This window comes from Ornithodoros turicata, chromosome 2, assembly GCF_037126465.1.
Source record: "Ornithodoros turicata isolate Travis chromosome 2, ASM3712646v1, whole genome shotgun sequence".
NCBI lineage: Eukaryota > Metazoa > Arthropoda > Arachnida > Ixodida > Argasidae > Ornithodoros > Ornithodoros turicata.
In genome coordinates this window covers 127,717,520-127,861,698 of record NC_088202.1, presented here as the reverse complement: position 1 = coordinate 127,861,698, position 144,179 = coordinate 127,717,520, and the positions used below count along the sequence as shown (strand labels likewise).

General features: G+C 46.3%; 1 long non-coding RNA gene across 1 annotated transcript; it reads right to left on the bottom strand.

Moving 5' to 3' along the window:
• Positions 1-27,931: 27,931 nt before the first annotated feature.
• On the bottom strand, positions 27,932-135,318 carry LOC135386088 (uncharacterized). Its single transcript, XR_010420593.1, has 3 exons — positions 134,971-135,318; positions 79,600-79,644; positions 27,932-27,975 (listed from the first exon to the last, which is right to left on the bottom strand). It is a non-coding gene; the product is annotated as an uncharacterized LOC135386088 (long non-coding RNA).
• Between the last annotated feature and the right edge of the window lie 8,861 nt (positions 135,319-144,179).

The following is a 144,179-nucleotide window of genomic DNA, read 5'->3' as shown; positions in this document are numbered from 1 at the left end:
GAGCCGCGAAGAAACTGTGGCTATGAGCGGCGTACAGATGTGAACAGATGGAGGGAGGACAGCAGGACGGAGTGGGGGCAGGGGGGAGGGGTTAGTATGCGTCCTGGGCCGACTTTAGGGGGAACTGTGCCGACATTCGTCTGGAAAGTATTCGGAAAACCCAGGGAAAACCTCAGACAGCACAGCTGGTGATAGGGTTCGAACCCACCACCTCTCAGTCGTCAGCCCGACCTTAGCTAACACCAAGACACCAACACCAGGGGCGCCTTACCCCACTCGGCCATGCCGCTGGTGGTGCAGATATGATTCCTGCAAGTTTGTGTCTTACGTGGCAATACAAATGTCTAGTGTACAAGGCACACAAACAAAACTAACCTGCGGACATGCCAACACTTTTATCCATGAGGGAAGTTATGGGCAGACCACTTACTTGCACTTAACATTGCGGATAGCATGAGCGGAAAACGTGCTGAGCGTTCTCAGGACAAGTAATTAAAAAGATTCATTATTGTAATGGAAACATTTAATAACTAGGTCAGCGTAAATATATTTTGCTTCTTAAAGACACTGTAAAAGTGAGAAAAAAAAAACGAGAACAGAACGATTATCTCTCTGGGGAAGAGAGATGTCAACTTTTTTTTACGAGAACAGAGTAGTGCAAGTTCTTTTTCTCCAGTCTTATCCGAATGCCTGCGGCATCATGTGATACACGACAATGAAAGGCGTTTCAACTACCAGAGTTACGCGGGTAACAAAGGCAGATTCTGTCTCCGGGTTCCGTGCGTATTTATTAACGTCAACGCGCCTGTAGTTTCTTTCGAGAGTGCACCGCAGTGCTTCGAAAGCCATGAAGGCTATGCTTGCCGGTAATCGACGGTAATTGCCTTCGATTAATGGACAGATAAATGACATAGAACGTTGGACGTCGGAAAAGATTAATCTATAGCATATTTCTCGCTAAATGTCCGCTCTGCAGATGACGTGCATTGAGCTAACTCAGGACAAGCATGTATTTCTTTTATGTTTTTGATACTGTAAAGAGATTTTATCCTTATAGTTGCATGTTATAATTTTGTATGTGCCACAAAACGAAGAAACACTTTTTCGCGGCCAAGGTTTACAGTAAAAACATCCGTAATATGTCGCATCGTACCTCCCATAAACGTTCCCACAAGAAATAGGACATATTGTGAGAAAACAGGTACAGGTAGCTAGTGCGCGCGCTAGAAGCTATCTCGTATATGTAGAGAAAGTTGCCATTTCGCTTTTTTTGATCAGTTTAAACCATCTTACCAGTAATTTACGAAATTAGGTAAAGACGTTGTGTAGCGTCATTTGTAACGTGATCGTGTTAGCTTCAAGTCCGTGCAGATATGTCTTAGTTTTGACAGGTACTCAAACTAGTTTGGCGGGGATAAGTACCCTTGTTGTTTCTTCTTTATCTACGTCATGACACTCCCTATTCAGTTCGAAAAGCAGAACAAAGGAAGAATTGCATATGTGTGCGGTAGAATAAAATAATACGTAGGCGCTTTAAAGGGAAGAAGGGCGGAAGGGCAAGGTAGCGAGGTGGCCTGCAGAAAAAAGGAGGAAGACTCATGTATCAGAGATTTATACTGTGAAAGAACACAGCCAGAGCAGGAGAAAGAGAGAAAATACATTCCGAGATTTCTTTCTTTTTTTCTGGCGATAAACTTCGAAAAGAGCTGCGCGGTCCGCAATTGTGAAGTTGTTTCCCCCGCCATAAGACACTGTATGTGGTAAAGCACGCTTTACAGGAGCATCTTCCGCGCTTTACAGGAGCACCTTGTGACCCCGAGCAACATGCCGCCAATCTAGGCAGGCAGATCGCTCGAATCCCCAAGTCACCCCCCTCACCCCCCCCCCCTTCGTGATCGTTTCTGTGGCGTTTTCGGTGAGCTACTAGGAAGGTCATGCGCGTGTGATCCAGCATAATCATCTAGTAACCCATCTCTGATGAACACGAGAAAATCGAGGAGAAGATCTTCTTCAGAGTTTTCCTCTGCATCTTGACACGCTGAAAAGTATTTGTTTCTCTTTCTATTTTATATTTATTATATATATTATATAATATATTATATTTTTATTATAGTTTTTTTTCTTCTTTTAACACAACTCCCTTCTTTCACGTCTGCCTCATCGGCAGACATGGTGTACCAGAATAATGGAAACAAAAGTAAGTTATGAGTTCAGACTGAAGAAAAACGCAGCTATAATAAAAACACAGCTTTTTGGAACATGTTATCTCCATGCTTTCTTTTGTGTGTATAATTTAATATTTAGTTAACGGAAGAGAAAGTTACGTCAGATGTGTTCCACTTTACTTTTTGTTTAATTCCAATTTAATAGGAATTTGACACATCAGCGACAGCAGGAAATGAGCTCCACCCCCCATTTCATGATAAACTCTGTGCGGTTCTTTTCCCTTATAATTTTGCTTCTACATTCAGTCCTCCTTTCTTCGGTACTGGTAGTCGGGTCCTGACGAAAAATGCAACGCAGCGCGTACCGTTTCCACATACAGGGTGTCCCAGAAAACGTGTCATTGAATTATAATAAAAAAACTACGCCACCTAGAATCATGCGGTCAACAGCATTTGTTCTTATTAGGTTTTTGCCACCTCCTAATGTGAATGTCATGTACTCCAAGTTTAATTATGTAAACATTTGCGAACTGAACTCGGAAATTTGCGAAGTAAATATCACTTTTTTAGCCCACCAATGTGAAGAGCGTGTCTAATTTAGTGAAATTCATGATAATTCACAGTGATATTCACGAGCTATCCCATCGAAAAAAATAGCCGAATATCATGCTTTTCGGGGCACCGGACCATAGCGCGCGATGACTTTTTGAGCGCAATCGCTCTCAGTGCGACGAAAGGAGGTTCCGAAGCCAGCCCACAGAGTGATAGTAGAAAAAGTAAGTTCCTAAAATTGAGAGAGGGAAAGCATTATCCCAGCGAAAGTCGTACGTGATAAGCCGTGCCTGTTTTATCTCTTTCTGCAATGTCGGGGAGGGCTGGGTTTCCAACCTCCTTTCGTCGGACTGACAAAGATTGCGCTGCAAAATTCATCGTGCGCTATTCTGTGCGACCTCCGTAGAGCATGATGTTCGGCTATTTTTTCCAAAGGGATAGCTCCTGAATACCCCTGTCAATTATCATTAAATTGACTAACTTAGACACGCTCTTCACATTGGTGGGGTAAAAAAGTGACCATTACTAGGCAAATTTCCGACTTAAGCTCGCAAAAATTTACATAGTTAAACTTACGGTACACAACATTCACATGAGGAGGTAGCAAAAACCCAGTAAGAACAAACGCCATTGACCGCAGGACTCTAGGTGGTGTAGTTTTTTTATTATAATTCAATGACACGTTTTCTGGGACACCCTGTATAAATAGGATACGCAATGAATGTTGCATACCGCCATCACAACTGCCACCTAAGTGTTACACTGGCCATCGTTGGCTTTAGCCGAAAATAGGAGGAAATCAAGGCGCAGCTATTTTTGTAATACATATCGCATAAACCGAAGCATCGCTGACGGAATAGAAAGCCTGGCCGCAGAAAATTACTTTGTCATCACCTGCAGCAGTAGAAATAGCCAGGCGGTACTCCAGGTTATACATTGGAGAAGGCGAGGCAATATTTTGTCGCTGTTCCTGACAGAAATCCCCTCGAAAAGCTGTTCGTTCGCGAAAAGCAGAAAAAAACGGGCACTTCGGTTGTTGGCATTGCGCCTGCTGGGGCCAGCTAACCCAACCTTCTTTGTCTTTGAAATTAACGAAACGTGTGTTATTGTACGACGCGCATTTATAGGCAGGCCCTAGAGAGTTAGACCTAGCTACATGACACGCTGTTCTAAAACGCTTGCTTGGAATTAAACGACTTTTTAAAAACCTCATTGAGGAATTAGACAGACATTGTTAGAACGCACTTTGCAGTTAATCTAGCGTGGCTGTACTGAAATAATGTTGTAGGTCGTTTTCTCTAGAGATCCACTATGCTCTGTTTTATCTCAGCTGCGTAACGCTATTTGCGAACATTATGAGTTATCTCAACACTGATGTCCCGCCGGAAGCAGAGTACCTACCTGCACATTTACAAACGTTTAATTGAATATTTAATTTAATTTAATTTAACTTCACGTTTATTTTTTTTTATTTCCGTGTTAGCGCCGCGAAGCAACTGTGGCTACGAGTAGCGTAGAGACATGGACAGATGGAGAGACGACAGCAGGAAGGAGTATGGGGGATACGGGGGGTTAGTGAATGAATCCATGACTGTGTACGCAATGCCGTCCTGGAAATATCACATCGGAGCAGTAACAGAGAAAGTAACCTATTGCGAGGACGCGCGCCACGTATACCACCGTTCGTATTAACACGGCATTTGTCAAAGAGAAACGTGTACTGCCTCCCAAATTCCATGATGTATTGCTGTATACGAAGACCGCTTCGTGTGCATTAAATTGAGCGGAAATCTCGATTCAAAGGCGTTGTACCCCGTTCCACCTACACTCTTCTTCGACTGAGCGAGAGGAAAAGACTGAAAAGAAGGTCTGAAAACAGGACGGTGACCATTCCTACAATAATTAAGTGACGACCAAATTTGTTGGAAGTGCTCACTCGACCAATTATTTGACAGAAAAACCCCTTAGCATTGACAGGCGCTACATCCGGTTGTATGTATGCAGATGGGATTGAACTGATGAGCTCGACCGACGCTAAAGAGAAAAGTGCGACTTCAGTGTTGCTAATGAAATTTCAAACTGCACACGTTCCGAGCCTCTCGTTGGGCAACGAATGTCAAATTTCTCGTGGTATCCCGTCTTATTGTTCAAAGAACAAACAGCCGTACTTTGGGAAAGTGAGATTGATTTGTACTGTAGTCGTGTAACAAAACAATACACATCGATAGACATATTTCTTGTTGAACTCCATTATATGACATTAAATATAGCGCACACGTTAGCACTGATAACAAGCTGGAATCCTGTGTCAGGAAGGCGTTGTTTTGACTTCCAGCGATCAGGAAGGAAAGCCGTATAGGGAGAATTTGAAATTGAGGCACCGTTGCACCGAGCACTGGAACACACGAAGGGAAACAAATAGGGCCCTGCTCTGCGGATGTGATCGAAAAACTGGGCACGTAACACGGTAGCAAAATTAAAGTACAGTGGGTACCGATGTTGACAGATGATGTTCATGAAAGGACTCGCTATCGAACAAATATATTTTCCAGTTCTCCACGGCTGCACACGAAACGTAAAGAATCATTACAACAACAACAACAGCTTTATTGTCGACCATGGAGAGTGGGGAATTTCATCGCCACAGGCGAAGAATCATTACGGTGGTAACGTGCTCATACAAATCACCGTTATCTTGCACTTCCATCTCGTTTTTTTTTTGTTGTTGTTGTTGTTTAATATATTCTGTCCACCTTGTAAATCCCGCTATACAGTCATCCGAACCGAGACACGTTCTTCTAGCTGTACGAAAAAAAAAATTAAAAAATCGCTAGATACTCTGCCTTAATGCCTGATATCAGTAGCCGTCTTTTTGCCCCCCGCCATTTACTTCATATTTGATAGCTCGCAGCGGCTATACAGACTGCCGAAAGAACGCCAACAAAGGTATGACTCGATGGAAATTGCAGCGCCCACGCAACGTGACGCTTCAAATATATTCTGTCCCAACCTACCGCATATATAACCTCACTTATATGCTCGGATGTTCAGGTGAGGATGCCGCCCTAACTTAAACTTTGTCGCAACAATTTATAAACTCCCGCATAAACGCAGACGGTGACAATTTCAGGGGCTCAGACCCTTCCAAAAATGGACGGCCGGTAAAGCTCGTCTAAGCCAGCTCATACATCCTGCTAGTGGAAGTGAGTAAGCGGGCGCCCGCGCGATACACATCTATATTGTGCTTTTATCGTAAAAAAAAAAGGGGGGGGGGGCTTTGTGTGCGCATACATTTCCCGGTTCACGTCACGGAGGACCCGATATTGGCTTCCGGCCAAAAAGCCCGAGTGGGCCGAATCCCTCGGAATGCATCAGGAAGACCCGCCCCGCCGCAGCCAGATTCTAGATGCATCCATCAAGGACAGTCGTGGCCAAAAAATCGCGCACAGGACAATCCTCCTTTCCTCATTCTTTTTTTTTTTTTTTTGCTCTCCTAAATATTTCCAGCGCCTTTGTGTTTATGGCATACCCTTACGTGGACCGATACACGTATATGTATATAACTATATCCATCGCGACATCGAAATATCGCAGGGTGGTACATGTACACAAACAGACTCTATCAGCGAGCAAAAGGGGTTAAGCGACAAAACAATGACAGTACGGGAAAATAAAGGGATAAAGGAGCGTAAGTGAAAAAAAAAAGGAAGAAAGGGGAGAAGTGGAGAAATTCTTTCTCGAGGGCAAGGGGTGTGCGTGGTGTTAGAGTCGCAAGAAAAAGAGGAAGAAGTCAGGATAACGGGAGAAAGTGTCCCCTTTCATCTTTTTTTTTCTCTCCGTCGTGGGGCCCAAAGGGCTTTAAAGGATGAAACAGCGATCCGAGACTGGAGGACCAAAATGAATCCCCGCTCGCGGAAGGTGCGACTCAGGAAACGGAGATTAAGGGGACAAAAGGAAGACGAACCTGTTTTCTATGCATGGGGACTATCGACATTGGGCTGCAAACTAATAAATCAACTCGCCTTAACCGACTAACGCTCTCTACAAGACAATTATAGTAACGGATGGCGGCGACAGTATATCTGGGAATGCAATGTGAAGGCAAATGAAGGGAACTGATCCGTCTTTTTCTTTAGGTGAGGGAGGCACCATTCTTACACGACGGCAAACGAAAGTTCAGTTCGTCTCGTGGTAGTTCGTCGCACAGCGTTTTTTTTTCTTCTTCTTCTTCTTTTTGCAAAGCAATAGCGGACGGCATCGTTGCCAGCGCTCTCAAGATAGCAACGTGAATATTCAGGGCGTATCGATCCTTTATTCTTGCTTGTTACGAGGTTCGTCATCATCACAACAGGTGATGGTTCGGAATAAGAACCAAAAATGCCTACTGGTTGAGTGAGATAGATAAGATAGTAACTATGACGTCATTTCTAAGTGAGGCCAAATTACAAGCACGAAAATGGGGGAAGGGGACAGGACAGTGATACAACTGCATCCTTTGAACGCAGATGAAGAAGGGAACCTCGACGGCACCTAGGGAACGACGACACCTAGAAAAAGGAAGCCTCCTCAATGCCTCCTCAATGCCTCGTGGGCATATAGTGTTGGTGGCGGTGTTGTTGCCGGACTCTTAGTGACTACGTCAGGTCTTTTGAGCGATCAAGCTTTCTACATCTAGATGGCGTTGCTCAAACACTCGATTCAATAATATTTCATACTCTTGTGGCGATATGTTACTTCTGAGGGGTGGAGAGGGGGGCGACGAGAGGTGCGGAGTCGAATCCCGCCACTGGAACTCGCCGACTTTTGATCAACTAACGTATTTTAGATCATTGCTTGGGCGTTCGTGGCGCTTAAATGTTGTGGTGATGACATTCCTTGAGATTGAGGGAAGTCAACGACGAACAAGAAGCAACAGGACAAGTCTCACGTCTTGTCGTGTCTTGTCCAGGACAGTCTTGTGCTATTGCTTCTTGTTCGTCGTTGTCTTCCCTCAATCTCAAGGAATGTCATCTGCAGAATATCACCACCTCGCTTGCATTACTCTTATGTATTTAATCTTGCGTTAGCCTTAATTATTCCCCCAGCTTCTGCAATTGATGTGGCACAAATTATGTGTCACAACTTATGTGTCACAAATACACGGAAGCTTCATACATGTCAGTGTGCGACATTACTTCGAGCACCTTCGATCTCACCGGTCTAATGTTATCACTCGGGTTCACCTTTCCGCTCGAGCAATTATTCGCAGAAAAAGAAGAATAAGAAGAAGAAAAAAAAAATACATACGAGAGTCCATCCGTCTTGCCCAGCAGCATGACAAGACTGACAGGCTTTTCTCCCGAGATCACGACAGCAGTAAGAAAGACGGAGGCACACAAGAAAGGGGACAGGCTAAAACCTTGAGACTCCCGAAAATCCAGGAGCAATATGCAGCGAAGAATTTCCTTCATTATTCCTCCATCAACCGCTCACTGGTATTATGGACGACGATCACTTCGAACGCGCAAAATGAGCATGTGAAGGAATAAAGCCCCAACAGATCGTCTTGTTTTTGTTTTCCGTTCGCAGCTGCGCTCCGCGAACTATGCACAAAGGGAGCTTCTAAGCCTCATCTGCGTGTTAAGCCTGTACGTCGCTTATGACGCTGCTATCTTTGGGCACGTTCTGTCAGCTTCTTTTTAGAGGCCTCTCCTCTACCTCAGCTCCTTTCTTTCTCAGAGGGTGCGCTGTAAAAATGTAAGGAGGCAAAGAGAAATATAATGAGGGTGCTTGAAGGGGGATTGCGTCAGTTTGTAAAATTAATATCGGCGTGTTAAAACAGTGAGCGGCGAACAACCGCTGCAAAGCTGCTCTTTTATTTAAAGGAGTCGTTTTTTCGAAAAGAGCCATAGCCAGGATGATGATGACGACGGTAAGGCTAAGTGGACACTCTGAGAACACAACACAAGCAGCATGGTACAAGCGCGCGTTTAGTAGTAAACATCTGCATAAAACCGGATTACATTCCCTGTTTTGCTTCTTGTATGCCCTAGCTAGATCGCTCTGTGGCAGTGGGCGCTACAGACCGAAGAACACGTAGCACAGAGTAGTTACGAGACAGTTGACTGTCGAGGTTCTGGGGACGCCTTCAAAGGTAATGTCGGTGCTCACTGTAACGTGAGACTGTGCCACTGTACTAGTACATTTACTACGCTACAAATCGTAACTGCTAGGCTACAAAAATAGGTAAATATAATTTGGATCCGACTTTTTTGGGTTAAATGTCTTTCCTCGATTCGGGGAGGGGGGATTGGGTGTTATCGTTTTACTTTTTCCTTTCTGTCCAACAAGCCTCTCCCATAGTTTGAGGTCCACATATTCGTCAAACATGCATTCCTCGCGATTTATAGTCACAAACAGCACATTATATAACAGTAAATGTGCTTCGCATAGTTTATCGCTGCACTCAGATAATATTTTCATCAGATGTGTGCACAGATTGCTACTAAATCGTGCACGCGATACGCGATACAACGCTATACGCGACTAGGATTCCGGGAGAAATCGGGTTTAATCCGAATTGGTCCGAAACTGATTCGGGAGGGAACAATCGGGAGGAATCGGGTTTAACCCGAAAAAGTCAGACCCTAAATGCAATGCACCCGAACCGACAAGGTAGTAAAACACATATCGCTTTCACCGAAACCGTCGCGAGACCAATGTCGATGCGGCTTCCATTATTTCTGAGAAGGGTTAAAAAGACAACACGCCGTGTGGGGAAGGAAGAGAAGGAAAGAGGGAGGGAGACGAGTTGACTGGAGAATGGCGGTCTTGAATACTGACGTGATCCCCAGAGAATGGCCGCATTGTTGGGGGTGATTAATTGTCCTGCGGAGACGGTTTTTATGCTTTGGACGACACGGCCTATAAATCATATTGAACGCGATGAAAACCGGAATAGAGACATCTCCCCTTGATGACCCCAGAAAGGCTGTACCAAACGAGGATTTTACAGCGGCTTGATTTCTGTTCCCACGGCACGGCGAGAGGTATGTGCCGAATATACGGGTTCATTTACCTGGAGTTTATTTGAATAGGAATATAGTGTAAATGTGAAATACACTCTTAGGTTTGGAAAAGTGCTGAACGTATTTGGCGTACGATCCTTCCAACATTTCTTGTTTAGATTTCTCGTTTTCTTACGTTCCTCGCAGCTGACTATAACATACTGATTAGGCATATTTCAATCGCAAATTAGCAAATATAACTTCCCTAGTCGCTGCGAGTTTCCAGCATCAAATTTGTATCTTATATGAATCAATCCATCATCCTTGGGCTGGAGATATTTCGCGCACAAACCGTGGAGACTCGCTCGAATAGGAAATTGAGAAACGATTCAGTAGTAAGTTCAAGACGATTGAGTTACAGTATGGGAACTTCAGATGAGTTAACGCAGTGCAGACCAGAAACACTGGATACCTGCTTCTGAGCTGCTTGCTTACGCCTCATTGCGCTCAAACTACGAGCCGTCAAAAAATAGGCGGAGCCAAGGCCTTCTTTCCACGGATTTTCGGCGAATTTATTTCGGCAATTACCATTGCATTACGAGTTGGATTATGTGCTATACTGAGTAAAATGACCACGGGGAACCCATTTCCGCAAAGAAAACGTTAGGTTGCCTTGGGAGATTTCGGAGTCGAATTCAAGAAATTAACTTTCCACCAATTGAAATGAAATAAAAATTTCACTAATATGTGGCAAAATTTATTGGCAGAAAAAAATCCCTTGACCGCATGTCTTTCTGGGGCCTACGTTTTTTACTATGAATTTCTATCATGGTTGGTGGACCACACTGTATACTCCTGTTGCTCGCCATCATAGTAGGGGCACACCAGGGAGTAATATGAGAGTTAGGGCTCATAACATTTCTTTTCTTTTTTTAGTTCGAAGCATTACAATAAGTGCACTACTCACTGAGAGTCGCGGTGAACGAGACGTCACCGATACTGAATCCAAGCTGTCTCGGCGTGATGTCAACCCGTGAGATTACTCGTCATACATTGCTTTCATAGGATCGTACTAGCATCGTTCCGTTGAGACAACCTCCCCTCATAACAATGTGGACGTGTTTTTGCCATATTTCCATGTCACTGCCTCACCGAGAGACAATCAGCAAAACAATCTGATACTGACAAAGAGGGCACACGAAGTACTGGACAGTTCCATCTCGTATAACCTCCATACTTCACACCGTTGTCACTCGACGCTTCCATCGCTGCCCGAACCCCCTGGTGCACGCTTGAACACAGCGCGCACGTCGCCTGGGTATATACCACCCATGCGGCCCCATTTAATAAGGCCGGTTAATCAAGCGTGCTTAGTCGGCGACCGTGCACCCATTACAGGAATGTCCGGACGCCCACCTCTAGGGTCTGCCCACTTGGTCTATATTGCCGAAATTGGAGGTATTCCTCCTTCTCCCCCCCCCCCCCCTCCCTTACCAGTGCATCTCGCTGTCGCAGTTTCACCCCGAATGGATCAATATCGTGTCTATATTGCAGATAAACGTACTTCCGGGAGCGTTGGGAATCGCTCGGGAAACGGAGCGTACTCAGCCCAGTTGGGGACGCAGGGAAGGGGGGGGGGGAGGGGAGCAGACCGTGTCCGACAAGACGCGCGACGTGTATGTTGCGATCGGTGGAAAGTGAAAGGGGTTGCTCTTTTTTTATACTTGCGTCGAAGGCTAAGTGCGTGTAGGTACAGAATGTGACCAGGTAACCTGTGTCGCCGGGGCTGAACCGTTGAAGTGTTTCGTTATCGGAATGCTGCTGTGTTTGCCGTTGTAAGGAGCTGGGGTGTTGGTATTACGGTTGGTATATGGTTCAATGGCTCTCGGTATATGGTGTCTTCGTTCTGCGGTGGACATTGGAGTTTTTGAAGGAATAGAACGATTATGTAGTGCTAATACGTGGAGGTGAGTGCGGGTAAGCAAACTTGGACCCGCACCCACAGTGCTGTCTGTATACCCGCATAGGGACCCGCAGGGGGAAGTGAGCGGTATACACGCATTCGGCCACCAGCTCGAACCCCCGTTTTCTTGTTCACCCTCTGGGTGATGAAGATGACGATGCTGGCACGATACACCAGCCTTACCCCAAATCAATGGATGCGTTCCTTCTGTTCGTCATTGAACGTCCCCTGGTCCCCTCGTCCACCTTACCGCTGTTTCTATTTTAAAACAATAGAAATTCTGAGTGTTGGCTACGTGTCTCGTCGTGTCTTCAATCGTATGCCAATAAAACTGCAATTCAACAGAGGGCCATATATGTCTGCATTAATAATCGAACTCGCGCGCCAGCACTTGCCTGCTGCAGTCTGTCACATGGATTTATACGGCCAACGACATAGGGCACTGCTGAGCTCGCGTGTGACAGAGGGTTGACAGAGGGTGACACTTAGTTGGCCATGGAGTGCGGGTAATGCGGGTATACCTGCATTACCCGCGGTCGCATTGCGGGTACACCCGCAATTCGTGACGGTGTGCGGGTAACTGAGGGCACCCGCAGGTATACCCGCACCTGCGCTCAGCTCTACTAATACGAAAAGGAATGGAAAGGTGCGAGACACTAAAACCGGCAAAGAAAAGGAAGGCCAGGGTGATAAAACGCGCGAGCACAGAAACAATTTGAACTTTTTTAGACAGTCACGGCTTCACCAGGAATCACCATAAAAGAATAACTACAGGCACGTGTTGCTGCGGAATTTTTCTTATCAGAATATTTTCTTAACCTCAGTATGCTTCGTGTTAGTTATTGCGCAACAGCAAGAAACAGACGGTCATATTGTTATGTAGAATCTACTACGGCTTAACGCGCATGCTAGTAAAACGTACGTAGAAGCCGATTGTGTGTACGCGCGTGAGACAACGTTAACATGTGGTTTTCGCATTGTGACAAGAGGATTTCTTCTTGAAGAGTTTAAATACGCGTGGGAAAACTTCCACTCGTCTGGTTCGAAACGAGACAACCGACGAGTATTAGATGAAGACGAGATTGTTTTCTTTTACCATTCAATCGATCACGAGAAAACGAACAAGGGCAGCAAGAAGAACACGAGAACAAGCGGCATCAATAAAATGTGTAATTTGTCCAATGGAATATGGGTGCTAACGCTCTCCAGGCACCAACGGTACACTTTGCCAAGTTCACTGTTAACGGCAGAATCTGTTTCCGAGGTTAATTGAAAGAATGCAACGCTACTCATTCTTGTTAATCCATAAGGCGCCGCCGTCTTGTTAATACAACGTGTGCATATTCCTTTTTCTTCGCTTTCATCCTCTGTTTCGCGTAATTGCAACGCAGTTATCCAGAAACATCATCGTCGATGCCGAAAACAGGGCGTTAACGACCATTGATGCTAACTACTTCAAACGTAAACACAAAGAAGACTTTGAAACGGCCTGAATGAAGATGCTGTATGACAGGCAGAAGGACAAGTACGATTTAGCATGTTTCCGCAATTATAACTACAAAATCACCTCGTGTTTCGGATTAGTTAAGATACCGAGCCGAAACTCAGAGGCTACACTCTTAGAAATGAGGGGGGGGGGGGGGTGTCGAGGTAGCTTGCCGTTGTCGGCCGCACTCAAGTGGGCATCGTCACGACTATAGCCAAAAAAAAGGAAAAGAAGGTGGGAGAAAGGTGAGTTGAGGACTTCAAAGTGATGTAGAAGCAGGATGACCGGTACTGATGGGACGGAAGCACACTGTAGGTGAGAGGTGCACTAGAGTGGTCTCTCCGCTAGGCCCGTTGCTTGAAGAAAGCGCACGAGGCCGCGAGTTTTTGAAAGTCGTTCCGCACAAGAAATGAACTTCACCACATAGCACGCTCCTAGCCAACCATCATCCCGAATGACAACGTTCTCGCCCCTGATTTGCTGAAAACGGGAGGAGGAGCCTATTTTGTGCCATTATGCACGGCACAAAATAGGCTCCTCCTCCCGTTTTCAACAAATCTAAGGCGAGAACGTTGTCATTCGGGGTGATGGTTGGCTAGGAGCGTGCTATGTGGTGAAGTTCATTTTTAAGAGTGTACTTGTGGTCTTTACATTTGTTTGGTACCCGCCACCGACTTTTCTGTCTGGGCGTTTTCCTTGTGTGTTCCCTAGAGGTTCCGTAGGCATAGTCATCTTCGAAGCCGGCCCAGGACGCAGGGCCCCCCATGAGTCTGCATGTCGGCGTGTAGACCGCTAGGTAGCCAGTGAAACGACACATCCAATCACGCAAGCGTTTCTGCTTAGCTTTCAAGCATACCTCACGTTACGGACGTAACATACGCATGACATTTTCGCGACTACTACGTATAAGAATGTTATACGATACCACCTGCGACCCAGATCGCAAAGGCACTCCCGCGAGTAAACGCCACGCGTTTACTTCGCTATGATTACTTAACACTGGATCGCCTAACTGCTACACACCCGAAGAAATAAGTTACGAACCGTGCAATAACAAACGCTTGAGCACACCACATCCGTGCTCAGTGCTTGACAAAAACTGCACCGCATGCAGAACACTGTTCATCGTTGCAAACTGAACGTATGCAATATATGGTTATACCAGTCACGTCAACCCAATAGAAGAACTGCTCTGCCCTGTTCGCTTTAATCGCTAATGCAAACTGCAATCAGTACCGTTGCACGTGGAATACATGCGCGGGCTAATGATGTACCAGTGGCGCAATCTTAGGTTTCTTTATTCTTGTCATGTAGCTAAGGAGGCAAAAAGAATCCTTTGAGCACCCAGTCAGGCATTTCCTCTTCTTTGCTCTTTGTTGTTCTGCGTTTTATTTATTTTTTATTCTACCACCGGAGGTCATTAGGCAGATCATACAAAGCGCGAGGTGGTTTTTCTTCTAACCCCTTTTTTTTGTTTCATTATCACCTTAACAACTTCGGTACAGAGGGGAGAAAACAAGAACATTGGACATTCTACTTGCCCTATGCCCTCGCCGCGAGCGAATGTAGAAAACTTCTTCGGTAAACGTACCTAATGAACTTTGAACCTGCACCCCCACCGGTCGATACGACTAAGGAACGATAATAGTCACCCCTCCTTACTTCAGTGCGGGGAAATTGTAGGTGGCCACACAGTATTCGGTAATGAAAAAAACAAAAAGTGAGATAGAATAGAATACGTTGGTACTGGAGAATATGTTGCCCTGAAACATTATTTGTTCTGAGATAAGGAACACTAGAGTATAGATAGGTATACTTATTTATATTTATTTATTTATGTACATACACATTTTTTTAAAAGAAAAGCTCTGAGAGCAGCACTGATGCCATTTTTTCTGGTTGTTTATGGGGTCAGGAGCACATCCTGTGGGAAAGCGCATGTAACAACACTCGAAGAATTATTATATAAAATTCATGAATTAACTTTTTTTTTATTTAATGTTTTCGGGAAAATGCGAGACAGCCCAATATGCTACACTGTTGAAACTGATAGGTAATAGCCTAATAGGTAATCGGAGTAGATTTACACGTATTCTTCACTGAACTGATTTTGGGGGTGGTGGTGGTGATAGGGCTCGCCGTAAACTTTACCGCATAGCACGCACTCAACCAACCGCCACCCCGAATGACATCGTTCTGCTGCCTGATTGGTTAAAAACGGGAGGTGTACGCCATTTTTTGGCATTTATGCAGTTATCTTAATTGTCACAAAGGGCGTAGTCCTCGCGCTTTCTACAAATCAGGAGTGATAAAGGCATCATTATGTGCAACGACTGGCCTTCACCGTGCTATGTGGTGAAGTTCCGTCTTATAGGAGTGTAAAACTTAGATACCTATATTGCATTTGTTTAAGAAGTAATATTTAGCAATGAATTCCAAAAGCAAGTCATTGCAAGGGTGGTAGCTGTGCCGGAACCTCCAAAGAGTCGCGCGCTACACGAAGCACCCCGTGCAGGCGCATGCAGATACCTAAAGCATCAGTCACTAATCAGTGAGGAGCTTGGATTAAATACCCCGCTATTTGAGATTGCAACGTTTCGCTCATACAATTGCACATTATCCGGGAGGGCCCGAAGTAAGATTGTCCTCAGACAAAGGCAGTCACACAAAGCCGACAACTCCCACACCAGAAACGTGGATCTCATGCAGGCCCACAGTAACAAGGAGAGCCCAAACGGAAATAACGTTAGAAGCGCGGTGAAAGCAAGTGCACGGGGAAGCACTGCTCTCATCGACTGCTTCATGTGGCGAACCTTGCCTGCTTGCTCGTATTAATCATACCGCTTCCAAACGCAAACAGCTCAGAGAACAAAATGCTCTCATGCAAAAGGGAAAAAGCCTTGGCCCGTTACAGTCCACAATATAACACCGTCGGTGTTTGAATCCTTGTCACCGCATGTTCCATTGAGGCTGATGAGATGGAAAAACATTTATCCCCACAAAATACGACAGGGACTATTCAATCACGAGTAGACGCGTCATTATATTACACTATTTAAGAAGTAGAATTCTACAAGCAGTTCACTCTCGGGTCAGCGTAGGACGCAGTACTGGAATGAGAGAAAGGCAAGCAACAATATGATCAAAGTCAAATTGACCCGGGATTTACTGGGTACAGAATTGCGAGCGGAGCCTGCATTTCATCGGGTACGGTATGAAAACAAAGAAAAATACATTCATCAATGTGTCTCCTAGGCAACAAACACGAATGATGTAAGAACAAACGAAAAAAATAGGAGCAACAAAGAAATGTAACACTAGGTTTGTTTAATATCGCGATGCTCAGCATTTGGCAAATGTTCCAACGGTAGAAGCTTGTACGTAAAGCTGGCGCCGCGAGGCTATATATTGCTCCCTGTGTACGTCAACCCATGTACATCTATTTATAGATGGCGTTACTGTTCTTTCTTTTTTTTTTTTTTTGGAGAACGGCCGGCGAGAGAGACAGAGCTGTCACCACGACGATAGTAAACCGACGATCTCTTTCGATAACAGCAAAAGTAAACAATACAGCGAATCTATTCAAGGAAGCATCGTCTCTGTTTGTTGTTCCTTGTACACGTACAAACGGGCCTCAAAAAAAAAAAAGAAAAAAGGAGGGGGGGGGGAGAAGTGTGCGATCGGCGGAGGAAAGCGAAAACTGCTACCAAAACTCTGAAAGATACGTATCCCGAGTGCGCGCTTGGGTCGTTTACGAAAGGAACAAAGAGCTGAATAGAGAGGAATCATCACGCAAAAAGAGCTATGGTAAAATTGACAGGGTGGAATATTCGCGCAGTGAAAGGTTGATTAGGCGGCTGTCAGTTGGAGGCGGCCAGCGAGACTGCATCGGGCTTTCTGGAGAAGGCAGGCCAATGACTGAATGATCTGTAATCGATTATGGTGCTATTAGCATAGAGCGCGTCTCGAACTGTTTTGAATGGCACAGAGGGCGTAAGAAAACTTCCGAATGCTTACACGGGGAAGCGCTCAAAGAATTATATTCAAAGGGATGTCTTGTCTTTTGAATTTTGTATGCAGGTTATGTGCGCTGTGTGTCCGGGCATCAAACGAACGACCCTCGTATGGTGTGTCGTAATAGGCAGCTCGTTTCTTCTGATACAAAAAGACTGCACCAGAATCACGCGTTCTATGCCGGTTACACATAAGTGAATTTTATTACCCAACTTTACAAAGCTTTCATTTCTGAGTTTTATACAGATCTGGTGCACTGTTGCGATGTTACTGTCCTAATTATGACTTCCTTCTTTTATCAATAGCTACAAATTATTGGTTACATCACGAACCATTGTTATTATTATTCTTAGGATACTGAACCACACAAACACAAGAACGTATTTTGAAGCAGAGACCAATGGTAATGTCTAATGCATCGGCTATACTAACTTGCTTACTGTAGTAGGGTTGCCCAATTTGTCGTCGTTTTGAGCCGACGAAGAGGGTTCAATGTCTTCGAGAATGTGAGGAACACGGTAACTGGGACACCACTTTGTCGTCCGATTCCGATTATATTTCCTGGCCAGAACTGTTTTCGTAATCCTATAATGAGGAAGAAGGTACCCCGTCACCATCATAGCCCAGCCAGCCATTTTCACCACGAACGTCAACGGCAGAGCTTGCGCCACCTAACTTGGAATCACTCGATTAAATTGCTTTCCGCACTCCCAACCTGATTCGCATTTTCTTCCTCATGCCATTTGCATGCAGCTCCGACGAGCGAAAGCTGCTGCAAAGAAATTGTACATCATTTCCGCTCACGCGTACTAACATAGACCTGCAATGTTGCTGACGATACCTATTTAATGATCCTGACGCCTGACCCCACTTGAACTAAATCCTTGTTTTCGGCACCCAAAGGGCCACCCTTTATTCGTTGGCGGCTGCGAACATTTACGTGAATTCGCGTGCACACGCAGGGGTGCTTATGAAAACGCGAATTGCTGTAGTAATTAAATGGGGGACCCAAAGCATCTCTTTATTAGCGCACTCCTTTGTGCACCGGCCACACGCAATTTTCGTCCGTGGCCGCCGAGATCCTCCTGCAGCTGGCAGTTGAGCGGCGCGTCGTCCTGATTGATAGTCGTCGCTGAAATCAGTGTAAAAAGACGCCACAGGGATAATAACTGGGCAAATCTTGTCGGCAGAAAGCCGACCAGTTTGATGGAGATGTCGTACATGACGGCGTTTGGATGATTTCTGTATTTTGTCTCTTTATTTATGTAGACTAACGTATTTATTACTTGTTCACGCATGGTATATTTTCCCTGGGTTTTCAGTTATTTGTCACCCGGTTCAATTATAACCCAAGGAAATCGCCTAAGGGTCTGACAGCAGAACAGAACATGTGGCATCTCTGGACAGTAGCAGAATGTGTAATGACAACGTGAGAAGATGTTGCACAAAGAGATGACCCACTGCGCTAACAGCTTATTATCAACGGCACTCCACTCCACACTCTAAGAAAACAGGGTGTGAAAAGGTGGTAACTATGGTAACTTCTATAGTTACCACCTAGATCAACATAGCTTCTGATAAAGGGCGTAAAGGGGTGGTAAAAACAATTATCATATATCCAAATTGCTACGAAAAGGCGTACGCCCCCCTAGCTCACCGAATCAGCAGCGGTAACCCAATCATTCGTGGCAGAGAGTGAAGTAGCAGGTAGAACTTCGCAACCGTTTAGGCCCAGCATATGCGACAACTATTACCCCCTAAAACGTGTACCTACTCCACCCTTTTTTCTAAGAGTGGACCCCACCATTCCACTGCGCAAAGTTGCACACGAAACCGCTACGCTTTCGGGTAAAACGTTGAAACGCACCTTACCAATGCAAGCAAAGCTTTATTCCATTCAATATTGATAATAGGGTGAGTACTGGATCCTCAACACGTGAAAACAGGCTCCCCTTGCTTTCGGAGCGCACGTATGAACGGTAGGGCCTACTTTACAAGTGCAGGGTACGACGAAATGCAGCGGTACGACCGTTTCTACTGTGTGCGTCTAAGATCGGAGTGGCAACAGTGCTAAGCCGACTGGAGGAACCTCAAAATGCGAGTAACTGCTTTTTTTCAACTAAAGTACGTCATTTAGAACGATGTTTCAGAGCATTCAAAGTGCTTCGAAGAGGGGGGGGGGGGATATAATTTTGTTAGCGCAACACACACGAATCTGTCTCGAGCCATGGCGCCAGTTCCGAGAATAAAGCGAAAAATACTTTGCACAGGCCCTGCTTGTGATAGAACGGCAATTCCATCAGATGCGTCGGACAGAGAATGCCCGTTACCATGGAAACGCCCAGGTTCGCTCCAGCGTGGGCTGTATGCTGCAGTGCTCTTGTGTTTTAGCCTTGAATTTTACGCCTTGCAGCCCGCAAGAACTCTGTTTCCACTTTCTGCAATTGCCTTTTGTCTTGTTGTACTTTTATGACGTGTTCGACTTAGCGAGGTTGCTGTGGGTGCAGCGGCCAAGACGAAGCGAGACAAATAAAAGTCACGAAGAAGCGCGAAGGAGCACTTTGCGTGAAGTGGCCTAAGAAATGCGTACGCTTAGCGCCTTAGCGAAGCCTTTTCATTGGCTCGGTATAGCGGCGGTAATGGGGAAAGACAAAGGAGAAAGCAGAAAGAAAAGAAAATGAGAAGCAATTTTATGCTTCCAAATGTACGCTGCTCCGTAGAAACTTTGAAACGTAGAATACTGAACGACGCACCGATACCACGGGCGTACAGCATACTGGCACAGTGGATGTCAATCAATGGGCCCTGCTTGTGAATGATACCCATGGCATCTTTGCACATCCGAGACTTACAATTAATACTTTCAACTTTACAATATTCGTGTAGAGAAATGGATAGGTAAAAAGAGCACTGAGGTGAACCCCAATTTTCTATTAATCCTCTTACCAATATTAATTAATCTTCTAAGAAATAAAACGAGCTCCTGGGAAAGAACGACGAGTGCAGGTGACGTACAAAGCGCGCGCGAGACCTCTGTTCCGCACACATTTAAAAGAAAACTCCACTCGTGAGAAGGGGAGCATAGGAGAACGAGGAAACGTCGTGACGTAACGTGGTTCCAGAACACGTGACTCGTGACGTAGATCGGCACAGCTCAAAACAGGTATAAGCGGCGCGTGAGCTGAGAAGAAAGAAAAAAAAAGGGAAAAAGGCGCGGGGACTTAACTACGTCACGTGAGCATCGTGTCGGCGGTCCGCGACTGCTTTCTCCGACAGTTTTTATAAATTTGACTGCGCAGTGACAATGCACCGCAGAGCGATAACATTTTGCACGGCGACTCCTGATGGACAGCTTGGCAAACGAGACAAGGTTTAGAGCCATTTTAAATGTCGTCTCATTGCTCCTTTAAACTTAGTTCAGGTATAATAAGCAAGCGATGTTACGCAAACTCTCTTGGTTGAGGCTCCGCAAACATTGCTTGATTTCCCATGTAACTCCCGTGTGGGACATCAAGCATGCCCGTGATACTAGCACCCGCACAATTAAGGTAGCTAGAGCAAGCATTGTTTCCTGTCGCACTCACAACTCGGGTACTCGTAAATGCATACCTTCGCCGCCAGAATGGGATGGGGAGGTGAGACGTTCATGAACGGCGAACGTGCGAAACTGTGGTCGCATCAGCGCGCAAGTTTCATAACGTATTCCCTCGTACAGGCATTATGCCAGCGCACGGCGGCGCCAACCGCAGCATTCGCTAATTAATACAGCAAGACCAATTAATATCCACTCTCTTCGGGAAGGACTGGCTTGCATTAGCATTACAAATTGGACGCAGTGAATCTGACACGGCCAGACAGGTACCTAACACGTGCGGGGCATCGGGAAAGGAAACGCTATCGCTGAACGCGAGACGGAATTGAGGAGTCACGTTGCACGCACCAAGTGATGTGAGTTTGTGTTTGTGTGTACCTCCACATTTTAAAAACAGACAGAATCGGTTCACCGTTGTTGGTCACACAGAAGTGGGCATCGTCACGACTACACTCTTAAAAAAAAGGGTGTACTTTAACTCCTTTCCTTGCCACATATATAACACCCTTTTGGAGAGTACAATTACGCTCAAAAGAGTGTCTGATCACTCCCTCAAGGGAATAGCATAACACCTTCTCCCTGCCGGGGAGTAATATTACTCTCCAGTAGGGACAAAGGTGTTATGCTACTCCCTTGAGGGAGTGAGGTACACCCTGAAGTACACCTTTTTTTTAAGAGTGTATAGCAAAAAAAAAAAAAAAAGATACGGATGGAGGATGAAGGGTGGAGATGTGTAGAGGGTGCGTGAGTCCGTCAGGGAATGCAAAGGGCTAAGGGGCTGTAAAAACAGAACTTCACCACATAGCACAGGCTCTTAGCCTATCACCATCCCGAATGACATCGTCCTGCTCCCTGATTGGTTAAAAACGGGAGCCGTAGGCCTTTTTTGGAACGCTTATGCAGTTCCAAGAAAGGCGTACGCCCCGCGCTTTCCACAAATCGGGAGTGATAAAGGTATCATTCCGTGCAATGATTGGCCTTCACCGTGCTATGTGGTGAATTTCTGTTTTCAGAGTGTATAGGGAAGATAGCCACGTGGTGGTCCCAAGCTTGATGCTTCAAAAGCAAGCGCGCTGTAAGTTGGTTGTACGAATGCACGTCGTTCTTTACGTGTCATTCAACCGATGTAAGGACCACGATGGTTAGGTTCCTATGTATTCTTTTAAATTCGGAAAATGCTTTCTGAAGTTACGGAGGTCGAAAACCATAAAGTATTACAGTAGTCATTAAGCGCATCGTTTATTATTTTTCAAACGTGAACCGACCTCCGGGTTCTCACAACAATAGTGTCGACGTCACTGTCATGTCTCACCTGTGGGCCACCAGTTACACTGCTGCGTTTTTCATGAACAGTGTTTTTAGAGCCACTATAGAATCCATTCATGAGGAATGTCCTGCCTCAACATATTATTTGTGCTAGGGATGGAGACGGGCCAGGTCAGACGGGGGCCTGCGGGCCGGGTTCGGGCGACCCACATCTGTTCGGCTCCGGGCCTGGGGCGGGGCGGGCTGGGCCCGGATTGTTCTATGCATTGTGAATATGCTCTATTACGAAAACAAGATGCACACCGGCAGCACAACAAATAAAACAGTTTACAAACAGTTAAAAGATGCATGACGTTTCGGGACCCATTAAAGAGAAGGGCGTAGCAGTACGGAGCGTAACAATGTTTTTACTGTTTTAAACTGTTTCTATTTGCGTTGATCTCAAGGATGCGGGTCCGATCCCGGCCCAGGACGTCAGCAACTTGGCAGCGGCTTGGTGGCTTGGTATGTGGGGTGCCGTGTGCTGAGCTTTTAGCGCGCGCTAAGGAACCCTCAGGCGGGAAAAATTAATCCACAGACCAAGCACTCTAGCGTCGCTCATGATAATAGTTGTCTCGCGACGTGAAGCCACGACGTATAATAATAATGTCTCTATTAGTTGTGGTGCCGGTCTACCTCTTGTTTTCGGAATGCCTTGTTTCGGCAGCGGTTGGACCATTTTCAGCACTGTGAATATTGAAAAGCGTGGAAGACGTACGTCATTTCTTGCGCAATAATTCTTAAACAGCCAATAAAGGTCGTTCTGTTTTGGTCTCTGTGTGCTTGGACGGTGTCCCGGGATATTCCAGAGTGATTTTAGACGCTTTCACACATATGTCGGCACAGTTTCCTTAGAAGTCGGCCCAGGGCGTCAGTCGTGACGTTGCCCACCTATGTGAGGCCGACAACGGCGTGCCCTTTCACCACCACCACCACCATCATTTTTTCGCCAGCCCCTAGCGAAAAAAATACAAAGCGTACAGGATTAGCCGGCCGCGCGTGTGCCAGCGGACATTTGATCCTATTTATTTCCTCTCATTCTTTCTAAGTCGCAATCCCGAACCAGGCGCAAAACATCTTTGCGTAAAAATGTGTTCAGCCACGAGTCATCGCCCCAAGCATAGGAACGCTATATTGGACTAATGATGCTGGGAAGCACAGCGAAAAGAGACGCAACGTGATCAACTTGCTAGTTTCCGAGCTGGCATCCGTAACCACATAGCGCGTGCGAAGAAAAGCGCACCGCATGTCGCGGTAAAAAGTAGAAATTCCCCCTCAAAGCAAACCAGTATCGGCACAAGGTGGCGGCACTCTGTTGAAAGCAACGCTATCGTTTCGTCTTTCAAACAGGGCAAACAGGGACTAAACGAGGGCAGGTGTCCTTCGATGTTGTAAGGAGGCTATAAAAAGTTAGTATCGACCGCATACGGGACAGCACTGTTGCTATACCCGCTGATGTACTAAAAAGAAACAACATGATACAAGTGAAAAAAGACAAAGAAGGGACGCAACAGATGTATGCGATATGACACTCACTATCTCATTTCTGACAGTAGAGAATCCATCTGGTACACACGTCATTTGGAGTAAGACGACGTAGTCATTGTTCGCTCACGAATAGCGCGCATTTTTCGAAGTGAGACAAAACAAACGAATGCCGCTATGAGAGCTGCCGTTGAAGAATTAACTTGGCAACGCGTTCCCCTGAACTCAATCAGCAGATGCAACCGACCGCTTGTCTCCCTGTGCAGCTTCCGTAGCAGACGACAGAATTACCGTTTATTACGTCCGCTGTCGTCTGCAAGAAGAAAGACCTTGCGCCCCAAAATGCACAGCAACAACAACTTTATTTTGTGAATATGATTGGATAGTTTCATCGAGAGATTTAAAGGCTATCCGCTCCGTGTCAACACAATGTGAAACACGGTCAACAACATGATGGGAAGCTGTTCACAGTGCCCTAGGCAAACTTTGTGAAGCCTACAAAACGTTGTCTAATTATAGAACCAAAGGAGATTTCATGTGCTCTACACTGAAAGGCTAAGCGCGCTAACGGTATCCATTCACGAGTCTCGAAACGGTAACACAGTGTCTCACTTCCTGAAACGAACACGTTTCGACGCATGCAAAGGATTTAATCAACTGCTTAATGTGGACAATTTCGTTCATTCGTGAAAGCTTGTTAAGAGTCGAGGTCACTGTGCCTCACAATACCATCGCATACGAAATGTACTCGCACTGAAAATGTTCCCTTCTTTTCCCGTTTGCTGGATTCTAATTACGCTCATTCTTCTTGGGTTTCGCAGGCAGTGTTTTTTTTCTTCATCAGTGGATCGCCGGGCGCTATTATTTTTAACCTGATCCACCGTTACTGGCTAATTGGAACATTTATTCAATCCCATCGACTGGGTCAACCTTATGTGCAGTTTATTCGTAGTTCCATTTCGTTTTTCGTTTTTCTTTTTACTGCGTCGGCGTAAGGAGAAAAGGGCAAAGTTTTTGCCTCCATCAACATGAAAGAAGAATCAGTGCGTGGGCGGAATATGTCATCAGTACACGCACTAAGAGGTTGAGTGGTTCATGGGAAAATGGAATAAATCATGTTCCAAGCCGCATGCATGTAAGCTGTGAGTTATAAATGAGACTTGGACGCGAGTACTGCAGAGATAACGTATCGACGCAGGAGTCACGCACATGTCAGGGTGGAGCCGTGCTGGCTTGGCATGATTGGCCAGTCAGTGAGCCAATGGTGTGCGAGAATATGACTCAGAGTTTCTTCGCTCACGGGGCTTCTCACAAATCCTACACTCTTATAAAGTGAGTTTCACCACTTAGCACGACCCAGTACGTGCATAATGTACAAAATAGGCTCCGCCTCCCGTTTTCAACCAACCGTGTCCGTTCAGAACGTTGTCATTCGGGATGATGGTTGGCTAGGAGCGGGCTATGAAAGCGGGAAAACTCATTTTTAAGAGTGTAGCAGCGACCGGTCTATAACTTATCCCTGAACCATCATAATTTCAACATCTCATATCATATCAGCTCATCTCATCCTGGCTACAGCCGTGACGACGCCCATACATGACCGAGGCCAAGAATGGCAAGCCGGTCTCGCAACCACCGAGTAATATGCAACATGTTCAACGGTCAGATATACACAAACTTTAAAGTATGTGCCATAGGGCAGATACGATTTTCCCCAGAATAATATTTTTCCTTATCTTTATAGAATTAGGGATAAGCAGTGTTTTTCCCAATTTTAGATTATGTGGGTAGGAACGTTCCAGGATCTCTTTTCACAGCACCGTTCCACAGCGTGATCACAACAGAAACATTGCGAGACTGGTATGTTCTAGTTTTGCATAATGGTTTCACGGTGTTTCCGCCATCACCTAAAGTCTGTCTCCAGTAACACGTTAGTGCATCAGAACGAGGCTTGCTGTTCCCATATCATAAGTGGCGTAACCAAAGGGGGGTTTCTGGGGTTTAGACACCCCCCCAATCCGTATCTTTGGTAGTGAATCAGGGAAAGGGGAGAAGGGGATACATTTCATTCTCGCCACGTAAAGTTCCCATAGAACCCATCTCAAACCATTTTGTGGTTACGCTACTGCATATCATGATAGCGGGAACCGCAAGTAAGATATCGGAACAAGACGCAAGGTACCGCGGACCACCATTTCTATCGACCTCGGCGTGGAAGACACTCTAAGTGTATATAGCTTTCGGTTAAGCTTTACAACGGACGAAATAAGAACGTAAAACAACTGCTTCAAACAATTATTGCAGGGCTGAGAAATATCTCGCACTTTTACGAAACAAAAACCGACACGACTTTCGCCCTACTTTGGAAACTATAGCTTTAAGTGGGAGCAAGCATCGAAATAATTCATCACTCACAACTAAGGGAACCGCTATACTTCCGCCACAAAAGCAACGCCATGCCGCTAAAAGTTGCCCCATACATCACCAGCCTGCATGGATACCGTGTTCCCGAAGCTGCGCAAGTGCAAGAATGTTGGTGAGGCCAAAGCGTTTTTCGGGTCTCACGTCCGCTCCTCATTTCCTTCCGTGTTTTCTATCTTTCCAGCTCGCAGTAATTCCTTCGCCGTTGTTTACTGTGGCCGCCAACCAAGCTGGAAACAGAGGACGGCGCCAAAAAGGGCTCCCGCTAAGGGATATGGCTGCTGCTCGGACAGACGGCAAGAGCCCCATTAAAATACTACATTCGCAGTTTCTTTTATTTCGTCCTTCAAAGCTATCTAAATGAGCGCAATTCTTCATACTGTTCCTGCATTTGTGTCGCAATTAGAACGTGAAAATTGTCATGCGTGTGCAGTTCTCTCTTTCCGGTTGTAGTGGCGGACGGTAATAAGAAAGTGTGAGAAATGTCTTGCTGGACTGATAAGAGTGTTGTCAAGGCGGCAGATGTAGAAGCACTTAGCGCGGTGATAAGTAGGGCTATGAATCCTTTGCATGTTTTTTTGCAGTGACAGCACATGCATGGAGACCTACTTTGATTACAAAACACATGCACAGCAAGCTAAAAGGACGTGCGAATAGCAAGAGAATAATTTTAGCGTTTTCCTTAATGTGTGAGATTTCATCCCGTAAGAGCACACTGGCATAAACAACAACAAGTACACGGATGATCATGAATGGGGAAGTTCGCCACCTGGGCCGACGGGACAGCATGAGATGTGAAATAACAATGAGGGGACGAGGGGAGAGAGACTGGAACAACGTTCTAGGGGAAGGTCACAAACTTAGGCGTTTCAATGCCATTTCTGCGCATGAACGTCGAATGAAAAGAGAAAAAAAAAGAGATTCGAAAGGCAAAAGGGGGAAGGACGGTGCAGTCTCCATCCGTCATTGATGCATGCAAACGTAAGGCCCACGTGACCACAATCAATCTGCAACAAAATGATGTTACCAAGTGCCTATGGTGGCAATGCAGGTGGAGCCCTGACGCATATTTATCACCGCTCTCTATAGATAACATGTTAACAAAGCATTAGAACGCAAGCAAGCTGATGTAACGGTATTGATGCTATAATTTCCTTGAGCTTGAGGAGGTGGTATTAGCTCCGAGATCGGACGGTGTCGGCGCGGTGCGGAGAACGGAGAACTACCGCAGTGTGGACGCGTCGTCTGCTTTTACACGCTTAATCCACGTTCAGTGCAGCAGGTGGAGCATTGGGGAACCGAACAGTATCGTACCATCGCGGCGCATGTGATCTTCCGGCGAATATACGCAAGAATTACGGAAAAGAACCATCAACTCCGAACATCGGCCCACGTGTTATCCACACAAGAATGGTGACAGTGTCGCCCCCTATAGGTCGATCTCGCAGCGAAATGGGGGCAGGAACACAAAACACAAGTAGACAGGACTAGACTCAAGAGTGTAGTCCTGTTTGCTTGTGTTCCGTGTTCCTGTCCCCACCTGAAGCTCATGGCAATGATACCATCAGACATCATGTGCTTGACAGATGCTTTTTTGAGCACTGCGACATGGATCGCCAGGCAGGGTGTTAGCATGTTCCACACCCAGTACGTCTCCAGTACGCATTATTATGGTGGCCTATAGTTCTGTGAGCAAATACAAAGTGTAAGAGCAAACCTACGCGGAGCACTCGTAAAACGCTAACGGACACTGTCACGACAACCGTAAAAAGCAATGCATTAAACAATCGAATCGTATCTAGCGTCGGCGGGACAGGAGGAGTTATAGCGTAGTAAGGTTTCAGAACAGATAAAACGTCTCGTAATGCATCTTTGCTTTGTAAAGCCATTCAGTGACTGAACGTCTACCGCTTCGAGTGTATTGTCAGACAGAGAAAGAACCTAAAATAATGCAACTTACTTTGTATTTTGCACGATTTCTCCCGCTTCCCCTGTCGTCTTCAACTCTGTAAGAGAGACATTTGAGTGAGTAGAGGATCGCTAAAAGCGGATTACGTTCTTAGCGAAAGCATCCTAAAAAATACGTTTCACTGTGTTTGCTCAGCTGTGCTCTACGAAGCAAACGTTTCACTAATTCACCTTTGCAGCGACGTTTAGAGACTTGCGCTCTCAATGATTCAATGGTGAAATAAAATAATAAAATAAGGTAAAATCTTAGGATCCGAGAAAACCTCTCCTCTGCTTTTTAGGTCGCTCGCCCGAGGTACTCGCATCACGGCATGTATCATAAAACCAGGGTTGGTTACCAGGGATCAGTAACCAGGGTTACCAGTGGATTGCAGGGTTGCCCAAGCAGCACAATGTACTGAAAGTCGAGTGCAATAGGGGTGGACGGGTAGGTGGAAGGCCTTGAACAGGCTCCTGCAACTAAAGAACATTGATAAGACACATACCGTCCACCCCTATTGCACTCGACTTTCAGTACATTGTGCTGCTTGGGTGGTTACCAAAAATAATAATAGCGAGTGTTAGTAGGCCGCTGATAATGTCGCTTACCGTGCCTACCAGAACCAATGGCAGAGAACGTGACTCAGAATTTATCTGTTGACAGGGCGCCGTAGCCTACCGGGCTACCGGTAGCGGCCCAGGCAGCACAATGTACTGAAAGTCGAGTGCAATGGGGGTGGACGGGTAGGTAGAAGGCCTTGAACAGATCCGTGAAACTAAAGAACATTGATAAGACACATACCGTCCATGCCCATTGCACTCGACTTTCAGTACATTGTGCTGCCTGGGGGTATACTGACGCGGCCCACATCGGCATATTATAGTGCACTGCACGAAAACGACCAACGGAATACACCATTAGTCGCAGATGAAGACGAAGTCAAGAGGTGGCCAACTAATGTTTTAGAGTTTTAGAGAATTTTTTAGAGTGTTTATAGATTTTCCTGTAATACAAGACGTGTCGGTGTGCCCGTGCCTGTATGTGCATATGGGACTGGGGGGGTATCGTTATCGAAAGAAAGAAAAAAAAAATATATATATATATAAGAAAGGGAGGGCGGTCTGCCTGCCGAGACGGGCGGCAAGTTGCCGCAGAGAGCTAGAGAAAAAGACAAGAAAGAAAGGGAAACACGAAAAAAAAAAAGAAACAGGACACATCAACTAGACACACGACACATAGCGATGATACGTTCAGTGCAAAGTTCGGTGGCTGTGCCATCTGGTGGTCACCTTCGGTCACACCATACAGTTCACCATAATAGCTTTCAGTTTTCAGTTTCAGCTTTCAGTTTGTCACATTTGTTACAGCAGGTCACATATTTGTTGGTCACATTAGTTGGTCACAGGTTCGTTGTTCACAGTTGCCACAGGTTGTTGGTAACTCAGTTCACAGCGTTGTCTATTTCTTGTTTACTGTACCATAAATGCGAGAGCACAGAAGCGGGAAAATGCACGTTTCTAGCAGACTGCATGAAGTTCTAGAACGCATTCAACCTGGCTGCAATTCTTGGCCCATGTCAGAGTCACGTGCAACACCGTCGAGGTCTTCTGATGTTCTTGGAGTTTCTCTTGTCTACCGGTTTGATGCAGACGCTGTAGAGTCATACTCTGTATCTCAATGACCATTGGGGCTTCTTTCATGTGTGTTTTTTTTCCTCTTCATCTTCCTTTTTGCGGCGTAGCGCAGCCAGTTGAGGACAGCTCAATTGTTGTGCTTGTACATTACTTTAACTTCATTCTCATATCTCACATCTAATGTTTCGCATATAACGGGGCGCTCTCCAGCGGTGAATCGCCCCATGTCATCATAGTCATGATTTATTTGTTGTCTTTGTAATTGAAACGCATTGTCGTATAACAGACAGTTGTCGCCTGGTTCCCTGTAGTACATCTGGTTAAGAAACAATACTATCCGATGACCTATTTTCTTTCCAGCCAAATTTGAGTTTTCGTATGGAACCGAAGTTATGCGAACCGAATAAATTCGAGATTTAGTTGCAATTCACTCTGCCGCAAGGAATACGGTACAGACGGGTTTCACACCAAAAATTAACGACGGGGTGTGCATATATCTCGCTCGTGTCGTGAGGGCTACGCGGCGGACACAACAAATAAAAGGCAACGCGCCACATCTTTCGCGAGATTTCGAGGAATGCGGCACATGATGCGGGACAAGCTCTGACACGTAATCTGTCAAAAAGCAAGGGAGTGGCCATCACATACGAGAGTGAGTAAGGTTGCTACAGCAACTTGTCCCATCTTCTACGACGAAGCTCTCTATATGGAAACGAGATTTCTGCCTGGTGGCCACATTCCAAGGAAGACACCACAATTCGATGATTGGGCTGAAGGAACTAAAAGGAAGGAAGGAAGGAAAGGAAAAGTGATAGGAACAGTGGTCCTCCTATCTCCGATCCCATAACTTGTATCCCGGAGGCCTCACGTTAAGAGTTGTTGCGTCCTAGGCGCCACGAGATTCCGCGTCCAGGTTCCGCTTCGCGTCTTTATTACGCACTTAGGACCCGTAATAGACCCACATAATGCTGGCCTCCTTTCCAAATCCAGGTGCGGCGAATAGCGTCTCCACTTGGCAACTGCAAATCATGAGGTAACTGTGTTCCTCATCTGCTCTAAAAGTAGAACTTCACCGCATGACACGCTGCTTGCCATGCAACATTACACCGTTTTCTGGCCTGATTTTTTGTAAATCAGGCGTACGTCCGTATTGATTTTTAGTTGCCTCGCTGTTGAGTCTTCTTTTTAGTTGATTCCATGTTATTGAGTCGTATTGTTCTTTGTTTCTCATGCTGTTGCACGTGAAATTGAAATTTGAAATTTGAAAATGAAATTGAAATTTCCCATACTCCTGACCCCTCCCCCCCTTCCGCGAAACTGGGTTGGCGAGCCTTTTTGTTCACAATAACACCTTTTACTGTTCTTAAACGGTTAGAGGTCACTTATCCGTCTGCCCAGCTATTCATTGTACACAGACATGTGGCACCATATCTCCTTCCCCTTCCCTTTCTTTGTACAGCAGTATGTTTAGTCGTGTATATGTCTATACTATATATACTTATGTGTCTCACCACTTCACTTTGTACCTGAGGAAGCGTGGACCTCCACGCGAAAGCTTCTACAAATTAAACTTAAACAAAAATCATCAGTGTCGGTTTCTGTATTTTGTTTATGTGAAATTGTTTGTGTAAATTATAGTAGCAGACCCACTACTAGCAGACTGCTATGGGTCTGCGCGTGTTCGGTATTTATACCATTGTTCGCTATCGAAATAAACAGCCAATTCAATTCAATTCAATTCAAAGGTTGGCAGTAAATAAAATGGAAAGAAAAATACATGCGTCTGGGACAGACCAATATGCACCTAGACAGTAACGTCTGACGCTCCGGACGTGCACCGCAATTTCTTTATGAAACGAAGAGGAGCATTCAGAAAACATTTCCTCTATACACCAGGCAAATGCAGTTTTCTGTCGCGAACCCGCATGAGCTATTTTGTTGACAAAGCATCTAAGAAGAGATGGAAAGCAGACAGACGATCGGAATGAGTTTGCCAACCGTTCCTTCTGGTCCTCGTGTTTCGTCACTGAAATTTCCCAACGGCACTTTTTCTCAGGCCGTCGATTTACTTTGTCTATCCCGAAATAACAGGAAGGAAAACGGGTAGACATTTTTTTTTTCCCGCCAGCAACATTATTTTGCCGAGGAGGGTATTATTTCCGGAACAGAAGTACTCCGATGGGCATGAAAGCAAAGAGAGGAACTAGAGAGGGCCGAATCAAATGACGCGTGTTTATCTGCATTTCTATTGACGCTTCCTCGTTGTTGTTGTTTTTTTATTTTTGTACTTGGCATTAACGAACATTTTTGCTTTCTGCCGGTGGCAATCCATGTATTGGCAAATGCACATTGTGTGCCTAGACGGCGCCGCACAGCGATTCAGCATACATATCGAGATTATAGGCGTTGAGTCGATTCAGTATGTGCTTACTATATTGGCATGACGAAATAAATATTTGCATAAATGCAACAGATGGTGCTGCGTCGGAGCCCACATGTGCCGAACGGAATGCAGGAGGCTTCGAAATCCATCACTGCGCGCATCAATACACATTATTGTCGCTAAATAAACATAGCACGATGGCTGCTGCTACGTATTACAATTCGCGTGACAACGTGTCGAGGCTATGATGAATAAAAGCCTCTATTTGTGTTTGACAGAAGTGCGCGATATCGAGTTGTAGCGAAGTTTTACTGATCCAATCGAATCAAAACATACAATACGTACATGACAGTATGCTGTCTGCTCCATAACCATCACCATCAGTACTACGCACAGTGTTCTCAATCACCATCACTATCAGTACGCACTGTGTGCCATATATATTCACAGCCAAATAGATAAACAATCTTCGTCATCCATGCGTGTAAAATGCGACTAGCACGAGAAAATCGGGCAGATGGCCGAGACATCAAAACACATAAGGGTGCCCAGTCTAGAAGATCAATCCAGCAGTAACATCGACACTTTGTTTTGATGATGATGATGATGATGACGACGACTGGGTTGTTCCATCGCTACTGATCGCGATAATTTAGTGAAAAGATAATAATGAGCCTCACATCTGCATATTTTCTTTATTTTTCAATCAATCAATCAATCAATTAATCAATCAATCAATCCGCCTCACAGTAAGGAAAGAAGTCCAACATTATCCAGAAAGCCCTACATTGTCCGAGCAGTGCTTTTAAGGCAGAGTGTTGGTGAGCTGCACTGTAAAAACAGGGGAGGGGGGGAGGTTCGTCATAGTGAAGGGGATAGTCTAGGCGATTTAGGGACTCTCTAAGTGTGGTCCTGAAAGACTGGCAGTGTGGTACTATACAACATGACTGATGACTGTATACGTATACTGATATATGACTGATATGACAGAAGTCAAACTCATTCCTTTATCCCTTCTTATCAAATCCGCTTTCAACTCCAGTCATCACACATCATCGGGACAACCCTAACGACACAAAACCGTTAAGGTTAGGATCCGATAGAAATTGATGTTCTGAGGCTGGAACACAGAAGAAAGGACAACACAACGCACAAGCCTTAACTGCCTAAGAACAATGAAAGAAGGAAGTCGCTGAAAAGGTTCGCCAGCTGTAAGACGTGGGTTCGACTCCTAATGCTGGCTAACCTTTTCAGCGATTTCCTTCTTTCGATGTTAGAATCGTCTGATCTGAATATAGGTATTGTAAACCAGATCTGATTAGCCAATGCGTATGCTTTTTTAATAGCTTATAAGGTCTTAGCTGCAGCGAGAGTAGTCGTGCATTTTTCACAGACGATTATGGGGTTATCACCAAAGTAGCAGCAATCCCTGTTTCTGCTCAGAGCAGTGAGGATAAATAAGAAAGAGCTCGCTGTAGCTATAGGGCGCGAGGACGTTGTGAAGGAATCGACATTATCCCAAGAGAATACAACGCGACGATGACAGCAGGGCGTTCGAAATATAAGTGAAAGCATAACAACAAACGAATTCTACTCTAGCTGCATACGACGAACATACTGGGAGGGTAAACACGACTTTATTGTCGATGTAATCGACTTGAGCGGAAAATTTGAATTGCAAAATGCGAAGCTAGTGTAGTGCGACATTGCCGACCGAACGCGTTGCCGCCTTTTTGAGATTGAAGTAAGTGATCAGCATCGTGTGTCTCCAGGTTGTGAATCGAGAAAATAATTTGCAGAAAAGAACAGAGTTCGATTTGATGCATAATGTATGGCCTCATAGACATGCTGCGTAAGGGCATGGTTCGCCAGCACGGCACGTAAGTAATGTCATTACGACATTACTAAAAGATCATTACGATTGATTTTCCAGATAATTAGGTACAGAAGATGAACACTGTAACTGTAAAACTGGAATAAAAATAATTACGAGAACGTTACGAGGACGAGAACGTTAAAATTTTGCGAGACTGCCATCTTTTCAATAATGATGCTGATGTTGACAAAAAAAAATCAATCAATAATATCTGGTAGGCGTGTTCGCGACTTTCTGGGGCGTCTCTATCTCCAATCACACAGTGATGTCTCATCAAATATGTGAAGGTAGCCCAGTCGTGTCTGAGTCAATTATTCTTTACCATTCAACATCAAACCTACTTTTGCAAAAGATAAACGTACCCTCAGGACGTGAGGATAATTCTTACTCGAGCGTAATTTCAGTTAGGAAAATATAGTTCACCAATAAAGATATTTTTAATTAGTCAATTCTAAGTGTTCACTAACAAAGTTTCAAATAGAGAACGTTCATGAAAGACACTTGTGTAATCAAGACAGGGCAATACCGCGCATTTCGCACTGCGAAAAAAGGATAACAGAAAAAGTGCACGCACGATAGATACGATATAAGTATAAACGGATAATAGCCTTTGTAACACATATTTTATAGCCTGCATATGGGTAGTAAATTGTTAGAGACGGCAGCATGTGAAAACCATTTTCTAATCCTATTATGTTGTCTGCTTTCGACATACCGCTGCAAATTCGATATTCCCGTATTGAGTCACTTAGAGAAAGGGATATACAGACACAACTCGATATGGAAATTCAAGCGGACAGCTCCATCGTGCCCCCAAAACTTCGTCCCTGTGCTGCTTAGATCTGAAAGCGCGATCAGCATAATGCCCAACAAGATATGCGGATTGTTGCATCATATAGCGTTTGCATGTGCAGACCTATCGCTATCGGGATCTGTGTCGGAATCGTGTTATTTGCGCGATGGCGGCCTGCGATGTCATTTCGTTAAAGGTCTGCACAAGCCAATTGCATGATACATGAAACAAACAAACAAATGAAACAATACAAAAACATGAACCTCTATTGTTTTCGGTCAGCAGCACGTGTGGGAGGTCACATTGCAATTTTACTTTCCATAATCTTTCCTTCCAACTTCTTAATTTTGCTTTCCATAATCTTTCATTTAAACTTCTTAATTTTGCTTTCCATAATCTTTCCTTCGAACTTCTTAATACGTCACCATCACTTTTCTATCATTCAATGTCGTTGTTGTTCTTAATACGCACAGACAGCACGATTTGAAGGACATAACGTTTTCAGACTCCTTTCCTATTCCTTTCCGATATTCAGTACATATTATTGTAATTGTTACGAGCCATATAATTAATAGTTAAACTGACACAAGGGGGCAACTACTCATTTTCACTCTTCGTTCTCTTAGGAGTGTTTTTTTTTTTCTGTTGCAATTTTGGAGAACTGGTTTAATTTTAGATGGAATGTTCGACAGTAGCGCATTCCTGTAGGGAGGGATATGTTTAATAGAATGAAAAGAAAGAAAAATGCAAATGTCAGCCAGGCTAATGCCGGTTTGCTATTCCAAAAATAAAGAAACTCAAAATAAACAAAAAACAGAAAGAAAACGAAAGAAAGACAAAGGAAAAGAAAGGAAACGGTTAGTGCAGCACAAACACGACACGGCACAAGAAAGCCCAGTCAGAGGGCAGACGCAAGGCCCGAGTCTTTCAGGAAGCGGAGCAGGCCTGTGACGACGGCCCAATGGGTAGACCGACGGACGGTACCAAGGAAGGTGGCCATGGACATTGTGTTGCACCCAAGCTGCATTAGACGGCGACGGAGGGCTTGCCAGATGGGTTCATTATGTTGATGTAGGAAAAACGAGTTTCTTTATGTTCTTTTTTTCATGAGGACTTTCTAAGTCAACCAGGAATCCTCAACAACACATACAAAAATAATGACACTTCACCAAATAACCAGCCAACGAACCTTTAATAAATGCATTGTTGCACCTCGTGAACGATGGCGAGGACCAACCATGCCGCAGAGCTACGCGTAAGCTTCACCAGGTGTCAGGGTCTGTGGTCAGGGGTTGATAAGCTCTCCAGGACACCCGACCCTCCTGGGCGACCGCCGAGGAAGACTCAAGTTGGGAGACACCGACTGCTCTATGTCTGACGGTCCTGAACAACGAGCACCTTAGTGTGGTCGACAACTCACTACCTTACTACCGCTATTAAAGTATTGGAAACAGCTTCTCTGAACACCAGCATACGCTTCGGGAAGCCTACCACTGATGGTATACCGTGTTCCGTACCGCCAATGACCTGCTAGGCGGTGGCTCTCCATGTCATCCTGTAGGGGAACACAAGTCTGCGCACTAAAGTACACGCGGTGTACTATTCCCTGAAGTTGCTTTGGTCACTGCTGGTGGAACCCTTTTTCAAGCGATATTTCCTAACTAGGACGAGCATAACAAACCGTACGGATGTGTGGGAGGGGGGTCACATAAAAGCCTCCAGGAACCGGGTTCTTTGGCAAAACAAGAAGGCACTGGAGCACACTCAATTATGCGGCACTTTGACGTCCGGACGATGGGCCGTCCGCTGCATACTGCTTTGATATGGGGGAAATTAATAATTCCGTCGACGGGAAGCTTGGATGGGAACCATTCACGAGAAAGGGGTCGCCACGTGAGGGAATAAGACACGGCTAACTAATCCAATTTGCCGCACGTGTTTAGTCGCTGTCAATGTCTACGAGCCATGTTGGGATCCCCAACTGTTCACGTAGAACCCTCCTTTGGCCGTGATGTGGAGCTCCGCAGTTATTGCACATCAGGTCAAGTTTCGATATGGCATCGAAATTAAATTTTATGGCCTTAAAAATGGGAATTTTTGTTTACTTATATTCGAAGTGGCGTCTCAATCAGAACTCCTGTCAGCAATTTGCTTGCCCTCAGGGGACTAAAAAGGTCTTCAAGAGTCGTAACAGAACAAAACATGAGCAAAAAATGACGCTGCGATAAACACAAACAGATAGTGCGCTAGGAAGAAAATACAGTGCTTCGTCGACATTAGCGGGGAATAAGACGAATGCAAAAACATTGCTTTGTTACGCAAGCCCTGGCGGTAGTCAGGTACCTTGTGTACAAAACGAATAACGGATGGAAGCATACCTGAGGAAGAAAAGACCAAACGTCCAGGAGCGCATAAGACTTATCAAATAATGTAGAAATCCCGCCTGTCAGATCATTTGGCGAGTACTTTTAGAACAGTACCCTGAAATCACTGTGACAGTACAAAACAAACATAAGGGAGGTCCGTTATAGGAACCTTTCGAAAGCCCCCAGGGGGCTTAATCGCTTCATCGTCGTTACGGTCGTTACAAGCTAACGAATGGCGGGAAATTCAAAAGGGTGGGCACGTGACACATTGCGCGTGACGTGTACCACGGCCTTCACGTATCGCGCGAAGAGCGGCGTGCACGTGTTTTATCACGTGCCCACCTTTTTAAACTTCCCGCAAGCCTTTTTGAATTTCCCGCCACTCGTTAGCCTGTAACGACCGTAACGACGATGAAGGGATTAAGCCCCCTGGTTTGCTGTTCGTGTAAGGAGCGCACGCTGTTCCGCGTAAAGCTGTTTGATCGTTCCTTCCTCAAAACTTGCTAATAAATGTAATATAGCTAATACTGCGTTGCAACATTCAACTATGTCATTCGGTACATCACAATGCGATATCCAGAGCACTTTTTGTTTCGCCCCCTGCTTACACTTTATGTTTTGGCATTGCTTACACTTTGATTTAAAGCGCGCCGCAGTTTCTCCTAATATTGCCGCTCGTAACATCAAGCGAAACCAAATACCGCGGCTCCATTCGGTGGAATAAGCCGAACCGAGCAGATACACCTGCGGGGCTATTTATTTCAGAAATGTCTTTATAAATATGCGAGAACGTTACACGATTATAACCCACATGCGCCAGAACACTTTTGGACACGAAAAATAATTACCGTCCCATCCTGGATTAAAAGACGAATTTCATAATGAAAACACACGTACAGGAAGTGCTACTTGCGAGTTCTAGCAATACAGGGGGGGGGGGGGGTGAAATAGGTGCCTCGCCGACGTCGTAAAATATTCAGCGTTATACGGCTATTAGAAGCACGTGACACTAAGTTCCTCAGAGCTCTCATTATAATTCATTTGGAATGTGGTGTCGTCAAGCAATCCAGGCTTTCTGTTCACACAGAAAGCTGTTAGGAAAAGCTCTGCGTGCCACATTATTTATTAAAGCGATAGTAGGCATCGTTATAACGCACATTTGGAAGCAGGTAATGTCTGCATTTTTTTTTTTTTTTTTTTCTGAGTCGCTCCACGTGATCTTCAGGAATTAGATGAGTATTAACTCAAAGTTGCGCGCATGAATTTCTCCGATGCACGTATCCTATATTTCGCTATTCATCGTGGCAAATGTTTCTCGACAAGTATTTCAAAAATAATAATGAAAGCTTGCGTAAGCGTATTTGAATATTATTTGAACATAGAAATAGGTTCATTCGTGAAGACACATGTGATTCGGATATCATTATTATTCTTCCTATTTCAGCGTCACTGAGTCTGTTGAACGGGCTCATACATAAACTGTCTGACTCCTCGAAGAGCTCTAAACAGAACTCCGACCTGTCGTCACTTCGCGTTCATCATAATTCAGCCTCTCATATTAACCGCTGTGAAGTGGGGTGCCTCCGACGGGGAAACATCCCATGTCATCATCACTTCTCCTTCATTTATTGTTGTTGTTGTTGTCTGATTAGATAGAACACACGTGGACATACACAACATCTAAATACGCACGACACACATGTATGAGGTACAGAAGAGAGAGACCGAGCCATGTTTCTCGGTCACCACAGCGACGTGCACACATGGAGCAACGCTCTAGTTTGCCAGGCTTGATCTTCTATTGACGCAAACGGCGCGATTACCAACCTTCTAAATTATTCTCATGGCGCGCCGCTTCTTGTATCGGTTCTCGGTACGCGTCCACTAAGCCGTCGCCAGACAGTGTTTGATCGACTTTATCTATGTGGTATGACATCTTTCTAGACGTGTGTATAAAAAAAAATTGTTTCGAGCTGATGTGTTCAGAATGATTGGATTATCATCGTTGCATCACCGGAGGAAGATGTGCTCCATAATGTAAAACTCTGTGTGCCCAGACTCAGGCTTTTACATTATGGAGTTCATCCACCAGCAGGCCTGGATCTACAGCATTTTGTGAGAGGTAGATGTGTTCGTGCTGGACTTTATTGTGCGGAAATGCGCCGCATTTTATTGGTTCCTTTTGCCCGTTTCTATAGGCACAATATGAAGGAACAGCAAAACAATGAAAGAAAAAACAACTTTAGTTTGCGTGTGCACGCAAACCACCTCAGACAATATGCAAGGGAAGTGTTCATTCTAGTGGCATAAGAACGGTTTTCAGGTGAGTTTTTTTTTTTTTTTTTTTAGGACAATAACTGTCGATAGTTCGGTGGATCGCCAGCTCATGTGGCACAGTACTTAGTATGATCACTTTCCACACCGATACTGGGAGGCGAAGCGGGCTCGAATCCCCATACCGGCTGTGTTGTCTAAGGTTTTCCCTGGGTTTTCCTGCACACATCCCCCTGAAGCTGGCCCGGGATGCACACTAACCCCCCCCCCCCGTGTCCCGCACTCCTTCCTGCTGTCCTCCCTGCATCTGCCCATGCCTGTACGCCGCTGATAGTCACAGTTGCTTCGCGGTGCTAACGCGGAATTAAAAAGAAAAAAAGTTCAGTGGATCGTCGTAGTGGATGAGGTGCCTTTTTTTCAACTGCCATCATTCAACTGGAGTTCAGTGGATTTATTTTATATCTATATTTGTACCTCTGGCATAGCAGAGAGGATAAAAGTCTCCACTCGTTGGTGGTTACTCCAAAGTCGTGCTGAAGGCTGGGAGATGGTGGGTTCGAATCCCCCCCCCCCCCGGCTGTGCTGTCAGAGGCTTTCCCTGGGCTTTCCGACGGACTTCCCAGACGGATGTCGGCACAGTTCCCCCTGAAGTCGGTCCAAGACGCACACTAACCACCCGGTCCCGCACTCCGTTCTGCTGTCGGCTGAGGACTGTACGGTGCTCATAGTCACTGTTGCTTCGCGGCGCCAACACGAAATATAACAAAATACATTTGCTAAAGGGGGGATCTGCATGAGGTGAACGACAACGGCAGCGTAGAACCTAGTTGGACGATGCAATGTCGTCACGAAGATGACAAGAAATGTAACGGCTGAAATCATCTCTTGTTATCTCCTGAAATTTCGGTTGGGCTTCCCCCGTGTTATATTTGTCTTATGCGATTCTCATTTGCAGCAATTAAAACCCCATCGCAACCACGTACAACTTTTTTTTTTTTATCTTTCTAATTGCAGCGTCTTCTCCATCACGAAAAACGCGCCACCGCGTGGTTTCGGAATGGAAGAAGAAGAAATAGGGATGATTGATTGATTGATTATTTAAAAGAAAACCAGGGAGAAATTGAACTTGTCTCCTGACTAGTTCTGCTACTCCCAAAACAAAACAACAAACAAACAAACCCAGGGAACTTTCGAGTGGCATTATAACACAGGTTATCGGGGACAGAGTCACTAAATAAGCTAGGCTTATTTAGCGTATAAGCGTAGCTTATTTAGTGACTCTAATCGGGGACATTCACGATAGAAACTTTCAGAAACGGAAGAAGAACACGAGGAAACCAAACCTGCTAAGGTTTCATGCTGTACGCGCGAGTAATACCCGTTACACACCGGCTAGCTAGAACTTCTTTGCTGTGGGAGTCCTTTACTGCTTTCTCGCTTTCGCTCAGTGGCGAGATCTGAAATGTGGTTCGAGAGCACCGTGCTCGCGAACCTTCGTGAGGTCTTCATAAACTGCAATTACTAAATTAACTGGAACTTTCTAATTTCATCCGTTACATATTAGAAACTGCAAGTCGCGCATTCTTATTTTAGGCTGCTGTGTTCTAATAATCGTCAGCTGGTTCTGTGTTCGAGGCTACGCCTTTTCGCCCGTAAAGGAGATAAGCAATCTCCTCTTCCGCAAAGGCCCGCTTGCGAAAGGGAGTATCTCCTTTATCGTGTGTCATAGGACGCAAACGCCGTTTGGAAGGATGTCCTTCTCTGGAAAGGCATTTAGGCTGCCCGCGCGTTAGGGGTATAAGACTGTTGTACAAGACTGGCAACCACAAACGCTCGAATTTCGACAGGATCGATCATCGCCACACTGTGCGTATGATTCCAGTCTCATTGTTGCCTGCATTTCCAACGATCAGCGTCTCACATGCATCTCCATCAAAGATAACATAACCACGGGTCCAGCAAATACAATTTGGAGGAAAGCAAAAAAAGGCGCAAGCAAGCACAAGCGATACGAGCAACCCGTATGAACGACAGCGTTATGTATTTACGGCACCCATACGGGAGTCACATATCACCGCTTCTGGGAACGCCGACGGATATAAATCCTTCTCGCAAAATGAGATATAAAGTGAGTGCCTATCAATATAAAGCGAACGTATGAAGTGCCGTCTAGGTTCGAAAATGGCTCTAAGGCTCCTCAAGAGACACTGGGGATCGGGGAAGGTTTTGCGAAGTACAGCTGATAATTAGATATCAAGTGAGCGCGCAGAGCTATATATGCAGGATTGATTATCTACGTGGATAAACGAAACACTGGCACGTTGATAAGACAGGAGCTGATTTCAATGTAGAGAGCGTTCAACAGTGTTCAGGAAACGTGCACGGCCGTATGGTGGCCAGCTCTCTTTTAATGATAATTGGGAGTAGGTCGACCTGTAAGGTGAGCCCGCGCCCACATTTGTGTGGCTACATTGATTGATTGATTGATTGATTATGTGTTTAATGGCACAAAGGCAACAAGGCCATAGAGCGCCAAAACTATGGTGAGTATGTCGGAGATGGTTATGGGATGATGATGATGTGATGCTGCACGTGCCACAGGGTAGGACTGTGGATAATTTCGACCACCTGTGGTTTTTCATTTCTTTTTTTTTTTTTTTTTTTGACGTGCGTCGGAAATTTCCGACACACGCTGCTGGAAGCAATGTTTACTTCCCTCATACGTCCTCAGCCGGGATTGAACCAGCGATCTTGAGCTAAGCAAGCCAACACGTTGCCGACAGAGCTACCGAGGAGGGTTTTTAGTGATTCGTAGTAATTCGCCCTATTGTCATCATCCTTTCTGCAGTGCTCTACGCAACATAAAGATGCCATTTTGTAACGGCTTTCCCGAAAAGATACCCTTTGTCGACCGGAAGACGGAAACTTTTCGGAAATAGCGACAGCAAACCGAAGCCGACGGCGAAAACATCCACGAGCTCCACAGCAGCTATCGCGCAAAGAGCCCGGGTTACAATGGAGAAACGGGTTAAATAAGCCAGGGCAAGAGAATGACAGGTCACGGCAGCTGCCGGTAGCTGTAACGTCTTCGTCAATTACCTAAGTGCACCCGTGGTCCCATCGTGACAAGGAAATTACCATAGGGGAGCACGCAGGGTCTTCCCTTCGTCACTGCTCTCCTTGACGTGTCGAAATAACCGTCACGCAGATATGCCGCTCCCAACATAATGGAAATGTATATATGGAACTTGGGTGTGCGTCAATAGATGTTTGTGAAGAAACACTGCCCTGGGAACCCGAGTATGCACTGAGGAGTGGTGAAGGGCGTCTGCGTGGATCAGTGTTGCTTTCAGGAAAGTATGTATATTGTGGGTGACACTGACGTTGTCTATATACGGAAATAGCTGAAAAAAAAGTGAAACCTGAGTTTTAGTGTTGTCTCTTGGATTGGATTGTAAATGAAAGAAAATATGAAGAAATATGTTGTCTCTCGTTCAGCTGTATACTCTGTTGTTCAGTAGAATGGCAAAAAGTGGGTGCAGCATGTCGAGGATGCCACGGTCAGTTGCCGGTGGCAACAAATTAAACAAACAAACAAAAATTTTGAAATATCTACCGTTCGATGTTGTTGCACTTACACAATGATTTTGTTGCCTTTGTGCCATTAAAACCATAATATCTCTCTCTTTCACTTACACAATGGCTTACCAAGTTAGCACTGTTGTTGTTGCTTACACATAGATCTACGTTTCCTTTGGAAGTGGAATTTACGTCCTTCCGACCATTTATTTGGGACGGCACTCAAGAACAACAACAACAACTTTATTTTGAGATGACGAATGCGGCAATTTCATGTTTGGTGTAGGCTTAAATGAAATAACTTAATGAAACTACTTCAGTTTTCGCACATTACAGAGAATTATCGATGAGCTAGCTTATGTATAAAATGAAATTGATTCATTAAATTCCATTAAAAGTCGACAAAGTGAATTCTACGCCCACTCTCGACCGAGGACGGTAGCAATGTGGGTGAGGTAAACATTGCTTCCAGCACCGTGCGTCGGAGACTTCCGCGCGCACGTTGAAAGAACCCCAGGTGGTCGAAATTATCCGCAGTCTTACCCTGCGGCACCTGCAGCATGCAGGCACACCCCCAACTGTGTGCCAGACTCATCTTACGTATCTTACGTAAATCTATTCCCAATTATTCTTATTATTGAATTCTACGCCCCAAAACATCACGGACCTCGTCAGCAGAGATAGGTTACATCGCTTCATTTACAAGCTTTACTCATCAAGCTTCTCCTCTTCATTGCTCTACTACAGGGTGTTCAAGCTGACGTGCACCGGGGTCTAAAAAAAACACGGTGCGTCATAAGCGAATGAAAACTGCAGAATATTGTTAGGAGTCGCGTGTTCTAATCGCCTATGTTTTTTTTTTATGGCGGCTCATGAATTAATTAGGCGCAATTAATTACCTATATCTTTAATTATTCGTCTTAGGGCCGAGATATGAATTGGAAGCGTGTCGGGAAACACCCATCGCAATTGTTTCCTACAGCGTAAGCCTTGCGTGGAGGTTTTATCTTATCTTTTTTTTTGTAAAAAAAAATCGCGCGGGAAATCTGAAAGTGGAGCACGTGACACGAGGCGCGCGCACCTGCACGCACCTTTCGATTTCGGAGCGCTCAAGCGTACAGAAGAGCGGAATATTCCTAGACCAGAGTGGATGAGGAAGACAATTTTTTTTTTTTAGGTATATCGTCTTTTTGTCTGGCTGTAGATCTAATAGGAAAACCTCCAGAGATGTCAGCTAGTGCTGTAACATGTCCAGCCATTGCACGCACAAATAAAAAAAATAACCATGTAATATCCTCTGGTGTTCCTGGTACACCTACAGAAAATCGGTGCAGACAAGACCAATACAGCTGAAGTAGAAGCAAGCCTAACATTATGATGGTTCCTCGTTGACAGTGTGAGGATGCAGATCAGAGGGAGCAACTGTTCTTTCTGATTTTGTTTGCTTGTTTGAAGATTCGTCCCGTCCGACAACACAGACACACACAAATAAAAGCTAGTTCCGTCGCAACCGTCGACAACCATAAAACACCAGCAGAACGATCTTCACCTTATAATAAACGAGTAAAACCAAAGAAAAAAAAAAGAAAGAAACAAAACCCGAATAATAAGTGAACAATGTGGATCCCGTTAACACAAAGTACACCGTGCCATGCATGCGTGACTCGTGTGGAAGACGCTGACCGCGCATAACCGCGACCCAATATGACATCTTTTTTCTGATAGCTACAGAAGACGACGCGGGGAAGGACTGATTCAACGCGTCCGCGATCGGTCCTCAGCGTGTGCTATATAACAGTCGATTCCGATAGGCGACAGACGAGCGTGATTCGAAGCCCCTGCTTGACCGAGCTCTGTTGTATTACATTGAAGGCACCTTCTTAGCGCCCCGGACTCCCCAAGAGCGTGTCGTGAAGGAACGGAATACAAAGGAAGGAGAAGGAAGAGAAAATAGAGACGCGCGGAAGTGTGAAAGGGGCGAAGAAAGTGACAGAGGGAACACGGGCAAAAAACATGCGGCAAGCCAAGGTAGCAGCACATAGAGAGACTATAGTAGCACGTAGCGGCACCGCAAGCATTATTAAGTATTAAGAGACAGCGTGCTACGTATGTTGCTGGTGGTCGACTACGAAGTTTATGAGGTTGCGACATGCCGAATAGTAGTAAAGCCGGAAAAAAGTATTAAGTGATCGGAACGTTGCTGTACTTGCCTGCTATGTAGCGTCCCAGTTTGCACTTATTACTAGCGTACTTAATGGTTTAGTTGCAGCAAGCTCGTATTTGAACTGAGACGTAGGACATGAACTCAAAAAGAACGAAATCGCGCGCCATCGGAGGAAAGTGTCACCTACATAATTTGTTTTTCCTCTATATGAATTGCAAATAGATTAAAACACCATTTCCGTTCATTACCAATTCACGTGCAGCTGAAGCTTCAAGGGTAGATTCACAATGTAACTTCTCTGTGGATCATTTCTATTGCGCGGGAAAGCTGACTTGTGGGAGCATTGAACTATTTGCGTCGGCTAGCTGTCTTACCTGTTTAATATGCTCGCTCGCGACAAATGTTAGAAGCGGAACACGAAACAGGAATAGTCCGACTTGATTTGTATAGAATATTGCCGAATAAATTTATATAACATGCAAAAAATTTGCAACTGCATGCCATTGTGATTGGTCGGTCTCCCTCTTGCCATTGACATCCCCCACCAATGTGAGGTCAGCTACTGCAAGAGACAACACTGCCACCAGCCTTCTGTCGTTGGACATCATCCGTGTGAAGACAACAAAACTCACGGGAGCTCCAACCGGCCAAATAAATAATACTGGTTACATTATTCTCGAATCACATCAGTCCCTACGTAATATTTTCCTATGACGTTTCATATTTCGCATACCAATTTTGATGTCAGTTTGGATTCTGTTGAGATCAATAAATAAAATCTAAATAACATCAAAACATATTGAAATCTAGTGCGAAGTGGAGAAAGAGAGAGAGAGAGAGAGAAACAAAAATCCACCAACAAAAAATGGGGCTTCCAAGTTCTATGCATGCAGCAATTATAGAGAGTGCATATATTTCGAAAAGAATCTGCAGCGTGTTGCAAAGAAACGGCAATGAGGGACAGTTAGCAAGAAACAGCCTTAGTACACGCCTTCTTGTCGGACAAGAATTGATCACGGTTGCACACGATCACAAAGGGTATTTTGGTGGAGGAGCTAAAGATGTCGGACAGAGGGAAGGATTATAGCGAGGAAGCAGCTACGGAAACATTCAAAGCGGCCCGTTCGCAAATAAATGAAATGAACACTTTAGCTCGAGTGAAAAGGGGGGGGGTATATTTATTAGAACGAAGGCAAAAAAAGGGGGAAAGGGCCGTGCTTTAGTTTTTTTTTTTTAATTCCGTGTTAGCGCCGCAAAGCAACTGTGGCTATGAGCGGCCATGATAGATGGAGAGAGGACAGGAGGAAGGAGTGGGGGACAGGGGGGTTAGTATGCGTCCTGGGCCGACTTCAGGGGGAACTGTGCCGACATTCGTCTGGAAAGTCTTCGGAAAACCCAGGGAAAACCTCAGACAGTACAGCCGGTGACAGGATTCGAACCCGTGTCACCTCCCAGTCTCGGCGTGGAAAGCGATCATCCTAACCACTATGCCACGGGAGCTGGTCCGTGCTTTAGTGCTTCATCTGTGCCTCGAGCGCATCATATGCACATCACGCTTTATTAATTCAATTGCAATGTGTTCCCTAAAGTAAATAATAAAAAAATTATTAATTAGACCCCTAGACTGTTGATTAGACCCCCAATTGAGAAAAAAATACGGGTTTTTAGTGACAGCCCCGCCGAGTAATCCAATGACAAAACTAAAAGCGTCCTAAGGCAACTCCCCTTTTTATGAAAATCTGTTGCGGATGAGAAGAAGCACCCTGTGTATCTCGTTGTTCTGCAAATTACCTCAGCAAATTATTCTGCACATGTCACTCGGTTCAGTAACCCCATCACAAAATCCGTGAACAGTACACAATTACGAGTAGCTAAGCTCACTTTTAGGTAAGAGCCACTATATAGAGCCATCTAAGGAAACCCCGAACTGATTCTCGAAGATCACTCAGGGCAGAGCGGTTTGCATGCTCTGAGCCTAATTACGCCAGTGTGCAATAGCTGTAAGGCCAGCTCGACGGACTCCTTTCGCCTGAGGAAGGTCCTGCGATAAATTATTCATCGTTCCGAGGACCAGGACCATCGCGCGGAGAGCAGAGCTGTGCACACGTGTGAGAACATTCCTCCGTGTGCCATTAGCTGTCCAAGACTTTTTTTCTTGTTTTTCGTTATCACAGACAACAAAACGCCTAGTCGATAAACACGTCGTGAGAAGAGGTTTTGCTTTTTCGGCAGCCATTTTTGAGCGCACAGTTCGTCACGCCCATCACTAGAGAAAGGTCGCCACGAGGACAGTGTTCGTAATGATTGCGCCTGTGCATCGGTATTGCAGCACTGTTGTCGTTAGTATGTTTACTGTTCGCACTGCGATTGTTGATACTTTGCACGAAATCTTTCGAGTCGTTTATTTTAAAATTGACTGGATGTAAGACGTCTGATAACAACTATGAACTGGTTTTCAGCTTGCAGAAGGACAGCGACACCGTGGAACCGCGTTGTAGACGTGGGTACTTGGGAAAAGCGGCTCACGAGGAATTAATAAGGTTTAGTAGTACCATTCGGACATTGCTATAGTGAAGAAAGCAGCACGTTTCATTACAAGCAATTCGTTTTTGTTTGTGTTTTCTTATTGATCCCATGTGAGCGCCGCGAAGCAACTGTGGCTTTGAGCGGCGTACAGATGTCGACAGATGGAGGGAGGACAGCAGAAAGGAGTGGGAGACGGCGGGACAAGCAATTTGTAGCTCAACAGCCGAATATACTACAACGAGACAGAACTGAAATCTTTCGAACAAGAATAATGCAACGCTCAAAAAATGACACTGATGCACAAATATAGGATATGTAAATCTCTAAAGCTCAGTATCGGGATCAATAAGCTGTCTCCTCACCATAGGCCACTCCTGTAGGCACATGCACGCACACAGACACACACACAAAAAAAAAACGAAGAAAAACGCAAGAAGTCAAAACACAGATAGGGAGAAGCAAAGCGTTAGTCATACATGTACCTGCGTTTTCCGGGGAGGTGCTGCGCTGCACTTTTACGCACTTGCATGGTTACTATGCATATGCTTGGCGTGTGTTGAGTACAGCTTGTGTATTACGTTCGTAATAAATTTTTCCTTAAGAACAGCTATGTATATAGTAATATTGCTGGGTTATTTTCATAACATTTAGCTAGGTACTGACGCGTTTTGTTACGTTTCGTTGTTTACTTTTTGTCACCCAATCGCACTCGGTTGTTTTAGTACACACGCACACACACACGCACAGAAAAAAAAAAAAAAAAGACATGGCTGCTGCGCAACCCGAATAGCCGTCCGCGCATCGCTGCTCACACGTACCTGATCACACGACCATAACCTGACACTAGATACCTTGATACAAGAACACATAATATTCATTCCTGATCTTCACGGAGATCTTCACTTCTAGTTGGCAACAAAATCACTGGGAATGCAAGCATGTTGACTTTCAATGAGTGATGTCGCTTTTTAGCAACAAAATTATATTCCAGCACCAACAACAGCGCGAATAAAGCGAAACAGAAAGCATGGAGGAAAAAGACCTTGAAACGCGGGAAACTGGAGCAGCTACATCGTAGTATTCATGGGTCCGATCTTTTCTGCATGCAAATGGTTGCGACCCCTTCACGTAGCTCTCTTCTTCAGTCGCATACAAATCGTCTCTTCACATATGCGTTGGGAAACGTGGGAGTGCGACACGTACAAGAGTGGTAGCAAAGTCACCACGACACTCGCGTTCTCACACGTCTTACATGATTGCGTTCTGTCGCAGTTCCCTTTCGAGCAATATATATATATATATATTCCTGTGTGTTCCCTTCGAGGACGTTTCAGAAATTGTTCAGCTTTCACATAAGTATCGTTGAGAAGCTGGAAACGTGCAGGTATAGTAGTCAAATGTAGCAGCGCAGTGTATACTTAGGTAGTGCTGTTTTCATGATCGTTATTGTGATTATTATTACGATGTTTTTTTTATACATGCGCTTAAATGTTACGTACTTTTAACGGTCAGACATTCGGTGGAAGCGCGACACATTTTGCTCGAACGTACGTCTCCTATACGAGATTAGGATAATCTTATGCACATATTTATTTTCCTCCAAACGGTTAAGAAAAGCGATGTTGTACACGAACTTGTCGCAGAAACGAACCGTTTCAACACCGTCTTTCTTGATTCTTAGCAATGATCTAATTTCGCTTAGCAGCCCTCGAGTTACCGACCGCTTACCGTTTTTAACAACTTTACAAGTGATAGATAGATCTTTGTGTACTCACAAGACATTTAGTTCAATCGATATTTTACGAAGAAAGATCTTCTATATAGTACTGGAATTCAAACAGTAGCGGGGATAAAAATGTGTGCCCTATGCGCAGTCCTCGTGCACATCGTCATCGACATCAACTGTTTGTTGTTGTTTTTCCTCTGTATCCTCCTGTTGCTGCAGAAGGGGTTGTCATAACGTAAGAGTAACCTTTCTCGAGAACTTCACCGCGCCAACAAAGACCTTCAACTTGTATGGCTAGAAGATTCGTCGAGACGGCGCCATAACAAAAAGTAAAAAAAAAAAAAAAGAAAAGAAAGAAAAAGAACGCCATCTCTCTATACCTTCATGCAATAGAGAGCCGTACCGAGTACACATGAACCTGGAAGCCATTTCGCGGCAAAAAAAGTACTCGCTTTCGTACAGCCTCGTGAACAGAAAAGGCCGGTAGAGGACTTATTACCCGGCCAAGTGTCAGTCAGAGAGCCCCAGCGACAGAATCACACAACCGGAAATAAAGGGGACCCAGGGTTGAGAATTGTTTCAATCTCCCGGAACAGAAACGGGTAGAGCCAACCTTATCTCGGCACATCAGACGCCAATCAAACGCGAGTTCTGCCTCGGTTTTATTGCCACTTCCGAAGAGAAAGCCTGAGAGAGAGCAAAAAAAAAAAAAATAAAAAAAATAAAACGGGGACAGACGAGGAACAATGTGTGTATCTGAACATACCAAACGGCGGTGTAAAAGCTGTACAAGCGTAACAAGCCAGCTGAGATGAGGGGGAGTTCCAAATTGGCGGGAACGCGAGCCTGATTATTATTCGGGCTGAGTTCCCGTTTACGGGAAAGAAACGCTGAAGTAGCGACTTCTTTAGGTTGGCGCGTCACTATTTCTTTTCTTCTTTTTCTTCGTGGAGGGCAAATAGCAGCGTTGTGTATCTGATGATGAGGAAAAATGCAGATGCGCGATTTTAGCTCGTACGAGAAGAGGGCGAGCAACGAGATGTAAATAGGGCGTGTGAAGATGGGTCGTTGCGCTGCAGGTTTGTTGTAGTGAATAGAAAGGTTTCGTGTTGGTTTTATGGAACGCAGCTTTTAGGTCAGTAAATTGAAGCCGTTACGTTTTTCAGCTTGCTGTGTCCGCGGTTACTGATCGATAGATCGACCGGTAAATGGAAACGAATATATGTGTTTCTAATACAATGAATGATGTCATCATTACGAACACATGCAAATATGCAGTTTTTTTTTAAATCCTTTACAGATTATTTATAAAGGAGGCTAAGGAAGCAGCATAGATATCGTCTTTGTCGAAGAGCCAGTTTCCGCTGCGTGCCTTTGTCTCGTTCCTGTGTGAAATTGGAGTTGACGATAAGTTTTGTACCTCGGTTTCCGTTGGTTCTCTCTGTCTCTCTTTTTTGACTGTGACTCTGAGCTGAGTGTTTGCACTCCAAGTGCTCTGTACGTTCATGTCCTCAGAGTTCTTCATGTGGCATGGAGTAGACAGCGTGCACGTTGGTGATGCCAATTTCTCCATGTTCTTTTTTTACTTACTCACTCGCTCACTCACTCACTCGTTTTTGTATAGTTGAGTAATGCGGGTTGAGTTGAGTAATCTTCTCTTAGGGTATTTCGGCCGAAAGCAGAAGCAGAATGGGAGAATATCCTCGTTAAAAGCCATTTCATTTTTTTAAAAAAATCCTGGAGAGCACAGGAATAGTGCATAGCCCAAATTTGATTTGCAAATGAGTCGAAGCTGAATCCCCGGCGACCAGGAGCTCAGGGAGCAGAGAGCTCATTCCACGCCACAGGGCCACCATGCTTTCGGACCGATAGAGAGTTCAGAGTTAGTTACATTCAGAGTTAGCGCCGCGAAGCAATTGTGGCCATGAACGGCGTACAGATGGAGGAGGACAGCAAGAAGGAGTGGGGGACAGGAAGGGGGTTAGTATGCGTCCTGGGCCGACTTCAGGAGAAACTGTGCCGTCATTCGTCTGGAAAGTCTTCGAAAAACCCAAGAAAAACCTCAGACAGCACAGCCTTTGGTAGGATTCGAAGCCACCGCCTCCCAGTCTTCAGCACGACCTTGGCTACCGCCAACGAGCGTGACGCCTTAACCCGCTTCCCGCTTAAATTTTCCCTGGGTTTTCTGAAGACTTTTTAGACGAATGTCGGCACAGTTCCCCCTGAAGTCGGCCCAGTCAACAACAAAAAAATTCCTTCGCACGAAAGAAAGAACGAATCGAATCGGCACGATCCCTGCATTCTACAGGATAGATGCGTAGTAACTCGGTTTTATAAGAATATGAAACTGACAGCGAGGGTGTAAAACAAAGACAACACATAGGAAAGGAGAGTTGCGTGACAGTACGCGACATCGGAAAGCCCGTTACAAGAGCCAATGGCACGTTACAGATTAGATGGCGTTATGACACTACGTGACGCCTTTGTTTTTGTGTGTATGTGTGTGTGTCTGTGCGCATTGAGATTTTCCCACGTGAACTCTCCTACACTATGAAAGATGCAAGTCACTGAAAAGGTTAGCCAGCTGTAGGACTCGAACCCACATCTTCTGGATTACCGGTCAAGGTCATCTTTCATCGTTAATTTCTTCGGCAACTTGAGGCCTTGTATGTGATTGCCCCTTCTATGTTGTTCCAGCCTCAGAACACCAGTTATTTCATCTCCTACACTGTTTCCTTTGGTGCCAAGTTTTGTGGTGATATTTTCACCTATTCCATTTCAAAGTGTATAGATTTGTTTAGTTTCCCGTTCTTCTTTTCTGAATAACGCGTTCCGGAGTAGCCAGTCCCGTCGAACATATGCTTTTTTTTTTGACAAATCAAATCAAATCATGACGTTATCAAATCTCGCCAGTATGGAAGAATTTCTCTGGAAGTAGATTAAGCACGGCCACACAGCGCCCTCTGCCTCCTCTACGGACCCTAATGCAGTTCCGTTCCCAGCCACCCCACGTGCATAATTTAAGGAACCAGATGCCATCCTTCCTGTCATCTTTCGTGTGCCCCGTAAACCAAAAGTCACGTTGGAATATGGATGTCTGCTGGGACATGATATATACGACTAAAACGGCGAAGCAAGCTCGGGGTGGGACTTTTAACGGATAAAGAATCAGCGTCACTGATCCGCTCGCTCGAGCCGCGGAGATTAAATAGCATGGTGCTTCGATTCTCCACATTCCTTCGACATCGACTTTTTGTTGCATTAGCTATCATTTATATTTTCTCGCTTTGTCGACACAACGTTTCTCCCCTATACTTCTGGCGGACGCTTTTGTTCTGCTTCGTCCCGCTGCACTCTTCACGTATCCCTCTCTGTTACCATCAAGATGAAAGCGGATCGATGTTTTCACTTGTGCATTTGTAACACAAGGAAGGGGCAAAAGTTATGTCTGATATGGAAGGCCGCGGTATAGGCCTTCGTGTGCAGTATAGGCGTGCCGCGGCTATACAGCATATTTCGGTATTTGCACATGCATGAGGCCTGGCTGGAGCTGCACGTTATGCAGCTGCACGGGCTTCCTGACGTTGGAAAGTTGAGAAACCCAACGTAGAGTGCAGATGTGTAAACATCGTGGGTTAAAGTGTGGTTTAGATATGAGCTGAGGGAGCCACAGATTTTTCGCATCAAGCAGAGTACACAATGAGGGCACCCTATAGTAACAGCACGTAAGACAAAATAATGTACCGGACCGTATGCATCTACAGTCTCCCAGATGGCGGAAGGATGTTTTCATGCGCTTTATTCGCATTGTGTGCGTTAATATATATTGCGAATAATCGTGAATTTATCAGGGACAAGTTCTCCACAGCCGTATATTCCGATGGCATTCCATAATGTGGATGCACACTGACAGCGTAAGGGAGCCTGGACTATTTTCTCCAGACTCGACGCAGAATGCAGAGTGGCACATCGTACGATGGAAAACCCTCGAACTGAAGAAAGCAAAATCAATGATTGCCACGGCGGGGTAAACATTTTGCGCTCCATTAAAAGGCGAAGATAATGGATGTTCTGTGTTGGGGTTATTAGAAAGAGCACAAGCATGCCTCGAATGAAGAGCGTTGTTTATACGTGGTAGGTTTCTACGTGAACTATGGAAGCGGTCCCCATTGCGAAAAACGATCGATACATCGGGTGCGAAAGGAAAACAATCAGACAAAGTGAAACAGGTGCTCTTTTCTTTTCTATGGAAAACCAGGCAATAAACTGCAGTTTAAAGTGTTTTGTAGCGAAACTTGAAAAGAAATAGAGCGGTAATTAAAGTGGTAATTAGCCATGATGGATACGTTTGGTGCTTTATGGTGAGCAGTACGCGAGCCTACATCCGTGTGTGTGGAAAGAAGGGGGCACGAAAGATTTATTCCTTCCTCGTAAAATATGTTGCTTATCGTCCAACGGCGTCAACGAACAGCGAGCGATGTAGGGCTGGACGAGCAACGCCACTTTCTAAGAGAAGGAGAAGGGGAAATTCTCCCTTTTTTCCGGATGACCGTTCACATGGCATTTGGCTATGCTAACTTCATAGCACCTATACTTTATCCGCTACATTTACATTGCCGTGAGACGGATTAGCGCACGAAATGCGGTGTCGTGGAACGAACACAAAATAAGTTGGCTGAGCAGTAGAGAGTGGAGTTTATATCCAATCAAGGCCATCATCATCTCTGTTCTTCTCTGGCCATCATCTCTTTGTTTTCTCATCATCTCATCATCTGTTTGTACTTTCTGTGTGTAAGCGTACTGGGGTAGCCACTTAGACTTAGACTTAAACTTACATCCCCATTTTTTTCTTTATCACATCATCATCACCATCCAGCCAAGGCATGAAATATTTAGCGGAGGCATAATCACCTGCTAGAAAAGGCAGTTGACCAAGAAGACGACGTACCTTAAAGCGCCACTAGAGACTTTAAAAAAAACTTATTTTGTTTCACAATACTTATCAACCCCGCTCAAGGGCTCAGTACGAAAAATACAAATGCCGTACGGGAAAACCATACGCTTCCACGAATTTTCCAAAGAATCCGCAGAACATCGTAGTTTCGGATTCTCCAAGGCTATAGGTGACATCTTCGGGAGCTCTGACGTCTATCTCCTAACAGCCTTGCGCATCTTTCGGGAATCCTCTTTCCGCCGCACACTGGAAGACTGCCAGCAGCTGTGGGGAGGAGACAGAATCGACTTGCTTGAAAGCACATGTTGCCTGCCGCTCCGAGCTTGTGCACCTCATGACGTCATACCTCTGAAAACTAGAAATCACGTCTACGACACTTCCGCGTCATATAGAGAAACAATATTCTGGGAGAATACAGTGTCCGTGTATTCACACGAGCGTCATTCCGTAGAATACTCCAGTGGAAGATGGGAAAAACATCGTAGCTTTCTGCTGTGACGTGAGTGCGAGCGCTCAACGTCTTGTCTTGTCTTGACGTACACCGCTACACAGTCACAGGATATTCGTAGCAGACGACAGAAAAAGACGCTGACGGTGTCGACCGCTAAGTGTCGTCTGCTAAGTGAGTAGTACGCCAGTCCCGATATTCAGGCACCGTGTGATTGCTCAACATACCACTGGACAGAACTTCTGCTCCGTGAACAATGTTTCCGCTTTTTCTTCCAATAGAATCTTCAGTGAGGATGTCGTGTGTGCACACGTGTGAACGCACGGCGTGAGACACGTGGATTGCGACGGGTTCACGAGATTTCGTTTGTAGTGGCACTTTGTTCGTGGTCTAACTGCCGCTGTGAGACTTAAACGTTACCAAAGCACGTAGTCACAAATGGAAGAGTGAGAGCAGAGAAGAGAGGTGCGGTGAGCTCGTGTCGATGCCGTAGTCCAAAGACACCACCAACGAAAACATCTTCAATGAAACGGGCCTACCGCACCTAGAAATCGTTTATTTATTGTATATACAGTGCAGTGTTTGTTTCTTCTTTCTATTTGTGCGGTTGGTCTAGGAGGCTAGGTAAAGGAAGAAATGGAGATGTTCCGGACCATCCTTCAGAACCGCGAGTCAGAACAGGACGCCACACAAGGGTGCGTCCTTATTCCGCGATTTTGACAGCCCTCTGAGCCTACATCACATCTGCCCACAATTATCCGATTTACCGACGAGGCTCCAAAGGCAATTCTTACAGCTGCAAGTTTATCGTATTTGTCCAATTGGATCCGTTGACTTGCGAATAAGGGCCGATATCCAATAGCATTGGTACACGTCCGAGAAACCCCTAACGTCTTTGTATCAGCCAGGGCCAGGCGGCGCTGCCATCGGAAACCATTTTTCAAAGTAGCATGTGCAACGCTGGCGAACTTGCGTTACCACACAAACATACTCGCAGATCGAACACATCGAAACGAAAACCCGAGTGAGAAAGAAATAAGGGACACGATTAATATTAGGGCAGCCCTAAAAAGACACAAACCAGCTCCAAGGGTAATGGTGTGAGCAACCATACGAGGAATCTTATATAGGGAAGGAACAAAAAAGCCTCCAATAGGGGAGAGGAAGTTCTTGTTCCGTTGCAGTTTCAATTACGTCCTTCAGGTATCGGCGCTTGTTTCTGGCACCGTGATTAACGAGGTTCGGTCCGATTGGACGGAGATCTAGGGAATGCTGCGATTCTCTACTTTTTTTCTTCTTTTTCTTTCTTTCCTTTCGTTGCTCTCCCGTTGGTTTGGAAAAATAAAGAGAGGGAACCCGAGACGACGAGAAATGTTTCACTTCTAGGGTATTTGCTTGCCTTAATCATATTTGCCGCCCTTGAAAGCGGAGACTAAATTTGCAGACGTATAAGGTTATCGATTGGTGCCGAGGGCTTAGTACCCATTCGATAATAAGGGAAAGAAGAGACTCAGGCGCAGGGGGACTGTATCTACGCATTTACAAGTAGAGAACGTTCTATGTACTAGAGCGATTTCGAGATTATGATCGCATTAATCTGGTGCGGAAAAACGGGTGCTACGTATCACTTTCGTGAGTATGTCTATTTAAAGCGAGAGGCCACCAACGCCCATGTAAGTCCGTCCGTGTAAGTTGTGGAGAGAGAAGAGGAGAAGAAAGAAGATAAGGACAAGAGAAGACGATGTTAGAACGACACCGAAACGAGTGTGGGCTGCCGAAGATCAGGGTTGGAAGATGGCCCTATAAAGCTACCGCCCTTGAGCGTATTAAGCAGAATGAATAAAGATGGAGGCTTTTTTTTTTCACAAGTAGTCATACGCGGTACAGCAGTAGTAGTCGCAGTGTAGTAGTCACCAAAAGTAGTAGTAGAGACGTACAGAACAATGGACGGTTGAAGACGACTGCTAGGTTCTGAGAAGTAGCGCGATGACACCTGGATGACGACGTTGCAGGACAGGGGGAGAGGAGACTAAGCGCCGTACCGCGAACTGTCCGTAAAAACAAAAAAATGCAGCAGAAGTGCAGAAACAAGGCGAAAGGCGAAAACAATAAAAGCATCAGAAGTTCCTAGAAGTGAAGCGAAACCAAAACACAATATACACACCGTCCTCTCCTTTCTTTACCCCCAAGAAAGTTAGTTGATATCGTCAGAAGACGCATACTTAACGATGTACACGTGACACGCCGTGACAGGCCAATAACTGCGCGACATCTTGCTCCTAATTGCAGCTTGCTTAAATATGTTCCCATCACAGAAGACAGTCCTTCGCTGGACAGCATTCGGACGGCGTCGCCCCGAGGTGCAAATGAAGAGGAATCTTCTTCACCAGGCAAGTCATGTCACCCCGTCGTGCTTCTTTTGCCTGTCGTTCTGTTCCTTTGTTAGCTCGCGGTTCTGAAGTACTTCCATTCTAATCACGGGTCATCCAGTCTTGCCCTCGAGGGGATCCGGTTCCAGCGCTGCTGTCTCGACGTCTTGCTTCAATTAGAGTGCCCTGGGCCATTAAAAAGAAAACTCTGCGTCCACAGAACATGAATAAATGAGCGCAATTATTTCGTTTGCCATTTGAGCACCCTCTTTTCTTTGCGGCGCACCGGCCGGCTTATGTGCAAGGAAAATGTCTGTAACGTGCGGGGCCTTCGGGTGCTAGTTTGGAGACGCAGACGTCGAGAAGTAAAGGGCCACGCTGTTATGTAGTTTCGTTGCTTCTGACGTGTTCTGTTTGGGTTGTCCGTGCTCTTCTCGTATGTTGCCTCTCTCTGCGCAATCGACGCTGACTGTCCAAGAGGTAGCAGTTCGTGACAGCGATAAGGGATTTGTACTGGTGCAGCTTTCAGTGTCCAAGAATCAAGAGGTCCAACAGCTTTACTTTAGCACGTCGTGAGGAATGATAATGCAGATAACGATCTTAACGGGAGATTGTTTCATAACTGACTTAGTGGTTAGTCACAGATTGAGAACTCACTGAGCTCGTTTTGGAAGCTTAATTAGCTGAGTAGTGAGACTGGATACGAACAGCGGGCGACTTTGAAATTGGCTTTATAATCGGGGTACTTCAACATTTCATTCATCATCTTAAAATAAAGTTGTTGTTGTTGTTGTTCATTCATGTGGTTAGAAGTAACACGGAAAAATACGAGTGTCCTCTAACAATCGAATTTAGATGACTTCGGAAGAGAACCTCAATAATTTGATTTGCTGACGAATAGCCTGTGGTGGGCAATGACCATATGCGCGATCTGAATGCAGTTTTCAGAGGTGCGCTTTTTGGTCTGAGGTTTATTGAAGTTTCCTTTGTTGGCCTTACGCAGACTGAGGAATACGTATGTCCAGTTTTTGGAACTCAATGTAAGTGGTGCAAAGAAAAGCCCTGCAGAAGTAGACGGAACAGGTCGAGGCATTTGCCACCCCTTATGACAACGCTCAGTCGAGTCTTGATAAGAGGGGCGTGAGTGGCCGTATAATTTTGTATCCCACAGTGACTCAGTGGTGTCACTATCAGATTCACACGCACACGCGCGCACACACACAGACAGACAGAGAGAGAGAGCTGTGATGCCATCAGATAGCACGTAGAATAAAAGGTGCAGGTCCTGTTTTCCTGCATGAATACGCTGGATAGCCGACCACCAATTTCAAAGGTTGGAAGAGAGATGCGTGAAGCAACAGGCGCTGACGTGAAGATTCACAGACTGCTATAGTCGAGTGTTATATAAGACATTTGCATAGTTCAGGTAGGCTTCAATTACACTCTAATCTACGCACAGACATGCAATTCAGTTTTCAATTATAACACGCGCCTTTTAGAGCACGTGTTGAAGCACTTGTGAAGCAGTTCCAGTCTCCAGTCGACATGCGTTGTTAAGAAGCACTTCGACAAGACGAGAAAAGGAAGTTCTTCAGATTCCTCCTGTCTTTTGTTTAGATCACGACGTTACAAAAGTTACAACGCTAGGAGGAGGAGGAGGAGGAGGTATTTTTTAAGGAGTAGTGAGGAGTAGTTTCTTTTTACAATAAAATCAGCTGCTATGTGTAGCCTGCCTTTCACTCCAGAGGCGGAGAGTTTTCAATTTCCCGGGGGGGGGGGGATATGTTTACTATTAAGAAAAAAAGAAAGGAAAGGTAAGCCAGATGGATGTCGGCTTGTTACTCCAAAAAAAGTGAAAGGGGAAGAAAAGAAAAGGCAAAGAAAGGAGGAAAGGAAAAGAAAACGAAAGGAAGGAAAGAAAAGGAAAAGAAAAATGAAGAACACAAAAACGCTGAAGAACCACACACTCTGGCGAGATCCTACGATGTATGCAGAACTGGTATAGAAATAACAGGAAGGAAGAACAGAAAACACAAAAAAAGAAAAACAGAGAGAACATAAACAGTGAACATGTGCACAACTGAAGGCATTACGCCTTTGAAAACCGAGTGCAAAAGGAACAAAATGCAGTGAATCCTCGGTGTTTAACCCGAAATGCGCGCAATGTAATGAATATGGTCAATGAAATGCAGCAGCCGAAGTTGAACCCGCATCCAACGTATATGCGTTCCGAAGATCCTACCGTTACACCACACGGGCAACTGCTGGTACCTTTTCGACTGCTGCGTTTCATTGATCTGATTGCTTTGGGCGAAATTCAGGCTATGTGTTGTGTCATCCCCTCTGTGTTTCTTCTTTCTTCGCCTCACCTTCTACTGTGATAATGAGTATGGTGGGCGGATACATATTTTACAAATTGCAAGATGCATTTTTGTTGTTGGTGCCGCTTTGCTCTTTTGAACCGGGCGTGCCGAGCCCCAAAAGTTGGTGTCAGTTGTCAGTCTCTTAGCGGGACTTCCCGGGGGAGGCGGCGCCCCCCCCCCCCCCCCGCAGTCAGCGCCTATGTTTCCCCCCTTCGAGTAAACCGGTCCCAGTTTTTTACTCTTGCCTTTTTCTGTTGTCCAGCTTGGAATCTTGCCTCGTACACTTCGTTCACGAACCTCCTTCTCCAGCATTTAGTCTTCGTAGGAATTGGAGATTTTACTATTCTAGATTAAAGACCATCATTTTCGTCCTCACAACTGCAGGTGATAGTTCAGATAGTTCCAGTATTTCCAGTGTGAACAAGAATGCTCTTCGTTTTTAAGGAGAGGGCAGTACTACTTTTGAAGCGTGAAGAGGGCAAGCATTGCGCTTGTCCCATCCTACAGTTTGCACTACAAACAAGAATGTGCCAATGCGATATTCAACTGCCAGCCGTCGCATGGGTACAGAAACTGCCATCTGTCTTTTTCACCAATGTAAACAGTGTCTCAATCATCATAATTAGACATGATAGGGCCGCGGTATCCATGAGAATCGGGTGAGCCCATCATGGAGCGGGTTTTCCGTCTTCTGAGGCAACATATCCAGCGGCGCCCGAAACTTGCTGGCAAAGCGGACGTGCCACTTAATTACATTTTCGACGCCGTGCGGTCACATGATTCAGATGGACAGCTACAACAAGCGCAGCAAATCGAAGAGGTGGGATATATGATGCAGGTGAATAGGCGGCGAATATTAGTGACACGTGATATGGTAATCTTATTATTTTTGTAATGTCAAATGTAAATGTAAATGTAATGTAATGTCAATGTAAATGTAATGTAATGTCAATGTAAATGTAATGTAAATGTAATGTCAAAACCGCGTCAAATGATGACAATAAAGATGTGCCATAATAACATACGAGTCACATAGCAAAAAGCAATTCAAATAAATTAACATTCCCATACACCCGTAAATCCGCACTCCCGAAAATATACTTTATTAATTATTAATTCAAACGAGTTCGAGCAGTTGTTCATGCACCAAGAATAACTGTGGCTTTGTGTCAGTGAATTCTTTTTTCTGCTTTTTTACAGCATTCCCGACGCGGTGAATTCCTACCAAAGTGTCACACGCTGACGTCATTTTCAAGAAGTAGTATTCTGAAGTATTCTGAAGCATTCTGAAGTTGTCGACTAGAAGTAGTTTTATGAAGAAAACCGCCTACAACATACATACAATAAGACTAAAGACAGGCACGGAGCCACTTTACTTCCAACACAGGGCAATGGGGAAGGGCCGTTGTATAGCCAGCTTAGGATGGGACCAGAGTTGTACGTAACTCGTTACAAGTAACTCGTTACCCAGTAACCAGTTACTTTTTTCGGTAACGAAGTAACGATTAGTTACTCTTCTAAAAGTTGTAACTAATAACGTATTCAGTTACAAAAATCGGTAACTCGTTACTCACGTTACTCGTTCCTTTCCTTCGTTTACGCTCGGCTTCAACGTGGACGACATGGTCAGTTAGTATGTGGAAATTCCCGAAATCTCGTACGCTTCTAACACGAGGTGACCTGACCTTGATGTTCAGCTCTTGGGAGCCTCTGGTCGACAGTCACTCTTTTGTTGAGTCCTAAGGTGACCCACATGACGAATGCATCAACACTTCCCGGTCGTGTCATTGACCATGAAAGCATTCTTGGAAAAATACCCTGGATTTGTTTGTGGGTGTAGGTGTTATCTCCCAGCAGCTGCCAATGGATATACTAGAGTAACTAAGCTCGCCGAAACTCGGATCCTGAGATGGCACTGTCAATCTCTGCTGATTCGCCGTGTTGTTGTAAACTGGGTCCACCCGACGTGGACCACGAAATCCCGGGTTTATTACATGCAGCTCGCGCGTGTCATTGGCCTACCAGCGTATCCCGGGAAGAAACCTTAGTCCCCGTATTTTCGCTCCCGCCTCCACACTTGTGAGCTCCAGTGAGGATCACTCGTTGGATTATAAGATGGCACAGATGATAATCACGTGAGTGTGGCCTGGGTTGGACGAGACGTTCAGGCTGAATGCGGCAAAAGGCGATGGGAATGTAGCATTTTAGTGTCTTCTTTGCTTTCCCAAACTAAAATGACAGAGTGCATCCCACTCGTCGCATTCGAATTTGGAGAAGCGTGCCCAGGTCAGCGTCTTCAATATTTTAGTTAGCTGTAGCAGTTACCGTATCGAGGATTACACGTTAAAGGCACTGCTTTCCACGAATCCATCGAATACCTCGTGGAGCCAATGCCGTGTTGTGAGGCCCGAGAACCTTTGTTGATTTGATGGCTTACAACGGGGGAGGGGGGTATGTTTACTGAAAGGAATGAAAGGTTAGCTATGCAAAGAGCCAGCTTATACAACGGCTTGTAGATGTTGGTGTAGCATTTATCAGAACATATCAGATATATCACATATTTATCAGAACATAAACGCACAATATCGCGCTGACGTGTAGCCTCCTAACTGTGGTGCCAAAATAAGGGAATAAAAGCAGCTGTTGACCTTGAATTCACAGAACAAAAAAAGAAGCAAAGTCAGCCTCGCTACTAATCAGGCGCATCCAACTCATGCATCAAACAAAGGTGGTTGTATTTGATGCAACCATGTCTTTCCACAGCAATTTTTCAGTCTTGCCACAGAGGCTCTCTCGAGCAAACGCACCAAAATAACCGATGCCCATTTCGAGCGCCAACTATTCTTCAAAGCAAATTCCATGGAAATTGTCGGACCAAATGAAGCACGTGTCAATTTTGATATGGTTGTGGCTCTGTAATAGCATGGTAACGTAAAAGTAACTCGTTACTATCGAGTAACGGGAACGCGTTCCTTTTGTTACTTTGGTAACGGGTAACGTATTTAGTTCCTTTTTTTCGTGGTAACGAGTAACGGTATTTAGTTCCTTTTTTTCGGTAACGTGTACAAGTCTGGATGGGACAAGTGTAATGCTTGCCCGCATCACGCTTCAAAAGTAGTACTGCCCTCACCCTAGAAACGAAGAGCACGCATGCCGTACTTTGTCTCCCTCCCCGGGAAGAGCCAGTCTGCAACGGCTACCTGGAGGATGCGACAAGTCGCAGTGCTAGACTACTTCACTCCTATTTTTTATTTTCGGATATTGCATCCATCACGTGCGAGCGTAAGTCCGCGCAAACAAATAATATACGCGGTATATTATTGAACCATACAATTACGTCCCAATGTAGCGACAAATACACCGCATCGTGAACGCCTCATGAAACAGTTGACGAGCAGAAACGACGGTGTCGCTAAGAGAAGAAGACAACACGATATTGCATTGAAGAGGAGCAGTTGCTCACCGACGGCCTTTTTACAACAAAGGCCCCGAACCACCACGGCCGAATCAGTCACATGCAGGCCCTGCGGCACAGGCGAACCGGCTGATGCCCAGTACCACATCCAATGGGGATCCGAGTCTCCCACCGTCGACGAACTGCCAGCTACCCGTCAATCACCCAATCTGCAAGATTGAATCTACACCAGGGCCAAGTGAAGCATTGGGAAGCCATCTTGGACTGTGTATGGGCATAGATCAAATACCGGCGGCACAGCCGAGTAGATAAAACTTTCCTTGGTGGTTACCCCTTGGTGGTTACTCCACTCAGAGGTCGTGCTGTAGACAGGAAGGTGGTGAGTCCGAAGCCTATCACCGGCTGTGCTGTCTGAAGTTTTCCCTTGGTTTTTCTGGAAACTTTCCTGGCGGATGTAGGCATCGTTCTCCCTGAAGTCGGCCCAGGACGCACACTAATCCCCCAGTCTCCCTCTGCCGTCCTCTCTCCATCTGTCCACGTCTGTATGCCGCTCTTAGCCACCCTGCTTCGCGGCGCTGTTACTGAATTTAACACGCACACACACACACAAGAAAAAGCGTTAAGGAGTCCACATATCAATTTGCACAATTTATACGTTTAATCGGATAAATCGGAATCGCGTTTATTCTTCCACGAATAAGTATGTACAATAGCAAGAAAGCCTAGACGTAGCATATATTGATAACTTAAAGTCGCACAGAAGTCATTTTTAACACCCAGTTTTCTTCCTATAAAACTGTTAAGTAGGCCAGTAAGATGCACCATGCGAAGTAATTTACACCACAGAGTCATAATTATCGCAGAAATTGAATTTAAAATACGCCGCAAAAAGCGACCGTGCGCAACGGTGGTGAAGAGCAGTACCAGCCTGTGATCTGCCTGGAACCTCGCGCTGACGCTATAAGGAGAACGCTCGCTGATATGCCTAGAGAAATGTTGTCTGCTACTCCGCTGTCGTCTCAGCTGTTCGGGGTTCTGATACAGCCTTTCTCTTTGCTCGGTAATGCTTCGGCCGCTCCTTCTATCCCCAATTCTCCGGGAGAACTGGCAAAACAGGTTTACGGCGGCAAAGGGACAAGACGCTGACCCCCACTGACCGGCGAACCAGAACGAGTCTCCTTATACCGTCATCGGTGACATGGCATCATTCCTCCTCATCCTCGTTATAGCTGGAGTGGCGAGTTAAGGGTGAACGCGCGGAGCTATGTTTATGTGAGTTTTTTTTCTGGGAAAAAAATTGCACACATCAAAACCTTTCGTGCTATTCGGTATAATGACACACACACTTTCATCAGATGTCTTAATCTGAAATTTTTTTGGATGGCCCTCTGTACTCCTTTAAAGGGAGACTTCGCAAGGATTCGAAAAAAATTAGGTGAACATCATACCGAACACGAACCACCCCCTAGATACCGAATACAGCATTCGCATTCATTTTGCGCGAGTAATGAATTGGTAAATCATGACAATTGCAAACCGAAACCGAAATGCGAAGAGCAGAAAACAGAGCTCCATACTACGGCGGTGAGTCTGGATGAGGACTCCGTGACGTCACCCAGCATTGTCGTCTGCTTCCAAGCCTACATTTTTCTCTCCCTTGCCGGATGCCCGATGACGTCAGCAATGTATTGCTTTCAGCGCCGTCTCGCTTCACAGAGGCAAAGCACTCGCTTCGTAATAATTCGTTCGAGTAAGATCTGCACAGTCTTGGACCGAGATATTCCAACCTTTGTGGGGATGTTGTTGTGAAGTCCCACTTTAACCAATTTCACTTTTTCGCAAGAATCGCTATTATCCACCTTTTTACTGAATTTATAAAATTACTGTTACACTTGAAGCAGAATGACTGTAAACGTAAACTTGAAGTGTACTAACGGCTACATTATTCAAGGTGATTCCCAGAACAAAACGGCGTTAGCGGAGCGGAGCAGTTGCGCATACACTAGAGCGCTTTACCGCACCTTACAACACGTTACCTTTCGCTACGCATCTGTTCGCGCTGAAACGATTCCTAAAATGCGTCGGCTCATCGCAGTTTCGCAACACGGTACTATTCTGACAACACATGTCACTCGTCGAGCTCGTGTCTTCCACCGCAGCAATTATAACCCGATATCACGGCACAGCCACCGAGAAAAAAAAACTGTCCTTCGTGACCTTCTGGATCTCTAAAAGCTGTACTTGGAAGCGTCATCCTAATAGGAAGACGTGCGTGCCGAACAGACGAATCCTCGTGAGATCGCCGTTTTTATTCCTTGCCTCTGCATCATTATTTTTTATGTTTAATTTGGAGCACTTCCGACGCAAATCGAGCACTGAATGTCCCAAGGAGTACTTTTACGAGATGTCGGCATGAATATTTCAAGGAGATCCGGAAGTGCCGTGCTACCAAAAGAAAATGGAAGGAAAGAATTTCCAAAGGACTCAAGAAGTAAAAAGATCGAGGGGAGAATAACGTGCGTAAAGGGATACGCCCCCCAAAAACGTTGCCGCTTGTTAAATGTAACCTCCTATTCAATTCTGCAAGTTGATCCTCTCAGAGCAGAAAAGGACCCAGCTACATCGTTTTCAGCTCCATTCTAGAATAACCTTTGCTTCCAAAGGGGCTGTTCACCCATTAAATCACCCCGATTTCCGAGTCTACCGCGGGGAAAAGCAAAATACATAGTAGAGCGGTGGGAGTAGCTGCCGCGGTGGCTGAACTTCCTCGCTGACCGCTGTTGCTACTGGAGTGCACGGGCCCATCGACTCATTATTGGGAAATGTCCCATGTCAACGAGGTTTCAAAAAAGGACGACTCAGTTCCTGGCTAGTACGTGCGGAAAATTGAAGGAAAAGAGAGGAACTACAGTGTTCTGTTCCACAGAAGACGACGACGACGACGATCGGTGTTAGCTTTCGCGTTATTCGTTCCGACGGGGGCTTCTGAAACAGGAAGGTGACCGGGGTCAGTGGCGAATCCAAGGGGGGGCGATCGCCCCCCCCCAAACGTCAGTTTATACATTGGATTTCCCTCTCCACCTGCCCCACTACGCGTTCCTTACAAAGAAACCGCCGCCCCTAATCAGAGGGTCTGGATTCACCCCTTTCCCGGGGTTCGAATCCCTGCGCCCACTGTGCTGTCTGGGTGTTTTTCCTCGTTTTTCCTAAGACGCTTTAAGACAAATGTCGGCACAGTTCCCTGTGAAGTTGGCCCAGGACACACGATCCCCCCTGCGATAGTCGCAATGTTGCCCGCGACTCAACGTGGCCGACTACGCCAAGCAGTTCGATCCCCACCACGCCTACCTTTTGTAGTCAGAAAAACGCATACATACACGAGTTACGAGTACATACGTTTTGTCACACTTTGTGCCATGGCTTAAAATGTCTCGCCAGAAGGCTTCCAAGATTATGCGTTCCAACAACCGTCTACACGGGAAGAAAGTAGAGTCACTAAATCAGCTTCGCTTCAGAGTATCGACACTGAGTTCGAAGAGCGAGCATGCGCCATATTGTTTCCGCGCCAATGTAGCCACCCGCACTTGCCAGTGCGCGATGCCATCTATGGTGCGCGAGTAAAATGTTCCTTTCTCTTGCAAGCAGGTCATCAAGGTTGACAGCTGTGCTCACCTTGACATCCTCGGGAGACTCTGGTGGACAATACATGGACTATGGCACAACAATCACACACGCTTCCCTATCCCACAGCGAGCATTTTGCTAGCCGCCTTTGATCTTCAACTGGGGATGGTACCTGTGTCGTGCGGAAACAAGATGGCGCTCCTACTCTCCCTTGGACCTCAGTGTCGCTATTCTGAAGCGAAGCTTATTTAGTGACTCTAGAAGAAAGCATGAACACAAGGCATAATAGAGTGCCAATGCAAAATTGTCCTTACAGGCTTTATTCGCGTGACGTCATGTGCAAGGGGAGCACTTGAGTAAGCAGTGGATTTGCTGCCATTATATAGATCCTGACCGTTCCGATGCTCACTTTCATCGCATTCACCATTCATTTGGTGTTTCTGGATTATTGTGCTGTATGAATGTTATATCTACAGTAACGCTAGAATTTTCATATTTTCCACGTTAACAATCTTCTAAGTAGCATACGGCGGCGAACGGAAACCGAAACCAGACATGGCGACTGTCTCGTCTTTTCGAAGGTAGTGCCCTCTACAGAGTAACAGTAAACTCCCTTTTATTTACTACTCCTGCTTACATAACAATATAAAATAAAGTAAATAACAATAATAATAAATAAATAAAGTACATTACATTATGTCTTCATCTCCCGGCTTTTGGAGTATATTTTCATTCTTTTATTGAATTCGTCCTCCAGCGGGGCGCTTCTTCGTAATCATGGAGAAAGTATGTACACGTTTGCCGGAGAAAGTAAGAGAAGAACACCTCTTCTACGCATTCTGAGGGTATCCCGGTAATGTAGGCATTCGGTAAATCACTGTGAGGTGTCACAAAGTCAGTGAATGAATAGGCTACTAACCCTACATTTGACTATCTTGCTGCAGGCAAGTAAAGACAAACGTCCTCCTGCGCGTGTCTTGAGAACGCGAGACAGTTCGCGGGTCGATCCCGGCCGAGGGCGGTAGCATTGTGGGGGAGGCAAATATTGTTTCCAGCACCGTGTGTCGAAGCGCACGTCAAAAGAACCCCAAGTGGTCCAAGTTATCCGCAATCCTACCCTGCTGCACGTGCAAAATGTCGCCACACTGCGCAGACTCACCTTACGTGTAATGTCACAGTACCATTATTATTAGTAAACGTGGCCGTAAATGCTGCATGACCCTGGTGGGAAGGAAGGCTTCGAGAGTGCCAACGCCAAGAGACAGGGTACTCAGGCGAAAGTGCCACTGCGAGACGGAGTGCACACCCAACTTTCCCTGTATTAACGCGACAGCATTTGTGGGCTCAATCCTCAGAAATTCTTGTATCTCTGCGCCGAAATCTCAGCTCGGACGATAGATGGCGCCACGGAAAGCGTGGGCCCGGACAAGTTTATGACTTCTCCGTTTACCGTGTACAGCTCGCTGGCAGCTAGGAGTGCGTAGTAAAGCATAGCACCGGGCGTGTCTGCTAGGTGAGGTTATCACGAGGCAGCTACGGGCTTCGAATGCTACGCTACATATTACATCTTGCAAGCGAGACTGCAAAGGCGGGAGAGCCGACGTCATGCTTCGTCGTGGCGCCTGTACCGACATGAACAAACGGTCATTCTCGGACTTCTCCAGGGCCGGTCCTAGGGGTGCGCGGGCCCTGAGGCAAAGGCACATCGCGGGGCCTGTTTCACACGATTAAGTGCCTACTTGATAATAAAAAAAAAGTAATCCCTGGTTGAGGGCGTCGTCCGCGGATCCTATGCAAGCGCGGGGCCTAAGGCCTTGGCACTTCCCATGTTGGTGGCCTTGTCTATACGCATTGTATAAATTTGGGATGGGCCAACTGAGTCCGCGAATCCCCGAATTCTAGGCTGGGATTCGAGATTCGGGAATCCAAATCCCAATGCCCAAAACGACAAATCGAATCTTTCGAATCCACCAACCACGTTTATTTTATTTTTTATTTTTTAAAGAAAATTAGGGCCTCCGGAGTCCGCCGAAAGCCTGATTGGCCGGCGGATCCTTGGCGCGCCAAAATCACAGCATAAAGCTCCGGCATTACAAATTTATAAGTAACATGGTTTTGCTTTTGATTGTTTCATAGTAATTCAGGGTCGAGCGTTTATATATCTCCTGTAGCCGATTAACAACATGTTAAATAAATTACATTTAAGAAGAAGTATATTGGTATGTTTTCTCCTGAAAGTGAACTACAACTTGTTCGTTAAACAAAGATATAAAATTCTGCTTCAAAACAGTAGAAGTGTTTTTTTTTTGTTTTTTTCTGGCTTTCTAATTCTTTTTTAAGACAGGATTCGAAAGATTGGAGATGCGTAAGATTCGTGGATTCGCAGAACCTTCCTTGGATTCGGATTTGGATTCGGATTTGGATTCGGAAAATTCTGGATTCGTCGCATCTCTAGTATAAATCCATTTAGTGTAGCAGTAAATGTAGCAGTCTAGCAGTAATCCATTGTTGTCGTCCCCACAGGTTTCGTATGAGTGCTTCAGATAATTAAAATCAATGGCTCTTAAAATACACGGCAATATCTTTTTAGTGTGCAACATCCACTCGAGGTGTTTGCCACCGGCAACGGTTTTGAGGTTGATGTTATTTCAGCATTGTCTTAGAAGTTCAACGATTGCTATCACATTATTCCTCGTTGCATCAGAAGGGAGTCTGCTATTTTTTTTTTCCTCAACTTCTCTCGTGCTCACGGTGCAGCTCCAGCAGTACGACTGCTAATACGTTTATATATACCGAGTGTTTCCTTTTATCTGCAAAAAATTTTCATAAAAAGGGGAGTTGCCTTAGGGCGGTTTTACTTTTGTCATTTGATTACTCAGCGGGGCTGCTACCAGGAAACCAATTTTTTGCTCATTTAGGGGACTAATTAACAGAGATATTTTGATCAACTTTTTAATTATTCACTTTAGGGAGCACATTGCAAATGCAATATTAAAGCCTGTTCACCACATGATCCGCTCGAACCACTGATGACGCACTAAAGTAATCTCAGCGCGTGCTATAGACAAAAGTGTTTCACCACCGCTGGAAGCAGAAAGTGATCGCCAAAAAGAGCGACGGTGACGTCGGTATCTCCGCCCACACTTAACTTCACAGAGAAACGTCATACGCGATGTTGTCATACCCTTATCGCGGTAAGTTTGGCGATCTTTGTTTTGTTTTTCTTTTTCCTTCCTTTCGTTCCTTCATGTGCTCGCAGCCGCTTGTCGTATCAGTCATTTCATCCTGCCGGACATAGCTCTTGCTCTTCCCCGTTACAATAAGCGCTGATATGTAGTGGTGATGGGCAAAGCTCTTTGCGAGCAAAAAATAAAAACAACAAAGATCGTGAAACATTACGTTTTTCTGTGACGCCAAGTGAGGGCGGACATATCGACGTCACCGTCGCTCTTTTGCCGACCACTTGAGGTGCGCAACAGACGGCAGAGAAATGATTAGGTGAAATAATTAGGTCTGTGGCGCGCGCTGCGATTACTTCCGGCGCTTCGTCAGTGGTTCGAGCGCATCATGTGAAGATCAGGCTTTAATACTGCAATTGCGATGTGCTCCCTAAAGTCAATAATTAAAAAGTTCATTAAAATATATCTGTTAATGAGTTCCCTAATTGAGAATAAATACGGCTTCCTAGTAGCAACCCCGTCGAGTAATCCAATGGCGAAAGTAAAAGCGTCCTAATGCAACTCCCCTTTTTATGAAAATTTCTTGCAGCTAAAAAGAAACACCATGTATATTTTTGTGGTGCGTCAACATTTCTGCGGCTTTTTCCGTATTGTATGGACAAAATTTGCGATTACAGCGACCGTACAAAAGATCTCATCAATCATCAAACATACAAAGTGTCACATACAGGATGCTTGCGCACCTCGGCAAAGGCGGATGTTTTGAAAGAGACAGAGCACACAGCGATTATGTAGCAAATAGTGGTCCTCTTGATAGGATTCGAGGAAAAAGCATTAGGCCTGTACTGAGGCGCGTGGATAGGAGTCTTATTACACATAGAGGGAACAGTAGTTCGCGCTCGTCAAAAGAAAAACAAATATTACTTCGGGATCCTAACATCCATGAAACATGGAAAGGTATACTTCTTGGCCTATTTTGGATATGGCAAAAACTACCACGTCATACGCAGCAATAGCTCTAAACGTTATCTTTGGGCATATTTATTATACATGCATCGGACACTCATACGCTATAAAACGGAAAGGTCGACATAACAAGAATGACGCCGTTGAAAGAACACGGACTCAGTACACGTTTGGCTACTTCAGATCGTGGGGCTATGTTGCTCTTGATTCTATTGGGCTATTGTTGAAAACCCTTCGTTTTTCTGGAATTTTAAACCAAAATAAAAAGGCTTATGAGCGAGGCAAGGCTAACGGCAGATAGTTGGAGGTTCGAAAAACGAGACTCCGGCTGGAGAACTAGCTTAACAGCCGGTCTGAACGATTGGGTCGTCTGTGTAGTTTTTGTGGAACGCCCGTAGGTACGATTTTTGTTTTCCGAGAGTCCGCGACGGACGTGCACGCCTGTCACAGCAGCAGGAGGAGGACCTGCGCTTTTAATCCCAAACTAATGATCCTTCCTCGAGGATAATCTGTTGGTACCATGTTGGATTGCGTGACAGATTGGCACGCGAGGGCACGAACAAGGACCCCAATTGGGACTAAGAATTCCGCGGGAGGCGGTCGCTACGGCTCGGCGTCCAGGCTCTGCCACTTTATTTTTCTTCCGCTAAAGCTTTGTTATGCTACGAACAGCTGTTAGCGCAGCTCCCCGTCTTCCCACAGACTAAAAGCAACAACGAGCTAATAACTTGTTGTTAGTGTTGCGTAGCTGATACAGTGTTTTTGTGAGAAGCATAATGTCAGCTTATTTGTGTAATAACGGAGCTGTATGGGATTTGCTAAGCAGACAATTGTGTCCCGCGTAGTTGCAGCCCGTTGTAAATAATCAAAATGTCAATGTGGGCAAAAAATACTCGACTTGTGCCTTGACGCGGGGCTTAAAGGAGCTGCGACACATTTATATTCGTTGGTCGTTACGTTGCGCGCGCGTTCTGCAGCACAGCAGAGTACTGAGGATAAAAAAGGATGAAGAAAAAGAAGAAGAGGAAAAAAACTATTTTTCTTCGTGTCGTACATGGCCAGACTTGAGCCCACGTACTATCACGCTCTGACGTCAGAAAAGCGAAGGCTGCAGCCATTACCATTTTGAGTCGTAAGCAGGTGACCTCCGTGGCCTTGCCTCACTGGCGGAGGCGATTGCAGTGACCATAGCCCGGCATTCCGGGCCTTGAAACTCACGGTCACAATCTTCTGATAAGGCGTGAGTTCAGCCGCGACTACGAATTCACATGGAGGTCGACATGACGTATCGGTGAGCTCGATCATGCCGCATATTATAGCGCACTCACCAGATAACATCACACCTGCTCTGTTTACAAGCGTGATGTTATCCGGTGAGTGCACTAATATGCGGCATGATCGAGCACACCGATACGTCATGTCGACCTTCGCGTGAGTTCGTAGCAGGGCCGGAGCTAACCTTATCAGATGATTGTGATCGTGAGTTTCGAGGCCCGACATGCCGAGCTATGGCAGTGACGTCAGAACAGGATCGAGTTTCGCTATTCGCGGTGCCCATTTTCTATGCCTCTATTACACTCTTTGCTGCAAAACATGGAATGCAGTTTCATATATCGATGCAAGTAATTGTCTTCCACGCTTATTGGGCATAGCTTCAGACGAGGTGCCGCAAGCCCTATAAATACAAGAAGTGTCCTGATATGCGCAATCATGCGCAGTTAGTGCCTGACAGTTCAGTGCCTTACTCGGCGTAGAACACGTCAAAACTATATAGTCAATAACAAAACAAAAAACAAAACAAGAAAATATGGAGGAGGGCTCCACATTTGCTCGTTAGACATTGTTTTTTTTTCCTTTTTTTTTTCTGTCACATTCATAGCGCCAATTCGTGTGGCGTACACTTTTCTGCGATGGATGTAACACGTATTTGTACGCTGGGAAAGCGGCACTTATTTGCATTTGTCTCTGAGAGAAACCTTTCACACTAATACAAGTACACAGGATAGTTGCACGCCAAGCTCCTTTACTTGTACAGGGGTAAAGTGAGAGAGCGTAAGCCCTCCTCGAATGAACGGCGTCTACTGTGCCATTGAAGCGCACACCTTAAGCCATCCCATAGGCGCCTCGAAAGCCAAGCAAACGGAAAATGACTTCCCAGGAATCCTTTTTCTCACAGGGCACCTCAGCGGCGAAAAAACGTTAAGGCAGTTTAGTTCCGCGGACAAAGCCCGCGAAATACAAATTACAGTGATCGTATCACCCGAGTCTGTTCTGTACGCTTGCCTTTGACAGTCCCCTAACAATGACAGTTTTTCTTGCGTAGAGCAGAGAGAATAAGACGAACGAGACAGTCTTAAAATGGAAATCCCCCTTAATCTTGTTGTTCATTTCGTTTCGAGGATTTTATCTGCGTGATGCTGGCAATAAAACGATCCGCATAAGCGCCACTTCGTTGTACATACGGACATGATTTTCGTGTCCTGCAGCACAGTTAACCGTGGGGTGGTTTGAAGCGGAAATGGCGTTCACTCACGCTTGTCTTCGGATATAATGATGAAAACAGAACTTTTCTGGCGAAACACTTCTGAAGGGAAAAGCTCGTTGTGACAAGATAGGGAATCATTTCGTGACAATTGACTATTTGATTGCTTGGAAAGTTCATGCTAGCAAAGCACTGAAACAGCTGGGGCACGGAGGAATAAGCACACACAATATAAGCCTTGCATACCGTTGTGTGTATGTACGTAAAAGATTATTCTCGTGAAAGCTTTTTAATGAGTCCAACGTGCATTCGAGGTTTTTGCGTCCTTCTGAGGTTGTTTCGAGATTTTCCGAGGTTATAAAAACTACCCGAAATTTGTACATTAGTCATCAATGTGATCACCGTTTGAATGCTACCAACGCCATGTTAATAATGTTCTAACGGCGCACTGCAGTTGTGCGAAATTGAGCGCCATATTCCGTCTCACGAGATGGGTTCTATTGTGAATGAAAAGAGCCCTCAATATTAAAACTGGAGAACACAATTCAGGAAACTCATCGACGAAGCTCATCCTCAGGAAGTCCGAAATTAAGCGAACGGCATACACAAAGTAGCATGGAATCTATGGAATGCATTGCCTTAGGGGCGTGCGAATAGTCATTTCAAAACCGAAGCAAATACGAAGCGAATAATTACACAGTGGGAGCGAATACGAAGCGAATAGTTACGCAATCGAACTGAATACATGCACAGTGGCAGCGAAAGCGAACCGACAAAGAATATCCTTCGGAAGCCGCTTCAGGTGGTTCACAAGCTGTGGCATTCGACAGCGCCTTAAGAACATTACAGCATTCAGCACACTTCGAAGCATCGCTTGTCGAAACATCATCCCGGACCGCGCTAGCGTTCTGCAAACCGTATCAAACACAAACGGCAGGGGACGCTTTCAGCACAGCTCCGCAGGGGACGTTCACAATACATTGACGACTGAGAAACATCAAGCCAAATACCAGCAATCGAAACAACCGCACAACGCGTGAGACGCGGAGTGACCTCTCGGCCAAGCAACCATGAAAATTTTACGGATATCCAGCGGACGTCCACGAAAGAATATTAGGACATCCTCAGGGTATCCTGTATACGCCCAAAGACGTCCAGGGGACATTATTAAAGCACGTATCGCGGGAAATCTTTCGAGTCCTCAGGACGTCTGACACGACAAAACTGGGACTTTCTGTGTCCCCTCTTCGCAAATGTAGCCCCACTACATCCTCTTTCTCTCCAGAGGACATCCTATTATACAGGCTATCTTCTTCCCCTTTACTGCATATTTAACTGCATATTTTACTGTGCTTTCGTTGTTTCCTTTCTGTCACTTTTTTTTTCTACTTCGGGCACAACACATTTCATTGTCTGCTTCTCCTCTTTGTTTGTCGTTTGTATATACCATAACCGAGCATGTGCTCGGAATTTAAAAAAATAAAAAAGAGAAATACACAAGATTGCAGGACCACTAAGTCCAAAAAGCTCACCTAGACAGCGGCATTTCCTAAGAGAAAACATATGTTATGTAAAAGAAACGTATAGTGTGACCCCAACCTGATTGCAGTTTCACTGTGCTAAGACGACTGCAAAGCGTCGTGGATGGATGCAGGATATGTGCATGATATACACGTAGGAAGGAACCCACACTTTGTTGTGCGCCATTTGTTCGTTTGTTCATATTCGGAACTATTCCAACATATTTGGTTTCAAAGGCACATTCAATTCGATTCGTAATTCGAATATGGAACTTCATATCCGAACAGGAATTTGAATCGAACACACGATTATTCGTTTCGGTATTCGGAAAATTCGAATATTCGCGCAGCCCTACGTTGCCTGTTCAAAGCATTCTTTCAACTGTGTAACATGGATCTGATTCCGCTTATTTGACCGCTCCCAACTTTTGCTGCGTACTTCAATTCGTTCACGCGTCGTCCAAAACAAAATCACCCGAGGCAGCGCTGAACCCGTAATTTGTGACAGTTCTTTCGGTTCCTCTAATAATTACGGCTCCAAGCGACAACGCTATTGTATGCAGACACGGTAGAACGTAGTTCATCAGGAATTCCCAGAAGGGGTCGTATTCGGTCTGAAAAGCTTAATGCGTACTTTACCGTATCATTTGCTCGAGGGATCCCGAGACAGACATCGATTCTAACAAAGCGGGTAAGGAAATATCTACAAATCGATTTCTTCATTGGGGATAAGCGTTTGGGAAGAAACTAAAACAGTTCAACCCGAGTGAACAATTCCGCGCGGTTCAGCGGCTTTTGCATACATGATGCTTGATGGCCCCTTAATGGGCGGGACACGTGTATTCTGCGTATTCGTCACATGACCTCTTTTTGGACTTCATGACTGGTTTTGTAAGTAACAAACATCCGCGTTTCATCGCCAGGGGGATATTTTGTGACAAAAATATGACTTTAACAGAAAACGTCATTATGGACTCACGGCAGCGCTTTGACCGATATCGAGCTTCAATGTTGCATTAGTGTTCCATTTTTTTTTTATCTATACAGATAAGGCGTCCTGGATATCTTTCTCGTTTGCTCAGCAGCTCTTCACGCTCTTCATCGTCTGTTTGTGAATAAGCTATTCCGGTAGTCTTTGTTCTCTTTCGACAGAAATAGTGGGTCCCTCCCTCCCTCCCTTCCTATTGTTACGCTAATTACGGCCTCTCAACTCTGCACCCAAAACACACGCGATCTAGCTTCTGGGCAAAAAAACAGCTGAGCGTTAAAGTTGCACAGCCATCCTTGTATGAAAACTCTTCCGCTTGGCCAACAGCCCGCGGTTGTATCGCGCGCCGCGATCAATATGCCAACGAATGGCAGCGACTCTGCAGCTTTGGATCAGAGTGAATCTAGGAAAGCTTCGTATACCAACCAACCATCCAACCCTCTGTGTGTTTGTGTATACAAGAGCTAGCTCTCACACACAAGAGCACAGCAGCTCCCTCTTGCGTCGATTTACATACATACAAATTTATAGTGCCGCCCTCCTTTTGTGGTTTGGTATTAGGGAAGCACGAAAAGGAATAAAAATAGAGAGAAACGTTCTGAAGTAACTTCGGGGGTCATGCTGTGTGTGTCGGGATCAATATGTGCAGGAAGGTTCTTCAAAGCGGCGTCTGCATAACCGCGGCAGGTACAGAGAGTGACGAGTGTTCCGATTTCTGAGCCGTGCGTGTAAGCAATGTGTTATAAATAGGAAGCATGGGAGGGGAGGTAAACAACACGGGCTCAGTGTTGGTGCACGGTTTACGAATGCAGGATGCATTGAGCGTGTATTTTTAGACCCTGCTTTGTTGAATCGAATAAATCTGCAACAGGATTGCAGCTGCTTATTTATTGCTGTTATTGCAACGTAACCCAGTAATATGTTGAGCATCCGCACTTTCTTTCTCCATTTTCATTTTTTTTTAAGTTTATTTTCTTCCACGCAAGCACAGACGGGTACATATCTGACCGCACTATTACCACGCAAGTAGAGAGAGAGAGAGAGAGTGATCTTCGCATGTGTGAAGTTTCCCATTTATTACTCATCAGCATATCCATATCTCCGTTACCGGTAATTATTGCGAACCCTCTTGAAAATGCAAACTACTGATGGCACGTAATATCAAGCTTGGAAGACTTCCTAGTTCGTACATCGCATCTTTAACGAAAGAAACATGCACCAGCCAACGGACTGACGTGATATGAACCCCAAAGCGCACATATCGTAGCCTTCTACACCAGTACGCGGTGGTGGACAACGATCGCGATATCTAACCTGTGTGTGCGTAATGTTTCCACAGAACACTCGCACAAACGTTCGTCATTGCTCCCCTGGAACCCATGACACCTTCTTGCGTCAATTTGAGGTCGACCACCTGGATCTTCTCCCCGTTCCCGATAACCGTCGTAGCTCGGCAAGTGCGAACAATGGCGTCAAGAACGACTCTTCCCCAGAGAGGAATAAACTTTCCGGCTGTGCGACTCGCGGCGGAAGCAGCAGATGCACAGAGATCACATTCCACGTGTTGTTCGCTCGGAAGGCCACTCTTGGCGAAAAGAATGCCGACGATAGTGGCACAAAATACTTGGTCACTGGTACCACTTTTAATTAACTTGGCCTTCTCCGATACTGCAAACGAGACAGGAGGCACCACGATCGCGAAAATGGCGCCGCCAACTCTTATCTGCTGGGGAACACGCGGCTTTTAGGTGGCGCCAGCAACGCCAGGCTTAATCTGCGCATTATGCCGGCCTCCTGTCTAATGAAGGCATCCAGGTCTCCCACAGCGCAGAAGCACACGCTATATATACTTGGCGAGATGGTCGCTCTGATTAGGCATGAGTTATACGGCCTAGTTAGGTGTGTGCAATTTTTTTTTTAACGGCTGGCTGGCTGGCTGGTGGATATCACAATGTGGCAAGATAGTGAATGGGACGTAACTCACCTTCTGATACCGAAACACATAACACTGTTATCTTCGGACAGAGGACTTTCGTGCTGGCGCCAACAAGGACCGATCCTCCTTAGAGTGTTATTGCCGAAACCGCACACATATTTCACGTAACCTTGCGCAAGAGCAACTTGTCCTGCGCGTTAAGAGTCCTAAACTCTACCATGTAGATGGACGTCACCCCACGACCGGTTACCGGAGAGGAAGGGGGCGGGGGGGGGGTTGATTCGCCAGCTGCAATCCTCTGATCACTGCACGGATGTTGGTGAGGCTTAACAGCTGTATTTCCCCCTAAATATTGCTCAGCCCCTGCAATATACGTTACTTCCTTTCATAGTCGTTAAGAAACCGCTTTGCGAGAACGTTACTGCATTGGTAGATGGAAAGATAAAAAGGCGTACGGACGGTGAGCATGGAAAAGCTTCCAATCCAAAGGGATTGTGCCATTCCTAGAAAAATGGCCACAAAATCCCCGGATTGCGAGAATGCCACTGAATTTCCAACTAAAGTTCGGAGAGGATGAACAGGAAATACAAGTAACAGCGGAAGATTATTCTTGGAAAGGAGAATCTTCTTGGGTTTTGTTTCGAAAACCAGACGCGCCTGTAAAGGGTACTTCACCCCAACTGTTATCTTCAAGAGGGGAAGCCGAACGTACGCTCTGCTTCGCTCTGGCCGGGACGACGAAACGTTTTAATCCGAAAGCATACGTGTGCGATAGAAGTCGTTTCATCGTACGTATTAATTATTCTATGCGGTATAACAAGACCACTTAATGCTTCGTCGAAGTAAGCTACGAACAATAAATTATTTGTCGCATACTTTCAAATACGTCCCCACGGGACCATCCACCTTCGATCTTCCTCAATCACTCACTCTATTCCCAAGTGTCCGTTTTAAATTCGTTCCGCAACCTCTGTGAAGAAGTCGTCGTTGGAAATGTATGATTGTCTTGGAGGCCTACGTCGACGTTGTTTTTGCGAGCACACGTTTTGTAGGCGCATTTAACGAAGCAAAGTTAGGTAGCGCAAATACGATTTTGTACTAAACGTACCGTTGATGTACGGTTGTATTCTCGAGAGAATCATGCACAGTGCAACCGTGACTAAATAATACCGGTCGTTAACATTTGCTTTGAGGCTGTTTTGCCTTTCAGGTGTCATACTTCTTGTGTTAGTGAATAAAATCACTCGGGGTCGCCTTCTAATCTCACTCGTACATTTTAACGTAGATTCACCTCCTTGTTTGTTGTTGAGCAAAGCAAAATAAGGCATACAACCGTGCAAGTATTTGCTTACGACAATACGTACAACAAGAATGAGAATAGATGAAGGATTACGTCGTACAATTCTCAATAGATCCACTACAAATATTACCCGGAAGTTGTCGGGAATCTATGACTTCATCGTTTATCGCAATCAATACCCAGTCCGCTCCACATCCTCTGCCTAAAGCAGCCTAGCCATGCATGACACGCCCTGGGTTTATTAATTAATAGGCCTTGTGGGGATCACCTTAAATAAAGATGTAAAGGGGAAGACAAGTCATGCATTAAAAAGACGCCCGCCTGTCGCACAGGAACAGATAGAGATCCCCGATAGCCTCCAGAGTACCGTTGATGTTACACAAAGGGAGTGGGCTGGAAAGCTGCTCCGGAAGCTGCTTATCGGCTCAACTTGGTCGCGCGTGGGGGTTCCAATATATTAAGAAAACGATTATACTGAAGGAATACCTCACGGGACCTCAGAAAACGTAGGCCGCGATCGGAAGTGATGACAGAAAGCAGAACAAATAGGCGTGCGGCATGAAATATTGATAAAATGGAAGAGAGTGAACACAATTTATCACCCTCTTATCTGACGGTTAAGTTAATTAGTAATGTCTAGTGAATTTAACGATGGCAAATCGCGCGCACTGGGCGTGACGGATAATCACGCGAAGTAAATATAAAGTAAATATATCGTTCGTGCTCGAACGAATATGCGGTAGGTGTTTCGCGTTTTACTTTGGTGGCGTTCCTAGAGAGATGCGAAGGGAAGTGGGAATGCAGAGTGCATGACTTACCGCTTGCTCGACGTTGACTTGGTGGCTGGTTGTGGGGGTGTCGATCTGCAACAAAAGAAAATATTACGTGAGACATACTCCTTGAGTTGCCGTTTTCTGTGTTATGAACATGGTACTAGAGGGACTAGTGGTAAGCATCTTTTAATGCAATACGAAACTCTCCCGGCAGCTAAGGTTTCTCGTAAAAGAAACTAAAATCTATCTTTCAAGTCGGTATTGACACCATCGAAGAGCGAGGATATGTGAAAGGCAGATGCACACAGACATAAAGCACACCCTTTATGATTGACTTTGTCCATCGCCACATCGAAAGCATACTGATTCGCTTTATCGTTTTCACATAAAGAGGCTGACCAAACAAACAGATATGTTGACTGACGTCAATATTTCATGGTATTTGGATACCACTTAGTACTTACTATAATGTGAGGATGATGTTGGTTTATTTTTAAAATGTTAGCGCGTTTGCATCTAAGGTCATAATCAAATTCGACACATATCCTCCAAGTCATTAGCGGTGACATTTCTCTGACAAGGAAACTTCTGTGGAAGGAAATGTCTGCGACAAGGAAATGTCACGTTTATTCTGTTACACCTGCGGACTTGCTTTTTACAGCTTTATTCAATTCCAAGTCACATACATTGCATACACAATTAAGCACTGAGATCCAGAAGTAATCCAGGTATCTTAAGGAAGCGATGCATATCGATGGTTACTGCTTGCCGTGCACGGTGAAATGATGGGAGACACTATCTCAGTTGTTATTCAAGTTCTGAGACAGCCTTAACGCCTGGCAGGTAGCTATGTTTCTGTTTCTATTGGTACTATAACAGCAACCATAGCGATGGCCTGGACGTCTTTATCACCACAGCCGTTCGTTAGAATGAGATAATTGGAAATTCGGCTGCTATTATCTTAGAGGGCGGAGGACAATGGCTAACACCTTATCATGAGCAAAGACGCTACTGTGAGCATGCGAAGGCTATTAAAAGGCAGCACGTAATTGTAGCTTAACAAGGATGTTCACTGGTGATCTGATAGTTGTCCATTTGAAATACGTACAAAACTGTTGTGTTAATCTTATGAACATCCTATTTCAAGCGCCATCATTTTAAACTCCTTTGAACCTGCAACGTTGTAAAGAAATATTGCAAATTTATGTAGGGTGTCATAGAAGTGGTAGAGAGCAGAAGCGTTAAGGTATCGCCCAGATTGCAATTCTAGGGGTAGCACTTGTATGTCGGACTCAGCTAGTCCTTGGGAACGGGTTTTCCCCTGCAAGAATTTGGGTACGTGCTTTCTAGACTGAAACTGGACTGAAACTAAAATAGTTCCTGTTTAATAAAAGCTATTGCTGTCATAGAAAGGAGGAATTCACCGATAACGTGGCTAATAAGACGAGCTAAAACGAAGCCCCTAAACTGGTGTCGAAGACAAACGCGCTGCAATAAGGAAACTATATGTAAAACGAACAAAAATCCACTCAACACACGAGCACCTTCTTTCGTTCAAGAAACGCACCGTGTCGAAACTAAGCAGACGAGCAATGTGATGAACGCTGTTGCTTCTTTGAGTTTTTTCATTTTTTTTTCATAATCTGCCTTTACTTCTTTTTATTTTACCACTTAACGACCCTCCTCCCTCACCCCGCTACATATGCCCTCTCCCCTCAGCTTTCCTCCTGCTTGGCTTAATTTCTCATCGCTGTTGTCGGTTTTACTTGTTGGGTGGTTCCTTTTGTTTTTTGCTCCGAACTGTAAGTTCGCTGGTGCGAGACTTTCATACCGAGCGCAAGCACGCGGAAGGAATATTTTGAGAAAATTTGATTGGGTTATCTTTCTTTTGTATGGGTAGGTCATCAGCTGGGTAATTGCCGCAATTACATCTGCATATCAAATACGCCGGATGAAAATGAGCAACGTTGGGGGACCAGTACATTAATTGTCATTACTTGGGTGCTCCATTGTCTCGTACGAGCGTGAGTAGAGTTTAAACCGCGTGCGCTTCGTTTGAAGCGGTAAAAATTGCAGGAGTGGTGAGGAATAATTGAATGAGTTCGAGATGACCGCTGACTCGCCCTTTTGGTATGAGGCCTGTTATTTGAAACCGACGTTACTTGAGCACTTACCACGTAGAGCGTAAGGTCGATAACAAACTGCAACACTGTTGATGTTGATGTTGTCGAAAAAAACAATAAAAGGGAGAGACCACATTTATCATACAACGAGTTCGGCTAATCCCCAAACCTCCCCCCCCCCTCCAAAAAAAAAGAGAAAAGAAAGAAAGGAACGAACAAAAAGAAAACAGAAGAAAGAAACAAAACCTCACTTTCGCCCGCTCTATGTGCATGCGGTAAAACATCCACAGACACAATCAGTGGTTAGCGCAGTGCACAATGCGGCACACGGTTCTAGAGTACTGTCTCCAGTACACTACTCCGGATAAGAGTGATAAGTCAGATAAGTAAGAGATAAGTCACAACATCGTGTTAGTTTCTTACGCTCTATATTCTGCAATGGAGCACTGCAAAGTATGCGACCAGTTACCGAACGAATAATGAGAAAAGAAAAAAAAAAAAGATGCCGCTTATCACTGGCGGTGTCACTGAGTGATCGAGTTTGCAGCGCTGGTGCATGCTTAACAAACAACAGTTAAAAAATCACTAATTTCAAGTCCACCTCAACTTCTCAAGGCGTTGCTCGTGCCCTGCACACCTTTAGCGTGAGCGCAATAGTAGGTAAATAGATAGATCTAGAAGAAAAACATGAAAGTGCGCAATAATTTTCAAGTATGGAGGGACGCTCGCAGACTACTGCATGATAGAAAAGGGAGCGTGACAGACAAAAAAACAAACAAAAAAACATCGCAGTAAAGAAAAAAGAAATACTCGGTGCGGCCATAGCCCTGCTTCTTGTGGCCAGGTGGCGCGAGTCAGCAGCAACGTCAGCGCCCCAAAATATGCAACGCGCGGTAGTTTAGCAGACGACGCGGCATTTTCAAATACATGGTCTCGAGTTGTTCGCACTTGGCAAGATGCACGGCTTTTTCTGTAGGTTTCCTGTACAGGTTTTGTAGCTTTCCTTGGCGCCATACCACTTGAAACACCATGCAGAATCCGCTGATGAAACTACCTACTGTTGGATCCGTGGCCGCTTGGGCCCGAAATGGCGCTGTGCAAACTTCGCTGCAACAGCCCTATATCCTAACGCCCAGAAGAATAAAAAAAAACCTGCATCAGCCACCCATATTCTATCACTTCCTCCCCTCGCCCCTTCCGACGCTGCGCACTGTATACACGAAATACTTTAATATTGTACACATATTATCCCTCATCGTTTCTGGACGTCCAGTGCCCACTCGGACCCGTATTTCTACGCAGGGCTGTTTCGAGCTGGACGTCCAGAGCCGTGTTTGTGTAATCCGGGCACGGCCAGGAAGTAAGGGCACGATTCTTCCTCTCCCCTCCCATGTGTTGTCTCAAGCTGGCTTCTCCCTAGTGGCATCATCCCCCGCCGTGCACTCCCCCTCCCTCCTGCCATCTATCGTAACGCACCGGCTGCCATTAGCCAAACAATGATTCATTCCCTTATATTTCTGCGTTATGAGCCTCTGAGGACTGCGCTCGTGGGTGCACAACGTTCATGAGCCCTCCCTCATCTTTTGCTTGGCCCGATCGTGATATTACAGTTATACCCATTTGCCGTACTCTTTTGTCATTTTATCGCGCTGCCGTTTTTGAGTTTAGTTTTCTATAGAGACGGGTCATTTGTGAGATATTATGTGCGCACGCCTAGCTTTGTGTTTGTTTGTTAATATTTTTACGCGCAGATCAGTGATTCGTCAACGCGGGGTCGCTCAGAGCCGTATCAGCCGTTGCGCCACAGCATGTCTCGAATGGTATACGTACACGGTAAAAAAGGGAAAGGAAATGATGCTCAAACGATGGAGGTACTGAAGGGACGTGCTGAAACCTACCGATAAGTTCGATGTTTGTACTGACCGGATAGGCACTCATTGTGGATGTTTCATCTGCCGTGAGCAAGACTACTTCAGAGTTAGATGAGAAAAATTGTTTTTCACATCGAGCACAATAACATTTTTATTTGCGATCAGGGATCTCATGTTACGTGTAGTTGCATATCCTCGGAAGACTCTGCTTTAATTGTCATAAGCCGTGTCTACGGGTACGTATGACGGATTGTTGTTGTATGTCGCGAGCGGATTATCAGTGAAATGTACATAAACAACAATATCACCGTAAAATTCGAGTTCAGTTTGAATGTAAAAAAGGGAAGAAATTTAATCCTCGAATTGAATTGAATTGAAGAATACTCCCATAATGAACCCCTAATTGGATGAACCTCACAGAAAGGAAAAAGAAAAACCGTAAAATTCGCTCGCATTTTATGCGAAACGAAGAGTCCAGAGTCCGGAGTATAGTTGTTACTTCATACATTGCACACGTTCACCATTGTAACTGGTCAAAGTCATGTGGAGTTGCTGGCGTCGCGCTAGTGAAACCGAAATCGTCATTTTATTTTTCTTTTAAATTCAATTGAATTCAATTCATATTGCACACGGCTGTACCGACATCGCGAACTCCATTGAGATGCCGCGCTGACACAAGAACACTGATCACAATTTTATGAATGTCGGGATCGCTTTGTGTTTCGACTGAAGGGACGAATGATCAGAGGCAGCCTTCAAGAACGACAATGCGCAAATGATAATACATTATAACGAAACTCACTCGCACAGAATATTCGCATTTCCTTACCAACCATTATGAAATATATAAACGTCCGGTCTGTACAGTAGGCAGATATGTCATCATTCGCCACGCTCATACAGCGGCACATAACCATTCGGGTTAGCTCTGGAATGAGGAAATAATGATGCAGCCGCGAAACTACTGCTATTACAGTGTCCAAACAAATGATAACAGGTACAAACCGACAAAACAACGGAAGTTGTACGAATGACGTACGGTCGCAATTACCCAACAAGCGCTGCGCTTGCTTAATGGTTCTAATGACTTGTAAATACACATCGCTATAACGGTCGCAAACAGGATAATAACCGCACAGCCAAGCGGCAGCCGGTATTTCGTCGCATGACTCTTAACTTTCAGAACAAGACACCGCAAAGACATGGTGCGCGAATCGAGCTAACAAAAAGAGAAAGAGGACAGTTAAATAAGGTTAAGATGTGGGCTGGTTGGTAAGACATTCTTCCTAAAACCATTAACCCCCCCCCCCCCCCGTGCAGGGGAACACATAAAAAGGACAGCCCAACTAGTGCATGGTGTCCTTTTTATGTGTTCCCCTGCACTGAAGGGTTTTAATGGTTTATAGGAAGAAAGGGGACAGGAATGGCCTAACTGATATATGTGATCCACATTTCACATATCAGGTCCTTCGTCTTTCCACACGGACATGCCCGCGTTTCGTACAGACTGTGGTCTAAGGCACACTCGGTATTCCTCGTTGTAGAATTTGAAATCACAGTGTTCTGTAATGCACAATACCAATATCATTTGCGAAGGTTTTGCTCCGCTCCATACCATAGTGAGAGGTGTCAGGGTCTCCACATCTTGTGCACATGTGTTACGCATCGAAATTGGTTCGCACAAAATCACCACGTACAAACTCGCAGCCATTAAAGGCATACTTAGGCCTAGCTGCATTGACTGCTCCTTAACAGATACCCCACGACGTCCGCCCTCCGTCGCACGTACCATTTCCCTTTAATAACCCAAACCTAGTTCCGGAGGAGGCTATACGACGCGTTTTATAGATCGCGGTAATGTAGTCCTAGCACACTACCTAACGGCCGAGCAAGCCATCTAAGCTTCTTCAGTTCCGTATAGCTCGTTCAGAACCTGCGTCGTAAACTGTCAGTGATGAAATCGCAGCGCACCCTACCAAGATGCCTAACAGAAGCAAGAAGGGCTGGACGAGAAATCATCACCACTTTGCTGCAGACAGCGCACGTATACTGCACAGAAGGAACGGCTTTGGAAAAACGGAAAAGCCAGAATTCTGATGCGCTTTCTAGAGGTAAGAATTGTAGCCCTTATACACTGTGTGCTGTGAATGCATATAGACACAGGGAGGGTATACGGCTGAAAAAGGAGCAAACCGAATGCGGAATAGCGTTCAGCTTGAAGTGCTCTCCCGAGGAAAATGGGAGCAGAAAAATCGACTTAAAACTGGGGCCAGAAAGGAATCTTCTGTTTCCCGTTCGTTTCCTGATCCCTTCGAGCCTTCACTTGACGTGCAAGGAAAGAAGAAGGGCGAAAACTATTCAAGAAATAACTATAAAGCAAATACAATTTTCCGTCTGCAGCGAAGATGCGCTTGGGTTTCCGCTCCTTAAGATGGAGAGAATTTCATTTGCTGCGTTAATTACTAGCGCAAGACAACAGAAGGCAGCTACTCTATAGTTCTGTAACTACTCTACATGTTGGCAGTTGGATGAATTACCATATAGCAGGTAAGACCTGTTGGGACAGTGCTACGTACGCTATCAGATGCAGATTCGGAACATTTCCACTGTATACGGGCAAAGGAACAAATGTTGTCAACGGCCGGAAAGGTAAGGAACTATACTAACTTCATACCACAACAACTCTTCCGAAACTTCTATCATCCAAAACACGGGCGATCTTTTAATACCCATAATACTTGGTCATTGAGTAACAGAGGTATAGCTACGTCTAGCATTTCCCCAGCTTCTCTTTTTAAATGAATCGACAAAGATGAACTCTCCATTGAAATAACATCACTCGAGTCGCCGCCCAATATCAACGGAACCCCAAAAGAAAACAAAAGCGGGAACAAATTCTTCCTGTACTTGGACAACTTCTCGACTTCCTCCATGGCCGAATCAGGAGAAACACTTTCAGCGTCAGCTGTTACACATAAGAGACAGAGTGACGCTCAGATACATTACGAGCTCATACTAGATTGGTCGAGTAACACGAAGGGAGACTGATATATTGCTCATGTTACTGCGCGAGAAAAAGAAGGGCAGGCGAGAGGGCCACCTGGCGCATATCTGCCCCAACAGTCACAGCTTGACCCATCCAGAGATCGCCCCCGACATAAGTATACACCATGGTGCCGTGATAAAGGGCAAAGCGAATGCCATCTCTAGGGTAAACTGAGTCAGCGTTAGGTCGGATTTATGGGGATGTTACCGTCTGCAAAAGCGGGGGTGCACGAAGAGTTCCCGGCGTTGGAGAGGACGCATATATTTGGTATGTGTTTTGGGTGTCGATAACATAAGTAGGTGGTAAACAATGAAGCGAGAAATGAGAGGCCCTCGGCACGGCCTGTTTCTGACACGCTGCTCCAGTCACATCGTCGTGCGAGTAACAATATAATAGCTGATTTCCCTATTACCGTTCCCTCCTATAATAAACATACCCCCACGATTACCGGTTCTATTTCGTCTTTTTTCTTTCTTTCTTTTTTCATTTCTTTTCTTTTTTCTGCAAACTGCATAACGAACTGGTGTTTTGACTTCCACACGGTCTGCTGCTAGTATTAACATGTTGGCGACCTATTCAGGAAGAGGGGGAGGGGGGGGTAATCTATTTCTTTTGGCAGGAAAAGTCTGCCAGAAAGGGCGGCTAGCTATTCTTTGGTAAACAATTCCTTAGTAGGTAGTTCCCGGGGTAGTCAGAGTCAGGCGATGTGGGTTCAGAGGTCAGAGGTCTTCCGCTGCCTCCCTCCTCCCCCACGATATCACAGGCTAGTGAGCGGACCGGTATCCCGCAGGTAGTTGAGAAACGCTGCGGTTATACCACCGCTGCGTGTGCCAACTGCCAAGTATAATACTGCAAGATAGAGATGTTGGAGCATACGAGGCTGGCCGGGGGAGACTTGAGCGTGTCGCGGAAGGCCCTGAAACGGCAACAGTATGAAGAAACTCCCAAAATGAGGAGTGGCACGAGCGAAGCCATTAAAATATATATTTGTTGTACAGTTGCGAGCTATCGCGCTCATCCATTTTATTTTCTCCCTCAGGAAGTAGAGGTAAATATTTTTATTCCTGGAAAAAAAGGGAAAAGGCCTGTTAGACGCCATTTCGACTTGGTATTCCATTCGAAAAGAAAAGGAAGAAGAACGAGAAAAAAGGAGGAAGAAAAGAACTCGCTGGCGGTTTGTCACTGGTTCACACTAATTCGTCACTCGGGTGGCTGTCTTCATTCAGAGGCTGTTCATAAGTGAACTGGAACTCGGACTCAGGAACTCAGGTACTGGGGTCCTGTTTTTGCCGCACTCTGCAATGGGGTGTGCCGTGTAGGGCGGAGAACTGTCGCTGAACAAAAAACACTTTTCATTCCAGATCGCACAGGCGCCGTCTGAGAGTGTCACGAGGAGCGATGTACCGCGACGCAAAATATGCCTCTTCAATGTTTCTTTATGAGCGACGTGAGGAAACAGTGTGACTCGAGCTAGAAATACGTCGTATCACTAACGTACGACCAATTAAGCATCTTTAAGCTGCCATCTGCAGACGTGCTTAGGTGTCATCGCTGAGTTGATAATGAAGGCGAGCAGCTGAATCGAGGAGCACGTCGGCTCTTCCAGGTTATGGATTATGTGTCTGACAATATTTCGCTCGGGTGCAGATATTTGCGTCTAAAATGACCGTCACACAATACGGACAACTATCGTAAAAAAATAAACGGCGCGTTAATTTGTGAGGATGCCCGAATTTGTCGGGAATAAAGATTTCACCAGGCTATTAAATGTCCGAAGCGAATAAAAATTCATGGTCGGCTACGGTGGCAACGGTATATTATAGAACATTCAGCTGAGACGGTGATATTCGGCTAGTCCATATTTGATATCGGGAAATATAGTCGGGTTACTATCCCATAAAGCTCCCCGGTGACCGTTACAACGTTTATTGACGACATAGGACGTCTTTATTTCGACGGCGACCACCTTTGATCATAGGAGCGTGCTTTGTTTCATCTATCAATGGCGCACGCGGAGCGTAAACTGCTTGCATCACTCGTGCGATTCAGATTTGTACCTACCTCTTCGAAGAGCAGTGGCGAAGATATGTGGTAATGGCGTTGACTATGTGAAGGAGCAATGTGTGTGAGTTAGAACTTGCGAAATGTATGTTCTTCAGTTGTGCCCTCGAGACTTTTTGACGCAGACAATGTTATGCTCAAAATTAGCTTCAGAAATCACTCAGTTAACTCGGATGCGCGTGAGCAGCTGCAAATTCGGAAGGTTGTCATTTCGTGTACAGCGGACGTCAGAGTTAACCAGACCAAGCGACCGCGTGGTTCGTACGGGCACTAGCGCCGCGTAGTGTTGTCAGACAGTGGCTGAACAGCACATGTGTTTCAATTTGCTTATATTGAAAAAACACATATAAGCACTGTAGTAACTGCAAAGCTACTAGAACAAGAATTAGGCCGGGTTCACTTTGGCAGAGCGCGTTCACTTTGGCAGACCAGCCCTCCGGGAACAGGTTCACAGCTTTAGGATTGAGGAATGATGTAGACGACGACGACCGAGCTATGACGGAGCGAGGCTCGTGACCTGCTGTTTCATTCGTCAGCTGGCCCAGAGCTGATCAGCAGCTGTTCTTCAGCTGTTCCCGGAGAGCTGGTCATTAAACGCTCTGCCAACGTGAACCCGGCCAAATTCTTGTTCTGGTAGCTTTGCAGTTACTACAGGCACGACTCATCGTTCAAACTCCAGGTAATTGAACTAGTCTGTTCATGTAAAACGAGGTGGATATATTACTCCAGTTGGTGTCTCAGTTGGAATATGCGGTGGCGGTGCCCCTTCTGTAATTAGGTAGTCTCTCACACGGTAAGACATCCGTATAACTCTTAGAGACATCCGGGGGATTTGTGCATTCGTTAAGCTAGGCTGACGTTGAGAAATTAATCCTTAATCAATTCCGTAATGTATATCATTGGCACGTGCAGGGAGTCGATATCTGGATTGCTACTTGGAAGAGGGAAGATAGGTATTCCATTCGCTAGAGACCGGCCACCAAACATGCGCACGGTATTGATAAGGAGTGTGCGGGTGATCTGCATTCGGCTACGCGCCGCTCACGCCTTCCATGTGCCGCGACCAGAGAGTTAACTTCAGAGAGACAGAGAGAGGTACACTCTTAGAAACGAACTTCACCGCATAGCACGCTCCTAGCCAACCCTCATCTCGAATGATATCGTTATCTGCCTTGATTTCTTGAACACGGGAGGCGTACGCCTTTCTTGTGACAATTATGAACAGCATAAGTGTCACAAAAAAGGCGGACGTCTCCCGCTTTCAACAAATCATGGCAGATGACGATATCATTCGAGATTATGGTTGGCTAAGAGCGTGCGATGCGGTGAAGTGAGCCGATCCTGCCATTACCCCCCCCCCCCCTTTCCTGATTTTTAAGAGTGTAATGGACGATCCTCTGTTTACGAACATGTGACGTCACGAGAAGACTGGGTCGAGATTATATTTTGCAGCGGTGGGCAAGAATCGGGAAAAACGCGTCCGCTGATAGGCTGTTAAAGCTGACTGTACCCACCAGCATGCTTTGCGCAGGGGCGTTACGTAATCAATGACGTAGGGGCGCAGGTCGCCCATTGAGGCAGAGAATAGGATAAAGAGAGAGAGAGAAAAAAGGGACTTTAGCGTCTCTGAGCGCAGCATGTATTCATAGAAAGCCCAAGTTATAACATCGTACTAGTTTCTTTGTTGTTAATGTTGCTGAAAGCAATAATGTTGTATACTGCGAGGGAACCTTTCGTTCACTTCTCGTGAAGGACTGTGGTACGACTAGTTGAAAACCTCGCTACGTGCGTGAGTGTGTTGGATATGGGGCGTTTAGAAAGAGTGTAGAATGGGGTTTTTCTTTAAACATATCGCTTCTCTTGTTTGACGTACAAGTTACGCTCCAGATCCCGTGGCATAGTGGTTAGGGTGGCCGCTTTACACGCCGAGACTGGGAGGTGACGCGTGTTCGAATCCCCTGTACTGTCTGGGGTTTTCCCTGGGTTTTCCGGCAGACTTTCCAGACGAATGTCGGCACAGTTCCCCCTGAAGTCGGTCCTCTCTCCATCTGTCCAAGTCTGTACGCCGCACATAGCAACAGTTGCTTCGCGGCGCTACGTCTTTCCGATCGCTCATGCGGTAATCACCAAATTTCATGTAGCGCTTTTGCGTGACGGACTGGTGTAGCGCTCAATTAATTTAATTCATTTATTTATAGCTATTATATTGTTTAATTATTAAAATGCAAGTAGAAGACACCGAAGTAACTTCTGCGCCTGAAAGCATCGCGCACCTCTCCGACGGCGAGATCTTCCTCTATTCTATTATTGTCTCCCGACAAAATTTTCTAACGGAAAGCTAAAATGTGCCTGAGACGGTACAGGCACACACACACCGCCTTTAAACTTATCCAACCGATCTAGTTATCTTACAAAATTTTACAGAGAACTAGAACACGCACAACTCTAAAACGCTCGCCTGAGGACAATGTTAAAACAAAAACAAAATGCAAAGTTGGCTGTGCTGCAATAAGGAGGCCACCCCATACGATACTGTTATCGAGTTACATTTTCTAAATATATGGCCGGAATATGACTTCACGCTTGCGGTTTTCCCGAGCCATCGTAAAACTATCAACGCTCCTAAACATGTACGACAAAACGATCGCTGCAAGGGTGCATTCGCAAAAACCTGCGTGCATCATCAGGCTCACAAGCAAAGGACTATATACAATAGCAGATTTTGCTTGCAACAGTTCGAGTGGGAAATGAACAAGACACATAAAAGGGAGCATCAAACGAGCGACAAGCTAGACAAGAATGTTTGTTATCGCTTCTGGGTCTTGACGTTGAGGGATATAGCAGCTGTGCCTTCCACCCACAAAGACAAACATGATCCCAGGGTGGCCGAACGCAGCCTCTTTGCGTAAATATCGGCAAACAAACGAACGTCGGACGTGGGATAAAATTAGGAAAGGAGGGAGGGTTGCTTCCAGCGGTAACCAGCAGCAGCCGGGAGAGCATGTTATGGCCTGTGTGTGCAGGATTAGTCAATTAACCGAGCGAGGACGTGCTCAAACAGAGTGTTTGAGCACAGTGTCCGAAAGCACGCCCTCGGGCAACGCGAGGCCAAATTGGAGGTGTTCGCTGATTAAGCGTCGGCTGGCTCCTAAGTGAAAGTGTTTAAAAGTGTTTGCATGGCGGTTAAATGGCGTCTCAGGTGGAGTGTAAGGTTGTGGCGGAGGGCGCAGCTCCTCTGAGAATACTTATTAATGGGGTCTGGAAGGTTAAGGAACGCTTCATTATGTAGCCTTGAGTGTTGCGTGTTCTATACATTTCCGATACATGAAATTTTCAGAAGAAATTCGTGTTCCATGTCTAATATTCATCCTTCGATGGCAAATTCGGATCGCGAAACGTGTGGCCGCTTTTTGCCCGGAAGCTGCGCTATCAACGTCTAGTATTGATGTCGTTTATTTTTATTCCGCGTTAGCGCCGCACAGATGTCGAGAGATGGAGAGAGGACAGCAGGAAGGAGTGGGGGGACAGGGAAGTTAGTATGCGTCCTGGGCCGACTTCGGGGGGAACTGTGCCGACATTCGTCTGGAAAGTCTTGGGAAAACCCAGGGAAAACCTCAGACAGCATAGCCGGCGGTAGGATTCGAACCCGCCACCTCCCAGTCATCAGCACGACCCTGGCTACTACCAACCAGTGGGACGCCTTAAGCCGCTCGGTCATTGATATCGTTTAGCCCTGGAAAATGGGAAATGGCAGCGCAAGCTGTTAGTTGAACGCAGTTACAATATAACGGTTGTGGAACGAAGAATACGAACGCTGTTAAAACTAGCGACTGCCGCCTGAGCGGAAGAGAACGCGCGAAAGCATGATGTGGAACGTCTCACGTGTTGGAGTTGCGTAGGGAGGATAATCCTAATGAAATATCAAAAACCGCTTGCTTTATTTTTTTCTCCCTGTTTGTTTCACGTTCCATTGTAATTCACGATTCAATGAACCCACCACGTATCCGTAGCCTTAAACGAGATCTTCAATCTGTGGCGGGGAGACAAAAGAACCGATATTCCTCCTTACACACGACCGACTCGAAGCCGTCCCAAAAGAAACTCTTGGAAAGGCAATCGTAAGCCCTAACGACTACCATCCATCGCTTCCTCGCAAATCCTGCGGTCTACCTGCTGACATCACCAGTCACTTAGACGAGGCCAGGAAAAGCTTTCACAAAAAGCAAGAAGCCTTTCACGAAGCAATTCGGCGGCGTATGCGGAAAGAGTGTGGAATCTCATTCGGGCATTTTCCAGTTCCTAATCCCCTTATCGAATATTAAAACGAAATCGTAAGACGGTTAATTTCAGACCACTGTCCCCTTCTCAGAATAAGCCGATTACTACGACTCACACGAAAAGCTCTAGGGTTCTGATTTTCTGTTCTTCCGTCGCTGCGTGCAAGAAGAATTGTAGGGTGCGTTTCATTTGCGTTTAGCGATTAGTTCAACCTCCAAGAGCGCATGCGTAAAGAATTCCTGCAGAGCTTGCTTCAGCACGGCACTGCAGTCGGCTATTTCGCCCGTGTAAAGCACACCGCATCAGTTTCAAATGTTCATTAAACTTTGAAAAGTATTGACTGAGAAAAAACGAGAGATCTTCCCCAGAATTCGGAATAGTGGATTGCTAGGAGCCTGGGAAGTTCTGTTATAACACTGAGCTTGCCTGCATAGCGTTGTTTCGGAATTCCTGGATACGTGTGATTGCAACGTATTACCACGGTCCCTTGATAGCTTGAAGCTATCAAGGGACCGTGGTATTACAATGACCCAGAAAGGGACGTGTGCAAATCCCCCCCCCCCCTTGGCTTTCCCAAGTAAAGTGACCTTTACAGGGTTCCGAGGAGCTTCTCATATTCACACGTCACTTACACCTCACTTTTCTCTTCGCTCGAATACCCCTTCGGGTGCCTCCTCTTTTTCCTTCCTCCATACCCTCAAGACCAATGCCACCTAGATTCCTCCTAGTCCGCCAGTTGTAGCAGACGATTTTGAAACACAGGCGTTCTGCAGCTACCAGTGGCTGATGGGGACTCGTCTCCATAGCGACGGCCGCTGAAAGCATATGTCGTGATTGGCGGACTTTTAATTGGTACGTCACGTCGCTCAAGCGATTAGGCTTTTTCTCTATGTGGTGTTCGCAAGACGCGGCTGACCATCTGGGAGTCCGTGATTGACTGGCGACGTGAAACGTCATTCGGTGTCAAGTCGGAAAATACAGGGTTCTGATACGTCGGCTCCTTGTGACGTAACTCAGCGACGTTTTCGGACGCATTCGAGGAGGGAGAGAGGATCGGTTATTTTATTCCTAGATCTGCTTTGTAAATAACGAAAGCGCTTGGGGAACATAGTCTTTCAGATATCAGGTACAATAGGAACTCGTACTGTCACTAGGTGCGTTTCTTTTTAATTACCCTCTTAACTCTTCTAATATGGAGTTCTAAGCATTTTGAAGGAGTTTGCGCTTAGTGCGATGCCGGCAACTCGCGGCATCGCAGGACATCGCATGTATTCAGGATCCAAAGCCAGGAGAGTGAACATTGCAAAAGTTTTCTTCTTATTTTTTAACGTAGTACATTTTTTCTTATTCCTCTTGTTGAAGACCTTTTCTCCAGCGACAAAGCAACCACTGATACCATGAGACAATTGATGTTCTGAGGCTGGAACACACATAGAAGGGACAAATACATACAAAGCCTCAAATGCCTAAGAAATTAATGAAGTCACTGATACCATGTTGCACGAATCAACGACGCGTTTCGAACACGTACCTTCCAACTTTCAACTTTCAACTCGGCAACCCTAGAAAGAAGCAAAACAGACCTATTTTTCGCTCGAGTTATCTTGATTGACAATGAGAACCCGGAAATGGCACTTCTTTCGTGCTCCTTCAGTAATCTCAAACAGCTTCACATGCAATTGTTTACGCACGATAAGCGAATTTGGATCACACTAAATGCTTGAATGAGAATGATTAGCCTAAAAGCAGACGCTGGTGGACCATCAACATTTGCTGCATCCTGAGTTCGCTGGATCACTTGCTTGGGTTCTCTATCGAATCTTGTGGACCAGGAATACCTGCAAAGCTGCAATTCGGAGCGACAACGGTCAACTTAGTTCGATGATGGAAAGTATTACTTAAGTGCCAGGCACTGTGCCAAATGCTCCCGCGCCCAGACACAATTATTGATTGCATACTCAGTAGTGCACACGCGGGATGGGCCCAGCATCCGTTTTTGTGTCTTATCCATCTATCATTAGCGCTGGCAGGCTCTTGGCGATGATTTCTTGCCCGTCCGTCCCCTTCCATATCGGGTCGGCCTAAGTGAGATCTATAGAGGTATAGACAACGTGCTGGAAGAGGCCATTGATTGCAACCTCAGAGAGAGCTAGGCCACGAACGACAGAGCCCAACGACTCCTGGCACACTAACAAGACCGGACACGTTAATAATGGCCGGGACCTTCGTCCGCGTGAAGATGACAAAAGAGCGAAAGGGGTTGGACAGCGGAATGTGACGGAAGATCTCCGAGAATCCAACGTCGGAACAGATGGGCCAGGGTCACGGACGGAACCCCGGGATTGACCCGAGAAGGACAAAAGAAATTCTTTCTTGACTGGCTGCGTGCGCAACGTGTCGCCCGAAGACGGTCTCTGTCGTGTTCCTCCTCTGAACAACACGACGGACCCATGGAAATGATGCCATCTCTTCTGCTGAAATCCTCTTTCCAGAAGTGACAGGTCGCGATGAGCGCACGCTCCGCCGACCGCTCTTTTTTTGGTTTTGGCCTCGCGAGTGTCACTCGAACGGAAATGTTGACACTTGGGTGCTGGGCCGCATATGCGCCTCTTTTCTTCGGCTGTTCAAGAAGCAAGGGCAATTGGTAAGACGGTGGACGACACTATCGCTTCATTGCTTCTTTTCTATGACGCTGCATAGAACAATCAATCTGCTGTGTCCGTCGTGTTATGGGCATGAATACGTAACATCTTGCTCTGCAAGCCAGCTCGGAAGAGCGGAAGTGACGGCTGCTGCGAAAGTGTCTTCAATAAATGAATAGATAGAAAATATCAACGTGTTGGCGTGACCCCGTCAAGAACATATTAGATGGTCGGATATATAAGCCAGTTTTAGTGAGATGTTGTTGATTTTTTAGGTTGTTTGCTCTAGCGTAGGAAACATGAATGTGATATGTTCAAGGTCCAACGCGAATATGTGCGTCTCGCTAAAGCGCAAAGAACTTCAGGCTAGTAGCGCTGGGACAAGCTGTACTGGAACACCAGCACAAGGTGCGTCACTTGCAAAGTATGCAGCTGCAATTATAGCGGGATGATATTTGGAATATTCATGAATTATTCTTTCTTTTTCCTTTCGTGATTGATTGATTGGTAAAAGAAAAAAAAGGAGATGTTAGTCCCAAACTACTCGGGACTGGCTACTCCAGGACGCGTTATTCAGGTCTCGTTATATGTAAGACAACGTTTTCGTTTTGTGGTTCGGAGATGAAGTAACTATAAAACGTAAAAATTCGGTTTGTTCACCCTTGGGTTCCTATACAACCGAACGCAAGGGTCCACAGTCATCTCCGGTCATGCGTTTCGGTCCTCATGCTGCAAGGATTCCAGGACCCCCAGGATACTCGTTAATGTATGTGCACGAGACGTAAATAACAACAGGGCATTCATTTCGTCCCATGGCTGCAACTGAGAATGGGTCGTGAAATAGAAAGCACGGATTCTGGAAAGCGGGAAACATTGCACGCCTGTATCAAGAATAGTGCAGCTTTTTGTCACCCATTCGTCAGTCACATTATCTGCGGTCACATGAAAACGACAGATAAGAGCCTACTGCATCCACTTACCGCACCTCCTGGCATCAATCCTCTCCAGCGTATTGATTGACGTGGCATGGATGTGAAAGGGTTCACAGTGATAAATGGACACGACGCGCTTCTGTCGTATTCATGTAGCCGCGGCTATAAAATTTTCCTTTAACAACCCAGTGGACGACAGGTGTGTTTTCAGACGGTGTTTTCATCCTTCCTTCATCCTCTTCACATAATGTTCCCTTGCAATGGGGTAGGGTACCGTACCACCGCGGTGAAACACCCCATCTCATCGTCATCATTTATTGTTGTTGTTGTCCTTTAACAATAATAACCGGGAATGCGATTTTGCCGAAAGATTTGTGCAGAATTTACCGGTTAGGAGATAAGTGTGCATCGCCGCTATTTTGTGCTATGCGGAATAAACTGTAGCTGTTAGAAGGCGCTTGTCTTTTGTATACTGTAAGCTACCTGAACCGCAGCTCCCTCCACAGAGGGATTTAGTATTCAGGCACCCTATAGTACACAATTTTCATCCCTTGTACGCCGTGCTCCACCTGACGTCTGGCACCATAATCCTAATTTGAGTACCCTCCCTCAGTCATGATAACACAGATAATTTCGAGAGGCAACATGTAACCGCACATTGTTTTGCAACCAAACAAGGGCGAAATATGACGTGGACAGCATATCCCGGGATTTAGGCAGTGTCCAGGACACAGAATGAAGAACTTCTTCTCCGTTCCTAAAATAACCTCGTTTCCCCGCCGATATTGTTCCTTGTGCAGAATAAATTTGTCACCTGCTGGTTAGGATCTCGTCTTGTGTAGTTTGTTGTCCTTTCCCCAGGTCTCCTTCTCAAATCTCAGGGGTATGGTGTCCATGCCGGGGGGAGTGATGTGGCGGCCGGTGGACGACGATGAGGATGGACACGCGCCTGGAGCACACGCTCCTCAGTTCCACCGGCGCGGCCACGGGGGATAGGCCACCGTCATTGCCTCTCCGTGGCATACCATCATCACTGGTCGGGACTCATGCAGAAGGACACCACCTCCTCTACACCATGTAAACCAATAGCAACGCTCGCTTTCCAATTCCATCCTGCTGCCGACGTTTGTAACAACCGCAGTTCCTTCGCGGTACTATAGCTCTGGAAAAAGAAGCCGCCTACAAAAGTTACGTTATTGATGGCACGCAGATGCTTCTATGATGGTAGACAATCGATGGCAATCGACGCTGACTAATTTCAACTCATCACTTTTGCCCCAGAAGGTCATATCAGAGATCTTGACTGATTGGTCTCCCGTTTCTAGCATCAAAAGCGGAGAAGGAAGAATCCTTATCACTCAAAAATGCCAGGCGGCTATAATTCAATTCGATTGCTATCTTGCCAGACGGGCCTATCCCTATTGATTTGAAAACGTATTGAACTACAAAACGCGAAGTGGTCTTATCGCTTTCCAGTCTTAATTAGAACAAGGGAAGAAATATTGGAGGGTGCCATTCGTCGTCTTGCTCCTATTGAAACTTGCTGGATTAATGCTTACGAGCTCCGAAACGAGAACTTCGATTTTCCTCGTCCGAAATCGTACTTTCGCCGTATAGAAGAAAATTAATCTCTAGACAGTTGTGTTAGATGACAGGGCGATGGATCAACGGTGACAGGTCGTGAAACACGTCCACGGGTACTGCCCCTCCAGTTTAACCGAAAATCATGCATGTTGTGAGGGATAAAATGTGATCAGGTAAGAACGCAGGGGCGGCCATGGGCTGGCCACAGACTTTACCGAGAAAGTTCCCGGGTCGGACGCCAAGATTGGAGACGCGTGGGCGGGATCGACCCGGTAAGCCCACCCATGTACCGCGGACCGGTTTCATTTTTTTTCATTTTTTTTTTTCAGTAAGGTATTGCGTCCCAGTCTGCCACTGGCGGGATGTTTCGATATTTTTCGATTCGCTCCGGAGCTAAAATGTATTGCTTCCGTTTGCATTCGCTTACTTAAAGCAAAAAAGGAGTAACTTTAGTCATTTTAGGGACCAGATGGATTACCACTATCATAAGTCCATTTCGGGAATAAATGCCCGCAATTTTATGAGAACTTTAGCGATTATTTGCGATGTTGGGGAGTAAATTTCGGGTTTAGGGGACGAAAATGAGGAGTAATTGCAATTTAGGGGTCTAGAAGCTGTAATTGCTCCCCAATTTACTCAATTTTTGTAGAGTGCAGAAACTGGCAGTTTTCACTTTTTGGATCCGGTTCTAATAGGTTCGTAACAACAAGAACAACACCAAACTTTATTTTAATGATTATGAATGGGGAGTGTTAGGTGTGTACAACAAAATGTTCGCTATCGAAACGTCTAATGTCCGCAAATGCACGGCGCAATATATACAAAGAAAAACGTCATTGTTTAACGGTACTTGGAGTCTGTAATGGGAGAGCACTTAACCATAGCATAATAATGAGAAGGCAAGCCAGTTTCGGCCAGCACTTAGTCACCATGGTTACAATGTGTAGCCTACTTCATGTTTTCGGCTCATGTAACAACGAGTCCATCAAGAGACGCAGCATGGCACAGACAGGATTGGAATGAACCGCATGTAGAGCGTGTGTGCTACCGCAAACAGAAAGGTTTCCCTTATGGTACGAGGGGGGGGGGGGGGGGGTTCGTATCGACGATTCTTCGTGGCCACCCAGATTAACCGAGAGAAAGAAGAGCACAGAGCTCATCAGCCAAATCAATGGCGAACCCCAGCAGCAGCGTATTAGCTGGCTTGAACGCGTCCCATCTTCCCGGCCTGTTCCCACCCGTCATGATCGAAGAAATCGTTGAAAATCAAAGCGCCGCCGTGGCACGCCCCGATATGTCGGTTCCCTGACACGTAGGGGGGCCATTTCTTCTTTCAGGTTCACTCTCGGTTCGCACTCATCTGCATTTTGGAGGGGGGACGAGCGAGATTTTTGTCGTCCGATAAACGACGTCATTTGGAGTTGACGATCGAAGCCTTTCTGAAGGGGTTGCAATTGATCGGCCGGACCACGCCATTCCCCGTGGAATGTTTCGATTTCGTACATGCGTTTCTCTCTTTCTCTCTCTTTTCATGCCGCTGTTCCGGCCAAAAGAATGCTCCTTTCCGGGCCCCGCTGTTGTACTTCGGAGCTGCTGCTGCTGACGGAGTTAATTTGTTATTAATCGCCGGCCGTTTTGTACGTTCATTTTCTCCTCGCTGTTATTTTTATTCTTTTTTTTTTTCGTACGGGTAAAGCAAGTGCTTTCGATGGCTTTCGATGGAAGTGCTTCGATGGCGTGCGCGGTGATTGCGAACGAAAAAGAGAAGATATTGAGGAAATTGAGTTATCGCGAAAGAAGGCCGTCCTATACCTTTTATGCGTCTAGAAAGGTATATTTCACGATCGCGCAACCGCTTCGTAACCCCACGGAATCACGCTTCACATTTAGGGCCTCGCATTTTTCGAGGAAGAATACAGATATGGTATAAATACAATGCACCTCTCTCAAAACTACACATACTAAATTTTCGAAAAGAACGGGAGCAAAAAAGAGCTAAGAATTCACGGGGCAAGGCCAAAGGTTGTCTTCTTCCATTTTTAATGCGGCCTGTCGTGCCTGACCGTTTCGTGGCGACTGCCATTCCCTGGGTTTAGCAAACACTTTTCTTTTCCGTAAGCCCGGCGCTCAGTGGTGATTCCCTAACCTCTAAGCGCACCTGCGGCCTTCTGAGAACGCCTCCTGCCACACCGATTGATTTTCTCTTCATTTGCTTCTTTCACGTTTCATTGGCTTCGACGTGATGTAACGCTATAGAGTAAAATATTTTTTTTTTGTTCAAACATATCTCGCGCTTTCTTTTACCACGTGTTTTGTGAAGCACATTTAGACCATTGTCCCATACGTGCTTCATGCTCTGTCGTTGCGTAAAATGACATGTATAGAATGAGCAACCAGGATGGTATCCTTTCATGGAGATGTGTTACTGCGTCGGAGACGTCAGTTACTCCCTTTTCTTATTTGCATCTTAGGTAACAGCGCAACCCTTCCTATCCTGTTCTCCGTTTCTATTATCCGGCGAGTATCTGCGGATAAAATGAAAGTTAAAACAAAAGCTGATTTCCGGCAGGCTGAAGAAAACAACGGTTGAACCGTTTTGTGCCACATTGTAAGGTTACGTCTGTTTTGAAAAATGCCCATAGACAAACCCTTCTTTTCCGAACGTGTTTTTGTCAGTGCGATAGGAGGAAGCCCCCGTGGAACGAGAATAGAGTTTTAGTACATCGTACGCTATCGCCGTTGCGTACGTAAGGAATAGCGTTGGCGGTTCTGCGCACTGCGCGAAGGGCGTGCACAGAACCATCAACGCTATCCCTTACGTAGGCAAACGCGATAGCGTGCGATCTACTAAAATTCTCTAATGAATCGCTGAAAAGTACAAACTGGAGTGCCTGATCAAAATGTTACGAGTTGATTCCTGAGCACAGATGTTCAGCTTGCCAAAGTTTCGTAGCAAGCGATGATTCGCCACGAACTCCTCCGCGAATGCCAATCACAACGTTTCTTTCAAATCCTGGCCTCCCAAAAAACTGATTTCCCGAGTCGATTCCCAGATCCTGAGGCTCCGGGCTTACTGGGTATAAGAGGCTCGCCTTCTGCGCCGAGACTCGGAGGTGACCCGGGTTCGAATGCCGGCACCGGCTGTGCTCTTTGAGCGTTTCTCTTACGTTTCCCTCAGACGAAAGCAGATGTTGGCACAGTTCCCTATGAAGTCGGCCCAGGACTCACGATACCCTCGAGCAACATGCGGTCATATCGACAGGCACGCAGGGCAGGCCAGGCCGTTCGGCAATAAAGCGACATCAAGCAACGTGCTGACGCGTGATGTTTGAAGCGCGTCATAGATAGCGCTTCTTGTGTACGAGCTCAAGGTCTGGCTCCTAGTGCCAGGAACAGGAACCATTCTACTAAAAATTCACTGTGAAATTGATCAAGTTGCCAAAGCGTTACCTTTTGCGCAGTATATAAATGATAAAGGAGTCGCACTAACCTCAATTTGATGAGACCACCCCTGCGATACGGATTGACGAAATGAACGACTTTGCGAGACGAAGGGAACTGGTATTGAAATGACGATTACTGCGTGAAATGAGCTAATGAAAATTCCAGCCGAAGGCCATGAAAGGAGAGTTAGATTCTGAAATGCCGTCCGCTGTGTGGCTCAATCTTCCGCGATCTCAATTTGCGACATTTGTGTTCAGACTTGATAAACTCACAAAGCGTGGAGGCGAGCTGGAAGTATCGCCATTGGAAGATCTTGTGATCGCCTCGGGAGGACGTCAACGCCATGTTTGCTTATGAACGTGGGTAACTAGTTAGAACGGCGATATAACAGCAATTTGCAAGTCATATAATTTCATTGTGAACGCAGGGTATAGGCGCCGTCAAGACATCCGTGAATGTAGGCGACGGTATAAAGCAATTTGCATGCGAAAGGAAAGCCCAACTGCGGCACAGTGGGCGCATCGTGCAACTTGCCCCGGGCTATGCGTATTCATATATTGTTGAAAATACTTCTATGGCTGGTGAAGCAGACGTCAGCGCGAATTTACGGCATTGCTGTGAGTCGTCTAAAATATATAAACTCTGTGTCGACGACACGCTTGAGTTCTCCGTCCTGTAACGTTGCATTACTTCCCAGTTGCAGACGGTTTGCCCATCGGGTTTTGTGTACCTGGAACAGCCGCTATCAAAACAAATAAGGCGAATCTACAACGTTGTGAGCCACTCCATAGGCTGGGCGCTTCCGTACCTCTCGAAGTTTCCAAGCGGTGTGGAGCAATGTGGAGCTGTTTCTTCCTTCAGCTTTCTATCCAGACCATAATAATTATCAGTATCAACGTTAACCGCCAGATTTCTTTCTCATTGTCTTCTCCTTTTCCAAGCGTAATGCGTCTGTCACGAACAATCATTCAGCCGCACACGAATGGCAGAAATGACGCTGAACCGCGATGTGACCTCAGCAATGTGTGTCACGGCCCTTAGCCGTCGCGCAGAGAGATCTCAAGAAATGTAGGATTAAACAAAGTTCAGATATAATATAATAGACACGTTCCCCCCTTAAGGTCGCGCTCACGAAAGTCACGGATGACGCGCGCAAACGCTCGTCGAACAAAACTTGCCATAAACAGTTGAGGCACGACCGTTGAAGCGTTGGGTCCACGATCGAGGGCAGGCTAGAAAAATTCGAAGGTATTTCAAAATCCATTGCATCACAACGGGTCCGTGTCATCTCGAATATTTCATTCTCAATATTTATGGGAAAAGAAGAGAACGCACACCTGGAATCCAATAAATGCCCTGCAATGGCAATAACCGGGATATCGAGGTGTTAAAATGGAAATTCCGTTTCCTGTACCATGAAGAATGTTGCCAGCCGAATAAAAGCTTGACTGAGAAGAATGTCCAGTGTAACGTGAATGGAATGAGAGAGTATGGAGAGCCGAGCAGTCACCTGTATAGACAACACCGTTTTTTTTTAATTGTATTTTATACGTACTTATAAAACTTCATTATTTCATGGGTTTATCGTTAATTTGCCTGCCGTTAATTTCGCAGGTACTGACAGAAATTAATTGCTTCTAACTTTCTTCGATTTGTAGCATTCGTAGCGAATGTAGCATTCAATGGCGCAAAGCCCACGGTAGCCTTTCAATATTTTGTACAAAAAATTTCATAGTCAAGGTGCAGCTTCGTCATACTTGTAGCTCGTACATTTCTTCGAGGCTACAATAATGGTCATAACGTGAACGGTAACACGACGTTTATGAAGTGAAACACTAATCCCAAACACAATTTCAAATCGGGAATTTCAAAAGCATGTCGCATAGCGCAACCTAGAATAGGATGCATATTATCCACCCCCTCCCCCACTCTTTCCTGCTGTCCTCTCTCCATCTGTCTGCGTCTGTACGCCGCTGATAACCACAGTTGCTTCGCGGCACTAACACGAGATTTAAATAAATAAAAAACGTGAATGTTTGCAACCGTGTAGACAAAGATTCAGAGCCATCTGGCACATTACACCGAAGGACAGGACGTATAGGTCTACCGCTAAATATTTACGCAGACCGCACGGCTTTGAATGACACACACGCTGTGATAGGCACATGCAGGTGCACGGAAACAGAAAGAAAAGTGTCTGGTCAATAGTTCAACTAGACAGGAGAGAGCAAAGAAAACCTGTTCTCTGGGCCTCGCCAAGTTTACTACACGCTCTGAGGTGCGCTGCCGGATGACTGGCGTTCGTGCGGAGAGCCCTCACCATGTCGATGCTATTGGGCAAGAATCGGTGGACATTCTTCTAGAATATGAAATGAGGAAGTACAGTCATAAAAGAGATGACTGGTGCCTTGATGGCGGGCCTTGACTTCAACAGGCATGTCGAATGTGTATTCTCATTTTCAGATAGCATAATTTTCGATACTGTGAGATGTCCTTATCTATGGCTGACCCAGTTCTGCTTTTGTACTGCGTCCACAAGGAGACATGTACGTCGAAGTTCATACACGTCTATCCTAGCTCAGCAAGTCCTCTACAACGGTACACTGAGAGTATGATTTGAGGAACAGAGGCACCCTCAAGTGCCTGTACCGAGACGGGAAGATTAGCAGAGTTTGAATGTCATCACCGGCTGTGCTATGTGGGTGTCTACCCCAGACACCGTGAGGCACATGCCGACGCAGTTCTCTGCGAGGCAGAATGCCACTGTTGACGAAAACAAGGACTGTTTCCGCCTTCGTGTGCATCTACGTGCATGTGACGCAATCCCAAGAGGGCGTGCTCTCATTCTAATCATCTGTTTCAGACATTACAGCACCATCTTGTAACCTGCTCCTTCGTAGACGCTTCCTCTACTTAATACACGGTGCCTACTTTATCACATCCTCCTGACAACATCATCGACAGGCAGACCGCTCGCCAGTAAAACGCCGCAAACCGACCAACGAATCACTCGATTTACAAGCGCGAACTTTGACTTTGCACTGCATACAGTACTGGGTGGTATTATACCAACATATCAATCAGCAATTTACGTTCTAAGTTAAGAATGCGTAGTTTATAGTCACGCTAAACTATGAACAGAATATTACCAATACGCGCACCCATACATAATATACTGCAAAATGAAGAAATACGAAACAAGTCTCGCCTCCTTTAGACAGTACCTAAAAATTCCGATGACCGATGCTTACCAGCTCCTAAGAACTGCAGCATTAGCTTGTCCCCACTCCCAAATTACAAAATTAGCCCTATTACTCAATAACTCCGACGGTGCACGCAACTGGAAACACGTAACCCAGATAGCTAATGACAAACAAGATCAGAAATCTCCGAGCGTCACATCGCAGCTGGCAGGCCGGTCCACGAACGGGGGGCAGCCTTCGAAGCGTGCCCTCTGACATCGCCAAGCAAGGCGGTGAAGTACGTCAGGTCGAGCCGAAGCTACAAGTCGTGACTGAATGGAGTCACGAAACGCGACCACTCCCGGTACGTGGTGGCGCCTGGCGGCGGGCTAAGCAAACCTTCAAGGCACGTAACCCCTCTGTTGACCTCCCAAGGCGAGAGTGTCCCGAGCCTGTTGAACAGGCATGGTGGCTTTTCTTCTTGAATCACAGCGGGCAAGGCAGGCTGGCGATCGGGAAGAGTCAGCGTCACTTATCATAGCATCCCATTTACGGTTCTGCCCACGCACCTTCTTTCGACCATTGGCGGCACTGGGGTTTGGATTTAAAGCGCGGCACAGTGAACGAGGCTTGAAAGACAGATATACATGCGTGATACTCGAGATAAATAAGTGTGTATATCTGACGCTGCGGTTCCAGGATTGCGGTGCGCTTATTTCTCGGGCGTAACGCCGTATGCGTCCTGCGGCGTGCGCCCACTTTGCGCACTTCGACTTGGTTAACCTTACGACCCCCTCTTTTCTAGAAATAAAGGGTTGGGTCTTATTCTGGACTAGCTGTGTTGGGAGAGACCCTCGCATCCGTTGAACCCGGATTTAACCTTGGCCGTGTTGTTAACAGGGCTAAGACAAAGGCAGCCACACGACATGCACATGCGTCGTTTTTCTTTGGAGGCTCTCATTTGAAGGCAGCGATGCGAGCAGTTACGCGCGAGGTGGAATTAGGGACAGTGTGCACAAACTGCTGATTGTGTGCCTTCCTCATTTAGTCGGGCATATTTAGGTTCCTTCATGCTTTCATGTCAAGCTGTCGTGAGGAAGTCTTCTTGATATTCAAATTTAACACAGACGGGGGGGGGGGGATCATGCGGGAGCACATGCCACGCTCTGGAAAAAATGTGATACAGATGATGTTGTTGATGCTCACTAAAAAATAATAACAATCAGGAATTAGGCAGTGTCCGTTGTGTGCATAAACCAGAGGACGTAATAATGGACGAAATGAAATTCAGACAGTCACTAGGGCTTGGCACCGATAAGTGGATATTTTTGACAAAAGCTGAAGCTGCTGCGAAGCTCCTAATAACGTTCGGCCGTGTTAAATTAACGCAAGTTTTCCGCTGGTGTTCTGAACATACGCTGAAGTTCTCTTATTAACTGTGGATGTCATGAAATATACGCGGTCTTCCTTACACCAGGCCTTTGGATTACTCCGATATAGCCCGCGACCAAAGGAAGCCAGAGAGAAACACCAGAAGCTCTTGTTCATCCTAGCATTTAAGGGCGAGGGAGAAAGCGCGTTTGTGAGCGGCTACGGTTCTCTGACCGCTTCGGCTAAATATGTGTGGCAAGAGCACTCGTTTTTAATCATCCATCTGTCTCTGAAGTGCAAAAGACAAAAACAGATTTATAGGTTCTGTCCGTAAACCTGTCCCGTGTGTCTGCAGTGCTTAGTTGTTTGAGCAGCTAGTAGTGCTTAGGGAAAAGTACACTTCGTTGCCAGTAGCAATTATGCTGCGCTACTTAATCGAACGTTAAAACCACAGACTCCCTATCAACTAAGCCGTATCACGGACATTCACAATGTCTTTTACAGTTGCAACAAAGGAGCACATAATACGGCTTATTAGAACAAACCACTTTGCCTACCTGCCAGCGTCTACGCGTTATCTCTAGGCGAGCGTAGAAATTAGTGGACAGCTTGGGGGGCTCCCGTCGATTGGCGCATATTTTGTAATGACCTCTCTTCGAGACAAGAAAGAAGAACGCGCGATAAAAGCGGTCCTGCAAGGGTTCCTCTCTGGGAATATAAACCCGTCTGTCCGTCGTAGCCCCCGGGCCATCGTGGCCGGAGTTCTCGCGTCGCTTGCCAGATGGCGCGAGCGATCGCCGCACGGCCACGGGCCACTGCACTCCCTATTGCTGGTCACCGATACTCTGCTGTATGTCTGCATTCCTTCGTGCTCCTCCAAGTCGGGTGCCTTTCGCATTACCAAAACTAACACCGTATGACGAGGACTCATTAATGTGTCTTTGACGTGGATCGATTAAGGTATTCTGATAAGTCCAGAAGCATCAGGTGCGCTAGGGAAAGGCCGTGGACATTGCGTAGAGCTTGGATATTTTATTTTTATTTCTCTCTCAGGAAGTTGATTGACCACTTTTTGCGATAAACTTGATCACGCTGTCCTGTAGCGTTCTCTTTGGCTCACGTTCTGTTCCAGCAGGTACATCCCCGTCGGTACAGTGATCGACAAATCCTTTCCTTAGACGAACCGAAACTGGAAATGAAGCATGGCGATGACGAGACTTTGACAGCCTTATATGCCACGATATAAAAACTTTCCTGCTGCTGTGCACTGTAGGAGTTCACCGCATGCATTAATGATCCGCCAGCTATCTAACGGATGTGCACGTATACTTTGACGAATCAAGAAAACGACACATGACACTTGGGAAAATCCTCCCACTCGGAAGGTTCCAAACCCCTTGCCAATATAGCCCCGAAGAAGAGAGGCCACACATGCATAAACATAATCCAACAAAATATTTAGTGTCTTTCACATAAATCCACAACGTCCAAATGAGATGTCCCAACGGCTCTTGATCAGCTGCCTCGGACAACTTCGAGTGCGCTCTTCGAGCCACTGACCAAGCAGCCAGTCTATACTGGCCTGAGGCGCGAGCTCCCACTTCGTCCTTTTTTTCGTGCGGCGACACCGGTGGTGGTGGTGGTGACGAGATCGACTTGCCGTTGTTTGCACCGCTGACACCTGTGTGGCTACACACTGCACAAATCCCTGCATCGTTTGCCCTACCTGTGAGCGACAATAACTTCATATGTTTCAGCGAAATAAATTTAGCTAACGCAAAGTACTTGGCGCGAACACGGCTGTGCATGACGGAGACCCTAGCCTACCTATTAGGATGTCCCTACCCCTCACCGCTATGAGATCACAGTGTGTTGGTGGTATTGCTGAAACAGCTCGTTAATTTCTTAGGTAATTTGAGGCTTTGTATGTATTTGTCCTTTCTATGTTGTTCCAGCCTCAGAACATCAGTTCTCTCTTGTTCAGCTCGCAGTCGTCGGCTTCCCAGAGGTGCATGGGCAGCGTAGCGACTACCGCTCTGGGGGGATGTGCGTCCTGGGCGGACTTCTAAGGGAACTGTGCCGACATATGTCTGACAGCATCTGAGAAAAACCCAGGAAAAACCCCAGACAGCACAGCCGGCACCAGGATTCGAACCCGGGCACCTCCCAGTCTCGACGTGACATGACCAGCACTCTAACCACACAGCCACGCGAGCTGGTTGATCACAGTGTGCGCGCGCTTACGCCTGTTCCTTTTCCAAAGCATGACGAATGGCTTCCGTCAAATCATTTTCGAAAACCACCACTTTTTTTACATTGGAACTCAAACTCAAATTCAATCTTCGGGATCCTAAAGCAATAAAGGGGCATGCATCGACAGCATCATGCAGTTCTGGAATGCCTTATGCTTATTGTGGCTTCTACGCACTTAATACATGCCTTGCTCCGTTACTGCGATAAAAAGTTTGCATCACAGTAGTACAAATCCTATGGTGCAGTACCTCGATAGAATTTAGCATGAACTGGTTAACCCTCATGTCAAAACGATGACCTACACCAATAACCAAAAATGAGCTCAATAGGCTATTATGTGCAAAGCCGTGTTAGATATTGCCTATAACAATTTTCGCATTCCGCAGTATTCGAAAGTATTCAAGACTATGGGCGTGGGCTAACTTTCCTGACGTTAATGCATCGCGTAAAGATAGAGCTGTAGGGATTCCCTCAATCTATCACTATAAAGGATATGCTCATCCCATTTTGGACCACCTCAAGAACGGGTTGCCTGGACAGCAACCTGCAACTTCAGCTGTACAGCTCGAGACGCTTCAGCAGTCGAAGCCAGAGCACAATTAGTGTTTACCTGTCATCGGCATAAATGATTGGGCCTGAGCGTGGTTACGCAGCACAAAATATGAACAAACCGTGGGCGTAGTTTAACGTTGCTTATTTATCGGGGGAAGGTACGCCCTTGCCATGAGCGTAAAGGATGCACCGAAAATTTTATCGAGCCAGTAATACACCGTTATTGCGAACGGACAAGTCTAAATTATGCAGAAAGAAGTAGAAAGCACAGAATGATATTATTTCTTTCACGCCTTAACTTCTCCGGCCTAGAGATCATGTTCGACTGTTCAATTCTTCCATGTTAGAAATCTGACATGCAACAGCAATCGCATGTCCGAGAAAAATTCGTGCCTGTATACCCCGCACCGGACTCGCAACGTCGGGGGCGGCGGCGGCTCGGGTCATGGTGACGTAAGAGGCGCTCACTATAGCTGCTGGCTCGCACTGCAAAGGGACCGAGATGAGAAAGCGGTATATTCTGGCGGTCAGTATATTCGCCAAGGTGCTTCGACTTCTTCGACAGTGCTGCTATCATCTACCGAAATCTACGTGACGACATGTGCGCATACAAAAAAACGTTAAAAAGTGGGACACTCGTGATTTCAAACTCAAGAACAACAAGAAGAACAAATACAAAAATGAAAATAAGTCGAAGTCAAGATGTATGCGTTTCGCTATGTTCCTCTTGCATGCTTGCCACTGACATCACGCTTATATGCTCTCGATTTCACCATCCTGATTTTGAGGTCAATACACGCAACTTCGCGGTTTAGAATGGCACAATAAGTCTAAATAAATCGAGAGAGAACAGACCTAGCCTGGAATAGAGAGAATAGAAAATGCTATGTTGGCAGTCGAGAGCAGGCAAAGAAAGAAAACTCCGAGGTGCAGCGCGAATCGCCCGCAGGAAACGCGCTCTGGTTAAGACGTGCTCTGTAGTTCACGCTCACAATATTGGAGACACGGAAGAAACAACACTTCCGTGTCAGGGTTATTACCTATATGTCTGGACAGCAACGAAAATCCATTACGATGTAGCGCCACGCAATGCCATCGCGCTGTGGTGTGGCACAGCAAGGATTGATGACATTGCAATTCACGGAAAAAGCCAAAGAACTCCGGCGTCAGTATTCGACACTGTACCACGTAGTCAGGAGCATTCGATCGATAGGGCTTTCGAATAGATTTGATAGAATTTAGATAAAACGATAGAATAGAATCGATATAGGCCGCAGCTCAAGAGATCCCTGGTTCGGCTCATGTCGCCGGCGAACGTTGGCTTTGTCGTGATTTACTCGACATGGTTCATTCTTCGTTGTTCGGAGGTCTATGCTTTCGTACTACGCGTAGGCGGTGCACGACTCAGCAGTCGACTCTCTGCGTTCTTACTCCTGTTCGTCCGTTACATTATCCGCTCATTTTTCATTTTTGCATTTTCATTTCATGCATTGGCTTATTGAGAAAGTGCGGCTCAAATAGTCTGCAATGAATGACCGTGAAATAGCGCACTTTAACGTCTATCTACCGCTTCCCTCCCTTCACAGTTGATTTGCGCAGTGGCATACCATTCATGTTATCCCCGTCATTAACAAGTACATGGAATGCGTTTTTTTATTATTATGGACGAAAGTTAGAGGAGGGCCCGTAACCATCTAGATCGAGCACGAACAGTGGCATACGAAACAGGAATTCCACAGAACCCAGACGTGGCTTTCGGTGCTTTCACCACCAGCATCACATTCAATGGGCATTCCGTTTCGCATTGCCGACATGCCATCCATCCGCCGGGGCTGAATGAAAGACAAAAAAAGAAAAAGAAAAGGGGGGATAGTCTACGCAGACAGATGACAGGACGAGCCTGTGGTCAATGCGACAAATGGCGGTAGTGATCCGTATTCTTGTTCATAACGATACTGATCGCAATCGAGTAGAGGATATACACGGGCATCAAAGAACCTCCACATCACGAATATTACCCAACGGTCCTGCGTGGTATTAGACCACCACAAGAATATGTGGTCAGCTGTATGGAAGCACACAAACTGCGCATTGAAGTTTTGACGTCTATATCGCCGTATCCCTGACAAATCGCATTCGAAAATAAAACTTTTATAGTAACCTTTACAGTACTATAAATGTTAACATAAGTTAAAAAAAAACTTTTATAGTACTAGAACGTGAGTTGCACTACGGTTTATTCAACGAATATTCGTAAGTTTTCACGGTACAGTGCGCTTAGATTACGAGGGCCAATTTCAAATAAAAATCGCAACCGAATTTGTTCTAACTCTACCTTACATCAGTGCTAAATTATGTGCGTTTATGTTTCTACATAATCACCTCCGATGTTAATGCATTTGCGCGTGAGCACCCTGTGAATAAAAAAAATGTCTCTCGGGCGTGTGCACAACCAATCATGCACCATATTCTTGACTGCACCGTTGTTTTGAAACTTTGAGCCACAAAAGTGCGCCTCGACAAGTCTAAAAATATGAAAATATGAGGGCGCTAGTTCGGGGGAATAAGCAGCGTGTGGGAAACATTCAATTTCGAGATCGTGGATGGTTACGACCCTCCTACGTACGGGATGAGGGCGTGCATTGACGTGCTGAAGCAAAACACCACCGGTTAACAACCCTAGATGTTCCCGGCGAATTGTGGGTTTCAGGTGAGTATAGGACTCAGAGCTGTACCTAACGCGTTACAAGGAACGCGTTACTCGGTAACGCGTTACTATTTTTGGTAACTAAGTAATGACTTAGTTACTTTCTAAAAAAAATTTAAGTAATAACGTACTTAGTTACAAAAATTGATAACGCGTTACTGCAAGTTACTCGTTCCTTTTTTTCCCCCTCAGTGTCACCTACCACGACTGCCAGTTGTGGTTTTTCGCGCGCACACGGCGGCATTCGAGGAGGCCGAAGCACGTGGAAATATCCACAGCGAAGAGCTAAGCATACCAGAGAGCAACGCCTTTCTCACTGCTCAGTGTCCCAGAAAACTCACTGTGTTCTTTGTGTTCCTCCTTTCAAGGATTCACTGCTCTCAGGGCGTTTAGTGCTTTGTCTCTCTGTCCCCTACTTGGGGACTCATGCCATAACTAATATAGGCTGCCAAGGTTCTATGTTACACCAACTACCCCAACCTTGCACTTTCGTAAACTCATGTCAGTCACCTTTGAGTACCAGTTGCTACTGAAGTGCAACTCATCATGGATAAGCTGAAAAAGAAAGAAAGAAAGTACGCGATGCTTTCGTATTTCTGCTGTCTTGTATGCAGATGCAGATGCAGACGTATAGAAGTAACTCGTTACCTCGAAGTAACGAGAACGCGTTCCTTTTATTTGTTAGTACTTAGTTACGTAGCAGGTAACGTACTTAGTTACTATTTTTTCGAATGAACGAGTAACGTATTTAGTTCCTTTTTTTTGAGTAACGTGTAGAACTCTGGTATAGGTATGTGCTGGTAACTCTGCTGCCTTTCTCCAGTACAGTGGTGAAGTATGGGGCCCTAATGATCCCAGAACAAAGTGAGGATCACTTCTCCAGCAGACAGTTGTGTTCCAAATTTCTTTCTCTTCGATGTGGATCGAGTGCCGCCATTTTTTTCTTGGCCGCTTTGTTTCAAGCCAATAGTGAATGCAGTTCTCATTCCTAGCCACGATGCGAGACAAAAAGCCCCCCGAATGCTGTAGCAACTTCTGACAGGTGTCCACACAGTCCACTCGCATTTCTCGCAGTTGGCATTTCAGCTCGCGGGGTACTCATCTTGCACCTTCCGATACTTGAGCTCCTAAAGGCTGATGTGGAAGACCTAGTTTGCTCTCACCTGAAGCATGCCAGCCATCTTCGCCGCCACCCAATTGTCTCCGGAGTAATGACTCGAAGAGACGCATAAGTGTGGTTCACACTTTTGCGTTTATTCGAGTGAAACATCAGATCCGCTGTAACTGTTCACACGCATGCGGGCACTGAAGGTTTCATTCAATGAGCACCTTGCGCGACGTCTTAGCGTTATCGCGCTTGATCGAATCTTCATAATCGCACTACCTCCCGTGGCGTACGGTGGCTACGATGATGGCATTCCACGATGATGATGATGATGATGATTTGGAGTTTTATGGCGCATGGACAACTAAGGGCATAGGAACGGAAGAAGTGCAAGGGCGCAGGCGAGCTGGTACATGATAATACGATGGGAACCCAGAGACAGGGGAAAGAAAACACGAAACACACATGATCTCGTGAAGATCGTGTGTGTTTCGTGTTTTCTTTCCCCTGTCTCTGGGTTCCCATCGTGTTAAGGTCATAGGATGGCATTCCACGCCGAGACTGGGAGGTGACCCGGGTTCGAATCCGGGCGCCGGATGTGCTGTCTGGGTGTCTTCCCTGGGTTTTCCTCAGACGGTTTAAGACAAATGTCGGCACAGTCCCCCGTGAGGTCGGCCCAGGACGCACGACCCTGCTGCGACCATGCTGCACCTTGAGCGAATGTCTTGATAGTGGACAGAGTTTGAGTTTGATTATATATAATTCACTTGTGTATATATAATTTAATACATAATTTATAGTGGACACTAATCCGGCTCCTTTAGGTCGCCCAGTGCTTCGCTCGACATGCACTGGATAGACACGTAAATCAAACATTAAAAAATAAAACCCTGCTGGAAGCAACGCCAGTGGAAGATAGGGATGGAACGTACCTAGCACATCTTTTTCTTTTTTTAGTAATCGACGCCATAAATAAGTCACTTACCTGACGCACTTAAACATGGATTACGTGAGGCGGAAATTCCGCCACCATAAAGAAGGATCTCTCACAATATTTCATTATGAAAGCGTCTACTTCCGTGCATTTCTATTTCCATAGCCATATGATAAAACGTATCGCATTTAATAGGACTAGACTGCGCAGGAACACATTGCACAGAAAGAGATGGACCCGTTAGACCAGTAACACAAAGGACACCCACTTGCAACAGCGAGAAGTACATAAACATAGTTAAGCCCCTCGTTGTATCACATGAACGCGCTCCTGAAACCAGGAAAAACGCACTGACTCTATTCAGCGGTATCAACATAACCCGTCCTAGGGTCAGAGGAAGAACAGTTAGTCTGACCCGCATGCATCTAACGTTAAGTCTTCCAACAGGTTCACCTTCCATCGTGCATAGCGCACGCTGGTGCATAGGAAAGGTTCAGAGGTCAAGAGGTTGTGAAAGCCGTCTTTTGCTAGTTGCGATCGCGCATAAATACATCCATCCCAGCGCGTGACAATGGCGGGGGAAAGAATCTACGAACAATGGAACACCGTTGTCTTCTGTGGACCCGACATTGAAGGGCTAAACGTGCACCGTTCCAGAGACAAGAGGGAAGAATGAGAAATGAGGAAGGATGGTCGATGCAGCAACGAAATAAACACGAAGGAAAACCGAGGATTTATTTGTATATTGCTCCCAAATGAACAAGGCGTCTTTGTTCGGCGAGGAACGGTGTGAAAACAACCATAAACAACTCATCGGTGCGCATCTTGCTTGCTACCATGCCTTCGTCCTATTTTTCTTTCTTTCTTTCTTTTTTTTTATCTCCCTCTTGTTATCGGTTATGTTACACTTCATCAAAGTGCGAATGATTGCGAATCGTGAGCAACAGCCAGTTGCCCTCACTTGCTGAGGGTACACCGTGAACAGATGCAAATTAACAAGACGCACTATAGTACACGAAACATTTCAAGGACGTGGTACGCCTGGAGGGCGAAAAACAAATAGATCAAATGGAAGAACGAGGGGAAAAAAATAGGGTGGCTCTCTCTGTTGGAGAGCTCCGCGAGGTTTCGGGCTAAGAAATTTAATTTGTCAAATTTTAATCAAGGTTAATTAATTTTATATCTTTATTCAATTAACACGTCCCCACACCACTACCCCGAGACCTCCCATGAAATGTCTTTAAAATGCCAAACCAGCGGCATGACCAATCTGGTAAAATCATCCGCTGGTTGGTTGTAAGTAAGGTCGTGCTGGAGACTGGGAGGTGGCGGGTTCGAATCCTACCACAGGCTGTGCTGAGACGAATGTCGGCGCAGCTCTCCTTGAAGTTAGCCCGGGACGCATACTAACTCCCCCCTCCCCCTTGTCTCCAACTCCTTTCTCCTGTCATGTGTCTTTCCATCCGTCCACGTCTGTACGCCGCTCAAAGCCACAGTTGCTTCGCGGCGCTCACAGGGTCTATATAGATAAATATCAGCGAGATAGATGATCGGGAAAACGCAAACCCTACGTTAAAAAGCTTGATGGTTATCATAGCTCGCGTAGCAGTTAGCAGTTATAACAGTTGGCGTCCACCATCATAAAAGGAATGATATAGGTGTCACGCCGCCACGCAAAATGTATTCACACTTGGGCATTCGTTCTACATAGGAACGATTCCTTCGCCTACCTGTGCCCATCTCTCTTCTTGCACCACATCGAGACACCGTATACGAAGCATTGTGCCGCAAATTGACGCGCCGAAGGAACGTGCGGAATGGTCAAACCGAACGTCACGTGTGTAAACATACATAGCAGAGCTTCTTCCTCCTGTGTGGAGGAGAAAAGACATTTCTTATACGGGTTACATTTCCGAATCCCTCACATTTTCGGCGCCATTCACGGGAAGCGCTCCCGCAGCCGCAACGTTATTTCCGAGGCGGGACACTGCTATTACGCGGTGCCGGAGAGGAGTAATAAAATTGGGCTCTATCATTATATCTTCCATCTTCCTAACGTGACAGAGGAACTGATTGGAAAGTCCGGGTCCCCCTTGATAGGAAATACACCGCACCATATCTCTTACTTGTACGGCAAAGCTTCTGTGGAGTTGGCTGTCCCGTTATGGATAGCTCCTCTTTTATCCTCGCCCTTTTAGCATATGTTTGGTTTAGTGCATGATTTGTGTCATAGACGTGCCAGTGGCAAATGTCGTCTGTTGTGTCCGCGCAAATTCGAGTCGGATATGAAAGGCATCAGAATAATGAACCTACCGCGCATTGACACAATACGATTTCTTTTGGACTTGGCTATCACTTCTATTCTTCTATTACACCCCCGACCCCGAACCTTATCTTCGACAGCTTGTGTATTCGTTGCGTTGAGTTTGAGTTTGATTATACCGGGTGTCGCAGTTAAATCCCCGGGCTAAATAATGCGCGAACCGGCGCACCAATCGAATAACTTTCTTTTTTACAAGTATCTGTCAAATACCGCCTACAAGATGCGCATCGCGTGAATGAGCGGGAGGCGCTCATTATTTAAATAAAAATTCAAATGAGTTTCGTGAAAAAAGCTAACTTCTAAACCAGGGCGCCGTCGGCATTTAAATGGGTACTACCCCCTCTGGGACCTCCAGTAGATACCCTTTCGAGAAAAATCTGCAACCGAAGCGGGTCATTTGTTGGAGTAATTAATTGGTTTCGGTTTTACATATTTTTGTCGCGGCTGGTCGCGGCGAAGCGCTAAAGGACGCTCTTTCACTCCTATGTCCACCAATGAATTACATCCTTTTGCGCTTCGCCGCGACCGATATATATATATATATATATAACGGAAGATATTGAATTCGTCACCTGACGAATTCTGCTACTCTCACAAAGGAAATGAAATGAATGAAAGGAGAAAGAAAACTGTAAAGATCAAAAGGCAAAAATAGAAAGACATCACCCCTCCAAGACACCGTACTGTACGTGCACATGACTGTACGTGGCACGCTACATCCCATAGAAGTGAACTGACCTGCAAGAAACTAACAGGAACGGGGAACTCGACGACACATGCCTAGAATGCGTGTTATCGTGGATTCGTTGCGTGTTATCACGGGCCTGCCGTTGTTCTATCAAGAATCAGACGAGCATCCACAGGGTAGCTCATATCGTAGTAATCAAGACGGACACTGAATTTCTTTGAAAGTGCCTTTGATGAGCGCAAGCCTTTACTTTAGTAGGGAATTCACGCGTCTGCTGCACATTGCAGACACGCCCGCATCGAAATGTGGAAACCCGATCGGCTCACGACCTGTTTCCCAGGGGATGTCTTATCGACGTCCACGGTCGGAATTTAGTACGACAGATATACGTGAAGCGCGAGGTATGCTGTAGCTCTACGTCCACCCACACACAGGTGCCGTTCGGAATATTGATTGGAACGTCAACGGGTCGCTTGTTCTATTTTGCTGTCTACTTCGAATGCGATGGACATCGAACATCCTTATTGTGTCTACAAGTGTACCGGCGCCGTTCCGTACAGTCGTTCGGGACGTTTTCTCAAACGTCTGAAATGAGGTGCAATCACAGTGAATGCAGTGAAAGATTTGGCGAACGAAGATGTTCGACGTCCGGGTACCCAGAGGAAAAAAAAAGCAGGAGTGGAAGTCATCATAAACAACATGATTGGTTTACAGAGGAAGTAGTGCGCAATGTCACAGGTTATTCTATGTCGTTGGCACAGCTAAGCATGGAGGAGTGTGTTTTGTTGTTGAGATTCCCAGTTTCATATCGGTGAGTGAATTGTGTTACGTGAAGCGAGAGAGCTATTCGCTTGTCAGTTTTTTTTGTCATCATCGAATTATCATCATCCATTATTTTTATTTCTTGTCACGTAAGACATAATAAAGGTAATAATTTTCTTGTTGGAATGGCTTACCTTTTATGCTACTAGGTATTGCGCAGGTTGACTTTTACTCGGTGTTCAACGTTCCCCCGTGAACTATATCTTCCTTAATTCTTAAACAATTTCTCAGCAATGTATAGCGTGTGACTAGAACCACAATTCGGTATCTTATTGAACATGTGACTTCCGCCAATATATGTAAGCTTTAATGTATCTCGTAGTAGTGCACAACGTTATAATTGCTGTTAAACGACTAGTTTGATATTTAAATATTACCACTCCACTTGGAACGCTTTCCTAGCCACATAACGTTGATAGTTATCTTGCTGCCTCCGTCTTCGCCTCCCTCCCCCCCGTTTACAGAGCAACACAACAACAGAGCAGACCACTTACTCTATTAGTTTGCAGCTCATTAAATTTGCTGACGGGGTCAGTTCTTTTTAACACTACAGTGTGCGCTGTACATGTTCAGACGAAATGCTGCCGAAATCTTAAAACCAGAGCACATTCTCATTAAGGGGAGAATAAAAATCCTCAACTTGATTCGGCTGCTACATCCGTTCGTTCTCGCGTTATTTTTTGCACTTAGATGTTTGAATTTCGCGAATAAAGTGCATTTACAATGCCTGACGATACGAAGGCTATATGTCTCTGCGTGTTCGTTTCAAGATTCATTCATCATCAAGAGTGAAGGACTCCAAATGCAAAGCGAGATATTCTCATATGAACAATTCAACAACTGCCTCGCACATGAACCGTTGGCTTTAGTGCCCTGCGTCGCATGTACCTTTGCCGAATATATTTTTTCTTCTTCCTGGGCCTACTGATACTGTCGCTGCACGGTAAACGTACACGTGTGAGATAGAGAACAAAGCGCACTCTGACATGCTAATTTTGAGCGACGCCTGCTACAGGTTAAAACAACGCCCTGGGGAAGGGTTTAGTAGTGGTTACGCTGAGCTTCGGCTCTACGATTAGCCTACAAATTTCACTACTGGAAGTTGTATATGTGAAGAAACATACGGAGACGGTGGTTCCACAACTGTAGATCTGTCTACACCGTGACGCTTAAGGCTCGGTGCTTAAAATTAAGATATAAACAAGTAAGATGAAGGAAACGGCAACGAAGGGGTGGAGTTACAGTATGTGGAGCTTCCGTGCTGTAAGTAAGGCTTCCCACTTCTTTTTTAGCATACTTCACGAAGTGTACCAGTAAACTTTAATTAACGTAAACTAACATAAAATTACATGGCCGAGGTTCCTAACGTACAAGCACATGTAACATGCGATCAAAATGAGAGAAAATATTGTGACAGCAAGATGTAGAGCCAGCTAGTATAGTTAGCTGCGGGAATGGTTGCTCATTATTTCTGGTCAGCACCAAATCGGGGCATCGGGTAAGGGGTAAGATACATGTTCAGCCTCATTGCCAGCGAGGTCACGTACAGCCTCGAACTCGAAATATATTTTTGCTGGTAATTTACCGGAACGCGTCTTGTACTTTAAAACGGCATCCCCACTTAAACGGCAGTCACTTATTTTCTTTCACCAGACTAGAGAACATAGAGACGCAAGACGTTATCTGATTTCATAAAGTAGCAGCTACTGAGAACCGAACGGTCATTGTCAACAATACCACAATACGTCAAAACCGTCGGCGGGGGCAAACGATTCTCCTTAATTTCTAAAACAGAGCGCAACAGCTCTAGAACGAACATTAACATCCAAAGTTGCGTCACGTTCCCGCAATGTGGCAGCACCCGTTCATCTTCCCGTCCCATTTCTAGAAGGCAAGGACGGGTCTCGGCAGAACAGCCAGTCGGACAACATATTCTGCTCCCCTCACCTTCTTCCTCGCAAACAAACTCGGCGAAAAGAGGAGGAACACATGCGGGAAGGGGAAAGCGACCGGGAGGTCACCCAAAGACTCCCAGGACGACCAACGGCGGACAGACCTGCGGAAGGTCGTTGCTTCACCGGACTCGGACTAATTAGAGTCAAAGCACGCAGCGCACCCAGCGGGAGACGATGCAAGTAAAGTTGGAAGCAGAGCGGCGCCACACAGACTTGCTGAGGGCGAGGCGTCACCACTGAATCAGTTCCAGTTTGTGTCACCTGACCATATCTCTGTCCGGCTAAGCATCTACTTTCGTGGCATTTTGGCGGAGGAAAGAGCTGCTGCTGAAGGGATAGTGGCTTTTATGGTTACCCAGAAGTAAACGATGGCTTACGGCTGGGAGGATAAAAAGTTGAAGGAACAGGGTAGACAAGGAAAAATACGGTGCTATAAACGAAGTTTTATGCAAGACCACACGGAGACGCTGAAGCTCGAGATGTACCTTTTGAAGCGTTCGTCGAAGATTTCGATGAAAAGGGATTGTCTTCCGGCGGTTAAAGTTGCAGGATTAACGTTTTACGATGTGTTTGTAAAGTAATTCCGAAGTCGAGGGCAGTTCCGCACGAAATACGAAGGCATGGGACAACGCACCACGAGTCCAGCAGTACTGGCAGACATACCACGTGTGCCCAAAGCAGTTGTGGCAGCCGCTGCAGTTTCGTCGCACGAACGTTTATAGAGGCACAATTAAAATATGGCCACGCTGGCATCTGTCCCAAGGTTGTGTTGAATTATTAATTGTAATTTGGCAGGGAACTGTTGAAGTGCATTTCGCCTCTACAGGATCTGTAGTATGTAGCACGTGTGCTAGCTCCTGGATACATGCTGATATGTAGAGGTCAGGATTGCTATTCTAGTGGATGTTGCTATCAAAAACCACATATGTACTAACCCACGTGCACTGAGGTATGGTATCGCAATCGCTGCGGTGAAGCACCTCACCCCATCGTCATTCATGTAGTTGTTGTTGTTCTGCTGTCAACACCGTAGGAAAGATTAAGAGAGACGATTGTTCGGTAGGTCCTGGAACCTAGAACACTATTCTCGAGCGTAGGTACTCGAATTGTGGGACTGGAACAGTCACCACGGTTGTCATAAGGCTCTTCTAGCATTATTAGAAACCCAACCACGCAAACAGTTAAAGGTTGCGTGCTAAAATGCCATCGATGACACGTAGTCCTTGAACGCAATTACGAAACTCGCCTAAGGAACGCGGCACTCTACCATTCCAGAGCCCTAAAAGCGCTGTAAAAGTCTAAAGCTCAGTATGTCCATAATTTCCTAACTGACCCACAGAGCGAGCCATCAAGGTGACTGTATAATTCATCGTAAAGAACATCCTTCACCGATCCCCCCCATCAGGTGGGAACAACGCCAGGTCCTCCGCGAAGAATAATACAACCTCACCTCCCTCTCACTGATTCATAACAAGTTCTCGCAAATCCACCATCGTGCTACAAGGGTTACAGCAGGAATTTCCAATGCAACATATCATTCTGAGGCGCCCACCTGCTTCGAAATGTACAGTCATTAGCTTCAGTCGCACACGGCGTCTTGTGTGTGCTCACTAGATGTTATCTTTCGTATTGGCTCTACAAATACTGCCGTGTGCGGCCGGCCCCAGTCTCAGATTGGATCCTCATTATCATCGAGGATTAGTACGCCAACAAAGACATATATATCACGACCTGCCAAAGTTCCACCGTACGCGCGAGTCGGACTCATTCGGGACTATCCGAAGCGATTAAGTACGGCTCTCCTTTTATGTAGTGCATTCTTTTTCTTTCTTTTTTTCCTGCCAGGGCGAAGGAGGAATGCATTTGCTTATGCAAACACAATTGCTGTTCAGCTAAGGAGAGTGGATTAAAGGGCTCGGTGGGGAATGGCTCCATTGTGATTCTGGAGCGTGCGGACAAAAGATGTTGGAACGAGCAACTACGACGATCTGAAAGGGCGAAGGGTCTAGCATTAGATTATTCGCCTCCTGTGCGCGTAGCAATTGATTTGCGTCGCTTACGCTACATGCGTTATCCAGTAAAGAAGTGGCTGTTTACATTATGCAAGCGATTGTGTCAAATGTGGATGGAGGACGCTGCGCAAACTGTGACGAGAGTTGGCGATTGACGGTTTTGGATCACTCGTTTTCACAGTGACGCAGGAACCCTGGCGTTATTTATTGCTGTATTCGTTTTTGTAAACACCTTACCCAAGCATGCGTTCTCCGTTCAAAATATGTCGGACAGAAACCGTTGGGAGCGTGCATGTAGAAGAGCAAACAAAAACTTACTTAATGACTTCCACTTCGATTAACGTAAGCAGAACCACCTCAAATTCAATATTTTTCCTACTCAACGGGAGTGTAACGTGATGAACCTAAAACGTGACGAAAGCGACAAAAAATGAAAAAGGAGTCGTACCTTTACCCTTTCCGCAAGAATAATTTTTGCTCCCTTCAAGATTTAACTTACAGCACTGGACGCAGAATAAGATTTACCAGTTCAGGAAAGGAGTTAACCCTACACTCTGAGAACAAACGAGGTAACTTCCCACCTATACTCCGTTTTCACTCCCCTCTCAGTCAGTTACTCCGTGTTTATCCCTGCGAATGGTTATTCTTCCTTCCTGTCCCTACTGTCTTGGTGCACTATAGCTTTAGTTGCTTGTGCGCCATAAGGAGTGCAATCATCATCATGATAATCATCCTTCCTGTCCAAACTTTGAACAACAAGCGATAAGTAAGATACTATTTACAGGGGCTCTAAAGTCATAAACTCGCGTACTATAGTGCAGCCATTCAGTGTTGCAACGTTTTGGTTACATGTTTATTGGTTTTGCACTAAGGCTGTCAGTTGATGAGGTTTTCTCACTTACGGGAAAACATATCTCGGCATGGGACATTCTGACAAGCTACCGATACTTATTCCGGCGGCTACCGCGTTCGAGGGAGTTCCCAATGAAGCCTGCAGAGGGAAGCTCGCATGTTTTCGCTAGTGAGTAGTTCTGTGGACTATCGAAATTTGCAAAAAAGAGTGGTATTGCACACCCATCCCTCTTCTTAACCGCAATCACGCTTCTCTTTCCCTTTTTTATACACATCTTTTACGATGCATCTTCTTGGAGCGCCGAGTGGTAAAGCATGTATTACTATGCAGTCATAGCGCTTCGGTATCGACTTGCCCAAAGGTGCGTATACCTATAGATCAACTACATCAAGAATGTTACGGAAGTTTCCAAAGGAAGTGCAGAGATACTGGAGTTAACCAGCTTCATCGTATCAGCATGACACCTATATAACAGGCGTCGTGCTTACTTTGGGAAATGGTGTAAAGTGGAGCTTCCCTCTTGGAGAATGCAAATTTTACACCCAAAGTTTGTGTTCTTACGGACAGGTACTTAATTGCTCTCTTTAAGGAGCTATGTCGGCCCCTTTTTTTTCCTTCTCAGGGTGTGCAAGGCATAAGAGTGTTCAGTGCACTGAGAGATAGAGTCGGTCTGTCCTTGTCTTCCTGCGTTCCCTTCATGTCAAGCCTAAACCAACATGCTCTTCATCTTCTTGCACTAGAGTTTTTAATGTCAAAAAGCTTGGGTATACTCTATTTTTCCTTACAGTGCGGAAAAGCAAGCACTCAACAGTATAAGGATGCAAGAAACAACGGGGAGCACGATGAGGACGGGGCTAACATGATGAAGATGATTAACGACACCATTTATGGGGCCATCTGTAATGGATGGGTGAGCAACTTTCAAGAAGCGCCCACGTTGCATGGACATCAAATGTCTGTAAGTTGGGTTATACCCGGTAGCAGGTGCTGCAAGCATTATTCATTACTTTACGATGTCCTGCGGGTTGATGAAGCTTCAACTCGCATCGCGAGAACCTGTCTCTTGGACTCATTCGAAGTCACTGTTTACAATCGCGTGAGGCTACCAATTTTCTCGAAAGCTCCACTGGAGCCAATATGTTGACCTTCAACCAGTGGAAGCATAAAGTTTAACACTGCTTTAAGCTATCAACCCGAAGTCCATTGACGGAACAGTATATAGCCACAGAAACGTAGAGTTATGCGAGGTCTTCTGTAATACGGACAAAAGCGTCGTTGGTGATTTTTTCCAATATGCGAGAGGTGTGGTGGTGGTGATGGTGAAAGGGCTTGCCGTTGTCGGCCTCACGTATATGGGCAACGTCACGACTGACGCCCTGGGGAAATGTGCGTCCTGGGCCGACTTCTAGGGGAACTGTGCCGACATATGTCTGAAAGCGTCTGAGGAAAACCCAGGAAAAAAACCCAGACAGCACAGCCGGCACCGGGATTCGAACCCGGGTACCTCCCAGGTTCGACGTGACATGGCCAGCACGCTAACCACTGAGCCACGGGAGCTGGTATGCGGGAGCTGGTATGCGGTAGCTGGTATGCTGGAGAGGTGTGACGCCAACGGTCGAACTACGGGCCAGGCCAATCCAACTGCTGAAGGAAAATCCTATTATATGTAGGGTACCAGGGGAGACAATAAAGAAGCCGAGGAACGGGGCACGAGCCTCACTCGGTTCGTAACCAGGGAACAGTGTACTTGCTCTATTCTTACATTGGCGCAGCCGACACCCGAATGTGGGTTGAATTTGTAGTAGAAGAGACGTCCGAGGGACCGAAGATACGTCGTTGCGATGTCGGTGGGGACAGCATTGACCTAACCTCTCACCCCGACCAGCAGGCCCTTCACCAGTACATTACATTTGCGTTAGATGACAAACATGCACTTAACAACATGCAAACTAACTAATGATAAGCAAGTTGTAGTTAAGAAGACGCAGTTTACCAGAAAAAGGCCGCGTGGTGGTAGTGCTAATGAAAGAGCTCGCCGTTGTTGGCCTCACAGAGGTGGACAACGTCACGACTAACACTCTGGGGGAATGTGCGTCCTGGGCCTACTTCTAAGGGAACTGTGCCGACATATGTGTGGCAGCGTCTGAGGAAAATCCAGGAAAAACCCCAGACAGCACAGCCTGCACCGGGATTCGAACCCGGGTGCCTCGCAGTCTCGGCGTGACATGACCAGCGCGCTAACCACTGAAGCACGCGAGCTGGTTGGCAAGCACATGCAAGCTCAAGCATGCAGTATCAAATGAAATTCCTATTAAACTCACTTTTTCTTCTTATTTTTTCTTTCCTGGACGGACGCGGTTGGTGACAATATGAACTAATCGTTTTCTATGCGCTTAGGCTTGCTCGTGGCATGACTCCTGCCCGCTTTCCTGCCCCTGCTGCCCTGCCCGCTGCTGCCGGCGTGACGCTGCCAGCTTCCAGCGTGGCCAACCACGGCGAGCAGTTTTTCATCTTCACCGCCACCACCACCACCACCACCGTGGTAAGAAGGCAACGTGCTATACCGTGGGCCAATCAGAGTCATCTCCAAAACTGAAACTTTTTAAAGCTTTCGTCTCCTTGATTATCCGCATGTCCTCAGGACTTGGATAAACCAACTTCATGACATTTATTCGCAGAGGGGTTCCTCGTAGTATTCACAAAAGAACACGCCGAACGGTTCTTCCCTTCCTTACCATTCCCGGCTTTTTTTTTCTTTCATTAATTCTTTCGTGATAGCCCCGCGAAGCAACTGTTGCTGTGAGCGACGTAGAGACGTTGACAGATGGGGAACGGACAACAGGAAGGAGTGAGAGGCAGACGGGGTTAGTACGTGTCTTGGGCCTACTTCAAGGTGAACTGTGCCAACATCCATCTGGAAGGTCTGCCGAAAAACCCAGGAGATACCGCAGGCAGCCCAATCCGTTGTAGGATTCGAACCTACTACCTCCTAACCATCACCCACGAGCGAATGTTGTACCCACGCGGCCATGCCGCTGGAGAGACTTGTTCATGTCTCCCTTAGCCGGCGGATGAGAAATCCTTGTTTTACCACCCCGTGTTTTCACCCTTGATGCAAGTGTGTGAAAATTATGCGATGACATTTACGTTCCCCTGCTTTAGGTATCCCGTACCTGTACGTGGTCATCGCAACCGTTGTCTTTTGCGTACGATCTGGATTCGTAGGAAAGTTAAATAGTACTACATTATAAGTACCCATGAGTGGACTTAAGCACTATAAGCGCCCATGGGACGGAACCCGTACAATGTTGCAAGCGCTGAGGGGGCCTACACGCCATATGAAGCCCCAAGAGCTGTCGGCTGTCTTGCACTTCAACTATAAGTACCAGGCCATATAAGATTATAGTGGTATCTTCTCTAGGTTTCCCTTTTATCATGTTCTTCTGGATCCTCTTTTGCTTTGCTAACACATCCAGGAAACGTGAGCGCGTATAAGACTTAACTCTGACAACTTCTGAGTATTTTTTAAGCTCAGTGCACATATACAAACGCATCATTATCTCATCAAGTTATCCGAAAATTTTAGTGCTATGCCGCGCGTAACAAAGGGTTTGTAGACGCCAGTGACGATCTACAAGTCTGATTATGGTGAGCTAGAATGATAGTCTGATTCCGGGAGCGTGTGCGATCCTGAAAGGTCGATGGCCGTGGAATTTACGATAGCACGTATTATGCATGAATCTCGAGCATCTCTATCGAGCAGCGCACGCTGCAGGAGAAGCGATTATGATGCTCGACTGTATCGCGTCGCTTTCCCCCCCAAGGAAGAAAACAAATACGACAAAGAGATGCACTTCCGTCATTGCGGTCGTCACTCGGGATCACGTCACAGGTTCCCATGGGCAGCCAACCCCGGAAACGATGCTCGGGAAGCCACAAGGATTCGTGCGTAGACTGATTGCTGCTCTAGGCCTCCGGTCGTGAGAGTCCTGACCATCGCAACTCAATTTGGCGTAAAGGGGGCCATCGTGTCAGGTAGGGTGACATTGTTTTCCCTCGCTCTTTCCGCCACACGCGCTAATATTATGACAGAAACGTTTGTGGCAGAAGGGTCGCCAGGGTTATTTAGCTTTATGACCTAATTTTATTTTGGCTCTCGCTTCGTGTGAACGTGAAAAAGGAGCGCGCAGAAATGTACAAATGAGTTCCTTCCACGGCATTGGCCACTCCACGGAGTTTCGGGTCTTGCTCAGCAGAGGTCGATCCAGACTAGAGATGCGAAACCCCGGCAAAAAACAGGAAATTTTGGGGGAAAAAAACAGTTTCTTCCGGGTTTTTTTCCTCGTCTCCGGGAAAATTGCCCAAAATTTCCAGGCGACAAAATTCAAAAATGTAAATTTTCGTGCCTTCGATGCGTTCCAACCCGCCAACAGTGCCTTGGGTGCCTCTAATCCGCCAACAACCACCAACTTAGAGCTCAGTCTGGCTGCTCCAAGCGATCATCGTCGCATTCACATAATGTCGGAGTTCTGGTCGGAGTGGACGGGTTGTTCCAATTACCTATCGCTGAGTAGACAGCAGTCTCATGGGATGCTCTGCTCCGCATTTATGCCTAGAGGGTGAACACTACTATAGTTTCTAGCTCATTGTATGCTGTGGCTTGCCCGGCAATGCTTCGACTCAGCAGTAACCGCGTTTGTTTCCGTTTTTTTCAATCTTTCGGGAAAAAATCCCGAAGAAAACCGTTTTTTTTTTTTCGAGCGATCTAAATTTCCGGAAAATTTGCATCTCTAATCCAGACCCTCGGTTTGGGGAGGGGGGGGGCGGGGGGGTTATTGTCGGAGCGCGTAGTAGGGGAGGGGGAAATTCAATGTATAAACTGACATCGCCCCCCGCCCTTTGGATCCGCCAGTGCATGGTCTGGCTGTCGCTGTAACGGAACACTAATGAGTTGCAGCTCCATCCGTGTATCTCGTAAAATATGACCGCGCACGACTGCACCTTTTAGCTTCCTTTTATTCCTATTCAAGTCCATCGAAAGACTCACGGAAAACGCTGAAACATTTTTTCCCCCTCTCGTATGCCTCACACTGGGGTTCTTTGACGGTGCGTGACTTCACCCTGCGTCAGTGGCACAGTACGGCAACGAACGCTGGAGGGGGAGGGGGATATGTTTAATGCCGATAAAAAAAGAGAAGGGAAAGGTTAGCTATAATGTAGCTCGCTCTTCCCAAAAGCAAAGACATTGGGTTTTGAAACCAGTAGTTGTTATGGTAGCACTCTGGTAACACTCGGAAGCACTGGTAACAGTACTGAAGCTGTGCGAGTTCTTTGTTAATGTGGTTAGCGGAGACGATGCCAGGCAAATGAAGGTTATTAAACTCTAATCCGTAAGTGGCCGTGATTTTAGTGTAACTTGATACACGTTGTCAGACATAACGCTCAAAACCAGTCATGAATCAATGTGATCTGCACCAAGGAGCTATAACCTCTTGCTGGAACACAAAATTTTCGGCTCGACCAAGAAAGTTGCGCAGAACAGAATGTCCGCCCACAGAATGGAGACATTGCCATGGTAACGAAAGATCAATCTAGTTGAGCAACATCGAGGATCCACCCTACGTGATTTTTCATCACAGCGCCCTACAAACTATGCGCGCGAAAATTTCGAAGAATGCGACGTGATTATCGTACAGGTCGTTCAATGTACGGGAAAATTTACTCGTGCGAATTATGAGTTTGAGAAAAGAAGGGTTCAGCACCGTAACGAGAATGTACCTCCTGTATGCGAACATCTCGGTGGAAGGGATGTCGCCCTTTGCCTCTTGTTGCTGTTAAGCTCACGTCAGTGCTCGTCATCACTGCTGGGGCGGAGACGAGAAAGTGCGAACACACATACAAAAAGCAGATGTTCGACCCCCGCGCAAATAGCGACTCTCGACTACGTATACATTTAGTTCTAAGCCCCGAATACACTGTAGTGGTAAAAGTCATCTCTTTACTGTCATCTTGCATCAGCTGTCGGAACCGTAAGGGAAGCTGTTTACTTCGTGCACTTTTTTTTACGCTGGATTAAACATATCCTCCCCCCCCTCCCCGTGCACTCAATTTCTCATTCATTGTTGCGCGATACTAAATTTTGTAATTGCTAACAACAAAAAGTTAAGTTACCCGCGCTTCTATAATTCGTGTCATGTGTGCTCAAACTGCGCCGCCGCAGTTTTTGCGCTTCCTCGTGAGATGCAACACCCAATAAGTACCGACCAGTTACATAACTAAACGCAAGCATGGTATACAGAATCCGTATTCGGAAACCGGAAAAAATACGTAAAACAGGAATCACATGATAAACAACTACAATGCAAAACAGAAGAAACAACTCCCATGCAGCGCGTACTTCGTCGTCATATCGTAAAGGTTCGTGGACGCATCGTCCAGCATCTCCTTATTGCAGTGTAAGCCCTTTTCGCATGAAAAGTGAAACATAAGCAACCAACCAAGCACCACCGAACGAGATACAGCACAAATTACTTCTGCCGAGATAGTGCTATTTTTCTCAGTAATGAGAACCGGGTCCGAAAAGCAGCCGCAACGTTATCATCAGTCAGGCAAGCCGGTTGACGTTCTGAAAGAACGTGGGGTTCTTCCTGTGAGCACGACAGTGAAGTAAATGAAGACTGAAGAAATAAGCAGGCAGGGGGGGGGGGGGGGGTACTGTGCATGTCCTTACACACGCAGCTATTGTGTGAAAGCAAGAAGGCGGGTTATAGTGCGGTGACCATGTGTATAAGAGAGAATCCGTAGACAGGTATCGAGCATGTGATATCATAATTCCTCGTTGTAATCTGTGTTTTTCCGATAGTCAATGCGAACTTAATGACGTGGAAGGATAATAGAAGTGATAAATTCATAGTCAGGCGCTTGATTACACCGCCGTGACCTTGTGGTTTTATGACACGGAGAGTGTCTTGTCTTTACGACCTCCACCGGAATATGGGATATCTTTTCTGCAGCTGCAAGCACGGTTCGTCATCAGCATACTATTTTCTGCCCAAGTGCCTTACACGTGTTCGAAATTGCAATAGCACATTAAAAGACAAAGGAAAACAACAATGTCCCACTTGTTCGAGAAGGCTATTCAAAGCTTGCGCTACCAGCTCGCGTGGTATAGCGGCTATAGGATGATCGCCTTCCTCCCGGAGACAGGGAGGTGACATGGGTTCGAATCCCGACACCGGCTATGCTTGCTGTCTCAGGTTTCTCGGCAGGCTTCGCAGACGAACAGCGACACAGTTCCCGCTGAAGTCTGCCCAGGACGCATACTAACCCCCTGTCCCCACCACCCCACTCCTTCCTGCTGTCCTCTCTCCGTCTGTCCACGTCTCTTCGCCGCTCGTGGCCACAGTTGCTTCGCGGCGCTTACACGAAATCTATAAAAAAAAACGTAGCTTACACTTCACTTCAACGCGAACAAATTATACGAGCACTCTCCCAGTTGAAATAAGAAGAAGCGAAAAAGCAGACGCTCCAATGCCAATAAGTCAATCTACAAGAGCTCTGAGCGGAAACAATCAGATTGTGCATTCGAAGAAAAAAAGAAAAAAAGAGGGATCGAAAAAAAAAAAAAACACGCAACCTCGAGCTTCATTCTGACTTTTGTATTTTCTCAGAGGCGACGTTTTAAGGCTTTAAAAGACGATTGTAGAGCTTTTCACGTTCGCGGCTACCCATAACTTTAGTAGGGCACGCACACAGCTACAGAGCTATTACAACGCTAGGGCTCAATAACCACTAATAGTGCGACCGAGCCGTTGTGAAGATGGGACAAAGGGTCATCAGTTGTACTGAAGCCGCATGACTCCAACAAAGCGGAACGCGTTTTATACAGTCACACTATTGCGGCTAGTTGGTTCCGCTTGGCGCGCAAAATAGCATTCGCAAAGTGCACAAGGCAGGGCATTATTTTGCCACGAAATCCAACATAGGTATCGGTTCGTGATCGCATGCGCATGGGCCACAAGTGCTGTGTTCGTGCTCACATGCAGTCACAAACGTGAATGTGGTAAAACAAGGACGGGATTCATTTTTCTGCGGACCACAAGTATAAGGGGACCCCTTTCATATATACTATGGACCGGTGGAGAAGAAACATTTCTCGGTTCCCTAAAGGAGTAAAATAACCTGTTTAAATTTTGTTTACGTCGCAGCATAGTAAAGTGTACAGTGGGTTTCACCGTGCACATTATGCGACTTGCAGTCTTTGCATAGTTGGTTCGCCGTCTGTCTCGCAGACACATTTCTGCCAATCTCACATCTTCATGAGTTCTGCCTTTAGACGTAACCGCCCTTCACCCTGGTCAGCCGACGTCAGGTTATCCGAAGTACATCAAGATATTCTAATTTCCTTGTCTTACGCCTAATGCAAAATGCGAGGCCTGGGGGCACTCTTTGCGCTGCTCGCAGGAGGCGCCAAGCTACATCGAGCAAGCAGTATTCCAACCGCTTCATTAGCTGAAAGTGCATACCCAGGTGATGCCCGTTACTAGAATTCGTAGACTTAGGTAGTAACACCAATTTTGAATGTCATCGGAAGGTGTAAACTGTCCTTAGATATTGAAAATGGTTGTCCTTAGTTTTCGACATGAACAGGCATGCCAAACTTAAAATTTACGTCCGGGAACTGGGGATCCGCCAAACCTCCTTCACTCGGCAAGGGTTTCAGTTTAAGTTGTATTCTGTAATAGACACTATAGAATTTATGTACGATCCCCACACAAACTAGATTCAATCTTAACTGTGAATAACGTAACTATGTCACGCAAATGGCGACACAAGGGCTACATCTCTACATCCCCGAGAGCGATTTGTATTGGTGAAGCTCTCACATTAGCTGGTGGGAAGTACTTCTGTAGATGACGCCATTTCGGACAATGCTGGCGCTGAGGAGTTTTTTTGGTGTCGTGCAATACAACATCGTAATTAGAGCCTGTATCGAACAAGTTTCATTCTCAAAAGCTATCAACAATGATGTGACAAATTGATCACGAAAGAAGTTCTCTAAAATTTAAAAAAATTGTCCGATACAACGTCACAGCATCACAACCAGCCATTAAACAATCAACCAGCATCCCGCCATCCTGTTCCCGTCCATGCTCCGACGACCAAATTACATCGAAGCCCGCTTCAATATATGCGCCGTACGTGCAGCTTCAACGGGTACGGTACCATATTCCAGAAACACCTGCCCGCTTCATCGACGCTCCCAAACACTCGCTAGAAAAGCAGCACCTGCTGGATAATTTCGTGTCTGCGTTGGAATTTGCCCCGGGATATGCCGCATGCATTTCCCAGACGACAAAGCACGCGCATCCGACTCTTGTCTTTCGAACTTCTCGGTTGACAAGACGAACTCTGCACAAATGAGACCCTAATGAGGAGGCCATTCTGATCGAGGCCTGTATTGTTTTCCGCGCATAAAAGTCGTCGCACGGGGTGGAGAGTTCGTGTTTTGTTTACTCGACACGTCGTTGTGTGCATTCATGTGCGACGTTATAGTTGAACTCCGTGCCTGACAGGGACGACGGATTAGCGCTGCTGTGTGTGCGCGTACTTTGACTGATGGCGTGTTAACATGCATGTACGCTGTCTTCTGATTTTTTGCAAATTTCGTGACCCACACCGGCCTCTGTGGGGTGGCCTCCAGTCATACCGCGATTCTCTTGTTCGCTTTGTGTCTGCTTCATTATTATAACTTATTTCAATTAACTTTTGCGTCAAACTGCCCTTGAAACACAGGGATGTGCATATTTAGGTGGCTATTACGGGACGTGCCTTTAAGTTGTATATACATGAAACGAATGAAATATGCATTCACACGCAATCATTAAGGTAACTGTCGCAGGAAATGTGCAGACAGCGATGGGTGCAATTGCAGAGTGATTCGTCGCTGCTACATCGCATAGATCCGGAGCTGAAGTTCTGTGTTCCGTCTACGTTACCGCGCTCTGTTCAGACGTTTATACACCGGTGTCGATTGAATGTGCATTATGGTCGACATTTTCTTCATAAAGTTGGAAGAACCGACTCATCGAATTGTTCGGTTTGTGCAACAGTGGAGGATAGTGAGCATATTATAATGCACTGCACTATAGGTGTGCATCTCAAAGAGTTACACTGAAAGCTACACTTGCTCGACTAGACAGCAGGGTCTTCGATATAGTGAAGGTGTTGGGGCTTTGTGCACCGAACACAAGGCATGCTGCCTTGGCGGCACTTGTGAAATTTGTTCAGAGCAGTGGGATGAATACAGCCCTCTAGGATTCTCTGTGCATGATCTTGGGATAATTTGGATAATTGTGGACTTCTAGTGAACATGTGGATAGTGGGCTTCTGCATAGTGAACATGTGAATAGTGAATAGCGAACTTGCGAGTAGAGCACCTGATAAGTAGTTTTTGGGGGTGGGGGGAATTTATGTTAAGAGTAGCAGAACAAGTCGGGAGACGAGTTCAATGTCTCCTCGTTTTTTTTTTCTTCCAAATAAACAAACAAACGCAACCATCTTAGCACAGCAACTGACAGTCATATGTGGTAGACAACGATATAATAAGAAGCCAGACATGATGTTACCTCTAACTTCAACCGCCCTGTGCGCTTATGCTATCACATCATGACTGCGTGTCCGCTCACAATCAAACCAGGAGCTGCGCACACCAGCGTAGCCTTACGTCTGTGATGTTGTTGACAGGATCAATTAAGTATTAGTGATTCTTTTTGCCGATTAGTGAACATCCTATTTGGTTTACTTTTTTAAAGGGTATTAAAGGTACATACCGTAACGCAACAAGCAAGCAGGTTACATGTTTGGCTGATGATGATGATCCTGTTGGCTGTTCCATTTGAATCGAGCGGACTGCGTCATGTAAAAGCTAAGTGTTGCTTACAAATAGCTCGCGACACAGCACACACGTGATATGGCGCTCCCAAGTTCTTTAATCTACTGCGATAAAATCGGTCGAGGCAACGCATGGTGTGTGAACCAACCCTCATTTTAGCGAGCAACACTGGTGCTCATGTATACAGCATTTTTTGTTGCGATTTTGGTTTCCACGCGCCGCCGCCGTAGACGTCGGCTCGAGAGACGCAGCGTTATGCGCATACGATGTAGTTTCGCCGGCGTATTGGACGGGCAACGCGACGTTGGCGTCTACTTCGGCACAGTGTTGCCCGCCATTTAAAACTTTGATTTTCTATGAAACTATAAGCGTGATTGGGATGAAAATTGTGACGTTAGAGTCCCGAGCGTATTTGCTATTGAGTGAATCCATTTTATGAGGCTGTGCCTCGATTGCTTTACCGTACCTTTAACGCAAACCGCGCGGAAAATAATCATCTGCCAAAGTGGGGCCACTCTTAACACCTGTTAGGGAAGCATGCACAGCATTATTTTTCGCACGACGCTAGATTAAATTATCATCCGCCCGTAATAAATTTCGCGTCTAAATGAAATAAACAACCCAAATTATATCAATGGCTACCATGTCGAAAATGGGCAGTTTTGTTTTAGAGTGGGGTAGAAAAAGCGCTCGAGGCCACTCCCCAAAAATAAGAACTCGTCACTGTACTTCTGGCTTCTACTCTGTGACGTTCCCTCGTGTCGTTGGGAGGGAGGGGGATGGGTGGGGACAAAGTGCTTGGATACTATATTGTAAAACTTCCTAATAAATAGGACCCGACTTCGTATGGTCAAGTGTTCATAGTGTATAGGGACGAGAAAGAATGTGTCTGGGTAATTAGGCCCGAGTTTGATCCTCACATATGGGTATGTGTTTATTTTAAGAGTTCATGTCCTTCACAGAGTGCTGAAGTAGATGGCTCCGCGTAGTTCAGAGAACCGCTTTTATTTTTTAAAAGAAAAAACAAACAAACAAACTAGTTCTACCATATGCGGTTCTGGCAGCCTCGCGCGTTTCCATGATCGGTGGAAGGGTCAAAGCTCATAAATCTCTTGCGGTTATGTTGCACAACTTTCTGCCCCGATGTGACCCTCCCGGAATAGCAGCTCTCTGAAATTACCGCGTTGAATAAGTCGCTTCCTATGCTGTTGCTAAGATCTGAGTGGTGACAACAAATATGCACGGGTAGATTCAGTGGACCGGAAGGTGTTTACGACAATGGTTCCGGTAACACGATAACCTAATCGGGTTGTTCCTTTTTGTGGTTAACATCACGTTACTGAGCTTCAGTTTGGCAGGTTCCTTTATAGTCTTTGCATCGTACCGTTCTCGTATAGTGCTTCCGATCTTAGCGGTGGGACCTTGCCAAGCTACATCTGAGAATGTTTCTATTACGTTAGTCAAAATGCGCATGAAGGCGAACAACACACCGCCTTGTATACAAACGGGCAGGAAACACAAGGGCTAATCGACCTTGATCATCGAGTCACAATGAACATTCCCGTGGCTCTGCAACACCTTCGTTGACGTAATTAATAGCTTTTAAAAAATGTAGGAAACATTGAACACGATGCCAAAATGCAAATGAACGTCACAACAAGCACAACATGAAACGTGCATCGTGCGCGCGAAGATACGCATGACTGGCAATACACCAAACGGACACAGGACACGAGAAGCATTCAACCCCAAACTGGCGAAACATCAATCCACACGGCACCTACCTGTCCGTTCAAGTCGCTGCTTTTCACAGAACCACACAAACACCTGACCACAACCACCGCACAAGAACTACCGTCATGGTACCGTCACGAAGTACCTGGCACGAGCGCGCACACACACCACACACACTCTCTCTCTGAAGTACTGCACAACAAATCCCTGTGATAATCAGCGTCGTCTGTAAGAGGTGTCGATGGGAGGTACAAACTGTGCTCCGACTGTCATGACACAGAACCGCACGTTTGCAAACGTTGTCTAAACTCGCGGAGCCAGGGCGACTCACGAAAGCCGGCCCGTCCGGAATCAAACTGCTGGGAAATCGCAAGCAGTCTGCTGCGTGCGGCAGACGGGCGAGGAGGCACGCCGCCGACTCCTAGCGGCCCCTCGCGGCAACCTTGCCACAAGGCTGCGCGCGCTTTGCTGGGTGAAATTTCTTTGAACTCTCGGCCCTTTATTTATTTTGGTGTCCGTCGCTCGAACGAAAAAAAAAAGATAAATAAAAAGAAAAGGAAAAGGTATGATTCCGCACGTTGCGTTGAAACACACAACGAAGTGTGGGGACGACAAAAAACGCCGACGGTTCATAACGCAGTCGCGTGTTGGAAGCGTGCGGTCAGCTTCGTGTCACGGCTGTTCGTGATGGGTCAGTGTTGATCGTGAGCTGCACGGGGTGCGAAGTCGGTAATCGCTTCGAAGGATTCGGATTTGTAACGCACGGCAGCTTCGTTAGCTTCCGAATGCTGCTGGCGATGACGAAAGTGTACGAAAGAAATGAGGTTATGCAAAAAACAAAGAAAGAAAGGTGACGTGACAGGTGCACATTACTGGAGAAACTGCATGCTTGATCATAGCGACTGCAAACACAAGGATTAACAGTAGTTTGCATGAGGAAACGAACGTAAACCAAGAGTGGTTGTGGACTTGTCGTCACAGCGGTTCTGAACGATGCGGAAGTGATGCTTGGAGGGAGAGTGACGGGGTCGATAAGGGACAGTGGACTGGATAATAGAAGGTCAATCGCTTTCGTACGGAGCCGGCAACTCGCTGTATCGCGCGAGGGAATGGTGATGTCTGCGATGTCCCGGTGTTGTCAGAACAAATTCTAGAAATAAAGAGAAGCGTTACATCAGGAGGCCGAACCCGTTCGTCCGTGTCCATAAAAAGAGTAGCTGTACAAAAGTAGTCTTGACAAAACTAAAGTTTTGCATAGTCTTCACCGGTATCTTCTTAGGCCCAACCACCGCGCAGGTCCGACTGTAGCTTGCTAGGACTACCTGGGCCTAGGACTACGTGTCTGAGACCACGTGACCGACACTTTGTCGCCAACGATGGCCCTTATGAAGCTATGGAGCTGCATGCACGCGTTTAGCACAACGACCAAACCGTATAATTTTCGTGGCAAGAGATGTAACCTTTCGCCTTCACTCTAAAAACTGAAGTTCACCGCATAGCACGCTCTTCACCAACCATTGCCACCCCAAGCAGCACAATGTACTGAAAGTCGAGTGCAATGGGGGTGGACAGGTAGGTGGAAGGCCTTGAACAGACCTGGAAAACAAAACAACACTGATAAGACACATACCGTCTACCCCTGTTGCACTCGACTTTCAGTACATTGTGCTGCTTGGGTAAGGAACATCTATAAGACACATACCGTCCACCCCTATTGCACTCGACTTTCAGTACATTGTGCTGCTTGGGTTGGGACGAATGATTGGGTTATCGCTTCTTATTCGAGAGGGAGGCGCACGCCTTTTTGTGTCAATTATCATACATCCAGATTGACACGAAAAGACGTACGCCCCTCTGTCTTCGAATCGGAAGCGATAACCCTATCATTCGCGGCAATGGTTGGCGAAGAGCGTGCTATGCGGTGAAGTTCAGTTTTTAGAATGTTCGGTGACACTAACTTGAAGCACGGCGTCATTTTCAGTATGTGCGACGCCTCGGCAACGAAAAGGTTTGTTTGTGCATCGGTGGAAATCTTTTCCCACATTGTGATTCGAGAGCACATACAGTAGTGTTTACCCGCATTCCCCCGCGACCCTGTAGCGCAGCGTAGTATATGCACGTTTCCAAATTCAGACCAGTTTCGTCGCGTTGCGCAGGTGCCTGCCGGGGCAGGAGGTGCCTTGTGGTGCGGTGGGAAAGACGTGCGACACTTCAAAGTATTTGCTGGAGTCGCACATGGTAAACCGTTTCCGATTATTGACCCGCGGACGGACCACTTCGCAAAAGCTCGCAGTACACACAGGCAGGGGGAATGAGGTTCAATAATAATAATAATAATAATAATAATAATAATAATAATAATAATAATAATAATAATAATTAAAAAAGAAGTGAGGTCTGCCCGCTCAGCGAAGGCGGCAACCATACACACAGAGAAAATGCATGAAAATGATGACGACCTTTCGCTACTTTGCACTGAGGTGCGTCATCGCCTTCCGAAAACGAAACTGATAGTACACAAGAAGATGATACGTAACGGAAATTGTACGAGAAAAAAGAAGAATCGAGAAAAAAAATTTTTTTTTTCTCGAACGTTAGAATCTCTAGTGTATGTCATGTACTCACCGGGAACTGGCTATCGGTAACGGGCGCGGTGCATACGGTCGATCGGTCCGTCGGTGCGAGGTCGAACTCCAAGGAACCGATCGGAGCCTCGCTAAGAAAGAGATTTTTCGGGAACCGGTTGAGCACACCCAGTACGATCAGTTGGGAGAGAGACGTGCCTGCGCTTTACATCGTGGGGATTATCCTTCCCGATCGGCGATTTTCCTGGCCGCTTCGAGGTCACGATCGGTTCGCTTCTGATCGTTCTCTTTCGGGGACTCCTGAACGAAGCTGAAACATGGCCGCCGCCGCGATGGATTCCGTTTACTTTGCAGCAGCCAAGTATCCCGTGGATAGCGTAATGGTTCCTTACAAAGTTTCGTTACTCGGAAACCTCGCGGTGTATTGATATTTGTGGTTCATCGTTAGTCAGACTAAAGATCAGAAACTCGCCGTAGAAAATATCGGAAAGGACCACTGCCGCCATGTTGAATGCCGTTCCATGTGGTGAGGATGCTGTGGTGACTTAGAACTGTTCAAACGTTCCATCGGTCGAAAATACGTGTGGGAGTACGCTTATTATTGGTATGTAAAAATGCATAAAAGATATGTTTCTTCTATGCTTAACGAGAGATGGTGCCACACGTATCGCGGTTGTTTCCCTTCGGTTCCCGAAAACACTTCGTGGAGAGTCTCCGGTCGGTTCCTTGCCACTGGACCACGCACCTACCGACCAATCCACGGTATGCACCGCACCAGTTCCCGAGAACTCCCGAAAAAGTCTTCGGGAACAGGAGTGAAACGACGGCTACGATACATGTGGCGCCATCTCTCGCCAAAAATAGAAGGAAAACAATTTTCGAGGCACTGTAAAGATTATTTCAATGGACAATAACATACATACGACACAATTCTATATCACCACAGCATCTTCACATAGAGTGGCATTCAAAACTGCGGCAGTGGTCTTTTCGGATATTTTCTGCGGCGAGTTTGTGACCGCTTGTCCGTAGACGATGACCCAGGAATATTAATACACCGCGAGGTTTTCGAGAACCGGAACTTTTGTGAGTAACCAATACGTCATCCGCTGAATACTTGGTTGCTGCAGTGTATACATGAAATCCATCGCGCCTGTGTCGGCCGTGTTTTCTTCTCTCGGGAGTTCCGGAAAGAGAACGATCGGAAGCGAACCGATCGTCACGTCGAAGAGTCGAGGATCGCAGCGAGAAAGGGCAATCCCCGCGAGGTAAAGCGCATGCTCGTCGGACCCGTCTCTCCCAACTTATCGTACCGGGCAGGCTCAACTGGCTCCCGAAAGCAATCCCCGCGAGGTAAAGCGCATGCGCGTCGGTCCTGTCTCTCCCAACTGATCGTACCAGGCAGGCTCAACTGGCTCCCGAAAGCAATCCCCGCGAGGTAAAGCGCATGCTCGTCGGACCCGTCTCTCCCAACTTACCGTACCGGGCAGGCTCAACTGGCCCCCGAAAGCAATCCCCGCGAGGTAAAGCGTATGTGCGTCGGTCCTGTCTCTCCCAACTGATCGTACCGGGCAGGCTCAACTGGCTCCCGAAAGCAATCCCCGCGAGGTAAAGCGCATGCTCGTCGGACCCGTCTCTCCCAACTTATCGTACCGGGCAGGCTCAACTGGCTCCCGAAAGCAATCCCCGCGAGGTAAAGCGCATGCGCGTCGGTCCTGTCTCTCCCAACTGATCGTACCGGGCAGGCTCAACTGGCTCCCGAAAGCAATCCCCGCGAGGTAAAGCGCATGCTCGTCGGACCCGTCTCTCCCAACTTATCGTACCGGGCAGGCTCAACTGGCTCCCGAAAGCAATCCCCGCGAGGTAAAGCGCACGCGCGTCGGTCCTGTCTCTCCAACTGATCGTACCGGGCAGGCTCAACTGGCTCCCGAAAGCAATCCCCGCGAGGTAAAGCGCATGCTCGTCGGACCCGTCTCTCCCAACTTATCGTACCGGGCAGGCTCAACTGGCTCCCGAAAGCAATCCCCGCGAGGTAAAGCGCACGCGCGTCGGTCCTGTCTCTCCCAACTGATCGTACCGGGTAGGCTCAACTGGCTCCCGAAAGCAATCCCCGCGAGGTAAAGCGCATGCTCGTCGGACCCGTCTCTCCCAACTTATCGTACCGGGCAGGCTCAACTGGCTCCCGAAAGCAATCCCCGCGAGGTAAAGCACATGCGCGTCGGTCCTGTCTCTCCCAACTGATCGTACCGGGCAGGCTCAACTGGCTCCCGAAAGCAATCCCCGCGAGGTAAAGCGCATGCTCGTCGGACCCGTCTCTCCCAACTTATCGTACCGGGCAGGCTCAACTGGCTCCCGAAAGCAATCCCCGCGAGGTAAAGCGCATGCGCGTCGGTCCTGTCTCTCCCAACTGATCGTACCGGCCAGGCTGAACTGGCTCCCGAAAGCAATCCCCGCGAGGTAAAGCGCATGCTCGTCGGACCCGTCTCTCCCAACTTATCGTACCGGGCAGGCTCAACTGGCTCCCGAAAGCAATCCCCGCGAGGTAAAGCGCATGCTCGTCGGACCCGTCTCTCCCAACTTATCGTACCGGGCAGGCTCAACTGGCTCCCGAAAGCAATCCCCGCGAGGTAAAGCGCATGCGCGTCGGTCCTGTCTCTCCCAACTGATCGTACCGGGCAGGCTCAACTGGCTCCCGAAAGCAATCCCCGCGAGGTAAAGCGCATGCTCGTCGGACCCGTCTCTCCCAACTTATCGTACCGGGCAGGCTCAACTGGCTCCCGAAAGCAATCCCCGCGAGGTAAAGCGCATGCGCGTCGGTCCTGTCTCTCCCAACTGATCGTACCGGGCAGGCTGAACTGGCTCCCGAAAGCAATCCCCGCGAGGTAAAGCGCATGCTCGTCGGACCCGTCTCTCCCAACTTACCGTACCGGGCAGGCTCAACTGGCTCCCGAAAGCAATCCCCGCGAGGTAAAGCGCATGCGCGTCGGTTCTGTCTCTCCCAACTGATCGTACCGGGCAGGCTCAACTGGCTCCCGAAAGCAATCCCCGCGAGGTAAAGCGCATGCTCGTCGGACCCGTCTCTCCCAACTTATCGTACCGGGCAGGCTCAACTGGCTCCCGAAAGCAATCCCCGCGAGGTAAAGCGCATGCGCGTCGGTCCTGTCTCTCCCAACTGATCGTACCGGGCAGGCTCAACTGGCTCCCGAAAGCAATCCCCGCGAGGTAAAGCGCATGCTCGTCGGACCCGTCTCTCCCAACTTATCGTACCGGGCAGGCTCAACTGGCTCCCGAAAGCAATCCCCGCGAGGTAAAGCGCATGCGCGTCGGTCCTGTCTCTCCCAACTGATCGTACCGGGCAGGCTCAACTGGCTCCCGAAAGCAATCCCCGCGAGGTAAAGCGCATGCTCGTCGGACCCGTCTCTCCCAACTTATCGTACCGGGCAGGCTCAACTGGCTCCCGAAAGCAATCCCCGCGAGGTAAAGCGCATGCGCGTCAATCCTGTCTCTCCCAACTGATCGTACCGGGCAGGCTCAACTGGCTCCCGAAAGCAATCCCCGCGAGGTAAAGCGCATGCTCGTCGGACCCGTCTCTCCCAACTTATCGTACCGGGCAGGCTCAACTGGCCCCCGAAAGCAATCCCCGCGAGGTAAAGCGCATGCGCGTCGGTCCTGTCTCTCCCAACTGATCGTACCAGGCAGGCTCAACTGGCTCCCGAAAGCAATCCCCGCGAGGTAAAGCGCATGCGCGTCGGTCCCGTCTCTCCCAACTGATCGTACCGGGCGTGCTCAACCGGTTCCCGAAAACAATACCCGCGAGGTAAAGCGCACGCGCGTCGGTCCCGTCTCTCTCAACTTATCGTACCGGGCGTGCTCAACCGGTTCCCGAAAACAATACCCGCGAGGTAAAGCGCACACGCGTCTGTCCCTTCTCTCCCAACTGATCGTATCCAGCGTGTTCAACCGGTTCCCGAAAACAATCCCCGCGAGGTAAAGCGCATGCGCGTCGGTCCCGTCTCTCCCAACTGATCGTACCGGGCGTGCTCAACCGGTTCCCGAAAACAATACCCGCGAGGTAAAGCGCACGCGCGTCGGTCCCGTCTCTCTCAACTTATCGTACCGGGCGTGCTCAACCGGTTCCCGAAAACAATACCCGCGAGGTAAAGCGCACACGCGTCTGTCCCTTCTCTCCCAACTGATCGTATCCAGCGTGTTCAACCGGTTCCCGAAAACAATTCCCGCGAGGTAAAGCGCATGCGCCTTGGTCCCGTCTCTCCCAACTGAGAGTACCGTGCGTGCTCAACCGGTTCCCGAATATTATTTTAATACTGTCTTCATGATCTGTCTACCCCTTACTACGGTTATGACTTCTTAACATATGTAGTTCGGGTTTCAGTCCCGCATATATGCGTCCCGCGTCTATCAAGTGACGCTGGCACCCTAAAAACAGTGAGCAGCTTCGCCAGCACCTCCCGTATAATTTGAACGAAACTTGCACGTACGGTGTGAATACGACAGCTTCGCGGTCTTGAAAACAAATACCGGCCACGCATCAGGTAAAACTGGATGCGATAACACCTCCACTGCCCAGTCTGCAACAGATCGATGCACTGTCTCCTCGTTATGTCTTCCTGAGTGGTTGCAAAACACAAGCCGACTAGGTACGAGTTCCAGGTAGCACAAAAAACATGCCGTCAAAATGCAAATATATTTTTTACGGTAACTCTATAACTAGTGATGACGGAATTAAGTTAAAAATACGTCTAGAAGACTTGATGAAGAACTTTATTGCGACGATGATTCTCTGGGAGCTTCATCGCCACGGGTGATATTCTACCTCCACTGAATCCAAAATTACATACTGGTAACAGACTACTTAGAGCAGATACTTTATTTGCTGGGTGAGCAGGAGTTCTTCCGCAGTGGTCCTGCCGCCATGTTGCTCTTCACAAGGGACATGTACGGCTAACGGGCTTCATCTATACATAGCCTAAATCTCCTAAATCTACAAGTTGCACTTGTAGCAACCTTGTTACCAAGTTACCTTGTATTTCTTGTATACTTGGACTGGGGAAGTGAAATGACATCGTTTTGTTTCTAAAGGACGGTGGCCGTGTGGCACACAAGTCCGAGATTTTTCAGCAGTGTCGGAGGCAGCCACGGGCCCATGGATATGGTCGCGTGTTCGGTCAGGTTTCGTCATATTGTGAACATTTCGTAGACAAGCGAAATAAATATCTATTCAGATTTCAGAACGCCAGTAGTTTGCCCAGACTGCAAGTAGGGGGGTACAAAAAATTGGAGGAGGGCATGCCACCTCTGCAGCTACACTGCGGCAGGTCTAAGTATTATTGCGGACAACATGCGCCTATAGCCTCCTGCTGTAGCTGTAGAGCTGTCACAGGACAGAAAAGGAGGGGTCGTCGCTTTTTTTTTTTTTTTTGTCGTGCCTCGAAGCAACGTACGAGCGGCGTACAGATGTGGACAGATGAAGAGAGGACAGCAAGAAGGAGTTGGGGACAGGGGATTCGTTTGCCGGGACGTCGTCCTGTGCCGACTTCAGGAGGAACTGTGCCGACATTCGTCTGGAAAGTCTTCGGAAAACCAGGGGAAAACCTCAGATAGCACAGCCGGTGGTACGATTCGAACCCACCAGAGGGGCTGTCGCTACGTGGCCCATTCCACGTCAGGTGATCCAAACAGGCGCTCGAACATCACCGATATTTTTCAAAAAAATTGGGCAGTTAGAAGGCATACGTGAAATAATTGTTTTGCAGGTCCCAGATCAATATATATTTTCTTCAATGTTTGGGAAAGCAAAATTGATGGCGTCAAGTCGGAAAAGTCTACCTCACATTTTTTTTTTTTGCTACTTATTGGCTCGTGTTTAATCCCGTCACCTACATGCCGGGATGTTTCTGTTATTCCAAGGTACTGTACCCTGTATGCAAAACTTGTATCTTGGCTTTGGCTCGGATTTCGGCTTTGTTTGTCATTTTTAGCATCGTTCCCTCACGATTCCTGGATAACATAATCAGGTCGCTTATTGTGTGATACGTGACGTATAGACCAAAAAAGTTTCGTGTTTTTGTGCGTGGTACTTCTTGTACTATACTGCCGTCTGAAAACAAAAGTTTAGCAATTTTGGCAATTTTGGGTTGCGATTTACGAAATGTACCGATTGAGATAAAAATATCTGCAATATGTTATTCGGTAGAAGAAAGCTTGCGCTACATTGTACTAAAAACGACAAAGTACTATTTGAACAACAACAACGATAACTACATGAATGATGATGGGACGAGGTGATTCGCTGCAACAATTGCGGTACCATACCTCAGTGCATGTGGGTTAATATATGAGTGGGATGACGATAAAAAAGATGAGGCATACACACATGCACACACACATGACACACGCAAATTAGATATCACGTGAAAATGTTTTTCTTTTCTTTTTTTTATGGGCCGCCTGGGAGGTCTGCATTCTAAGCACACTCCGTACTGAAACGCACATCAGAAAGAAGCGCAGGACGTCAAAATCATGCGCTGACGACTAACTCCGTGCTTGTTTTATTTATTTGGTGTTTATTCATTTTTGGCATATGTACGCGCTTGTTGGCTTGCATTCCGCATGCCATCATCACTTCTCCTTCATTTATTATTGTTGTTGGCTGG